Raw genomic sequence first — 144,179 nt, forward strand, 5'->3', positions numbered from 1 at the left:
TTGTGCTGTCTCAATGGAGAGACTTGACATCAATTGCTTTGTTTTTGTTGCTGTTGCAAGTTCCAAGCTCAAAACAAAAGCCTTGTCTGGTTTTAGGGTGTTCGTTAGACCCCCTGCTGACTATCAAATAATCACTCGGATAGGCTGCTCGCAGACAATGGAGAGTCTGTGCAAGCTTTTGTATTTAAATGTGTAACTTGAAACTGCTCTTTCACAGCTGACGGTGCCGAGTTTAGTTTCGTGTGAATGCCAATGACAATAAATGTGATTCTTCTTCTTCTTCTAGTTTTACGGCTAGACGATGAATAAGTCGGCAAGATCAATAGCATGAATGGACTTTCTGCAATTAATTTATTTCTCTTTGTTCCTAGGCGAGTTTCTTTGACTCCCGTTGGATCGCATACAGCCAGTTTGCTTTTCAGCTCTCCAGCATCCACTGAGAAAGCTAAACATGGTCAGTCTGGATTATGGCTGCTCCAACCTAGCAACCTTTTTTTTTTTTTTAATTTATTTAATAATTTTATTTTATTTATTTATATTTTTGTTAAATAGCCATCCAGCACAAGTACCAGTTTGAGAATGCTGTTCCATGGTTTACATATTTTGGTTTCTTAAACTATTATACAATGGGTGTACTGATTTGTTCTACAGTGGAGTGTTAGAGGTCAGGTAGGATCTGTAGAATGTGATGGAACACTGCTTGACCCCCAATTGGTTTAAAAAAAAAAAAAAAAAAAAAAAACACCATAGCATAAAGCATTGGTCAACTATACAGACGATGTTTTAAGTAAGTTTTTTTTTTTACTTTCTTCATGAAAGTTAACCACAAAACGAAAGCTAAAATAAAACTGTTCACTGTAGTGTGGCAAAATGTGCTGACTGACACGTACGAATACGGCCAACACGCTTGCCCGACATGCAGTACAGAATACACATAAAACCTCAGAAGAACTGTTATAAAACATTTCAGCTATAAAGGTTCTTTAGAGCTTATCTCTTAAGTGTGTATCACCATTCAGCCTAGCTGTGTGTCATCTCAACCATGTCAATTTTTCTCCAAATTCAGCTTTTTCTTACAACAATATTGGTACCGGGCGTCTTCGTTTTTTTGTTTTGTTTTTATATATATATTGAGCCATGGTTCCCATTTTATATTAGAAAAATATCCTGGCTCACCACCAAATAAAAATGTGACAAGAAGGTCTCCTTGTGAAATGTGGACCTTTCTAATTTAAAACAAAGCTGATATACTCGCAGGAAGCCGTGCCAAATTCTGTTTTATTAATATAATCTTAATAAACCCGAGAACCCCCTTTACACTATTGAGAACGGAAGCAATAAAAATGTGAATCAGCACCTTCATAAATTGGCCCGAATTTTGTCGTTCGCATTCATGCCTCGTTCACTCACAATGATAGAATGTTGCAAACTTTCGTAAGTGGCAATGTTATGTAATTCTGGTTCTTCCTTGGCCCATGTGGCATCGCTCCAAGAAGTCTCACTGTACTCAGGAAAGCGGTACAGGAGGTCTGTCCTCGGTTTATGAACGTCCTGACATGTGACTTTTTGTCGTTACGAACGGGACTCCAACGTATGCGTGCGGCACAAGAAGGCACACTCCGTTACTGTTGTACACCTTTTTATTTGTTTTGTATTTAGTGTCGAAGTGTTTATCATACAAATATTTACTGTAATTAAATTACAACTTTTCTACTGCATCAGTATTGGTTAGTGATAGACTAAAGGAAAAACAAATTTGGGTTGATGCGCTAGGAATGAAACAAGTTGATAAACCGAGGACCCGTGTAGGGGTCAAACTGGCTTGTTGAGCAGTCACGTGTATATAACTCTTTTCTCTTCATTTACCTTCCCCGTCCAGGACGCCCTTCTCCTCCCACCGACCCCCTCTGCCAGCCTCCGGAGTCCAAGCGGCCCAAGACCAACGACGATGCCTCTGCAGCAAGCAGCGGCACTCAGCTTTAGTGGGACCATGACATTAGCATGACTGTCGCAATGACGTCATGCTCAAAACATCTTGTGTGTAATAACGCAGTGCTTTTGGGATTAAGAGGGTAACACGTTCACCGACGATATACTCAAAATTTATCACAATCGCTTTGAGTAGGGAGTTTTGAATGATTATTAGCTGCTGTGTGATGTCTTAAATTAGCATGTAACATTTTGATCTTAAAATTCTTAACACTGTAAGAAAAAACTTATTATAGCAGAGTAATAAATAAGCACTTGAAGGATTAGTGCTGTGTGAATTTTGAATATATTTCCTGTGTCTTAATTTGTCTTTGGCGTGTCTGATTTGAACTCTCAAAATGAAATGTAAAAGTTTTTTTTTTTCCCTCCACCCTGTAATAAAAGAGGTCTCCTCATCTCATTAAGAACAAAACTGAAACGAATCAGATTTTCCTTGTGCTTCAATATTCCACTTTAACCATTCATCCATCAATTTTCTATAGCACTTGTCCTCAGAGTTGCAGATAACTGGAGCCTGACTTTTGGGGAGAGGCAGGCTACACCCTGGACTGTTCACCAGTCAATCCCAGGGCACATCGACAAACAACCATTCACACCTATGGACTATTGAGTGTCTTTAATTAACCTAAAATGCATGTTTTTGAAATGTGGGAGGAAGCTGAGTACCCGCATGGGGGCTGTCCAAAGGTCACACACAGGAAGGCCAGAACCGAGATTCAAACCTCAGACCTGTGAGGCTCATGTGCTTACCACTAGTCAGATGTTCTGCCATCCCCTTTATTCATTAAACTTTAAAAGTGTCGTTTTTTGTTTGTTTTGTTTTTTTATGTAAAAGGCCTTGTGATGTGAGTGTTGGTAACCGGAATTTACCACAGAGCTATTTAAAATTATTGTAAACTTTAAACTCATGTAAGAACAGACTTCTAACAAGTTTAAACACTGGTGTTTTTTTTAAACATGGACCTACAGTTATGCAAATTTTTTGTCTTAAATGTACAACAATAGAGTATAGAAAAGTGAGCATTTGTAACACTGCTAGTATGTTTTTTAAATTTGTATTTAATAAATCATGATTAAAAGTCCTGATATTAATGAAGTGCTTTGCGTGCACAAAGTGATTGCTCGAGGTCTCTTTGACAATCGTGTTAAATGAGTAAAATAGAAAAAGACAGATGCATTACGATAATAAAATAAGTGGAAATATTTAATCTCTGAGAATTCGTCAATTATAAACTAACATTTAAATATATACAATACTGCGAAAGCGCTATTATCTGTGTAACGTTTAACTTCGCTTTTTTAGGAAGCAACCAACTTGACAATTCTGGTCACCCTAACTTGATCCAAAAGAGGAACGGAAACTAAAGGATTGACGTGTCCGTGGACCAATCACATTCGAGCTCACTCGGTCACTTTAACGCTTATGTGCACTAAGTGAAGGCGGGGAGGAGTTGGTTTGCTTAGGCTGATTAGCAACGAACAGAAGGTTGTGAGTTTAAAATTTTGATTATTTCACCTCCGGAGTGGATTTTGCCGTCACCAAAACGGTATGAACTATTGTATGTGATGAACTGGTGCGCGTTGGCACGCTTTTTTTGCAACATTTTTTAGCGCTAATAGCGGAGGGCAACCTCGCTTTTTTTTTTTTTTACCTAAAATAAATTATTTTAGGTCGTTGGAGGTGGCGATGGTGAGCTGATAGCTGCGTCATCATGTTGCTTCCGACTCGAGTTGGCAGAAAGAAATCTCAAGTTAACGCCACCCGCAGTGATTCGGCTCCGAAGGCCACTCCCGACCACCTGAGGTAGATGCATCGCGGACCGCTGCCCGGGGGGAAAGCTTGCTAGCGGCCGGGGAGCGAGGCGGCTGGCTTGACATCACTTGGCGCGGTTCCCCTCCTGGGCTACATTTATTATCTCCACTCGAGCGAACGGTCACTACCCCCCCCCCCCCCCCCCCCCCAAAAAAAAAAACAAGCCTGTCGCCGTTTGAACGCAACGACAACAATGTGACCAAAACGTTTTTTAAACATGAACTATAGCCATATAAATACTTCATATGTAGGCAGGGAGGATTGATGCCCTCGATGACAAGTTGGCTACAAATTTAGGAGCATCTACTGAAATGGCGATTGGCACTTTCGCCATTAACCGTTTATAAGCCTTAAAGGAGATAAAAGAGATATAAATGAATTGTAACGAGTTCGCTGGATAGCCAACCGATGTGTTATCAGGGTGTCAAAGTGTGTTAAGTTGGACTTTTAAGGAGTTTTGACTGGGGTCCTCCTCAAAACAGGGGCAAAGTTCCGTCCTATCTATCAGGGTATACAAGACAAGTCACGATGGCCGTGAAGGCGACGACGTGCTCCCCAAAGCCGTGGTCGGGTGTCGCCGACGAAAGGACCTGGTCGCCGAACTTTGAGTGGATCGACGGGCTTCTCTACCGAAAGAAGCTGGAGAGGGGCTTCCTCAACTACCGAGAGGTTTTGGACGAGGATCGCAGACTGGAGGCAGTCGCCACATTTCACCGGCGACCCCCCGGCAAGCGTCACCTCTCCCTGGAGGAGACGTACAAATGCGTGGCCGACAACTACTGGTGGGAGGGTAAGGACGGTCATCTTTCCCCCTCGCACTTCTCTCATCAAAAACACCATTTCGTGGCCTGTCGACACGTGACTTGAACGTCAATAAATAGATTTTAAAAGAACAGTAAGTGTACAGGTATGTGCCAAAAATTTGAATATCGAGGGAAAGTCCATTTGTTTCAAAAAGTGAAACGGAAAGTGAAATATTTCAAACCTTTAATTTTGGTGATAATGGCAGAAAGACCCCCCCCCCCCCCGTCCCAAAAATCCAGTATTTCACAAAATTACAATATTTCGTATGACCAACACAAAAGGATCTTAAACACAGAATTGTTGGCCGTCTGAAAAGTGTATTAAACTAATATGCCCTCAGTACTTTGGGCCTCCTTTTGGAGTAATTACAGAATTAAGGCGGCGTGGCATGGAGTTGATCAGCCTTTGGCACAGTTCAGGTGTTATTGTTGAGTTGCTTTGAAATTGGCCTTCAGATCGTCTGCATCTTGGGGTTTCTGTTCCCTCATCTCTCTGTTGACAATACCGCATACAATTTCAATGGGATTAAAGTCAGGCCAGTTTGCTGGCCAATCAAGTACTGCGTTATTCCATAGCTATTAAACCAGGCATTGGTAGTTTTGGCTTTGTGGGCAGGTGCCAAATCCTGCTGGAAAATAAAATCATTGTCACCAAAAAAAGCTCGTCGGTAGCGGGAAGCATGAAGTGCTCTGAAATGTCCTGGTAGACAGCTGCGTTGACTGCGGACTTGATAAAAGACAATGGACCCACATCAGCAAATGACATGGCTCCCTAAACCATTACTGACTGTGGCAACTTCACATTGGACTTTAAACGGGTTGCCTTTTGTGTCCACTCCTTACGAAGCGCCCCCAGATTTCTGAATCGCCGTTGCTTGACAATCCTCTCAAGGCTGCGGTCATCGCTGTCACTTGTGCAGCTTTTCCAGCCACATTTTCCAATGCCTCTTAACATTCTGTTCATGTACTTTGATAAAGCGCTCTGTGAGCATCCAGCTTCTTTTGCAATTTCTTTTTAAGACCTTTTCTCCTTATGTCAATGATGGTTTTCTGCAAAACCGTCAAGTCAGCAGTCTTCCCCATGATTCTGAAGCGTACGAAGCCAGACAGACCTTTTAAAGGCTGAGGAAAACCTCTGCAGGTGTTTTGCGTTAATTAGCTGACAAGATTGGGACACGAGCCTGCAGTGTTGAACTTTGTCATGATATTCCAATTTTGTGAAATAATTTTTTTCTTTCTGCTATGATCCTCAAACTCGAAACAAATAAAGGCTTACATATTTCACTTTGTGTGTGGTGAACTAATATAACATACACGTTTCACTTTTTGAAACAAATTATTGAAATACATGCACTTTCCCTCGATATGCACAAATGTGTATTATCAAGTGCAGTCCAAACAGTTTGTCTCTGTAGCTAAATAAAGTGACCAGCTGGCATCTATCTTGTCAAGCTCTCATTTTCAAACTTGAAAAGCAGAAAGAAAAACATGCTAAAGGAGCCCTTTGTTGTACATTAGTCACCCACTATTCTTGGCTTGCTATTTCACTTCACAGGCTGGTTTCAAAGTCACTCTGTCGGTTTATTGTTGCGGCTGTAGTTTGCAAGGCTACACAGGCTCAAAAAGTGTTTTCTAATATTTTGTTAGCTTTTCTGTAAGAGGGGCAGGAGTTATGCCCCCTCTTCCCCCAATGTTAAGCCATTTTTAAATATTAGCACCATTGTTGTCTTTGCAGGGATGTACTTCCACATCAGAGACTTTGTCCTGGACTGTCCCGAATGTCAAAGCCAGCGACGCAAGAAGACAGAGGTGAGTACAGCTTGCAATCTTGAGAAGTAGTGCAGAATTTCTGTTGCTAATGTGTCATAAGTTCTCCTTTTTCTTCTGTCTCACACACACTGAGTTTACACTCGCTCGCTCTCATCCTCTATACACCTTGATGTCACGGACAGCGCCTTTCTCGCATGTCATTCCCACAACGTAGCCCATTTTTTTTTCCCCCTCTTACAATCCAATTGTCTCCCAGGAGCTGGGCGGCCAACGATGTGTCACGAAGACGGTGGCGTCGCACAGCTCTGACATGCTCAGCAAGCTGAGGAGTCAGCGGGAGGCGGGGATGTTTTGCGACATCACTGTGCGCACTAACGGGCAGTCCTACGCCGCGCACAGAGCCGTGCTGGCAGCCGTCAGCGACCACTTCCAGGAAATTTTTACAGAGATGGACTCCAGTATAAAGGCAGACATAGATCTCACTGGTAATGCATCTCAAGATTAAAATTAACCTTGCTGGTTGCATTCCTTAACCAAAGAGCATTGACGTCCGTATTATTGGGAAGCTTTTATTTTGAAGGTGGCTTTCGCCGCGAGTTGGCGACTTATTACCGTAATGCGTAGTATGAAGAAAATTGGGGGCGGCTGACTTGATTGCTACTTTACGAGTGGAGGCTGGCTTGACCGGCGCTAGATACCTACTGGGGGCGTGCCTTTAGCGTCCTTCTTCACGCGCACCCTTCCCCGTTTACATCTGCATGTTGTCCTCAGCTACGTCCGCTTTTCCTCTGTATAAGCAGTGTGTCGGCAGGAAATACTGCCAGTCAGTCAAGCGGAGCGCTCATCACACAACAACATTTATAGATTTTTGAACTCGGTGCACACATAAGGTGCGCCACATTATAAGGCGCCCCGTCCATTTTGGAGAAAATTTACGACTTTTAAGTGCGCCTTATGGTCGTGAAAATACGGTAATTGATGCCCCCCTCAATTTTTTTTTACAATTGCTTATATTAATAGTGTAAACCGTAAATGTACTACAACTGTGATCCAAAAACACTTGGATAACATTTTAAACTCACGAAAAAATTAAGCGGAAGTGCATGTCTACGTTGCCTTCGCGACTCTTAAAAATACCAGTTGTCAAGCAGTATCGAGACCATTGTTTGTTACCTTGAGATTTGTAATGGCCACCCAGCAGAGTAAAAACATAGACACGTGGCATAGACTCTCTGCTCACAATCTGGATTTAACTTGGCTCCTACCTAACATACAAAGCTCTTAGTCTCTTAGTCAAGATAATCACTTCAACATCGGTTCGATTACTACTTTTTTATTAGCCAGGGCTGTGGTGGCATCTTGTTGAATCTTAGGGTGGAAATATAGAAATAGGTGAGTTTTAAAAAGTACTATGTAAAACTCGTCAAAATAAAGGTTAAATTATAGAAACCAAGAAATGTCATATGCATTCTGCTGCAGCTCCCCTCTCCATTTAAGCCAATCACTAGCCAGTACATATTTACTTCATCACAAACTCATCACTTGTCGCATGCGTCCTTAAACATCTGCGCTTGTTATTTCTCATTAACTTGCTGCTATTATAGCTTCTATACTACTATATTACTACTGCATCTCAATTGCTTAATATCCATCCATTTTCTGTACCGCTTTTCCTCACTAAGGTCACGGGCGTGCTGAGCCTATCCCAGCTATCTTCGGGCGAGAGGCGGGGTACACCCTGAACTGGTCGCCAGCCAATCGCAGGGCACATAGGAACAAACAACCATTCGCACTCACATCCACACCTACGGGCAATTTAGAGTCTTCAATTAACCTACCACGCATGTTTTTGGGATATGGGAGGAAACCGGAGTACCCAGAGAAAACACACGCAGGCACGGGGAGAACATGCAAACTCCACACAGGCGAGTCCGGGATTTGAACCCCGGTCCTCAGAACTGTGAGGCAGATGTGCTAACCAGTCGTCCACCGCGCGGCCGTTGCTTAATATATATTTCAAAATAATTAGCTTTAACCTGGAATCAGAAATAATAAAAACAATTACTCAATTCTCAATAAATGCTTTTGCGTTTGAAATCTTCAACTAAGAATAGGTTCCACAGAAAAAAAATAAACTGGTAAATTTTTTAATTGTGACCCATGAATATGTGGGGGATTGCTGAAATTGCAAAACTGTCTTTATGATGAATCAATACAGGATTGTTCATGTTCCTCAGCATGATTAGCAAGATAAATCGACATGTTTTCACAAAGCTTACGATGTCATCAAAGTACTACATTCATATTTCACTTTGGAATCAGGGTAGTTCAGTTTGTTTCGTTTAGCAACCCCTCCAGCACACACCAATCGAACTCAGTTTTTTTTAATCTGTTCAAAATACTGCGTTCACAAACCTGGAAGAAAAAAGGCTTACATCTTACAAAACATACTTGCCAGAAAACACTGCAACTTCTTTAATGTTCTGTTAAGAGTTGGCAAGAGGTGAGGTCATAAAGGAGCAGCATTTGAAAGCAGATTCTCAATGACTTTGCTGGTATTGTCCTACTCCATTAGCTCCCTCTGTTCTCTCCATTAGCTCACTCTGTTCACTATGTAGACTAAAGCGTCTCAGTCTTATAGCTCACCGATCAACCACGGCTTCGCGTATCTAACTGAAGGTTCTGTCTCCTCCACTCAGGCTTCAGCGAGGACAGCCTCTTGTCTCTGCTGGACTTCTCCTACTCCTCCACCCTGTGTGTGCGCTGGGAGGACCTCCCTGAAGTTATCACCATGGCCCGGCACCTTGGCATGTGGCCTGCTGTGGAGGCCTGCTCTGCTCTCATGAAAGAGCACCACGACATTGTTCATCCTAGCCGGGACTTAAAATTGGGCTATGGTGGCATTTGCAGTCAGCGCCACCACCAGAAGACAGAAACCAAAAGGAAAAGGGAATTAGAAGAAAACTTTGGCAGTTTCCACCTAACACTGGATACATCTGACGAAGGGAGTCCGAGTTGCAGTTTGCGAAGGACACCAAATGTTAGCGTTTATAACAGACTCCCTGTGAGTCCCTCACACAGGATGAAGCTTATGGACTTCAAATCTCCTTCCTCCAAGAAGAGCGGAGCATCCAAAAATATCATTGGAACCCAACAGTCAAAGAATTACTCTCCCATATCTCCATCCAACACCCGTCTACTCCGGTCAAGTCCTGGTGCTGCTCAGCAGGTTCAGAGATTGATGCCCAAGCCAGAAAGTCCTCGACGAAACCGGAAGCCTTGCACCCCCAGATCCAGTCCGATTTGTAGCCCTGTCAGGGTGAAGCAGGAAGTGGAAGAGGTGAGAGTGGATGAGGAGGACTATGCAAGAGCCCAGGAGAAGTACAAACTGATGTTGGTTCTCGGCCTGCAGAGGACCGCCCTTCTCCCTCGACCGGAAGATTTAATTGGTTGGAGGCAGAAGAAACGACTCAGGAAGCTAAAAGCCAACAATTACTCTCTAACCAAGAGGCGGAAACCCCGCTCCGCTCCCCCAGTACTACCTTGCAGGCCTGTGACACTGTCTCTTCCCCTCTGTGACCCTGTAAATAGTCTCCTACTCAACAAGGCGGGGAAGACCAAGTCTGGTGCTTCAGCTGTCATTGAAGGAATATCAAAGAGACATAATCCCAACAAACAAGTCCCTCCTAGCGACAGGAGCATGAGAAGTAAAGGTGCCTTACCGGATATGTTCCAACCGACATCCCAGCCTGGCTTCAGTGGGAGAGAGCTCAGACGGTCTGTGAGAAATGGTGGTCGCGTCCATCCTCCTGTCCAGCAGCCGCTGCGTCGTATCTCCAACAAAATTCCAGTTAGGAACACAGTCAGGATCAAATCAGAACCAGCTGAATACTCCGTCTCAGGGCTCTCTCTCGCATCAATCAATCAACCTTCTCAGAGGAAACAGGCCAGGAGTAATGTCACTGTCGAGGCAGTCAAGACACTGCGATACAACAGCAGCCGTCCGGGGACAAAAGCCAAGCCCAAGCGGGGCAGCACAAGAGAGGAGGAGAAGCCACGGGGCAGACCCAGGAAAGTATTGAGGGAGGAGATGGACACTGAGGGACAAGTAAAGAGCGAACAACCCACTGGTGGGTTCCAATTCTCTGAGCACTCTCCTCCCCCAGCCATCTACAACCACCCTCTGTACAAAGTCATCAAAGAGGAACCTGCGGATCCTGTGCCAGTTGGCGGCCCTTTTTTGGATCCTCCCTCTCCGGACCTGGGTAAGCGCCAGAGCAAGCCCCCCATCAAACTGCTGGACTCTGGCTTTTTGTTCAGCTTCTGTCGGCCGTCCGGGGCACCCATCGTGGGGATAAAGAAAGAGGAAGAGAGCGTGGATATCTGTTTGACACGTTCTGTGTCCCAAGTCGGTGAGAAATTTGGAATGGTTCAATCCAACCACAGGGCACTGAGAGCCAGAGGACCACTGCCCACCTTGCCAGTGGTGAAGAGGGAGAGGGAAAAGAGGACTGTGAGCCAGAGGAGGGTCCAGAGACTCAGGGCCAACTCACGGGAAAACTCTAGTCTGGCCAGATCCAGAGGGGCAAAGGCCACACAAGTCATACCAAAGGTATGTAAAGAGCCATTGGTTCATAACGACAGTTTTATATTGTATTAGTATCTTGGACGGCACAGTGGCACTCAACCAAAGGTTCTGGCCCCGTTTGCATCTGAGCTTGGAACTTTTTGTGTGGACTTTCAATGTTCCGAATCTTGAATGGGTTTTCTCCGGGTACTCCGGCTTCCTCCCACGTTCCAAAAATATGCACATGATGAATGGAATACTCTGAATTCCCCATCTGTGTGAATATGAGTGTGAATGCTTGTCTGTCTTAATGTGCCCGGTGATTGACTGGTGACCAGTGCAGGGTGTATCCAGCCTCTCAATCAAAGTCTGCAAAGGATAGGCACCAGCTCACCCAATGACCCTAATGAGGACAAGCATGATAGAAAATGGATGGATTGGTAGCCTGAATCTTTGTGCACGTACAGTTTCTTACAATCTTTCATGCTTTCTGTCTGTGAAACCCACCAGCAAGAGCCTTCCGCCGTCCCAGTGAGCAGCAGGGGCTGCGTCGTGTTGGACTCCGTTCGCCGAGCAAGGCTAAAGCAGCTGCGGGGCCCACGCAGCCAGGCCCCGAAAGCCCCGAAGGCGGCGCACTCCTGCATGCAATGCTCCACCTCCTACCGGGACTGCGACGCTCTCATCATGCATCGCCTGCGGCACATTGAGGGCAAGCACTGGCCGTGTCTGGTAAGTCCAGACACACCTCATCCTCGACCAGGACCTCTCAATCTAGATCGTGGACCCTTGAAATTGAATGCTGTGACAAAACCTCTACCTCAGGCTAAACTCATCAGTTAAATATGGTTCCTAAGCAACCATGTGAATTGACAGAATTCCAAACGATCTGTTCATCCATGATGATGTCCATCGCGTCTTAAAATATGGCATGTTAACTGTTAAAAACTTCTAAAAAGCTAAAGTTGGACATTTGAAAGAATTATTCTCTTACATTTGCTGTTTTTTAATGAATTGCCTTTTAGGGGGCATCAACATAACCTGTGAACGGTCCATTGTTTTTCAAGCATGTGTATCCTAATGAAAATTAGCCTGTGACAATAGTTTCACAGACACAAAATTGGGTAGACATACAGTATCTGTGGTAACAGGACTCACTAAAACGTCTCCAGGACCTGCTGGTGGGTCAGCACCCTGTAAGTGGGTCGTGGGCCCATTTTGAGTGAGTTGGCAGACAGCTAGGAAAAGAAAAAAATCACACTTATTCATATTCTGATTTTTCAGGTACTGTGTAGAGGTATACCACGTTCCCATGTGGAACATATTAGATAAGCGACAGAAAGTGTAATTTCCTTGTGCTCTAACCACTAGTTAACAAATGCAGTGCATTTCAGCCTCTGGCTAACGGACATCATAGTTAGCGATATTTCTTTTGGTGGTGTGTCAAACTCACTTGAAATGGTGTTTAAAAATATGTTTTTAGAGGCCAACTTGAAGCAGTACACTTTCTTTATTCTTAACTACAGTATTATACAAGTTGGTCGCAACCACAGGAAAGTACAGGTCCCAGGGTGACAACATTTGAGAACCACTATACTAGACCATTCAACAAATCTCATGGCATGCCACCAAACAAAAATATCACAAAACGTGTATATATACCGAAGTAATGATGATCTTGTCTCGTTTTTCTCACAATTTTTATTCCCTTGTAAGAATGGCCAAAGATGGATAGGCAGGTTAACAGTACCCTCTGCCATTCAGTGAAAATAAAATTTAATCGTTCTCCTTGTCACCATATGCCACAAAGATAACATTAGTGTTATAAATCATTTTAGGACCAACTAACTGAAATTGGATAATTTTTCATGGCACACCTGATGATCTTTCAGGGCACACTCATGTGCAGCGGTAAAGTGGTTGGGAATCACTGTGCTAAACAGACGAGCGATGCTAAATTGTGAAACTTTTGTTCCCATGCCAGGATTGGCTATAAGAGAGTTGGTGTGAGAACCAGCTAATCAATACCTGCAGCTTGATATTTATTTTAATTAAATTTTTTAAAATTATGATTTCCAATCGAGAACATTTCAACAATCAGTTAATGCCAAGGGCCGATTTAAAATTGTATTATTTTTTTTTTACTATTTGCTTGCATCATGTTGTCTGATCTGCCCTCTACTCTGAAGCTTTGCAGTAAGACGTTCTTTCGACTGAGGAATGTACGGAACCACATCCGCACCCATGACCCCAAGTTGTACAAATGCAGGAGCTGCATTGCCGCTGGCTCCTGAGGGCCAGTTTGTCGGTCACAGTGTCTGCAGAACAAAGGTTTAGGTGAGTTACGCCTTTTAAAGATTGTCGAGATTCAAAAGTTGAATACAGTATGTTGTTTCCCAACACTTTGAAATGGCAATGTGCCAAATGGCTGCCATTTTTGTGGAATTTTCCAAAAAATACGGAATGAGCGCTTCAAATGCCTCTTAAATTCTTCGTAACAAATTCAGGAAAAATGACTAAAGTACATGACCTATTCTACTGGCCACATTGAAGAATAAGAATTCTTAAGAATAATGTTCCATTTGGGCTATTTTAAGTTGTTTTTAAATATATATAAATCATACATTTTAATATAATGGAAAATTTGATTTATTTTCGTGCAACTCAATAAGTGATAATTATAGCTAGATTTATTTTTGTATTTTTGTATAAATTACAGCTAGGTTTATTTTTGTACAATTTTGATTATTGCTTTTTTGTGATTAAAAAAAATAATTAACCAAGAAATTTGAATATTACTTAAAAATAAAAATCTACATTATTTAAAATTTTTACCAACGAAGTAGGAATTGGTCACAAATCAAGTCATAGTTGTATTTGGACTAAATTTAGCGTTTTCGTAACGGTATTTGAAGTATAAACATAAATCAAAATGGTATAGCTTTGACGTTATACTGTAGATTCAATGTGGTTATTGCAGTACTATTTTGATGTGGGATACCAGAGTTCTCCAAACCTTGGCAATTCAACCTCTGAAGTTTTATGTGAGTATTTTTCATGACAATTTTGGGTGAATTTCTGAATTTCTTGCTCCGTTGAAGGTTTTCGTTCGAGACCATGTCTGTGTTTGTCGTAAACTGAGGACTCCCTGTACATATACAGTATCATAAACATTTGGATTACGTTGTGGTCCTCTACAACCGAGTGGAATAACATCTTTTTTTTCTTCTTCTCCCACCTAGAGTCTGACATGAGCAAGCGACAAGGAAGTCACATGTGCAACCAGGAGCTTTTACATAAAGGAGCCATCACACTCAAGCACAAACGGGGTCTGTAAGGACAAGCGATTGCTCTTTTGATTCTAATATATTCATAGTGGAATTAAAAAAAAAAGAAGCTAACAAAACACGGGCACCGTGTGTCCGTTTTCCCCTAAAAACGTCAAAACTTGAACATTACACTCAGGGGGCGGGGGAACATGATGCTGTCGCGCAAATGTCGATCCCACGTCGTCATCATCGTTATGGTTGTGTATAAAAATGTAAAACATGATTGTTTTAACTGGTCTACGGCTGTGTAGTGTCATCAATCCTATATGTATAGTTGAATTTGGAGTGCACTTATATCTTTAGCCTATGTGGTAAACCTAAGAGCTGGTGGTGAATTTGAAGGTGCGGAGGGAATACTTGAAGCCCAGGGTGGGAATACTTGAAGTGTTTTTTTGGGGTTGTTGTCGAGGCGGTCCTTTTGGGTGTTTCAGTGTCCGTTTTGGTGTGCTTAACTCCGTAATAACTTCACTCGCCGCCACCCTTCTTTCTGATCTGCTTGTCTCACTTGTTCATAATCCGTACGTAGAGGGGATGGGGGAGGGTGCGCGACTGTTATGACAACACTGCATGTGCATCTGCAGTACGGACATGAGTTTTTGCAACGTGACTGCTTCATGATGGCAGTCTGATCAATCCCATCCTCTACCTTAATCCAAGCCCTTTTCCCCTCCTACTGAATAAATGCAATGTGTGCACATAAAGAGATGTTTATGGTTCACAAATTGATTTTCAAAAATTTTACTATCTGTTGAAAGACTGAATACATTTTTGACTTTTCTATTGTTATACTTGCTTTAATTACCTTTTTTTTTTTTTTTTTTTGCTTTTTGCTATTGTCTCGACTTCACGTGTTGAGCCAGCATGACAAATGATATGATATTTAACAGAAATACAAGAGTATTTATATAAAATGCTGGGATCTTATAACACGTTATTTTATTGGAAGTAAATGATTGTGATTTTAATTGAAATTGACATGATTTTAAATGCATTCCTGTGGTTGGGAACGGTTACGTGTTTGTTCTGGGGATGTTCTAATTTGATCAATAAATCTGAGTATAACATCAGTGAGTGTCTCAAACGTTCTGCCTTTTTAAAGTGAAAAATACTCTTGATGCTGTTGGGGTATTCAGTGAATAACATCCATCTGTGTTTTATAGCACTTGTCATTAGGGTTGCAGGTGAGTTGAATCCTAGCCGAGCTGACTTTGGGTGAGAGGCAGGGTGCATCCTGGACTGATCGCTGGCCAATAACAGGACAGACAAACGACCATTCACACTCACACCTATGGAATATTTAGTCTTCAACGAATCTAACGTGTGTTTTTGGAATGTGGAGGGAAACACAGACATGCAAAGCCCGCACAGGAAGGCCGGAACTGAGATTCAAACTCCAAATCTAAAAATAAAGTGAGGCATTTGTACCAACCACTAAAGCACCAACCATGCTGCTATAACAATAATTGATGTGTGAACTGCATTTTTACTGATTTTTTTTTTTTTTTTTTTTTAAACACGTGTGTGTGTGTGTGTGTGTGTGTGTGTCATTAGTTTAGCAGATTTTTGTCAAAATTTCGTTTTTAGGTACTTCAGTGTCACAGTGGTGATGTTTACAGTCTGTCCCCTGGGCCTTGACTTTGACACCTGTGGTTTAACAAATGGATATTTAGACACAAACGGTGGAGCAACACATGTAGACAGATAATACAGATATATAATCTTTGTCATCAGTGAAAAACGTCTATTACTGCATAATACTGACTCATAGTTGTTTAGTGAAACTCTTTTTTTGTCTTTGCGACTGTATTATGCTAACCACGGTACGGCATTATCAAATTCAGCCGGCACGGTGGACAACTGGTTAGCACACGGTTCAAATCCCGGCCCCGCCTGTGTGGAGTTTGCCTGTTCTCCCTGTGCCTGGTCGGGGTTTCTCCGGACACTCCGGTTTCCTCCCACATCCCACAAACATGCATGGTAGGTTGATTGAAGTCTCTGAATTGCCTGTAGGTGTGAATGTGAGTGCGAATGGTTGTTTGTCTCTCTGTGCCCGATGGGCTGGCGACCGGTTCAGGGTGTACCCCATCTCCCGCCCGAAGATAGCTGGGATAGGCTCCAGCAGCCAGCGACCCAAGTGCGGATAAGCGGTAAAAAGAAAATGGATGGATTATCAAATGCTATTTTCCATATCAAAAAACCCCAAGGAACAGATTATAGGCATTTATTCATTTCAATGGGGAAAGATGATTTAAGATACAAGTGTTTAGAGTCATGAGTGTGGTAATGCAACAAACTTGTATCTCAAGGCGTCACAATAGTTGTTAAAACACCACTTGGTGACAGCATGATTCTGCACACACCTTCCTGTTCCCTCTCTCGCTTGTGGATCTGTCAGGTTTCCTCAACGGGTGAGTAATTTTACTTGGGTTTTGGTTTCACTAGTTGACTTTTACTATTTTTAGCCTCGTATGACAGCTAAGAATGTTGAGAGTACATGAAGTGAACTTCCTTTAGAATGACACACACTGCACTTTTTTAAATGCTGCACATGACTCGAGGTGAGTAGTCTTACTTTTATTTCAGTTTTACTAATGTGCTTTTACTATTTTTTAGAGCTGTATGTCAGCCAAGAATGTTAAGTGGTACATGAAGTGAACTGATTCCTTTAGAATGCCATCCTCTGCACTTACCTACATGCAGCGCATCACTCTTCAAAAGGTGAGTAGTTTAAAAAAAAAATTTTTTTTTAGCGTGTTTTATGTCCTTTTGCATATGTATGATGGTTAACAGAGAAGCCAACTCGTTTCCTTCAACATGTCTCCCTCTGCACTTCCCTATATGCGTCTGTCATCAATAAATTAATAATTGTCCTTTATTTGTGTTATTAACTGATTAACTTGTTTTTTTTTCTGTAGTATGGTTAATGTTAAATTGCTACCTAAACTATACTCTTCGTAATGGTTTCATGATGGTGCTGGAAGGAAATAATTCACCTTATATTATTTCCTATTGGGAAATCTGTCAGCCAGCTCCACTATTTTTTACGTTGACACAAAGTAAATAAAGCAATGTCGGTGGAACCCCACTAGGTGACAGTATTGCTCTTCAAACACCTTCCTGATCCCTTACTTCGTTGCCTCGAGGGGTGAGGGAGGGTTTGACTGTTTCATTACAAAGTTTAACTTGAGTTTTAAAAATCTTTGTTATTATTATTATTATTTTGCCTGACCTGTGTGGTCGCACACTTCGCACATGCCAAATTCCGCCACTGCCGCCAACTCAACAGTTAATTTTTAAATTGTATTATTATTATTCATACTTAAAGTAGTAATATTAAAACCTGTTAGTGTTTTTTTTTTAAATTACTTATGTTCAATGTATTTATAAAATTACTATTTTTATAAATTATTTACAATTAGCTAAATGAATAAATACGAACAACTTTTAGGGAGCAACGGATAAATAATGCAATAAATATTACTGGTCTGTGGATAATGTTAAGGTAGTTAAAGGCTGAATAAAGAAGGCAGAGGTTCGTACAGTGGAACATCGACAAGTCGACTTACTTTGTGACTCAATTGAGTTGCAAATCAAAATTCGAGTGGTGAGCGCTAAATGGTGGCAGCAAACTTCACAAGCAGTAGCAGTTTGGCAGATGGTGAACAATTCTTGAGGAAAAAAAAAAGAAAAAAAAGAGGCCAAGTCCTTACTCCAAGATGTTTATTGCCACTCCTAGTTGAAGTGGAACAGAACAAAAAAGAAAAACATACAACATAAAAGCATGACAATTACCCTTTGTGAATTTAAACCAAACCACATTTCCATACAAAGGTCAGCTAGCTTAATGCTAACACACAATGCAAAACACCTTTGACAGGCTAACAAAACGAGCATCAATATCGCAGTAGTTAGAACCCTTCAAGCAACAGACATTTCAACACAGTGCAGCAACACGTAGACAGACGATACTACATTATGCAAAGGTATTTCCTCTTTATTATATGTAAAAAAATAAAAATTAAAAAAATAAGCCCAACTAATGTGACTGCAGCCGACTTATTTTTTTTATTTTGTGTGTGAACGTCTTTGTGGAATATAAATATACTTCCCCCTGGTGGCCAAGGTGCGTAACCAGAAGGAGTAACACAAATGTGCATTTCGTTCAAGCATGAAATCATGACGAAACTGATTCATTCTTTACATTATATTTAACTGTGTTATTACTGTGTATTTTCATAAAGTACAGTACTGTAGAGCGCTATTTTTAAGTTGAACAGGAAAATGTGGTTTTTATTTATTTATTTATTTTTTTAGGGTCTGGTATGGATTAGCGGCATTTCCATTCATTTTAATGGGGAAGATGATTTAAGATGCGAGTGTTTTGAGTTGTGAGCATGGTCACAGAATGAACTAAACCCTAGTTGAGGCACAACTGTACTGTATTTTTCAAGCCTAAGAGTGGGTGGTGCCCCACTATGTGTTTTCTGTATAAATCTGACACATGATATATTAACTTGTGCACCGTAGTATTCAGTATTTTAGACGGTTTTTGCATGAACGACTCAGCGCCGGCCAAAGGCACCATTAGCCCAAGTGTGAGTAGTGCCTTCACACTGCCGCATTATTCGGGGGGCCTCCGTCTACTTTTTCAAGACTCGGAAACCAGCAGGGTCTTGCTTACTCGGGTTACCCTCGCAGCACCGGCGCCTGCATATGTGGGCTTACAGAGGGTACGCCCAGGAACAGCTGACAATTTATGCTGCTGGGGCCCCTACATTCTCAGTGGGGAGGTGGAGGAGGAGGATGAAGAGAATGGGGGAGGAGTAGGAGGCGGTGGTGGTGGGGTGGTAAAAAAGCAAGGATGCGTAGCACACACTACGGGTCGCCGAGGCTGAGAGGGGAGGAGAGGCGGCTCGCCTTGTTTGTAGCTTGTCAGCAATTGCCTGAGACAAGCTTTTTGCCTCTGTGTGTGAAAGCTACTTGGCAGGAATGCTCGGAGCGTACTAAGTGCGGCCCGGCGAGGGGGCGTGGGGGGTTCCACAAGAGAAGCGTTGAGGAGGGTGTGTGTGGCACAAATGAGCCTTTAGCAGCGCTTTCATGTGTGCGTGTGTGTTGTGTGAGTGAATGGGGGCTGGAGAGAATGTGGATATGTCCTCTCTCTCTCTCGAGAAGCAACAAAAGATGGGGAATGAGACACCCCTCCACGCCTCCCCTTTCCACTCCTCTCTACTCCCCCTTTCCCTTCCCCAGCTCTCAAGAGACTGAGGAAGAAGGGAAAAAAAGGGAAAGAAGATGATGAAACCCGAAGTGGTCCTGCAGTGTGAATTGTTTGCATGCATCTGGATTGTATGCGTTTGTGTATCTGTGTTATCGTCATTATTATATGTATGGGTGTGTGTCTGTGTTTTGTTCCCAGCAGGGGTTGTTATTGTTGTGTGTGTGTGTGTGTGTGTGTGTCAACCAGTAGCCTGTTGCTTTTGAGCGATTCCCCCCCCCCCCCCCTCTACGTCAGGAGGAATGCAGCGAGCATATCGTGCAGGATTCCTCCTCCTCCACTCTGGCTTCGTTATTTCCAAATGCCGCCATGGACACAAGCATGGAAAAACATATTTTCCTATTTAGATTGCTGACACCCAAAATGAGAATCTCCTGCAACCTTAACACAGTCCAGCTGTAATCGTTTCCTCTGTCGTGTCGTCACAAAACGCAATACAGCGGAACTAATATTGTTACTGGCAGCACGAGCGCAGAGCACAAGTGGTTAGCACATCTGCCTCACAGTTCAGAGGTTTGGGGCATTCCAGCTAGCTCCCACTTTACAAAAATCTGCATGCTGAGTTCATTAAAGACTACATTGTCTATAGGTGTGAGTGTGAAAGGTTATTCGTCTGTATGTGCCCTGATTGGCTGGCAATGTGATTCCCCTCACTGTCAATCATAGGTCGAGCATCCCAGTCAGACTAAAAATGACAAAGATAAACACCCATGCTAGCGTGTTCTTATTCCATTGCTGTGCCTTAGCTCTGTATGATACAGTATTGCACCCCCTCATCTCCACTTTGCTGCAATGCTAAGTTCCCTTGCTGCGCTTAGTCCCCTCTTAAATAAAAGCCACAAACACAATTAAAAACACCTTGCTTACTCCATTGCTGTGCCTTGGCTCTGGATGTTGTAGCGATTATACTCCACAGTCTCCACCTTGCTGAAGCGGTCCGTTTTCTAGATCCCATCAATCTCCTCTCTGATCAAATGTGTCCCCTTACCAACAGCCACATTTCCGAAGTTGTGCCTTAGCTTTAGACAATGCAGGATTGCACGTCATTGTCTCCACTTTGCTGCAGTTCTCAGTTTCCTTGTTGCCCTCAATCGCCGCTTGAATTAAAGCCACACATGCCAATGGTTACCTTTGCTGCAACAGTCCTGAATGTCCTCTTGGATAAAATCTGTCTCCTTACCAACAGCCATGTACCCGTTGCTGTGACTTTGCTCGGGACAGTGCAGTATTACACACTACAGTCTTCACTTTGCTCCAGTGGCCTTCAGGCTTCTCTCAAGTGAAGTCCCAATTGACAGAAATAAACACACAGGCTAACTTCCGCTCACCCTGTCACTATACCTTAGCTCTGGATGCTGGAGTACTCATACTCTGAACTCGCCACTTACTGTGGGCGCCCTTAGTCTCCACTCGGGTAAACTGTGTTGTCTTACTAACAGTCACATGGCAAGAAGTAAACTCAGCAGACCCTTGTTCTCCTCGTTCCAACGGATGAATTCAATATGGTGTGGTTATTGGAGTACTATTTACAGAGCTGTGCAAAGGTATTGGCCCCCTTCTTAAAATGATTATATTTTTGCATTGTTTCAGAATTCTAAACATTAAAGTGGGAAAACTAATGTTTTTAAGTAATTTCATTTGTTAAAGAAAAAATCCTCAGCAGCAACAACTGAAGTCAAGCGTTTTCTATAACTGGCAATCAGTCATTCACATCTCTATGGTGATATTTTGGCCCACTTTTCCTTCGAGTCAGGTCTTTGACTAGGTCAGGACTATGACTAGGCCACTCCAAAACCTTCATTTTGTTTTTTTTAAGCCATTCAAAAGTTTACTTGCTGGTCTATTTTGGATCATTATCCCGCTGCAGAACCAAAGTATGCATCAGCTTGAAGTCACAAACTGATGGATGAACATTCTCCTCCAGGATTTTCTGTTAAAGAGCAGAATTCATGGTTCCAACAATCACAGCAAATTGTTCAGATCCTGAAGTAGTAAAGCAGCCCAAGACCATCAGACTACCACCACCTTGTTTGACTGTTGGTACAATGTTCTTTTTCTGATATACTGTACTACATTTACACCAGATGTAACGAGACACACACTCTCCGAAAAGCTCAACTTCCATCTCGTCAGTCCATATAATATTCTCCCAAAAGTTTTGGGAATCATTCAGATGTTTTTTTTTTGGAAAAGTGAGACAAGCCTTTATGTTCTTTTTGGTCAGCAGCGGTTTTCACCTTGGACCTTAACTCAGCCATGAAGGGAGCCCTGCAGTTCTTTAGAAGTTGTCCTCAGTTCCTTTGTGGCCTCCTGGATGAGCCATTGCTGTTCTCTTGGGGTAATCTTTGTAGGCCGGCCACTCCAGAGAAGGTTCACCACGTGACCATGTTTTCTCCCTGTGAGGATAATGGCTCTCCCTATGGTTCACTGGTATCCTAAAGCTTTAGAAATGGCCTTTGTAACCCTTTCCAGACTGATAGATGTCACTACTTTATTCCTCAACTGTTCTGGTATTTCTTTGGATCGTGTCATTTTGTTGCAGATTTGTTAAATCGTTTGTCTGACTTGATTTTGTTGGGACATGTTCTGTTTCAGTAATTTCCTGAATGAACAGGTCTGGAGGTAATCAGGCTTGAATCAGTGAAAAGTAACCAAAAATTGTGCTTAGCCACAATTAATTCATGGTTTAACAAGGGGGGAGGTTACTTTTTCACACAGGGCCAGGTAACTGAATATTTTTTTCTTTAATAAATGAACTCACCATTTAAAAAAAAACTGCATTTTAAGTTCACTTGGGTTATATTTGTCTGATACTTACGTTTGTTCCATGATCTTAAACATTAAAGTGGGGAAACTATGCAAAAATATAAGAATTTGTGAAGAGGGCCAATACCTTTTCATGGCACTGTAGATGTGGGAAAACTGAGTGTTTGCAAAAGTCTTAGACTTTAAAGGTGTGTTTTTCCTGAAAATTGAGGTTGAATTCCCAAATGGACACTTTTCACTGTTGTCTTGTCACACTTTTCTGTTCCTTGACCGAATCAGTGTTCGTGTGGCAGCATTAAATTCTCGCAGAGATCAGCAGTACGCTACAGAAGTGCTGCGGCTCTCCGAGTCTATATCATACATAAAGAGGCTGACAGGTTAGGCAATTTTAAATGAATTAGGCCGTGAATAATTTCCAGCGTGTCACAATGTATTGGGGGTGAGGGTGTACTTTGAGCCACTGGTATACAGCTTAAGAGAGGACGTTATTTTAAAAAAAAAAAAATTTTTTATTCGGACTTGAAAGTGCACACAATTACATTTGCGCACGCACACCTGAATGACGCTGACGTTGGAAAATGGTCTTGCCTAATGTGTGTGTGGGGGGCAGGGCGGGGGCGAGGAAGTAGGACGAGAGGAAGAACTGGGCGGGCATTCGGGGTGGAGAAGAAGATGGGGTTGTAAGAGAGGGAAAGTTAAAGGCAAAAGGAGGAGGAGGAGACGGATGAAGGCGCCGGTGAGGGGAGGCAGGGATGGAGGGAGGGAGGCGCGTGGAGGGAGGAGGCGGAGGGTTGATCTCTGGGGTTTGAAGCACATTAGTATTCATGGGGAAGAGGAGGCCACAGACAGCAGAGAAACTGAGGGACCAGACAGAACAGAATACTAAACACACACATACACAAGCAAACAGACCTCCAGTATTATGTGGAAGCTACACACAGTGTAATAACAGTGTAATAACATCTCATGGTTGCACACGGGCACGCAACCATTAGAAACCTTCCCCAGAGACACTTCCCCAGACGAGGCCTCCCCCTAGTGCACTTCCCCCTCCATCCCCTTGGATCAAATCTGACTCTGGAAGCATCTCTCCCTCCCTCTCGTCAATAACGAGGGCTGCAGATGATGTCTTAAGGTGACCTTAGCTTGTGTTTGTACCTGCAGATGTTAGGAGAAAGAAGGAGCAGGTGAGAAGAAGGGCTGGGAGAGAAAGAAGAGATGTCTGTTGTGTTGGAGGCCACTGGCAAAAAAAACAGGAAGAAGGAGAACATGGCAACACTCTGGCTGTTCTATTCATAGTCGCTCTCTTCAGACTTTTGTATGACCGTGTGTGTGTGTGTGTGTGTCTGAGTGTGGGGTGGGTTGTGTGTGTGTGTGTGTGTGTGTGTGTTGTTGGGTGGGCAGGTGGTGTACAGCTGACAGCTGATTTGCTGTGACACCAGACACACTGACTCCTGAGGCCTCGATCGCAGAGTCCCCTTCAAGCCTGGACTACACACGGACACATACATGCAAACGTACACGTGGTGAGGCAACACGTAGACAGACAGTATAACAGTACTCGCAGTCATACGGTATTTATCCTCTGCGTAGAATGATTAATATTAATGCCATACTGGTGCATGACTGCAACTTCCCTGACTCTGGATTATTTCTAGTCTTTCTGTTATGCAAGGTGGTGGTTATCATTAAGTGTTGAGAGGAGTAATTGCATTATCGTCTGACACGTGCTCACGCATGTACCATAGGATGCTGTGTATTTTTCAACTATTTAATTTCTTTTGTTTGTGTGAATAAGTGGCGAGAAGAACCATTGCAGTACATGTGCATGCAGTGCCCAGGACCGACGACCGAAGTTAGTTTTGGATTTACTTTTGACTCTGGATTATTTCTAGTCCTTTTTTAAAATTTCTATTTGCATGGTAGCCTTTTTCATGATTAACTGGCAAGATATGCATTAATTAGGACACATACTGTGCATTGCATACAACTGTGCACGTGTTTCAGTTTGTGAGCAGGCGTGCTGTGGATTTATTTATTTTTTTCCACTCGATTGATCATTTCTAGTCGTCGAGTGACAGCGAGTCACTATGTGGCACTTTTTTATATATATATTTTTTTTTTGCTGGCTGCCCTTCTTGACGCAACCCACCAATTTTTGATCCGTGCTTGGGAGCTGGGTATTGGGGCACTGAGAGGGAATCCAAACACGTCAGTCTACATGAAAGGGAGTAACATACACCACTCTGATATTATTGCCTCCATTGTTTCTAGTATTTATTTTTGTCTATTGTGCAAGGTGGCTGTAATCATGAATAATAGGTGACAGGAGTGATTGCATTAACCACAGGACCTACAACGTGCGCATTTGTGACCAGGTGTACCTTCAATTTATTTTTGACTATGTAGATTATTTATACAGTGGTGCCTTGAGATACATTTTTATGTTTTTTTTTGCTTTGACTTTTGCAGCAGTTTGGCAAATAGTGAACAATTCGTCAAAAAAAGAGGGGTCATGCTGTTTAATTCCACTCCCTGTTGAAGTTGACTGTTGAACCAAACATCAAACAAAAAGAATTACATGTATTTAAACCAATCAAACAACTTTGCCTGAAGAAGTCCCCACTAGTTTAATGCCAGCACATAATGGAAAACGCTATTGACGGGTTAACACTTATAACACTTATTTTTTAAGTCTTGGTTGTGGTGTTGTAACCCTTTAAGCAACGTAAAAGTAAAAAGCAAAAGTATCGAAGGTTGTGGTGTTGTAACCCTTTACGCAACGGCTATTTGAGCAAAAACAGTGGAGTAACATATGTAGACAGACAATATCACAGTAGTCACAAGCATATATTCTCGATTCTCTCCAAAAAATAACTATTGCATATATTATATATACTATATTACAGCAGCTTACAGTAGTCACAGTAGTTGTGAAACTATTCTTCTTTGTTTGTGTCCGCGTTACTGTATTATACTGCCCGCCAGTGGCCAAGGCGGGCACACCACAAGGAGCAGCGCAATGAATTGGAATAAAGCGTTAATTTATGATGCACAAAATGTTTAATTCTGTAGATTCCATTTAATTATGTTAGTCTATGTTTTTATAAAGTACATTTTCCTTACAAAAAAACAAAACATTTTTGGGTCACGGAACATTTTAAACTCATATCTCAAGGCACCAATGTAGTATTACATTGCTTGCGAGTGTGTAGTGGACTTTTCTTTTTTTTTTTTTTTAAACTTTATTATTTATAGTTGTTGTTTTTATGTATATTCTACAAGGTGGCAGTTATTGTGACTGACTGTTGTAAAAGTGAATGTGTTCAGGACCTTAACGATCTTTGATAGTAGCCAGACCGTTGGCATCTGAGATGAAAGGAGCTCGAGAAGCGTATGGAAAACAGGAACTTGGGCAAAAAACAAGAGTGACTAGAAAAAAGGAGTGAGAAAAAGAGTGAGATCCCAGCTTGTACACATGCGGTGGAGTGTCAGCGCACAGAGATGGAGGAGGCTGTTGCCATGGTGGCAGAGGCTGCATCCTTTTGTTAAGGATCTCACTCAGGGGGAATCAGGGCTAATGAGGGAGGACTTGACGCCCGCGAGTGTCTGCTTGTTTCCGCCGCTGCTATTGCAACTTTTTCTTTTTTTTTTCTCCAAAATGTCATGACATGTTTGCGGGGACAAAAGTGGGAAGATACAGAACGGGAAATACAGTGGAGGAAATGCGACAGATGTGAAACCAAGCAGAGTGTTAGGCAGGTCCATGTGGAGAAATGTCAATGTGGTTTGTGTCATTGTGCCCATACGCCATTGAGATTTAAATAAGAGTGGGTGCGTGCGTGCGCCGCGTGGGTGGTTCCTTCCTGCCGCTCTTCATCTCACTGCAAATTATCCAGGAATCAGAGAAGCAGGTTTTGCTTAATCTGCTCTCTTCTTTCCCCTCTTGTCCTCGGCAAGGAGCCTTGAGCGCCCCCATGGTTCCCCTTAGCTTGTAGTTTGCTTTCTGAATTAGGTTTGGAAACTTATTCATCCCTTGCCTTCATTTCTTCTTCTACAAGGGGCTGCGCTCCACCAATTACTAGGTAAATGCGTCATTTCCGGTCGTACGTCATTTTCGGTGCGCCAGTAAGCACTGAGCACACACTGCAAAATATATTTAATGATGCCATTACTGTATGTTTTTATAAAGTATAATATTGTAGAGTGCTATTTTTCTCTTTAAAAATACATTACAAAATTTTTTGGGGGGATGGGGGTGCTGGAACGGATTAATGGTATTTCCATTCATTTCAATGGGGAAGGTTGATTTGATTGGAGTCATGCGCATGGTCACAAAATGAATCAAACACGTATTTCAGGGCACCACTGTATACGAGGGGCCGTTACGGACATAATTAAGGGTTAGTTCTCACACTTATTATTCAAATGCTCTCATACACAGTTGAATTTTTTTCGCTCATAAATACTTGTCAGATGCTCTCATAAACACTCGTGAAATGTTGTCAAACGCATGACTGAATGTCCTGCTCTAATTAACACTACTCGAACGCTCCTATACGTGCTTGTCAAACACTCATACGCATGTGAATAGTGCACACGCACACGTCAATTGCTGTCATGCGTGCATGTCAAATACTGATGATATAACTTACAAGAAACAAACACCCAAATCTCTACAAACTAAAAAACATTCAAGAAATAATTAGTAATTTTTAATGAAGAAATTAGGCAGGAATTGTTTGAATCTACATAATGGATGATTACTGAGATGTACCTGTATTTAAAAAATATATATATATTTATTTTATTATTTGTTTTGTGTAGTGCATCTGAGTTTCACTTTTTGAATTGAACTACCACACTAAATGAAGCTTGACACTTCACACATGAGTGTGCTTAACATGTATATGTAATGAACATGCACGTGTGATTGACGCACACGTTCACACATGTCAAAGGCTCTCACATGGATGTGTCAATCGCGTTCACGTGCATGTTAAAGCGCTTTTAACATGCACGGGTGAGCACGGTTTACAAGCGCATCTAAGAGCATTTGAGTCGTGTTTATGAGCGCAAGACATTCAGTCGTGTGTTTGAGTGGTGTTTATGAGAGCATTTGACATGCAAGTGTTTATGAGCAAAAACATTTTAGTTTTGTGTGTGAGAGCCTTTCAGTAGTGTGTATGAGAGCATTTGAATAATAAATGCGAGAGCTAATCCTGAATTATGTCCCTAACGGCCCCTCATAACTGAATGCGCCCTGCGATTGACTGTCGACGAGTCTAGCATTTGACATTTAGTGTAGGCTGTTGTTTACATCCGAGTGATGGGCCCCATCCTCTTATTTTGTTCCCGCTTCCTTCTGCATTTATTCCTTCATTTTAGGGCCCAAGTTAGGGATTTTGAAATTCCAGCACTCTTGCCAGAGAAGTTAATCTTTTTATTATGTGCCTTCTTTCTCATTCTTCCTCACCCTTTCTTCCTCCTTATCTCCACCCTCCTCCCTCACCCTCACTCACAGCAGTGGCATGTCCTTGCAGTATTCTAATGATTCATAGTTCATGCGCTTCCTTTTTTTTTTTCCCCTTTTTTTTTTTTTTTCATTTCGGCCCATCGACGCCTCTTCGGGGCCGGGCCGGTCGACCGTCTTAATTGAGCGAGAGGTGAGACTGGCGTTGAGATGCAGTCTGACCGCACTGATTAAAAACATCAGTGCAAGCGCAGGAACACGCTTTGTAATGAAACCTTCTCTTGGATGGAGGAGGAGGAGGAGAATGGGAGGGGGGTCAAGGGAATGACGTGGGAACAATGATGCGATGGGAAGGAGGTCTCACTCCTTTTTCCTTACCCACTCCCCCAAGCCATCCTTCCGTCTGTCTGTCCATCCGTCTGAGCCTTCTCTTTGATCTCGCCCTCTGTCCCCCCCCACCACACACATTGCATATTAACATGCCCGAGCCCCTGCTTGGTATTCCGAGGCGGGCACCGGGATGCCAGTCTCAATATCCTCCGCTCTGAAAGAGATGCGAGAAGGGGGTGGCGGGAGGGGTGGAGGGAAAAAAACCTGTCTGTCTCAAGATGCTTATCCCGCTAAATGGGTCTGAAATAGCGGGAGAAGGGGGGCAGGAAGAGGTGGGAAGCGGGTAGAGAGACACGGCGCAGACAGGAGGAAGCAGTTTTTTTTTAAGCTGGGTCCATAATTAAACCCCACAACCACAATGAACCAATATTACAACCAGGGGAAAGAAGAAGAAGGGATGCACATATTAATAAACAGGAGAGAGCAGTGTTTGGGATTAGCGCCTCTCTCTGTCTCCTCCTCCCCCCCCCACCTCTCTCTCTCTCTCTCTCTCTCTATCTTTTGCCTTTTCTTTCTTATGCTCGCTCCCTCTCCTCTCCTTCCCTCTAAGCCCCGGGGGAAGGCACAGCTTTAGTTAAACTGCTCTATTAAACGGCGCCTGCTGAGAAAATCAAATTATAACTTGCTTTAATCAGTGTGTATCAGTGGCCCACACAGGAGCAGGCAGATCTGACAGCATAGAAGCTTACGCATGTGTTCGCGTGCGTGTTCATTTGTGTGTGTGTGTGTGTGTGTGAGGAGACCTAAGGGATACAGACCTGCTCCGTCTGCTTCCGTTCCCATGGCAACAAGCAGGGGGGTATATGGGCTGAGGAATATGTGCACGCATTGTTTCCTGTCTGCGAGCGTTCATACGCAGAAATGGCATCATGCAAGGTGGTCACCCTCCCTCCCCAACTCCCGTCGTCATCATCATCATCATCATCATCGTCCTCATCATCAGTCACCATCTCCCCGCCCCCCCGTCTAGCCGTAAATCCCGCTCTCATTAGGATGCTGTCTTAATTGTCCTCGCCTCTGATTAGTCTTTAACAGTCCACTTTAGTGGAATGGCGAGACACAGGTGGGTGGGCTCGCGCCAGAGGGAGGGGGTGGGGTGGGTGGTAATGACCGCTTAATAAACATTGTTTTAGTCCTAGCCGCGTGGCTAACAATCAGCCTCCACAGACGAGAGTGGCACAACATAACTGCAGGCGACGGTAAACAAGAGCGCGAGGGATTGGGCACGGTGATCCGTCCGCCATTGGCAGCCAATTATACCACAAACCTAATTTTTGTGTCATGTACTGTGACTGCCTGCATGGGTTTTCTACATGTACTCTGGCCTCCTCCCACATTCCAAAAACATTTGTAACATAGGAGAATTGACACAGTGTGTTTAAAACAAACACATAGCCTCCGCTACCTGAATGCTAACATACAATGGTAAACTCCAGAAGAACACGGACTAACAATTAGCATCTATGTGGCGTTACCTTTAAAGGGCCCCTTCCATCAGAATCCATTGATTTCTACTGTTTTATGCATAACATAGGTCAAAATGAGTCTGTGACATGGTTTAAGTTTGACATTTATGCAGTTTGTTGATTGAATGCAAATGGCAATAAACAGCACACGTCTAGCAAAATGGGTGTATTTGAAATTGCTGACGTTGTGATGTGGTTTTGTCAATGAATATTCAAGTGCCTGCCCACTTAGTTATTGGTACGCACCCACTCAACTGAATGGCAACAGGGCATTTCCAGATTTCCACACGCGAGCGTGGTAGGAGCATATCAATGTGGCGTAAATGAAGCCAATGCATGTTCAGTGTGTCTAAAAGACCTCGTGATCAAGCGAAGGATGCGACGTCGCTATGAATGTATTTTTTCACAAATCGATACAATTGGTCTCTCCCCACATGGTCTGTTATTTTTACCCATTAGTAACCAATTTATAGAGTTGAAAATAGCGTGATAAGAAATCCATTAACTCTCACGGACACGAACTGTCTGAGAATTGTCGTGAAACTCTGCCTCTTCCTCACTGCGTTGGAGCCCTGCGGCATTACACACATGGACAAAATTGATGGTACCCTTCTGTTGGTGAAGGGAAAAATCCACAGTGGTCACAGAAATAACTTGAATCTGACAAAAGTAATAACAAATACAAATTGAATGAAAATTAACCAATGAAAATCAGACATTGCTTATGAATTGTGGTTCAACATAATTCTTTTAAATAACAAACTCATAGTGGGCAAGAAGCTGGGGTACATTATTTTTTTTAATGTACCTTACCTATTTTTTTCCGTGCCATTTTGTAGGGTTTATTAAGCATTAGATTAAAAGAGATTAGATTTTTACCTGCTATTTACTCTATATACAATTTAATCTTATTAGTTAAACAAAAATTTAATTCAATGCAAAAATACCTAAATATTATTAAATGTTATATTGTTGAACACAAAATTAGGTTAAATAAAAAAAATCAACCAAATTTTATTTTAAAAAATCCATAATATTTAGCACAACACATAAATGCATACAATAATAATGTTGCATAAATCTATTTTATTTTGCTTGTGAAACCAACCAACCATTAAATAAAATTAAAATACAGTAAAGCGAAAATTATTTTTGATTAACTAAGAAAATGCAATTACGTTGAACTGGTTAATATTTTAAAAAGTTTAATTTTACAGAAGTCCAATATTTTGTAATATGGTCCACATTAAAATTTGATTTAATCTCAGGTTTATCACTGCAGTTTTTATGGGTATCATATTCCTTCTCCGGAATACCCAGATTGGTACACTACATTTAATAGATTAGGAAAAAAACCCACAATACAAAACAAACATAAGGCTATATTCTTCTGCTGCAAGTCAGGCATCTTATTAAGAGCACCGAAAGTGGGAGCATCTTGATGCACAAGGCGTCAATAAGAATGTGTGAGGAACCGCTTTGCCTGGTTACTCATGGCAACAGTGCACACCAAGATAATGTAGTGAATGACGATTGGTTCAATTGACACGCTGCTCACTGACCTCACCGCTGTACACAACTCAAGTCACTCAACCAGTGTTTCTACAACCACTACCAGGTCGACCAAACGTTTTTTTTGTTTTTTTTTTGTTTGTTTGTTTTTCTGACAGCACAACATCTCTGTTAACCCTTTTATGCACCACATGAGTCCAAAATGATTGGACTGCATTGATTTCCCCAGATTATTTCATGCTGTCTTCAGTTTTTATTGCAAGGATTATTTAAACATTTTTGGGGGGGATTGAATCCTCCAAGTGGTCTTTATGTATCGTGTTTTTGTTTTTGATTATTAAACAGAAATACTCGCGATGATGAAAGAAAGACCAATGAAAAATGGCTATATGCTTTTTATGCTCACTAGATAAATTTAATTATATTTATATGAGGTCACTTGTTGCTAAGCAGAATTTGTGTGGGGGAAATAAAATCCACTGTGCTTCAAAGACCAAATGAAAAATTGTCATGTGTCATTCATTCATGCTTACTTGGAAAATTAAATAAAATGTAAATGTGGTCACATTTTGCTTTACAGACTTCGTAGGGTATACTTTGGTAGGTACTATTCACACTTGGTAAAATGAATAAAAATTCCCCGTGATCACTTGATGCTGGGCAGACTTCTCCGGGCAAATTCATATGTGCCCCACAGGCCAATGGAAAAAAATTGCTAAATGCAGTTCATAACGCTGTTTCCTGGGCAAAATAAAACAAAGTAAAACCAGGTTAGATTTGTGTGTGTGTGTGTGTGTGGGGGGGGGGGTTATTTGAGTAGTTTATTGTTAATTCAAGTGTTTTGGGGTTTAGTATCCCACTTTCCTAAATGTATTGTGTAATGATTTCACGATCTGGTGGAGTCACAAAGTTAGAGTCATAATGATTTGTTGCTTTACTTAATAAAGCTGCCATTTTGGTTTGAAGCCGCCATTTTAGCCAATTCCAGGAGTCCTTCAAAGAGCTGTCCTCGACTTTCGCAACATTTTTATCATGTCTTTTCACTTATAAAGTACAATATGCATTAGTATTCTCCATGTTCATTTGCCAAAAGTAGCATCTTTATCAGTGCAACGGCGAGATATCCATCCTCTGCGTACCATCATGCAGCATAAGAGTGTTTATGGAAGCGTTAAATAATGCAGATGGTAATATGATAAGTGAGCAGTCAATGTTGGCGTCTTGCTTTAAAGAGAGATCGCAAACAGATGGGCCGAGAGAAGCCCCTCGCTCGCTCTCTCTCTCTCTCTCACACGCACGCACGCAATGCAAAGCATGATTTCCATCCAGTGCCATACGTGCGATTGTGATCATGTGACATTGATGTGGATTGCGGATTTTGTAGACGTGCTGTCAAGTTGCGCCGTGGGCGGGGTGGGAGTGTCCACCACACACAAATTTGCTCGTCTTGCATGTATAATGCAACCCAATGTGGGAATTCTGCCAGTCTACTGTTACATCAAGAGTGTGGTTTAACATGCATACATGCACATACAACTGTGTGTGTGTGTGTGTGAGAGAGAGCGAGAGTGAGTGTGTGTGACAGAAATAGCGATGGAGGGAGGCAGAGCTTTTTGGTTTGTCGCTGATCTTTTCTCGCGTGCACAAACATGTCCAATGTAGCTGTGGTCTGCTTGTCATAAGTGACAAATATGCAGCGCAAATCCCAAGATTTTGCAACCCACGTGTCAGCCCCCAAAATACTGGCCATGATTAATGAAAGGCTCGGCAAAGAAAGGGCCATTAGATACACTATCGAAATATACACGGTGGAGGTTCATGTGAAAAAGATTGGTGGGTCACCAACCACTTAGGTAGGCTACTTTCTAGGAATAATACATTACTCCCTCTCTCTATCGGATGTTTTTTTTCTTTGTTTTTCCTAAGCACAACTGAAATATCAGATGGCTAGGAACACTATCGCCATGTGCTTCGTTTCGTCGTTATGTCACATGCAGCCAAAAGTTGCTAGGCAGACTTTGTGGTGCAAGCCCTGTGTGCCACAAAGGTTAATGTAAAAAAAAAAAAAAAAAGGTACACTTAATGCAACAGTAGTTACACTTACTAGTAAGATACATTTGTATGCAGTCCCTTATTTGTGGGGCAAAATTCTACGTGACCGACAGACGGACGATCTACTCTGTATGCCTTTCGCCTTCACTTTGTAACTTGAACTATTAGGTCACTTGTTGGTAGGCAGAATTTGTGGGGGAAATCTCTGTGTGCCTTAAAGACCAATAGAAAAAAAAATCATTTATACCAGTTACGCTCACTTGGTAAATTAAATGCCATTACCATGTGGTCACTCGTTGCTAAACAGACTTCATGGGGCAAAATCTTATGTGCCCTACAGGCAATGAAAAAATGTGTATATGCCACTATGGTTCACTTGGTCAATTAAATAAATGTTTACTGTGGTCACTTGTTGCGAGGCAGGATCTACGAGGTAAAAGTTTATTTGTAAGTTGTTTTTTTTTTGCTATCTGAATCGCTACTTTGTATAAATTATTTTGATGAAATTCTTTTTTACGCTTGCTTGACTGTCACTGTTCAAATATTACTTTAAAAAAACATTGCCCATTTCATAGCGACTGATTTTATGATGGCGACAGTTTAACCTTGGAATGGATTATATTTATCCTAATTATTGTTTCCAATGGGGGGAAAAAAATGGTATTCCAGCGTATTTCATTGACAATTTTGCATTTCATAGAAGCAAAGCAGCAGGCTTCAAACGGCACTCTTCAACATCAATGTCCTGCCGTTTGCGAAAACATCTTTACTTTGAAAGCCCTTCGAGACTTATCAGAAAACACACACACACATATATACAATAAAGCCATCTTAATAGTGTGTACACTTAAATAGCAATTAATTCAATCCCCAGTCTTGCTGATTAGACATTTGGGTTACATTTGAAATGTATCTTGATAAATAATTGAGGAGGACCACTCTCACGTTGCATGTCTTTAATGTTTTACTCTTCCTTGGAGGCTTGCGATAGTCTCTCTCTTGCGTGTGTGTGTGTGTGTATGTGTGTGTGTGTGTGTGTGTGTGTTAGAGGGTCGCTGACACTGCGCCACAAGTGATAGGATTCACCAAATGGCTGCGGTCTATTTTTAAAATTTCAAAATGTCATTAAGTGACTTTGCTCAGCGGGAACATCAAAGTGCATAACAGTGAATGACTTGCATTTAAATGGAATGTAATGGTGACATAACACTGTCACGGTTGCACTGCATTAATTTGAATTAATTAGGAGAATTTCTAATACTCATCACTTTTTATTATGATGTACGACAGCCAGATAAGATTCCAAGCAGTCCAACCGATGTGTTACATGAAAATATCATGTTTCAAAGTCTTATTATAAATTGGTTACCTTATTTTGATCACAATTCTAAATGTTATCCCTCATGTGTCATCACATTGAAAGTAGTTGTATTATTTTTACACAGCAATTCACTTATTTTAACACTTGTGTAACACTTGTTACAATGCAAAGGTCTTACATTTTTCTCAGCACAAGTTTTTATGAGGGTTACAGTTTGACCCTGGAACAGATTATATACATGTATAACATTTATAATAATATTGAGGGACCAAGGAAGAATTGCAACAGATGACATCATCAAGGCTGGGAAACTTCAAACAAGCCTGAACCGGAGGAGTTTTGGGGAAAAAAAAAAAAGAAAAGAAAAATTTAATTGTTTGCAGGGACACCATCCTTCGAGACTGTTACATCCAAACTTATATTTACACAAAGATCCTCCAAATGTATTTTATGTTAAAATAAATTATATATATTTAAATAATATGAAAATAAATCCCAATATATTTATTCTATTTTAATTGAATGCAGGGACACCAACGTAAAGGGAGAGAGTGACATCCAAACTTGTATTTGCACAAATAACTGCTTTATTATTTTAAAACAAGTTAGATAATCTTTCAAAAGGCTAAGTAGTAACGTAAGTAAAAAATGTAAATCTAAATCATTTTTTAAAATGTATTTTAGTTGATTGCAGGGATGCCATCATACATAGAGAGGGTGGCATCCTGCAAAAATCTATTTGAATGATTTTAAAATGTATATTTTATAGAAAGTAAAAAAATATACATATCATTTTTTTTGAACTTTTGCTTACATTTGAACTGATTTGATAGCTGCCATGTAAAAGACAATGGCAGCAAAATGCATTTACAAAGTGTTTACAAATAGTTTGAAAACAAATGTCATAGTTTATGAAGTAAAAAAATCGAAATCTATTAATTATATGAAAAAAGAAATTGTTTGCATTTTAATTGATTGCAGGGTTTTCAGGTGACATCCAAACGTGTCTATACAAAGAACATTTCAAAAGAATTCAAAATAAATTATATATTATTGAAATTAAAATTTTTAAATACATTGAAATCCTTTAAAATAATTTAATTTCGTTAGCATTTGATTTGAGGGACACCATCGTTAAATGTAACTATGACATCAAAACGTGCATTTACATCGACGAATTTAAAAAAGTATAAAAATAAACTGCATATCATTAACATTATTAATTATAATATAAAAAATAAATGAATCACATTCATTTTTGTAACTGATTGCACGGAAGCTGGGTGACAGCCAAACAGGCATTTACCATAAGTACATAGTGTATATATTTTTTTATAAATACTTAAAAAAAAACACACATTTTATAAAGTAAAAGTATAACAACCAGATAATATACAGTATACAAAATTATTTTTTTTGCACTTGAATGATTTAAAATAACATCAAAACGTGTATTTACACAAAACAATTTCAAAATAATTATATAATACTAAATAAAGTGAAAAATGGAAATGTGTTTTATTTTTTATTATTATTATTATTATTTTTTTAAAAAGCCGATGGCAGGGACGCCATCATCCATAGAGGCGGTGATGTCCGAATGCGTTTCCAGCACAAGAAGTTGCTGCCGAAAGTGCCAAAACTCCAAGCTAACTACTAAACTATGAAGTAATTGTTTATGCGAGTGGACGGGTGAATGTTTTAGTGTCGTTTATTTATTTGTTTATTTTTTTCGGCAAGGTGTACCCGAGTGTGCCTCTACTGTCCGACAAGCAGCCTCACTGGCACACAGACCTGACCTAGAATTGCTACTCAGAAATCGGAGTAAACCATTTGAGCGTCACGGAGAGGGGTGCTGCTGTTGGCGGTAGTGCTGCTAGCCCGACGTCAGAAAATCTAGACTGGGATGCAATGGAGTTGGACCACTGGAGAAAGAAAAAAAAAAAAAAAAAAAAAACTCGGGCGAAAGGGGGGGGGGGGGGTAGGGAGACGTGTTTGTGTTTTATTATGGTGTCGTAAAAATGTGATTTTGCCCTGTCGCGAAGGAGGAATTAAAAGTCCCAGGTGAGTGTCATGTTTTTGGTGTATGACGAATCCAGGTGGATAATTAATTAAAAAAATAATAATAATAAAAAAAGTGTCGACCGTGTAAGGCAAAGCTCGCCTCCTGGCAACGGGGCACACGCGGGGGACATCTCACTCCGGTATCCGTCCGTCTCCCTCCCTCCCTCCCTACCCACCCACCCACCCACCCGAAGGCTCTTCGGCTGCTGCTGGCTAGCAAAGCCCCGCGTCGCGTCCACAGCCGTGGCGGACAACCGAGGCGCTCCTTTTCCACGTTACAGAAGCCCCATTTTTTTTAACCCCCTCCGCTCCCCCCTTCCTCCTCCCCTCCTCCCATCCTCCCATTCCCAGCAAGCAAGCAAGCGACAAAAGCGGATTATTCACGATGGTCTCGGCATGGCGCAAAAGCCGCGGAGAAATGCTGTTTTTTTAGCCGCCGCCGACACCGGAGGACCGCCCGAGTTTGTTGGTGAAAATGGAAAAAAAGGATTACAATGCCCGTCGCGCGTGTCGTGCATTCCACGGGAGCTCTGCGGACGTGGGGTATTGTTTTTTAATTTTTTTATTGAATATGTTCTCATTCAAAAAAAAAAAAAAAAAGAAGCTCTTTAGTGTGATTTGTACACGGCGGCGGTGAGAGATTATAAAGGCCCTGCGCCTTCTCATTTTAATTGTTACATTGTTAACAGAGCTAGCATAACTTGAGCAACGCACGCCCGCCGACCGAAGGCCCTCACACGGGGGGCTTTTATTTTATGAAGCCACGGTGAGACCGTGAAGGCACCCCCCCCTCCCTCCCTCGTGTTGCGTTTGTGGTCCGGCGAGACGTCGTTGTTCCCTTCCGTCCACTGACCTCCCTCTTCGGGGGAAGACTTTGTTTGCGCTGGCCGAGAGGCTTCATGAATGCTCGAGTCCTCCCTTCCCCCCATCACCTCACCCCCACCACAGCAGTAGCTCTGTGGCGAAACAGGAACAACTTCTTTTTTTAGGGGAAAAAATGGGGGAAAAAAAAAGTTCCTGGAGTTTTTCAAGCGCAACTGGCTCGACCATTTTTTTCTTTTTCTTTTTTTTGGTATCTGCCAGGAGTTGTCCAAGTGGGGCGCTGAGATTTAATGGGGAGGGGTGAGTCTCGACTGATTCGTAGCCGATGTGTGCTTTAAGTTTATTTATAGTTTGGGGTTTGTATCCGCGTGTGTGTATATTTTAGGAGGCCGTTTGTGAGGAACTTTGTGCGGCTTTGTGCTGTATCACACACACACTTGAAACACTCTAACGTGTGTTGTAGCTTTGTTTCTACTTAAGAACAGACCCACAGGTTCTTGTGGTGCTAGCATACGTTTTCTGGTGTCCACAGACGAGAGTAGCTTGAATTTCTTAAGTGTAACCGGCATTTGGTGTCCATCAACAATCTTTGTTTAAAGCTTGTCTTGTTGTTTTTGTCACACAACTGTTGCGTTTTTTTGAAGTGATGCTGTCAGGTCGGGGCAGGTATGGGTTTAGTGTCACACACGGCTAAGCACGCTAAAGTCGTCATAGTTTCAGCACATTTAAAATGTCCCCTTTTGTTATGAGTTGCCGAACAAACATATGCAGGTAGTGGAATTAAAAATGTATAATTTGCAGCCGTTTAGCTTTGCCTTTAGGTTGCACCCTGTCAACCAGGAGATTAATGCTAAAACTAGCTTTCAGTCGGACACTGTCCACAAGTTCTTCTGGCAGCGTTCGCCGTGTCGTCACCAAATGGTCACGTGGTGTTTCGGTTGGCAGAAAGCCTGTGGAAGTCAATAGCCTCACGCTTATTTCCGTTAATTAACGAACGGTACTGTCGTGTTGCGTTATGGCCCGTACATACACATCGCCAACGAACGATTCTCACAGCTTTTGCGGCATCCCAAAAGACACATGAAGCTCACTGAAAGCTTACGTAAAGCCACATGACGTGACACAACTGGAAGCATACTGACCGGCCATGTTTGCTTTCGGCACTTTTGTATGGTAATCGTAAGACACTTAACTTTGTAATCACTTTTTTTGCAGTGTAATATTATGATATTAGATATGTTCATATTTGATATTTGGCACAAGCAGAAGATACATTTCACATGAGGTAATAACTTGCATCTCACCCTTAAATACTTGATGCCTCTGTTACTTTTGGTGATATTTTACCTCTTAAGTAGGCCTACTATCATATAAAAATTACAAATGGATATGAGCCTTTATAATATGCAAACAGACTTCACGTATGGCGATGTATTGCCGTCTGAACATTTTCCAATTAACAATTGTAAGATTGACACTTCTATGCATCAAGAGACTTTTGTTATTAAATATTTTGTGAAGGCCAAAATTAAAAGTTGTCGATTTAAATATATGCCGTCAGTCAGGCTAAGCGGACAGATTTGGGACACATTTGTGCGTAACTTCATATTTAAGGCAAATTCTGGTTGAAGCCTTGCTGCATAACTTTGCTTGGCATCAGCTGACCCAAACTTGCATACTGTGATTTAAAAAGCCACACAAACAAGGTTTCTTCGCCAAAATTATATGGAGGTGAATGGCATGTCTACCAACCAATGTTAATGCGCCTTCGCCAGAATTACGTCACGATGACGTTTCGCGAATGCTCCCATAGTGTTAGCACACTTAAGCATATTCCCCTTGTCATCTGTTGCCCTATAAACATAGGCCTACAGAGACATTGGAATTCAAATGTATAAGCTGTAGCCCTTACATTTTGTGCTATTATTGTATCTTAAAATGCCACATCTCTGCACCATGTCAGCCAAAACTAAACGTCTTGTTTTAGCACGCTTAGAAATGTCCCCTTGTCATTCCCCTCCCTAATAAACGTACACAGGGATTGGAATTCAAATTTATCATGTGAAGCCATGACATTTTGAGCTATTCTCACAGGCAAAAATAACAACTCTGGACCAAGACCTAAGGCTAGCTTTCAAGTCGACTCAATCAGAATCAGAATCAGAATCAGAATCATCTTTATTTGCCAAGTATGTCCAAAACACACAAGGAATTTGTCTCCGGTAGTTGGAGCCGCTCTAGTACAACAAACAGTCAATTTACAGAACACTTTGGGGACATAAAGACATTGACAAAAAACAATTGTGCAAAAAGATGCAGAGTCCTCTAGCACTTAGAGCAGTTCGAACGACTAATATTGCAATAGTCCGGTTCAATGACCATTGTGCAAAGGGCGCTGAGACTTCAAGGAGTGTATGCGGTTTAAAGTGACGAGTCATCTCAATCCACAAGTCTTATAGTTTTAGCGCACTTAAACATGCTCTTCTTGTCGTTTGTTTACTTATGTAATTTCACAGGTAGTGGACTTCAAATTAATAAGTTGGATGTAAAATGGCAAGTCTGTGGACCATGTCACCCAAAGTTAAACCTGCTAAAGCTGTCGTTTTGATACCATCCACAAGTCCTTATGGTTTTAGCACACTTAAAATGTCCCCTTGTTGTGTTGTGTTATAAGCATAGAGGCAGTGAAATTAAAATTTACAGTGTGACATATTTAAGCTGTTGTCATTGGTTAGAATAACAAATATGCACCGTGTCAAGCACAGCTAAAAAGATGGTAAAGCTTTCAATTTGAGACTATGCACACATTCTTCGAATTTTAGCACACTTAAACATAAGTCCCTCTTGTTGCCCTGTAAACAATAAAAAGGTAGCGGAATTCAAATGTGTAAGGTGTTGATGGGATATTTTGAGCTATTATTATAGGTCAGGGGTCCTCAATTAAAAGTCAGGGGGGTTCTGTTGCACGGGATTTCTCAGGGCAAAGATGCAAACTTCAAAATGTTTCGATTTGCATAACCAGTCCGTCAAACAAAATAAAAATGACACACATCTTTTTCACATTTGTGGTTTTGCAAATGGGATGTTTTCCTTTCCATGAAAATACTAATATCTGTCTGTACCATAAATGAAACTACTAAAGGCAACAATGCATGAACATGAATAAATGTATTCCCCAAAACACAGAATTACATTGTGCTTTTTAAACACACATCCAAACCCATTATTAACAGTTCACGCCAATAACTTAAATAGCGAGTAAACTGGCATAAACACATCAGACCTAAATTTCAATACAAATTGTATTTTGATGCCTGGAACTAAAAAAAGAAAGGCTCGCCAACATTCAGTTAAGCAGGGTAGGCATCTCAGGCTTAAATTTCAAGTAGCACTGAACATGCAAATAAAAGTAAAGTAAATCAGAACAGGTTAAATGCACATTTCAAGTAAAAAAAAAAAGTTTACATTTGAGTAACATCTCAGAAGCTGCATTGAGACATTCCGTGTTCGCTTATGTTACACCAAAATAATGCCACCTGGGGTTAAACATAATGTGCTCTTTGTTGCGCTGTAAACTGGTGAGTGATCAGTTGTGTAGTTCTGCCTTACTGGGATCTCAGTCTTGCGTGATTTGGCCGCCAAGTTCAGTGGATATGTTTGGTTAAGGATCCGTGTTTCGTTTTGGAAGTGCCGCCTAATGTATCCAACTTCCTGCTTTTTATTAAAGCCACGGTCGCGCAACATATGAGACGCAACGGATTTGCGCTGGCTTTCGGATGAATGGAAAAAAGACTGGTCCTGCCGTTGATTTACAAACAGAAAAATAATAATCTGTGTTCTGAGTCAAGTTTCTGAACTTTTTAACCAGTCTTACCTGTTGTCATTAATCTCACAAATCTGGTAAATAAACAGTTTGATGGTCACATGATTACAAGTGCTACTGTAGTGCTGAATATAGCTGCGTAGTACAGTCTGTGACAGTGGCCTATACGGTATAGAAGGAAAAAAAACGGCACCGTCACGATGTACCTACTTTATTTAACAACAAATGGTCGTGGGTCCACATGATGCCTTGACTTGGTCCAGAAAGCTGTTCTAGCTTAAAATGGCAAATCTGTACGCTGTGTCACCCAAAGCTAAACATGGCGAAGATAGCTTTCAGTAAGACATTATACACAGGTGCATAATAGTTTTACCACACTTAAACATCCCCCCCTGACATCTGTTACCTTATAAGCTTTCTGATTTACTGGACATCAAATTTATAAGATCGAGATGTGACCTTTTGATCTTAGTATTGTATGTTAAAATAGCAAATACAAACCTTGTCACCCAAAGCTAAAGATGCGAAAGCTTTTCATTGAACACAGGCTTTTATACTTTTATCACAAATCAGTGATATTATCAGTGATTATAGTTTTAAAACAAATAAGATTCTTGCCACAGGTTCTTATAAAGGTTTAGCACACTTAAAAGTGCTCCCATTGTCATTTGTTGCCTTTTCAAGCATACAGACTTCATGGAATACAAATTTATATAGTGTAGTAGACGCTATTATAATTTTTTTATTAAGAGCAGCTTCTTTGGAGTGGCTAAAATGGCAAATCTCTGTCACCCAGAGCTAAACGCTGAAGTTGGCTTTCACTCTGATATACACACGTTCTAAGTAGTGCATTAGCATGTCCCCTTTGTTATTTTTCTGCATCATAAGCATCCCGGTGTAATGTAATTTAAACATAAAGGTGTAGACATGACTTATTGTCACTTAGCATATTTTGGGCTTTTGGAGAGGAAAAATTGCAAATATAGATTCTGTTTCACCCACAGCTTAGCATGCTAAAGGTAGCTTTCACTATAATACTGACAATAGCACTTTTTTTGGGGTGGTTTATGTCTCCCCCGTTGGTTTGATCCCTTACAAAACATACACAGGTTATGGAATTTATTTGTGTGATCTTGAGCTGTTCGTGTTAGCATCTTTTTTTTGTAGCGGTTAACTTTATAGATGGGAGATGCGTACAGTAGCTCAGCGCCAACCACAACTAAATCTGCTAAAGAGTGTGTAAATGCACGTTCCTATGCACTTGTGCCATTTTGTTGCCTTCCAAAGTCAACAGGTACTGGAATTTAGATTTCTAAGGTGTGTGTGTGTGTGTGTGTGCGTGCGTGTGTCTGTGTGTGAGAGACCTTTTCTTCTTCTATAATTATTATTATTAAAAGCGTCAATGGTGGTTTTGTAGCTCTGCTATCAGGTTACGTCCTAAAGTCGCACATGCGCTCATTTTTCAGTTAAAAAAACCCCCAAAAAAACAAATTGAAAAATGATGAATGAACCGCTCCACCTTTTGATAACAAACGATTGTGTGAAAAGCAGCTGGACAGTCAGGCAAGGTAGCAATTCAGCAACTAATGCTAGTGGCCTCTTTGTATATTATTCCCTTCGCATCCCCCATTGAGGAAGGCACACTTTCTTATTTGAGAACGGAGGGCCCCCTCAATTGCTAAGCAATTTCTTGCATCATTTATTTACGTGATGCACACAGGTTCTTATTTATCTCTTTTTCCAATTCGGCGCTGTCGTCTTTTCATTATAGCGACCTGTCCAATGCTGCGTGGCGATAGACTGGTATCTGTTCCGTGGCGCTAGTTGACCTTCGAGTTTGGTTGACTTCCAAAACCAAAGGAACACTTCTTACTCATCCGCATGACACCTGGCGATCATCTCTGAGGAACTTCATACCAAAACACAAATTCTCATCCTTGAAGTTGCTCGACCTTCGACGTTGTACTCTATACATGCTAGAGCACATCTAACCTGTCACAGGCTTTTATGTGGTCCCTCTTCGCTTGAAGTCTAAATAAGTGTTTGGTTGGAAAAGGAGTGTAAATAGTCAGTGACCTAAAACTTTGCACCACTTGTATGTTTGCTCCATGTTGTCATGTCAACACCAGCGACTGAGTGCTTTTCCTTGCCGCTGCGCTTGTTTGCTTGTCACCCGATGAAGCAAAGTTCTCTCTCCCTGTGTGTTGCAGGTGTGAATGACTTGTGGCTGTAGGGTGTCGTGAGTGGGCCAGCTTCCTGCAAGTGCACACGCTCGCGCGCACACGCCCGCCCTCCAAAGGGGGAGGGGGCTCACTGCGAGGGCTCCGGTGGGGAGCACACATCAGTGCCCAGGGGACCTGAGGCTTGGTGCTCCATATGAGGCCCTGCTCAAAGGGCAGGGGGGGGCTTCTGAGGTAAGTCAAACGCAACTCTGCTGCTATTTTTTCACCCCCACTAAACACACCTTATCATACAAATTTTTTTTCCACCATTTGGGAGAAATTACAATTACATTTTACTGTGGTCAGACATTATTATCATCTTTTTTTTTTGTATTATTACCTTAAAGGTGGACCATTGACTGTTTCGGGACTAAAAAAAAACTGTCCCATGGGAAGTAATGGAAATTGAAGTAATCACTTCTAAGTTTTCTGTCAACATAATAAATCCTTTTAGTAGCTGTACCGGCAATGCTTTGAGGAACATTCTTCACTGTCACAACAAGAAGTACGCCGCTGTATAGTGAAATTGTGTAATCATCACCCTTAACTTTGATGACATGCATGGTGGCGACGATTACTGCGTGTGCTTAGGAGTTGAGTCTCTTCACATAAACACAGCTGTTATCTGTGGTTTTCTTTTTTTTTTTTGTTATAGCAAACTTAGCCATTCTTTTACTGAATAGCCAGGACAGAGACCTGTGAACCACTTTCCCAATTTACAATAAATTTCCGTTGTTATTAAATTTTTCCTGTATTTTACCACTCACAAAGAGACAAAAGTAAAAGTGAAAGACACATAATAATTGTGCATTGTATTTGTAGGCATCTTTCAGGACGCTCAAGATCACCTTAGAACACCAATAAAAAATTTAACGATAATTACGATTGCCATAAAAGAGAGCTCATTAAATGTGTAAAAGTCAGATGGTGTCTGCAAATCAAGGAGTTTTTAAGACAGGACTTAAAATTGTGGAGGGAGTCGATATCCTGGAGTGACTGTGGAAGTGAATTCCATGGATGAGGGGGTAGGTTATCAAGAGCTCCAGACCCACAATGGGATAAACAGGCTAGCGGTACCGCGAGAAGCATGGAGGAAGAAGAGCATAAAAGACATGATGGAAAGTAGGGATGGATGGGTCAGAGAGGTTAAGGGGGTATTAGGAGAAAGGACGTTGGAGCCAGTGCAGGTTTTTGAGTAGGGGGGTGATGTTTTAAAAAGGAGTGAGTTCTGGTAAAGATGATGACAACATGTGGAGTTGAGATGCTGACTGAGCTGAAGTCTCCCGAGATTTGCTGACACCGTGTCCGATGTCATGAGTGATGAGGTCTGCATTCCTTTGCTTTGTTAAAGGTATATTTTTCCAGAATCGTTAGGCAGTTTTCTGAATCGGAGCACCTTTTGAGCCATCCCGCTTTGGGAAGTTCCACTGTATTTGGACCATAACATAAAAGTGCGGGAGAACAGCCTTGTTCCGTCCATCTTGTCCTGTGTTAATTCTAGTTCTCGATGATGTTTTACAAATTTTCCTGGAATGTTTAACATGCATCTCCTTATGCCGTTTTTTTTTTTTGCATTAAAAACCTGCTTGTTTGTCATTATCTACCTCATACTTGGAGACAAAGTGGTGCCATTGTTTGATAGCCTAACACTCCCGTGATGCAACTGTGACGACTGGTGTATGATCTCTCCCTTCTGACATTTATCTGTTCAGACATCGATAGCTTTGTCGCGATGAGAGGAAAGCCCTTGAGTTTGTGGCATTACTAATTATTCCAGAGGAAAGAGGACTTCATAACTTGCGCCATTTGGCTCAATCTGCACATTGTTTGGTCTTCTTCTCCGATTTGGACACAATTGGGGGACAGAACACGGTCACGCTGCTCTTCCTCAAATCTCTGTCTGTGCAGTTTATTTATCTGCTATCTAATCCTGACGCATGTTAACTGAAAACCGTGGGGAGGTGAAGGACGCCTGGGAAATGGATATTGATGGAAGGCAGCAGAGGATTTATTTTTTTCTTCTGTTCATTGGGCTCTCATGTTTCTTTTTGCATTTGTTTGCTCTATGGGATTTCTAATTAAAACTCCAAAGATTTGTGGAATGTTAGAGGCGGTTTGGCCACTGCCCTGTGGAGTACTTTGTTGGGGGGGGGCAGGTGTCTGCTTGCCCACCATATTGATATTCACTTACTAGACTCATTTTTTGTTTCCTTTGATCCCTGTTAATAACGTCAAAATCCAAGCCACCAAGTTGTACACTTTAGTTAGTTATGGTTTAGATCGGTCAATCCTGATCAGGCTTCTGTTTCCCTTACGGTTTATGTAGGCTGGCGTAACTGTGACGTCATGCCATAAACAGTAGTTCAACTATCCATCCATCCCTTTTCTATAGTGGTTTTCCTTATTAGAGTCATGGGTAATTGGAGTTTATCCCCGTTGACTTTGTGCAAGAAGGAAGGTACAGCCTGGACTGGTCACCAATCAATCGCAGGGCACTGATAGAACCATTTACATGCACAACTATGATCAATTTAGTAGTCTTCAGTTAACCGAGAGTAACTGGAGACACCCAACACAAGAATTGGAAGAACATGCAAAACACACACAAATACGCACACACACACAACCTGTATCTCCTGACTGTGAGGCAGACATACTAATTACTAATTCACCAATTAAAACACATGTACGTGACATGGTGCTGACAGTACTACTATACAAGAAATAGTGCTTTGAAACCTTTCGACAAAATACAAAGATTTTTATTTATTTTCTTTTTAAAAAAAAGGCACTTTTCATTTTCTTCCCATTCATTCATCGTGACATGACAGTAGTCGGACAATTCTATGCCGACCAATAAACAGACGACATTGTGTCTAACACCACTCTCCACAGGTGGACCAAAGTGTACCACTGAAACCCACACACCAATGAAGGGAACTGAAAAGTCGGACGTTCTGTTCTGCTTTTTGGGACCCTCTATAATTAAAACATGCTATTAGGGATTCACTGATATCAAACCGTTCGTACTTTGACTCGATGAAATGCTCAGATACTAACATAACATTGCATTCATATCCCTGCTTTTATATGCACCAGACTCTGCTCTTCATCTCTCATCTATGTACTACTTTTATAAAGTGCCCCCTCGTTTTTAGACTGTGACACCACATAACTGAAATGCCTTGTGTTACAGGCTACGTTTAAGTTACGTGTGGCAAGACTGTTAGATAAATCACGCAGTTAGATGTTAATATGTAAGTTATGACAATTTGTTCCTCTACAAAGTGTTATCCGAGTGAAACTCAAGCCATGTTCAAGAAGTTTGTTGTGTGAAAAATTTTATTAAAATAAAACAAGTTTTATTAAAACTGTAAGACGTAATTGCATCTAGTATTGGTATTGGTGAGTACACATATGTACAGACAGTACTTGTATTCTGTCTGAAAAAAGTGGTATCAGTGCATCCCTTCAACCTGTAATGCCTCCTGAACTAAATTATACTGCTTGGTGGAAACAAGGCTCAAGTTATCAGAACTAAAACTACAATGGAACGCAAAATGCAGACTTCCACCAATGTTAAATAATCCTAATTTGGATAGGTACCAAATTTTACAGGTCCACAGGGTGCACTTAGTGTGTGCCATCACTACATAATACAGCCCTGCATTACTGCAGGTTTTCTGACTTTGTAGATTGTTTCAAATTGTTTTTTTTATTCTATTACGCAAGTTGGCCTTGTCATTAATAACTGGGGGAGGAACGATTGCATTGATTATACAAAACGTCTAGGTTTTGTATCCGTACCTCTTTGAACCTTTGAGGCAATTGTGTTGTGAAACCAACAGAACTCAACAGAACATCTGCATAGGGCTAAGATTTGTCATTGCCAATCAAGCCGTCTCGATCGTGTTATTAATGAAAATGTTGTTTACAAAGATGGAAAAATGCTAGATTTGCAGCTTTGTGGGAACACATAACATTGAGTTATTCCTTGGACTATTCCCACTTTTTTGGGGGGGAAAAAGTTTTGACGTAGTTGTGCTGACTAACAAACAAACTGGAGAAAATAAAACCTCCTTGGCAGAAGTAATAATCCCCAAAACTGTTAATATATGCAATGTTTTCCATGGCTCTCCATTTGACGGCTCACCAAACCTTGCTGTCTGACCACATTCAGTTATTCAGTGGCCGTGGTCTGACAGATTAAACCAAAATGGTAACGATGCAGCAGTTAATAACAATTTCTTTTTAATGCCTTAGTAATAACTTTAGCATGTAAACTGGCACACCAAAAATGGCCACCTATTCTGTCAAATTAACATGTTGTGCGTCAGAGGCGCAGGCGGTGCAAATTGGCAACCTCACGCTCACACGCAAACGTTCATACATGCATTCGCCGACAGTGGTGTCTTGCTTGCTTGTATGAAAGCCATCAAACTGAGTTTAGTCATTGAATGAAAGATTGCATTTGCTCCAGTTATTTGCTGACCATGATGGAAATACCACCATTTTCAAAACACAGCAAATATAAATCATAACATTAAGGGAAAGCAGCCACATGAGATGTCACTCCAAACAAATGTTTTAGGGCTCTAAGGACCAGCGTGGAGTTGTTTTTATACAGCCGAGCGTGCCACTGCGAACGGTTACATCAATAAGTAAAAACGTTTTCTAATGGCAGCATTTGTAGTATTTTTGTGCAGGTCCCATCAGCCTTTTTTACACCAGGAAGTCCAGCAAAGTGCAGTGCGCATTGGTTTTGTGGTTCCATTGTCATCTGCCGGTGGTAATTGGAAAAATATTTCTCCTCCGTTACGGGCTAGATATGTTATGTTGCCCACTTAACAATTCATTTATTCATTTTATCTCGGTATTCTCTGTCAACACTGCCTTTCTAAAGGACCAATGAAAACTATTTTATGATGTCATGTGTTTAACAATTGGCTCGTTCTTTTTAAGTATGTCTGTTCATTTTATTTTTACTACGAGCAGAGAAATTCTTCTCACAAACTGACAACCTAGGATGAAGACCAAAATGTTTTGGGTATTATTTTGCTCTACTGTATCTCATCATTTCTATATTGTGATATACTGTAATTTTCGTGACCAAAATGTTACATTTAATATTGGAAGTTACTCTCAGACTGCACTCTGGACAAATTGCCAGGCAGTCCGGTATATACGCAAACTACTCCAGCATAAGGCAAAACAGTTCTAAGCACTTCCTCCTGGTTCGGGTCAATGGTGAAGGGGACTATGAAAATGCAGTCGTACAAACTTAAAAACGTAAATGTCTACAATGTATTTTTGTCAAACAATATTCCACCACAGAGCCAACAAAGATGCCAACTTTTAATGTTCAGGCTTTGTTCGTATTTACATACAGTATATCCTATAAATAAATGTTTAACTTTTGTCCGAAGACACGAGCCATAAAGAACACAACATTTTAGCAATTCAAAAAATTGCATAATAAAAATTGCATAGCACACACAGGAAGTTAGTTAACTTGTTTTCTGGGTCTGGTCACATGACATTCCGCATATAGTGGATTGGAGGGCAACCGTGAATTGGAGTCTCCATTGTCGAAATATTTGTATGTAACTGAGCTGTACTATACCACATTTTGGCACTTTCTCCTTGATATACCAATCATACGGATATAACCAGACACAGTGCCATCCGTTGATTCTTGGTCAAAAGAGATTTTGTGTAACAGTAATGGAATGGGATGAACACATGTTTTTTTTCTCAAACAAAGCGTGTCATCTTGTCGTAAAGAACCACACGTCACGAAGGAAGAACACTGAATGCTGAATGTCCTCTATTGTTTGCTTTCTGTTTACTGTGTGGAGCTCCTCTTCTTTGCCAAATTTGCTGTCATGATGCTACGATGTCACACCATTTATGAGCCGCCGCAGCCATCTCACTAGTTTATGGTTTACCGAACAAACCCGTACCCTAGCGGGCCAAACTGAATGAGCTGTATCGCTTAGTGGAAACATGGCTGTACTCATGAGCGTGCGTCAGCGGAGGGGTGGTCTCCGGATCCGCAGGGAAGTGAGGGGATCAGTCGGAATGCACATCAATCCATCATGCTGCTTTCGTGTTTCTCTGCTGGGATTGACGGCTATGTGACGGGCGGACTTGTCCACCTGCCCCTGACAGGAGGGGTGCGCTCATGCTGAGCTGTTGTCATGTGGAAGCCCGCGTTGCTTTTGGGTTCTTTGCAATAACTGCCTGCCTGTTTTCTGTGGGACTTGGTGGGCGTAATAATCAATTTACTGAATAAGCGTTCTGTTGCTTGTTTGGAATTGTATTGTTGATTAAACATGTCTTGAATCCACTGAGACAAAAAGTTTGCAACATGCAACAAATCAATGAATTGATTGTTGATTTTCTAGTTTGTTGATCAAGGAAATTTGTAGAAATGTCCATCTCTAGTTTGTAGATGGGTTTCTGGGCTACCTCCAGTTGATTTAGATTTTGAAACATTTTTCTGGCAAAACAATTTAAATGGCATTAATCTGATCCATGGTCGAACTATTGCCATAATATCTTTACAGATATTATGACAGTTAATTTGAATTTATGTTATTGTCACTGCCTAGTACACTTATCCTCTTGCCACCATCACTCACTTGGCTACTCAGAATTACCATCTTAATGACATGACGTAAACCATGCGCGACTGTCAATCGATACGGGCATGTGCATGCACACAGGGAGCACACTACAACCCCCACTTTTAATTCAATTTGTGGTTTTAAAACTCACCACTTCGCTGAATTAATCAAGCTGCCGTCGGATAAAATTATATTGATCCTTAAGTGCCGATTTGACGTGTGTTCCTTAAGTACTGCATTCATTTTTCATTTGACGACATGAGTCAACTACAATGCCTTCTGGTGTCCATCTTGATTGCGGGTATGGCGTATACTGTAAAAGGATGAATGGCGGTCAATAAAAACTGGACTCGAATCAAACCAGTTCTTTGTGTTGCTGTTTCATTCTTTTGCTACTGAAAGATGATATCCAAAAGGGCGCCGTGCTTTGAATTTGGATTGTTCACGTCTAAAACAAGCAGGTTTCATCCCGTTTGCTTTTTACTGATTTTGCAGTAATTGTAACTCTTATACAAAAGAGGTTTATTTACAGTGCATTTACCTTTTGGTTTAAAAGCATACATTTCATGTCAATAATTGTATGACAAATTTAGAACATTTCTCCAAGTAAAACAATACAATTATCATTATCACATGCTCTGACATGAGTGAGTGGATGATATTTATTTTTATTGTCATTCAATGCACCTAATGGTAAATTGCCAACCAGCCTAATTAACATGTATGTCCTAAGATTGAGTGACAGATGCGGAGTTTTCTTATGCGTTTGAATCGATACAAACCCTTTTTGCTGTACTTTTTTGCCAGCACATTTAGCATGTGGCTAATGGAAGAGCAGAGATGCGATGTTGTCGAGGAGTCAGTCAGGAGAGAAAAGAGCACAAGTTGGCCAACTCTGTTGCAACCGTCAAAGCCATAAAGCGGCGCTGCAGTTTTCAGATGTTATTAGGACAAATAAGTACTGACTCGTGGGTGCTGTGGTATGTGTGTAAGCACACGTATATTTATCTGTGTCTGTATATTTAATTGGGCAGGTCTTGCCAGTGTGTTTAAAATTCCTCCGGAATGACACACTCGTGCAAACTGGGGTAATTCAGGGACACAGTCTGGCTCTCCAGAGTGGTGTGCTTTATGATTGTGAGGAGGTTGCACATGGGCTGCATTACTACATTAAGTTGGGTTCCTTGTTCTCGTGGCAGTTGCTGGATAAATAATACAAACCAGAGAGGACATAATGGCGAGTGCCAGTAAGCTGCACAGTGCTACCGTAGTGTTGGCTACCAAACTATTACCTTCCAAGGGTCAAACTGTTGCCATCATAAAATATATATTATCCGTAGACACGTTTTAAGTCATATTTTAACATCTGTACAACTACTGTAGTATATAAACTTAAAAATGCTCTTTAAATACATTCTTTAATGACAAACAAGGAGAGCATAATTAGAGCTTCATACATTTGTTTTATATAAAAAAAAAAAATCAACCACTAATGGAGACTGTAAAAAGCGTACAGATAGATATTTAATGATGAGCTCTACCACTTAATATTAGCCTGAAACGCCACTGTGACTGTGTGTCGACTTCTGTTGTATATTCTTCTCACGCTCTTTAGGTCTTACCAGTTGTTGTTGGGCTTGGTCCTTCATTTGTAAAAAGAAAATAAGGAAGTGCACAGTTAATCCATCGATGCTCACTGAACTGAGCTCAGCTTCATAGTGACGGCGACACTAAATTCTTAATTTAGGGTCAGGGTTTCCAAATCCGGTGCTACAAATTCAGGTGGTTTAACAAAGCTTTTCCGTCTCTGCAGGCCTTTGCCCACTGCTTTAAGTAACACTGCAATTTTGCAGTGGGATCAGTTGGAAGTTCAACTCTTTGCATTGCTTTTTAATGCACATAAATAAGCGATGATGCAAGGGAAGTCCTGTGCCCTCCTCTGTAAAGGGGCTCATCCTGACTGCTGTCTCCACTGCTCATACTTGAGGCTTCTTTTTGATTATAACATAGAATCAGAACATTTATGTACAGCAAATGAATTAAGTAGCGGTGGTAGGAATGTAAACTATTGCCTCATGCTTCCAAGAGGTCTGCAGAGTCCCTAAAGGGACTGGCTTTTGGGATTTCCCACAATGCTTTTAGCCACCAGGAGAGATCCTTCCAGCATGAGCGAGGGTAGGAATGTGGTCAGAGTGTGGGAGCTACTGTGAGGAGGGAGAGAGGAAGCTAGCACGGTCAGGGGACAGAGGAAAGTAGGGGACTGATGGGGGGCAGGGAGATTCGCTTTACAAAATGGAGTTACCATTAACTACCAAGTGCAATACACTCACGCACTGTAATGGATCGTCTAAGTGGCCATTACATAGATAACAAACGTACAAAAAGAGCTATTTAATAAGTTACAGAACAAAGTTACTGGCTTGGAATTAAAAGTGGAACCTGTTTTATGTTTGTACAGGTGTTTTGTTTGATTACCTCCTCTTCCTGTGGCTACAGAGCGCACTACCTGGCCAATCACACTGTGTGAAGGGGGCGGTGCTTTAGGCCAAGAAGGAACCTGTTTAAATTTCAAGACAGATTAGGAAATTTTGTTTCTCTTCATTTGCTTAACTTGTATAAGCTCTTACACTTCAGAGGTGGTTATGCTTTTATCATTTTTTTGTAAATTCCATTGCATTTTTGCTGAGAGTCCCGAATATTAATTCCTATTTAAAATCTGCAAAAATGCAAAAACGTTCAAACCAATCCAATCTGAACTGTGGTGTGTACAAAGTCCAACCAGGCGCTCCCGATTGCGAATTTGGAAGGAATTTGAATTGCATATCAGCAGTTGCTTTACCATGTTCAGACAGCCATTTTCCACCAATCAGGATGTTTCTGTTCACTTTGCTACAGTACAGTGTGTATCCTGTAAACTCTGATCAGGGTTGTGCTTCCACTGCAACCAGCATTTCAACAAAGGCGTACTGGAAAGTAGGCCCAGATATTGTGTGGAGATTTAGAATGGAAAGGCAATGAAATGTGTACCGTGCTGAACGATATACCGCATTGTGCAAACAAGGTTTTGTGTCTTTGAAATCTCTTTACATCATGTTATAATCACTTGTGCTCATGTAGGATCTCATTACATTTCCTTTTTCTCTTTTTAGATTGATGAAGAATTCTTAAAGTAATTATTTTTCTTTGTTTTTTGCAGGTGCTTTTGTTTGTGTTCTCAGTCAGGATTCATGAAAAAAAAGTTCACCAACAGTTTGGTATGGCTGTAGTATGAATGGATTGTCTCATTGATTTTGTTGATTTAATGATCTGCCTCCCACACGGTTCAGTTTGCTCAATATTTTAACTCCCATGTGACCACAAATAGGAACTGGCACTTGAAGTAGGACCATATTACACGCGTTCATGTTGGGTTGCTTTTCCACTCGATGTGTAAGTGCTTCTTTGTTTTGTGTGAGATAGCGGCGCTGGGTCCAAGAAGAAGCCAGCACTTAGCCAGGGATGCAGAGAAGGGATGCAGATGGGCAGAGATGTGCAGGGTGAAGTTTGTGTTTGTGTGTGTGTGAGAGAGCGAGAGACACACACACACACACAGAGATCAGAGTGTCCAGTGCCGGTCTGGCTGGCTGCTGGAAGGGCCACGCCGCTCGTGGCGGCGTGCCCGGATTTAGCCAGCAGATGTGTCACTTGTGAGTCAGCTGTGCGCCGCTTGTATAGCCACGTCTGAGACACAGGCGCCCACCTGGGCTCTCAGCAAAGAGAGCAAACGGTGTAATAACCCCTCTCCTCCTACGGGGATGTCTGTGTCACACTTTCTCGCCAGCCTCTTGTTTCCCTCGCCACTTCCATCATGTTGATGGATGCATTGCAGCTTCTGCCACGGTCCATCCATCCATCCATTTTCTACCGCTTATCCGAGGTCGGGTGGCCGGGGCAGTAGCTTTAGCAGGGATGCCCAGACATCCCTCTCCCTAGCCACTTCATCCAGCTCTTCCGGGGAGATCCAGAGGTGTTCCCAAGCCAGCCGAAAGAGGTAGTCCTGGGTCATCCCCGGGGTCTCCTCCCGTTGGGACGTGCCCGGAACACCTCACCGGGGAGGCATCCGAATCAGATGCCCCAGCCACCTCATCTGGCTCCTCTCGATGTGGAGGAGCAGCGGCTCTACTCTGAGATCCTCCCGGATGACCGAGCTTCTCACCCTATCTCTAAGGGAGAGTTTCCTGGGGAGGAAACTCATTTCGGCCACTTGTATCCGGGATCTTGTTCTTTCGTTCACGATCCACAGCTCGTGACCATAGGTGAGGGTAGGAACGTAGATCGACCGGTAAATTGAGAGCTTCGCCTTTCGGCTTAGCTCCTTCTTTACCAGAACGGACCGATGCAAAGTCCGCATCACTCCAGACGCTGCACTGAGCCGCCTGTCGATCTCCCGTTCCATTCTTCCCTCACTCATGAACACGACCCCAAGATACTTGAACTCCTCCACTTGGGGCAGGATCTCATCCCCGACCCGGAGAGGGCACGCAACTCTTTTCCGACTGAGGACCATGGTATCAGATTTGGAGGTGCTGATTCTCATCCCAGCTGTTTCACACTCGGCTGCGAACTGCTCCAGTGAGAGTTGGAGATCACGGCTTGATGAAGCCAACAGAACCACATAATCAGCAAAAAGCAGAGATGCAATACTGTGGCCACCAAATCGGACCCCCTCTAAGCCTTGGCTGCGCCTCGAAATTCTGTCCATAAAAGTTAGGAACAGAATCTGTGACAAACGGCAGCCTTGGCGGAGTCCAACCGTCACTGGGAACGAGTCCGACCTACTGCCGGGTATGTGGACCAAACTCTGACTCCTTCTCCACAAAACACATGTAGACTGGTTGGGCGAACTCCCATGCACCCTTGAGGATCCTGCCGAGGGTGTAGAGCTGGTCCACTGTTCCACGGTCAGGACAAAAATCACACTGCTACTCTTGGATCTGAGATTCGACTTCCCGACGAACCCTTCTCTCTAGCACCACTGAATAGACCTTACCAGGGAGGCTGAGGAGTGCGATTCCCCCTGTAGTTGGAACACACCCTCTGGCCACCACCCCAGTCTGCCAATCCAGAGGCACTGTCCCCGATGTCCACGCGATGTTGCAGGAGGCGTGTCAACCAGGACAGCCCCACAACATCCAGAGCTTTTAGGAACTCCGGGCGAATCTCATCCACCCCCGGGACTCTGCTCATGGGAAGGCGTGTCGGTGGAATTGAGGAGGTCTTCGGAATATTCTACCCACCAACTCACAACGTCCGAAGTCGAAGTGCCCGATCCCCACTGTACGCAGTGTTGGTGGTGCACTTATTACCCCTCCTGAGACGCTGGATGGTGGACCAGAATTTCCTCAAAGCCGCCCGGAAGTCTTTCTCCATGGCCTCACCGAACTCCTCCCGTGCCCAAGTTTTTGCTGCAGTGACCACCAAAGCTGCATTCCGCTTGGCCAGCCGGTACCCATCCGATGTCTCAGGAGTCCCACAGGCCAAAAAGGCCCGAAATTACTCCTTCTTCAGCTTGATGGCATCCCACACAGTTGGTTTCCACCAACGGGTACGGGGATTGCCGACGACAGGCACTGACCACCTTACGGCCACAGCTCCGGTCGACCGCCTCAGCAATGGAGGCGCGGAAAATGGTCCACTCTGACTCAATGGGTGAGACGTGGGTGAAGTTCTGCCGGAGGTGAGAGGTTGAAAATCCTTCTGACAGGGGATTCTGCAAGACGTTCCCAGCAGATCCTCACAATACGTTTGGGCCTGCCACGTCGGAGCGGAATCTTCCGCCACCATCGGAGCCAAGTCACCACCAGGTGGTGATCAGTTGACTGCTCCGTCCCTCTCTTCACCCGAGTGTCCAAGACATGCGGCCGCAAGTCCAATGACACGACCACAAAGTCAATCATCGAACTGCGACCTAGGGTGTCCTTGTGCCAAGTGCACATGTGGACACCCTTATGCTTGAACATGGTGTTTGTTATGGACAATCCGTGATGAGCACAGAAGTCCAATAACAGAACACCGCTCGGGTTCTGATCGGAGGGGCCGTTCCTCCCAATCACGCCCTTCCAGGTCTCACTGTCATTGCCCACATGAGCATTGAAGTCCCCCAGCAGAACGATGGAATCCCCAGCGGGAGCGCTCTCCAGCACCCCCTCCAGGGACTCCAAAAAGGGTGGGTACTATGAACTGCTGTTTGGTGCATAGGCACCAACAACAGTCAGGACCCGTCCCCCCATCCGAAGGCGGAGGGAGGCCACCCTCTCGTTCCACCGGGGTGAATCCCAACGTACAGGCACCGAGCCGGGGGGCAATAAGTATACCCACACCTGTTCGGCGCCTCTCTCCGTGGGCAACTCCAGAGTGGAATAGAGTCCAACCCCTCTCAAGAGGACTGGTACCAGAGCCCAAATTGCGTGTGGAGGTGAGTCCGACTATATCGAGTCGGAACTTCTCAACCACACACACCAGCTCGGGCTTCTTCACTGTCAGAGAGGTGACATTAAACATCCCTATAGCCAGCTTCTGTACCCCGGGGATCGGATCGCCAAGGTCCCTGCCTTCGGCCACCGCCCAGCTCGCACTGCAGCCGACCCCTTTGGCCCCTCCCACAAGTGGTGAGCCCATGGGAAGGGGGACCCAGGTTACCCTTTCGGGTTGTGCCTGGCCGGGCCCCGTGGGTGCAGGCCTGGTCACCAGGCGTTCGCCTTCGAGCCCCACCTCCAGGCCTGGCTCCAGAGGGGGGCCCCGGTGACCCGTATCCGGGCAAGGGAAAACTGAGTCCATTGTTTGTCGTCATCATAAGGGGTCTTTGAGCCAAGCTTTGTCTGGTCCCTCACCTAGGACCTGTTTGCCATGGGTGACCCTACCAGGGGCATAAAGCCCCAGACAACTTAGCTCCTAGGATCATTGGGACACACAAACCCCTCCACCACGATAAGGTGACGCCTCAAGGAGTGGTTCTGTCATGGTGAGATGACAAAATGTGACACTACACACGTCTCCTCCCCAGGGATGGAATAGCATTGAAAACCCACTGGTGATAGGATTGACCGTGGGGTGCTTGAGAGACAGACTGGGGTAGTTAGCTAAGGCTACGTTTGCATGACCTTGCTCTTGGCATTTTGCAAGCTTCGTGTACAGACCGCAGTGTTGTTAACGCAGACCATCATCATAAAACTGTATGTATGCCAAGCCAGTAGTTGGTGCTGTCGCTTTCAGTAATGTGACTCCAATGGAATCAATATTGGTATAATGAATGTACATTTTGTGATGCTCCAATAGCACTGTGGGCCATATTCGCACAAGGCCAGACTAAACACTTTACACACGTGCACATTCTCAGTTCTTACAGACGACGGTTTCACTGTTTACATTCCGATTGTGCTATGGTTTTCAACCTTTTTTTTTTTTTTTTTTCAAATGGTTTTGCATAAAAACAACTGTTTTAGGCCTGAAAAACAGTTATTTGAATGAATTGCCAAAACGACATATCCGTTTTTTAGTTGAAATAGATGCATGTAAAAAAAACTAAACCTAAGATGTAAACAAATCTCTTATACACAGTCACTTTATTTCCATGAATGTTCAAGAGAAATGCTATCAGGTGGGCTGTTTCAGTCATCTAATCCATACTTAATCATGGATAAATCAGCAAGGGGATTTCATAAGAATTTCCATGAGAATTGGGGGTACTCGATTATTTTATATCTAAAAAAAATTCAGTCGGTTGTGTGGGATTAGGTTTTGCTGAGTTCCGTGTGAAGCAATTGATGCAAAAATAGTGAGTGGAGAGGCCCTGTTGATCGCTGTCGAATGGAGGTATTTTGACACTACTGCTTCAGGCAGCATTTATCTGCTCAACATAACACTGCATAGAAACTGGAGTTTAAAACATTTAGAGACACGTTCTCCCATCTCTAGTACATTTTTACAAAACTTGCATTTGAGTAATTTCCACATTGGTGAAAGGATATTAAAATCAAATCCCTCTCCGAGAAGGAGCTGGAAGAGCTTGTATAAACGAAACACATTTTTATGAACTGTGCAATCTGTACGAAACTTGGTGTAACAGCTCCTGCATAGCAAACATTGTTCAAATAGAATTTGTGAATAGGATTGTTTTTGAAAGTTTGACATTTGCGTGTGTGGATGCTTTTAATGGGAACATTGTTACTTTTGGGGGGGGAAAACAGATGTATAAAAAAATATAATATGGGAAGTTGGCACAAAATCGTGTCTCCTGGTATGTTGCTATCCTATTCCGGTAGAAGCTTCTTTTTTTTTTTTTTTTTTCCCAGATGATGCAGAAAGAGTTTTGGGAGCAGGTTGACTTCAAGAGGGCTCAGGCACTTCTTCCTACTCATGTCAAGTTTGCTACATGTGATCTCTCGTGTGTGTGTGTGTGTTGTGTCATCGGTGTCTACTGGCCCTACTGCCACTCGGCATTCCTGACATTCTGTGTCTGTCGCGTTTGAGTCATGATGGGTGTGGACTCACCTCGGCGATTTAGCTTGCCGACGCTCTAGTGTTTGATTGTAAAGTGACTTTCAGTGCGTTTCCTGGTGTCTGCCATCAATCTCAAATGAGGAATGTGAAAGAAATAACCCCCTGTTGATGCGTTTGTTTTGCTTCTCAGATCCTTGTCGATCTGGCAAAAAAAACAAGAAACAGCTCGCTGTGTGTTAGCAATGGAGCTTTCTCTGTGAGTAAAGAACGGAAAGATTAAACGGTTCAGTTCCAAATTCATTCTGAGTGATTGGAAACAGGATCTAGTTGTCTAAAAAGTACCCCAGCTTTTTTGAAGATTCATTAGTATTTATTAGATTACCTTGAAGCCATTGATTTATCTTGCATGAAGTTCAACGGTCACAGTCTCACTTTTTTGGATGAGGTTGGATATTTTTTGAACCGGGTGAATGCAGAAGTACTCTTCAAAGCTGTGTCACAATGTTGCGTGATTGCATTGGTGTGAGAGTAATGCAGTCTAAAGAATGGAACAACACACTTCCATATTAACACACCTTAGGTTTCAATTGATAAACACTAAGCCTTTCACTGTTCAACAGTGAAATGACCTGCAAGTAAAACAAGCTTTATGGTAAATAAATGCTCTTGTGTAAGGAGGGAGACAGCCTTTTTGCCTTGGGTGCCCACTCTCCCACAAATAAGATATTACTCCAAAAGAAACCTCAAAAAGCCAGATTACAGTTTCCAAATGCACACAAGGACAAGAACCTAATTCTTTTTGACGAAACTCACGTTGAACTGTTTGGCTATAATGAGCATCAATCGTTACCTTTGGAGGAAAAAGAGGGAAGTTCGAGAGATCACCATCCCAATTTTGAAATACGGGAGTGGCAGCATCATGTTTTGGGATTGTTTTTTCAGAGGGGGGACTGGTGCACTTCACAAAATAGATGACATCATGAGTAAAGAACATTATGTGGAAATACAGCAGCAACCTCTCAAGACATTATCAGGAAGTTAAAGCCTGGACGCAAATGGCTCTTCCAAATGGACATTGAATGGAAGCATACTGCCCAACTGGTTAAAAAGTGGCATAAGGATAACAAAGTCAATGTTTTGGAGTGGCCGTCACAAAGCCATCAAAAATAATTCTCTCTTTATTCTTGCATCTAGCAAATAGAAATAGTTTTGGTAATCCAAATTGACCAAAAACAGTTAAAGTTAAGTCTGATTTCATGTCAGAAACTGAGAAAAAAAGCATATGTAAAGTTCCGATTTCAACTGTGTATAGTGTATTTTTTGAGAAAAAGCAAATGTGGCTGAGTTGCCCTAAACAAATAAAGAGCCTCAAGAAGAAGATTGTTGAGATGGCTAGTGAGCTGATTGAGAGCGGGAATGGGAGCAATACCTCATTGCGACTGAATTGCAAAGCAGGATTTGCATAAATGAGGCTGAAACGTCGGCAGGGCGAGCTGACGTAAACGCTGAAAAGAAGGCGAACGTGTTTGTTTTGGGCTATGCCTCTCCGTAAGAAGTGTCAGAAAAATTCCAGGCAGTGAGATGAATTAAAGTTGCTGGACAGTGGGTTTAATGCAAGGCCAGCAACCCTCTCCCCCCCGCTGATCCAACACCATTAACCCCAAACACAGGTATAAATCCTCCCATCTTCCCTCCGGAGCAAGTCTGGTGACGTAGTTCAAACGGGTCACTCAGCAAGCCCAGGAATGCTGTGACATAAACGTGTAATGAAATGCTGCCATGAAGTGAAAAGCCTCTCCCAATGGAGAGAGAACTGTGTGCGCGCCTTATTGTCCAGAAGCAGAAAATTGCAGGTAAAAGCTCATTTGTAGAGACTCCTTCCGCTTCCTGTTAACTTGCATGCAATGATCCTGTAAAGTAAAGTCATAGGTACAGTAAATAGTTGTGTGAAAAACACTTGGCCATAAATATGAAATAATCACAGTAAACGCAGTAGAGACCACCCATAAACCCCCAGTACATACATTAGGTTCCTGGTGGGTATGTTTGATTAAAGTGGGCTTAGATGTTCTCCTGCCGCCCCCAAATTTGTATGCATGACCGTTTGGACATGGCCAATAGCAACATTTGGGGATTTCAGCTTTGTAATTCTGTTTTGAATTGTTTTATTTAGGGCTTGTTAATATCAAGGATCTGGAGAATCAACGACATTTTTTTCAAGGCTCCATGTTGAGCTCTCACAGCAATGAATTTGCAACATAAGCAGTAAGAGAGTGACATTTAAATTGGAAGGAAGTGAAGTTTCTTCGTAGATATTTTGCGGTTCTTTAGTCTGGTAAAGTAAGCACGTCAATACAACAATTCTACCTTCAAAGTGTGTGTTTTCAGCCGTTGGACTTGCCAATGCCACGAGGCTGCTTTTACTTGTTGACATGCTCGTAGTTCTTAACAAGAGTCAGTACACTCGCGTTAACTTTATTTTGTTTGCAGTTGGCTTGTATATTAGAATATTAGAGGTTTGGTTCAAGCCTCAGGCCCTGCTGTTCTTCCTTTTTGTTTGTTTAAGCAAAAAAGGAAATGGTTGTATTTGGAATTGTTGAAAAACAAACTTTGATCATGAAAATGTGTATAAAGTAACAGTTCTGCAGCTGTTTTGTTTGCTGTTATGTTTTACACCTTGATCGCTGAATATTTTTCTCCATAATTCAAATATGCAGAACAGTTCAGCAATAAGAATGTCATCAGAGGCTACTTGAAGGGCACTGACACAAAAACCCTGCCATGACGGACTCTAAACAGTTATTGTCCGACAACTAATGCTGAAATCTGTCAGTGACAAATGGTTTTGATTGTGATATTTGAGGAATCTAGTCTGCATCATTACCCTTTCGTCCTTTTAAAATATTTTAATCACTAGACACCGCATCTCTGCTTTTTGCAGATGATGTGGTTCTGTTCGCTTCAAGCCGTGATCTCCAATTCTCACTGGAGCGATTCGCAGCCGAGTGTGAAGCAGCTGGGATGAGAATCAGCACCTCCAAATCTGAGACCATGGTCCTCAGTCGGAAAAGGGTGGCGTGCCCTCTCTGGGTCAGGGATGAGATCCTGCTCCAAGTGGAGGAGTTCAAGTATCTTGGGGTCTTGTTCACGAGTGAGGGAAGAATGGAACGGGAGATCGACAGGCGGATCGGTGCGGTGTCTGCAGTGATGCGGACCTTTTATCGGTCCGTTGTGGTAAAGGAGCAGCTAAACCGAAAGGCAAAGCTCTCGATTTATCGGTCGATCTACGTTCCTACCCTCACCTATGGTCGCGAGCTGTAGGTCATGACCGAAAGAACAAGATCCCGGATACAAGCGGCCGAAATGAGTTTCCTCCGCAGGGTGTCCGGGCTCTCCCTTAGAGATAGGGTGAGAAGCTCGGTCATCCGGGAGGATGTCAAGAGTAGAGCCGTTGCTCCTCCACATCGAGAGGAGCCAGATGAGGTGGCCGGGGCATCTGATTCGGATGCCTCCCTGGTGAGGTGTTCCGGGGACGTCCCACCGGGAGGAGACCCTGGGGACGACCCGGGACACGCTGGAGAGACTATGTCTTTCGGCTGGCCTGGGAACGCCTCGGGATCCCCTCAGAAGAGCTGGAGAAAGTGGCTGGGGAGAGGGAAGTCTGGGCGTCCCTGCTAAAGCTACTGCCCCCGCGACCCGACCTCGGATAAGCGGGAGAAAATGGATGCATGGATAGACACCACAGTGGGTGAAATATCAAACTTTCATCCCATCTTTCTTTGATGAACCACACTGCTATTTAATTATTACCTCATTAAAAGCTCTAAATTGCCTCGACCCGACTTGTTCTGGACTGAAATCAGAATCAGAATCGTCCTTATTTGCCAAGTATGTCCAAAAAACACACAAGGAATTTGTCTCCGGTAGTTGGAGCCGCTCAAGTATGACAACAGACAGTCAATTTACAGAACACGTTGGAGACAGAAAGACATTGAGAACAACAGTCAGTGAGCAATAAAGGGTTGCTAGCTATCTGGTAATGCCGGTAAAAAATGTTTGTTTGAATCTTTTTGCACAACTGTTAAAAAAAAAAAAAAAAAAGAGTCCTCTAACACTTAGAGCAGTTCGAATGACTAATCTCGCAATAGTCCGGTGCAATGACCATTGTGCAAAGGGCGCCGAGACTTCAAGGAGTGTATGCGGTTTAAAGTGACGAGTAGTGCGATAATCTGGGACAATGTTGATTGTGCAAATGTTGCAGATACTCCTCAGTCAGTGTGCAAATGGGGCAGATGCTACTCTGGCATGAGTGGCCAGTATTGGTCAACAACAAATATGCAAATAGTGCAGCGTGGCGAGACAACTACAGTGAGTCCAAGAGTAGTATATAATTGGACCGACAGAAATGTGACAACAAACTCAGACAAAAGAAATTGGCAGCATGTTGCAATGGAATTGTAAGTTAGCTGTAGATTGCAAGAGGGAAGAAGCTGTTGGAATGTCTGGTAGTTCTAGTTTGCATTGATCGGTAGCGCCTACCTGAGGGAAGGAGCCGGTGACCGGGATTTGGAGGGTCCGAGAGGATTTTGCACGCGCTTGTCTTAGTTCTGGCAGCGTGCAAGTCCTCAAGGGTGGGTAGGGGGGTACCGACAATCCTTTCAGCAGTTTTGATGGTCCGTTGCAGTCAGAGTTTGTCCTTTTTTGTAGCAGCACTAAACCAGACTGTGATGGAAGAACACAGGACTGATTCGACGACCGCTGTGTAGAACTGCCTCAACAGCTCCTGTGGCAGGCCGTGCTTTCTCAGAAGCCGCAGGAAGTACATACTCTGCTGGGCCTTTTTGAGGACGGAGTTGATTTTGATCGGCCACTTCAGGTCATGAGAGACTGTAATTCCCAGGAACTTGAAGGTCTTGACGGTTGACACAAGGCAGCTGGACAGCTTGAGGGGAAGCTGTGGCGAAGGATGCCTCCTGAAGTCCAAGATCATCTCTACAGTCTTGAGAGATTCATAAATGCATGTTGACATGGACAGTAACAAACCATCATCAAAAATCACTCCTAACGTTATTTTTTACATTTTACATACCTCCATTTCATTACTGATTCATAACTAATGATGCAGCTGCATCACAGGATGCGATCTATATTGAGCACACTGAGGAACTTCCACGCACTTGCGGTGTCCTGTGGTGTTTTTATTTAATTTTTTTATTTTTGGCCTTCCTTATTGTGAGGTTTGTCCAAACAGTGTAAATTGGACACATAAGGCTTGTCTGTTCTTGTGCTGAAACGGCCTCCTTATGCTCACGTGCCTTTGCGATACGTCCAGCGGAGACGTAAATCACTTTGCTTGTAGTAGACTGTTGAGAGATTAGTGCTGCTGCTGTAGCAGGAGTCTTGTTTTTCTTTCTCCTCATTCCCGGTGACAACCCCCATCCCCCACAGAACCCTCTCCCGGACACTCCAACGGTCTACCTCCTTCTCCACAGGAGAACTCTGGAACCAGTCACAGTGTTGAGGTTTTGGAAGAGCTCCTAAATATTTTCGGGATGACAATGTAATTTCACTGACTTGGTTGCGTTCTCATGCAATCCTCCCTCTCGCTCACCAGTCTACTCCTCCCCACCTCCCCTCCTTGACTTTACACCTCACTACTTTCTGTACTTGCTGCACCTACAGGCACACTTACTTAACCCTAAAACACCTCTAAACCTTTTACTGTTGAAAGGTGAAACCGGTTGGCGAAGTTAAGGATTTTCCAGCTCAATCGTGCATTGTATTTTGGCACCCTTTCATCACTGTTTCAATGCGACCCTTGGTGCAATACATTTTGGTGAACAATGCAATTGAACTTGCGGGCCAAACTATCCTCTACTTCAGACTGGTCACAAAGTGTGACTGTGGATGGGCATAATAATCAATCGTCAACAAGTCTGATGATAATTTGTAGAGATGTCCCTATCCATCTTTTTTTTACTTCCGATCCGATACCGATATTGCAGCCTTGAGTTTTGGCCGATACCGATATCTGTCCAATCTGATTTCAGCAATAATTGTACATAATGTACTTATTTTGTAGTATGGAATGTTAGAAAAGCCTTGCCCAAGTGATATTACTCAGAGAACAATAATGTTCAACGGTAGGTATGAGAAAACTGACCCATTTATTATTAACCAATGGGTTACATACAGTAACTGCTGTGTGCATCTTGAGCTCAGAGGGGCAGTGTGGTGATCAAGAGCATTGTATTTGGATTAAAGGATTTAAAAAAAAAAAAAATTGGAGATATAAAGAGAGTGACAACATACAAGGTTTGTAAATCCAACATAAGACACTTGGATTTGAAATCTTCATCAGACTCTATGAAACCCACAGCGGCAGTTAAGCTGTGTTAGCATCACAGTTCAGCTCACCAATAGCTGATTGAACATTAGCTAAGCTTCATGTTAGTTTTGCGTTCAATTGAGAAAAGAATAGTGTTTGACAATACGGAAACTGGTTTGGGACCATTAAAAACCGATCGTGAATGTGTTAGACTAAACGTACGTGTAGACTCTGCCGCTGATAAATGTTTACTCCCATATATATTTTGATATTTATAATCACAGTAACAGGGTTACATAAATTGGTAGCTGTAAACATTAGGGGAAAAAAACATTTATTAATATAAGTATACAGTATATTATCGCTGTTGGGTGGAAGTAATTGCCATATTTTTGGAATTATTAAACATTTTATAGTTTGTTCTCAAGCTATTCTCAATTCTTCAGATTGTTTAATAATTTGTAAAAATATCAGACCCTTGTGTCAATGTCCATGTATAGTATTGACATGCAAGTTTGAGATTGAAAACATTATAAAAAATAAAAAAAAGAGATTGTATAAGCATGTACATTTGTGGCAATTTATGTTTAACTTAGCTACAAATAGTGGGTAGAGTGAATAATTCTGGGATTTATTATTGGGGTTATTTGTTCTGCTACACTGGTAGTTTGTTCTTGTTTTATATTAAAAAAAAAATCTAGGAAAACTTACTAGAAGTAATCCGTTATAGAGATGAACTATCATCATAAAACTTTTAACTGTACAGGCAGTGTTTTTAGTAACATTTTAATTAATCATTACCGTTGTAAAAACAAGTTAACCATGTAAAATAATAAAACAACCACACAATTTAAAATAATGGTCTCGATGCATATGGTGATGCTGGATGAAAATACTGGCACCACCGGAGTCTTATTGCTTTGAATGCCAGTGTGCTTATGTTACCTAACTTACTGTATGGTGTGCATTCCTTTTGTTCTTTTGTTGACATCTCAGCACAATCTTAGTGGTCTAAAAAGCCAAAGAAACAGCTCAATTTTTAAAGTTAATCCTAGGAAAGACCAGTATCAGATTGTGACTGTACGACAATCGCAAGCAAACATGGTTTCACGGTTTTGCAATTACAGCTCTAAAATGTTTAAAAAAAAAAAATTTTTTTTTAATGTTTGTGTAAAATTTTGTACATCGAACACGCTTCCATAGGTACATTAGCAAATATGAAAAGAAAATAAACAAATTGCCAAAAGACAAAAGTCGTCAGGCTCTATGACTGCTCGCAGCAATCACTGGCAGGGGAGCGGTCTCGTCACTTTGCCAGCACTAACGACTCAAGGAAGAAAAAAAAAACACCGGCCCGTACTTGTGATGTAAAGTTTTAGCCGTTTTGAAACAGATTTTTTTTTTTTTAAGACTCGGGTATACCTTGAAACTGGTAACCGATGCTGATGCTGACATTGACGTCTCGCATGATGATCTCCGCTGAATAAGTGTTAAAAACACATGCCTAGAAGTAATCCTTCGCTTGCTGAGCCGAGGTATTGTGTAACATTATATATGACGGCCGGTCATGTTTTTTTCTTTCAACTTCAAATTTATATTTCTCTGTTGTGTTCTGAATTGTACATCAGGGACATTCAACTTAAGAGGTTCAACATTGTGTGTTTAGTTTTGCTCAGACTATAGTCTCCCGCTCCATTTGTGCTAACAGCCTTTTTTTTTCTCCTTCTCTTTCTCTGCAGTGTGCCCGAGGGCCATTGAAAGCCCCCTTGAGGAGTTTCATAAATACACAGTGAACGAGAAAAGACTCCTGGACTATTGTTATTGTTTTTACCCGTTTTCTCTTTCGCACAAACACACCACACACATACATACAGGGGCGGGCGCACACACTCACACAGACAAGGAGACGTAAAGGAGAATGTTGGAGGTCCAAGAGGAGAGGCCAGCGGCGGCAGGTACAGCAGCGACACATTTCAGTAAGAAGGAGCGCGGCAAGAAGGAGCGAGAGGAGGCCAAGGACGGACGGGGGAACCTCAGCAACCTCGGGAATCCAGGCTCCAGGAACGTCCGTGCCAAGGCGCCGCTCGCACACGCGGGCAGTCCACACCAGCACCTCACTTCGCCCTGTTCTGTCGTACTGGTAACCCCATCAATGCACTCCAATAGGCTAAAGAACTCCCCATCCACCAACACACAAAGGTGAGTGGGGCCAGAGTCCATGTGGAAATGAATGATGTTGAGCATGTCTCTATAACCATGCATTTCTTTTTATGAAATCTAGCAAAGCATGTTTATCTGCTAAGTGAAAGGAGAAAATACGTGCCACGTATTTGACTGTTTTCAGACTGAAAATGTAAGAAAATATGGAGTTTGGCCCTTCATAGCTGTAAAAGCGTTCATTCTACAAGATTTTGTCTGAAAGTTTGCGTTCATTTATGCAGTGTAGTACATTAGTTAGGCGGGCAGCGCAAGTGGTTAGCACATCAGACTGGCAGTACTGAAGTCCTGGGTTTGAACCTCAGCTCTGGCCTTCCCGTGTGGTGTTTGAATGTTCTCCTTGTGCGGGTTTTCTTTGGGTGCTCCGGCTTCCTCCCACATTCCAAAATTCCGTGTGTTAGGTTCATTGAACGCTAAATTGTCCTTAAGTGTGAATGTGAGGGTGAATGCTTGTCTATATGTGCTCTGCAATTGACTGCTGACCAGTCCAGGGTGTTCCTAATCTCTCACCCAAAGTCAGATGGATTAGACTCCAGCTCTCAGCAGTGACTGATGAGGACAAGCACTATAGAAAATGGATACATGGACCTGAGTGAGCTTTCACTGATTGGACCAGGAAAAGAAGGTCGGACTGTTTGTTCAAGTTCATTCCAAAAGTGTTTCCACACCAAACTCCTCCAAGCATGCCTTTATGGGCCTTGCTTTGTGCAATGGGCCACAGTCATGCCTGACTGTCACCACAATGTCGTAAAAACATCAAATTTCACAAAATGTCTGAAATCTCTTTCGCACAGATCTTAAGATCTAACTTTTTTAAAACAAGGCCCAGCCAAGGGAGGTTTTTCCCACAACAATGTGTGTTTTCACACAACGATGCAACATCCCGCAATGAGATAATTTTATGACATGAGCACCAGAACCTGGCGTGACCTCTAAAATACTTGATGGACGGCAATAATTGCTTTCAACACAAAAGGCAAAGTGAGTGGCAGGTGTGAAACCCGCAGTGCTGTCCCTGCATTGCGGGTGTCGTCCCGCCATTGGTGTGGCTCTGATGCGGCCTACGGTGGTGTGTCGGTGCTTTTTATACAGAACAGCCATGTGGAAACAATTGCAGCTTTTACGGTACACCCTGGACTGGTCGCCAGCCTATCATATGGCACATACAGACAGAGGACCATTCATATGGACAATTTAGATTTCAGTGAATTTAACATGCATGTTTTTGGAATATGGGGGGAATAACTGACAAAAGCACGGTTAGAACATGCAAACTCCGCACAGGAAGGCCCGAGGGCGGATTTGAGCCTCCAACCCTCCAAAGTCTGTGTCGGATGTGCTAACCACCACCTTAGCTCGTCATGCCAATCAAAAATTGGTTTGAAAAGATTCACCTTGTTTGCCTTTAATTGACACAAGGGCGTGAGAACATACTATTACATACAGTATCGAAAGTCTTTACTTCGCATCGAAAATATATTGCTCCTGGCATAAGGGTCTTCAACCCTTTTCACTGTTAGTTACTTTGACAAAATCAAAACAGTAGGTACTCTTGTGTTTTCATTATGATAGGTACATATGCATTCAAGGGTCACTTAGAATGTTTGCAATTGCAAAATGTGTAATTTGGGACATTTGTTGATCGTGGATGTTTTTCATGTTTTTGTCCCCATCTAAACACTGAAAAAAATGTTGCAGCTGCAAGTTACTGTTTTTTTGTTTTAAAAAAAAAAAAAAGACAATCCAAGTTGTTTCATTGACAGGTGACTGATAATTTTTTGCTTTGTGTTTATAAAATAAAAAAAAGAATAATAAAAAAAGGTGGGATGGCTGTGATTGGTTATAGAAATACCAAAGGATTTAATGTGCATTATCTTTGACCAATTGGTGAGCGTCTCAGTATCAGATGACTTGGAGAGGAGTGCTGTAAATTGGAGTTATTAAGGTCAAGAAAAAAGACGGTTGTAAGCAATGAGTCAACAAGGTGTCTGTTGTATTTTCTCTGCATGTGTGCGTATGTCACACTGTATGATAGGCTGTGGTGAAACTGACTGTATTCACGTCCAACCTCAGCATGCCCCTGTGGCCTCAAGCAAAGGTCCTCCATGTGTGATCTGGAGATGTCCTGGGTTCAGGGAGTGCATTGTCTTTGGAACTTTTCCCTGCAAACTCATGTATCAGTCTCTGGAAACAGCTGTCTGGACTGCCAAAACTCTCCCTGGCGCTCCCCTGTTTTTTTTTATTTTTTTTTTTAATTTTTTATTTTTTTTAATTTTTTATTTTTTTTATAAATACTCGCAGCAGCCCTGTGTTTGTACATATACTAGTGAGCAAGGCTGTGGTTGTGCTTTTTGGACTTGTTGGCATTCGTTTCACACTGCTTGTACGAGGACGAGTAGGAGGGAGGGATTAGGGTGTGGCAAGTAAATTCTCTGAAAGTTGGATTTGTCCTGCTCGACAAGACTGAGCTGCTTTCATAGAGAGCGAGTTTGTCCGCAGCAGTCATTTCTACAGGGGCGATGTCTGCAATGTTGTACTCTTTCCATGGAGAGTTTTGGATGAGGTAGAAAAGATTTCTAGGTCAGAAGCGAGATGTCCTATATAAAACCTAAATTGAGTCCTCTACACATTAAATTTTTACCAAATTGGATCATGACTGGGTTACCTCAGGTGGAGTAGTGGTAATGATGTTTGTCTCACAGCTGAGGGGTCATGAGTTTGAATCTCTGCTCAGGCCATCCCTTGTGGAGTTTGCATTTTCTCTTCATGCTTGCTTGAGTTTTCTCAACGTTCTCCAGCTTCCTCCCACCAGTATTATTTTTTGACAGCAAATTTTATTTAGTCTTATTCAGTCTTTTGACAAAAAAAAAATATTTAGATTTTGTCATAATTTTGTCATTTAGATTGTTTTAGGTTTAGTCTAGTTTTGGTTGACAAAATACCATAAGATTACAGTTGTAAATTTAGTCAGCTAAAATAAAAAATGTGTCAAGGGTATATATTTAAACTTTCCCTTCAATTTCTAAAAGTAATCACATTCACCTAGATCAGCAGTACGCAATTTGTGATAAAAGTCCCACCAGTCATATGCGACCTCCCTTTAGTGGTACATGAAGGAATCACTGAATAAAATGTGCATAATGTTTCAGTGGTTGAGAGCTTCTTTGTTTTTTTTAATCCAGTAGAGTACATTTGTAAAATTAATATACCTGTACCTGTCTCTGGCAGGCATTTACGTCTCATTTTTATTTGTTGACAAAAATGTGAAAACAGACAACTGAAGAAGGCATAAAATTGTCGGGTCAACTTCATCCCTCAATTCGCCCTTTTTTCAGTGTTGGTGTTGACATGGACATAATGCAGAAAAATGCAAATCACACTGCCCCTGTCCTCCCGCAAAAACGGCACAGCAGAAGAACGGCGAAGCAGAAGAAAAAACAACATGGGGAGTTAATCCTGTGATACTGATGGTACAAAAGAAGAAGCCTTGTGGTTTTGTGAGACTTTGGAGGTGTATTTTACCTGAAAATTGTCAATTCTGAATTGTTTGACTGCAGGGATTTCCTTTCTTTTTTTCCCGTTTTGTTGTTCATGCTCATGCATAACTGAACTAAATATTTGGCTTAATGTAAAAAAAAAAAAAAAAAAAAAAATCCTGAATACTAGTTTCACATTGTTTTTCTTTGTGTGTTCCTTTGCGTAAGCCCTAAACCTAAGACGGAGGCCATGGTACGCTCACCTCCCGTCATGTCCCCCTCCACTGCCTCCCAGATGGACTCTAAAATGCCCAATCAGGGTAAACCAGGGAGCGCTGGCAGCCAATCGCAGCCCTCGCCCTGTGATCCCAAGACTCTGGGTGCCAAAGGAGCACAAAGCGTGGCAGGGGGCATCGGGCTGAAGAATGGCCAGAGCTTGACCTCCGGCACCAGCTCCAAAGTGAAAGTGAAAAGGGAGCGAAGCACATCGGTGGAGTCGTTCGAACAGCCGGAGAGCGGAACGCCCACGAGTGACGAGAAAGGTAAGGCATCTTATAACTGCCGCTTGATTCATGTTGACCAGGTTTCAGAGGCCAGTATTACTCAGAGGGCTTGTAAAGATTTGCTGGCAGAACCTATGATTTCATAGGTAGATTATGCCATCTTTCTTTGTAATGGTTTTAACTGCTCACCGCTGAAAGAACGGAACAGCTAACAGCGGAACAGGAACAGCTACAATGCTTGAATGCTTTTTTGTCTGTAACTCATGACGGCCCTAAGTCTTGTAGCTATAAGCATGATCTCTTTTTGGGGATGGACATAATAATAAATTAATTGATCTTGGAATTAATTGTTGATTAATTGCATTCTTGAAGCAATTGCACTGCTTGGCCTCGCTGTTGACTGAGTTTCAACGAGTTTGGTGTCTAATGTAGAACAGTGTGAGATTAGCTATTAGGAGTTTAGCTACATCCAGAGTAATTTAAAGGAAATGGAAATTAACGACGGGGAAATTGAATGCTCTTGAGTTGACTAAATTATTGGAACCGGATTGTTTGTTGAACAACATTTATGGTCCACATATACAATATAAACAATTTAAGGTAACCAGTAGCATATAACGTTATCTGCGACCAAGCATTCTACTTGGACAAGTAAATTTCTAGTTGGTCCTCACTTTACGAAAGTTCTTCGCTTTGTGCTTTACTGCCGTTTTGAGGTTACAAACGGCCGACAAGGAACTAGTTCACGCAGCGGCCTAAGAACATGTTGTCACATGGCACAAGAAGGCAAGGTCAGTTACAGCACTTTCTGTTTGTCATTTGATTGTTTTATATTTATTGCCTAAAATAGTTTTCCACACAAATATTTACCGACTAACTTTACTGCTGCATTAGCGTAGGTTAATGATGGACTACGTCACATTTCGACTTGTGTACAAATTCGAGTTACGTTGCCGCCGTAGCAACGGAACTTCCCCTGAAATGTCCTTCGCTTTTTTACGGTCTGTTTAGATTCTCAATCATCTACGTCTAGGTAATGTGCAAGAGTTGAATCGAGGCAACAGGACTCTTCTTGGTTGTTGAACCTACCTTTCAACAACCAATAAATGGTAAATGGAGTGCACTTATATAGCACTTTAACTACACTATCACTGTGCCCAAAGCGCTTTGCTCACACATTGACACACATTTATACACTAATGGGCGGCTGCTGCCATGCAAGGCGCTACCAGGCCCACTGGGAGCAAATCGGGGTTTAGTGTCTTGCCCAAGGACGCTTCGACAGCGGACAGTACTTATAGTATATACACATGCCTGCCTCTCATTGTAACTTACAGTGCCATGTGTAAGACCACTTTTGGTTTTGTGTGTTTGCGTAGACAGTAGCAGAGTGAAAAGGATGTGTGTGGCGGAGAGGAGGCAGCCTTACAGTGGAGCCGACTGGTGCTCCGGGGGAGAAAGTGACGAAGATGACAAAGGATTCTTCAGTAAGTGTGCTTCCGAGCATGTGTTAGTGGTCCAACCGTTGATCAATTCCACGCGTGACTGCACTGCAACACCTCCTAAAGCTGCGTTGTCTCGCCCTTGTCTTCCCGCAGACTGTAACTCCAGTGACGTGAAGCCGCCAGATTCTGTCACCCATTCTACCTCCAACGCTGGTCTCAGCCGCTCATCCACACCCTCCCACAATTTACTCGGAGGCCAGGGCTCCACGACGGAACCTGCGAGTGGCCAGAAACCAGGCTCCAAACTAGTCTATGTCTTCACCACAGAGATGGCTAACAAGTAAGGAAACTTGCAATAACACTATTCCTTCTCAGAAAGTGTGTGTTGGGGCATTAGTGGCGGGAATGAGAAATCGCTGTTGTGCTTCACTTTTTTGGTGCTGTGGAAAACAAGGAAGAGTTGAACAAGAGTGTTAACAATTATATCGATTAAACAGAAGCAAATGGAAATGAAAGCCTGACGCCAGTAAAGACCGTGTATTTCACCACACTAACCTCTTTCCAAGGGTGTGCGTATAAAGTACTGTAGTTGCTGTTTTCTGATCTTGACATCGTGGTCACTGTCCTATCTGCTGCCAATTGAATACAAATGATAAATGGTTGTTTCTGCTTGCTGATACTGTATCTGTTTTCCTTCTTGACTTCAGGGCAGCTGATGCAGTTCTGACTGGCCATACAGAAAACATCATCACCTTCCACATGAAAAACATCTCCAACGGCAAAGACAAAGCTCACCTCCTCCTGGTAAAGACTTGCTAATATTCACCTACATTTATCACAGATAATCATCTTCACCTCTCTAATCATGTTTTTGTTCTTTTTTCCCCACCTTATTTTATTAAAGAACAATGCCGCAAACACCCTCCGAAATGACTCCAAGCCTTCCCAGCAAACGCCGTCCCATGGCCAAGATCCGAGCCACCTGCCTGGATCCAAGCCGTCCTTAACGGGCATGGCAGAGCCAGCCCCACCCCAGTCCACAAACCAGGGAAGCCAGTCTGGCGTTCTTCCACAGGATGGCTCGTCCACCCAAGGCATTGAATCAAAAAATCTTCCCAGCAGTAGCCCCAGCAACAACGCAGGCCCTAATGACCAGACACCCATGAGCCAACCTGAGGCAGGCCTCAACGCTCCCACAGCAGGTGAAGTAGGGCAGGGCGTAGGGCTCGGGGGGCCGGGTCTGACGCCTCAGCAACAGCAGCAACAATTGGCTCAGGAGCTTTTAAATATGGAGGCGAATACAGAGGGTCTGTCCCAAGAACAGTTGGAGCATCGCCAGCGCTCACTGCAGACATTGCGAGACATCCAGCGCATGCTTTTCCCAGATGACCGCGACGCACCACCCCCTGGGCCTCCACAGTCACACGGTGGGCCCCACGACGGAGGCCCTGACTGTCCTCCCCGGAGGTCTGAGCCAGGCCCTTTGCAGGCCATGATTGCACAATCTCAAAGCCTTGGACCACCAGGTGGGCCAGGAGGACCTCGCCCACAAGGGCCACCCTTTGGACCTCCTCACGGTCCCAGAGACATGCCCCCTTTTCCGCAGGATGAAATGGGTCCTCACATGGGAGGCCCGGGTGGCTGTGGAGACGGTGATCAAATGACCCCAGAACAGGTGGCGTGGTTGAAGTTACAGCAGGAGTTTTATGAGGAGAAGAGGAAGAAACAAGAAATGCAACACCGGCCACTTCCTCCAGACATGATGATGCACCCCCATGGTCCACGTGCCATGATACGAGGACCTCCACCGCCCTATCAGATGGGCCCAGGAGAGATGTGGGGAGGACCAAGTGGGCCACAAGACCCTTACCCAGAACGCATGGGCATGGGCCCTGGCCCTGGTCCAAGAGGCATGCCCCCTCATATGCAGAGGATGCCTGGCTTCTCAGGAATGATCAATCCTGAGATGGAGGGCCCCCCGCGGCCCGGAATGGGGTGGCCTGACGACATGCCGCCTCGTATGGGAGATGCACGAGGGTTTCCTGGTGGTCCGGGGGCCATGTTTTCTGGCCCGGGTGGTAGAGGGGAGCGCTTCCCAAACCCTCAGTCAGTCCAAGAAGCAATGTTCCACCAAGGTATGGGCGGAGAGAAGGGCCTTCCCCCTGGTATGATGATGGACATGCAAAGGATGATGGGCCACCAAAGAGGTGGAATGGAACCCGGTAATAGCATGGGTATGTTTCCAAGAATGCCCGGTGACGGTCCTATGAGTCCATCGTCAAGGCTCCAGGGAATGGGCGGTCGAGAAATGGGTCCCGAGTTCGGCATGGGGCCTGGTCCTGGGCCAGGACCTCACATGCACCCTTCCAAGCTACGAGATCCTCCAATGAACTTGAGTCCAGATGAGATAATGAGAATGAGAGGAGGCCCTCCCATGGAAAACATGGCTGCGCAGGCCAGGGCAATGCAAGGGCCGCCCTTCCCTGAGCAGCCGCAACCTGGAGATTTTCCTATGGGGCCTGGGCGACCTTTCCCAGGGGGTCCCGGAGGAATGAGAGGCCCACATGGAGAGCAACCGTTTGGCCCAGAACACAGAGCAACACCAACGGGAGGCAATGGTCGCATGAACCACCTCCCCCCCAATGCTGGCCCTCCACAGGGCCAAAGAGGGCGCAAGCCAGCAGATCTGAATGTTCAAGCAGGTGGGGGCAACTCTCCTAATGTCAACCCACTAAAGTCCCCTCCTCTGAGGCAGGTGCAGTCACCTATGATGGGCTCGCCCTCCGGAAACCTCAAATCACCCCAGACACCATCCCAGCTAGCTGGCATGCTCACGGGTCCCACGGGCCCCCAGGCCCCTCCAGCACCCCCATCGTCTGCGCCAATGAAGTCACCGCACTCCATGATGGGATCGGCGGGAGCCTCCCCCGTTCACATGAGGTCTCCTTCTCTTCCTAACCCCTCGCCGGGATGGGCCTCCTCGCCGAAGCCGCCCATGCAGAGTCCTGGAGTGCCACAACAAGGTGGCAAGCCCCCCCTCAGTCTCACCTCACCAAACATGATGGGGAACATGGAGCAAGGTATAGTACACTTTTCCTAATGCTTTTTGGTTTTCAAGAAAACCTCTGAATTTGGGGACAAGGATACAAACAATGACATCGTGTCAATACTATAAATATCCATATGTATATTTATCAAAGAATATACAGTAGACCCCCCACGTAGTCGCAGTTTGACACCCGCCGAATCACCTTTTGGCGGATTTGTTTTCTCATTGTTTTTATTTTTTTTATTTGGGGGAACCAACCCTAAAACCGCTTATTGGCGGGTTATCCCCGCTTATTCAAGAATTTTTGGGGTTTAAAAAAAGTCTCCCCCCGCCCCCCAATTATAATGAGCGCCAATTATTCGCGGATTTTCGCTATTCGCGGTCCGGCCTGGTTCAACTCCCTATCCCCCGCGAATAGCGGGGATCCATCCATCCATTTTCTGAGCCGCTTCTCCTCACTCGGGTCGCGGACGTGCTGGAGCCTATCCCAGCTGTCATCGGGCAGGAGGCGGTGTACACCCTGAACTGGTTGCCAGCCAATCGCAGGGCAGATACAAATAAACAACCAGTCGCACTCACAATCACACCTACGGGCAATTTAGAGTCTCCAATTAATGCATGTTTTTGGGGATGTGGGAAGAAACCGGAGTGCCTGGAGGAAACCCACGCAGGCATGGGGAGGACATGCAAATTCCACACAGGCGGGGCCGGGATTTGAACCCCGGTCCTCAGAACTGTGAGGCAGATGTGCTAACCAGTCGAGCGGGGATCCATGATGAATTAAAAAGACTTTAGCAATCTACCAAGTGCAGTACTTCTGATTTGTTTTATTTAGATGTGGAGTGCAATATATTCGGAACATGTTTATAGTTGAACACAGACATGTAAATTTTACATTACTTGTGCAAATGTAAACTTTTCTTAAAGGGATTGAATTTGTCATCAAATGATAGTCATGATTTTATTATATGGTTAATATAATTATAATCATCACATAGTCTCAAACTAAATCATGTTTTAAAAAAATTTACAACATGAAATCATCTTAATTCCCTTATTAGGGTCAAGAGTGAGCCGGAGCCTATCCCAGCTGAATTTGGGCAGCGAGGCTGGGTACACCCTGGACTGGTCATTGGCCAATCACAGGGCATGTATAGACAAACAACCTTTTACCCTCACATTCATACCAATGGAGAGTCTTCACTGAACTTAACATGCATGGCTGTGGGAGGAAGCTGTAGTACCTGCAACATGCAAACTCCACTCAGGAAGGCTGGAGCGGAGATTTGAACCCAGAGCTTTAAAACCGTGAGGAAGACATACTTACCACTAGATTACTGTGCAGTTTACAGAAATTATCTATAAAATATAAGTTTCCAAGATATAATAAAATACACGATATGACTGGTTCTGTTTCCAGACAATTACACTCTGCCAATGTCACCCATTTGTATTTTGGGAATGCAGTCGCCTGGCTCCATCTTGTGGTCATACAGTTTACCACACATTGTCACAAATGCCAGCAAATCTCAAAGTTTTATTCTGTTTCTGTACTCCCACCTCGCAGGTGGTAATGGCCCTGCCTCTGCCCCGCCTTCATCCGGCGCACCGTCTGGCCCCATGTCCCTCCCTGGCAACGTGCCGACGGGCAGCACTTACACCATCCCGCCCGAACCCACACTCTCCCAGAATCCGCTTTCCATCATGATGTCGCGCATGTCTAAGTTCGCCATGCCCAGTTCCACGCCGCTCTACCACGACGCCATCAAGACTGTCGCCAGCTCAGATGATGACTCGCCCCCGGCGCGCTCCCCTAACCTGCCTTCAGTCAACAACAATGGTAACGTTTCAGTTGAACAACAGCGTGTGTGTATGTATGTATGTATGTATGAGTGTGTATATATATAATATAATATATATAATATATAATATAAACATATATTATATATATATATATATATATATATATATATATATAATATATATATATATAATAATATATATATATATATATATATATATATATATATATATATATATATATATATATATATATATATATATAATAAAATGTGTATATAGTCGCGTGACATTGCAGATTTTCACCTATTCTGGGTGGGTCTGGAATGTATCTGCCACAATAAACGGGGGTTCACTGTATCCTGAAATAATTATAAGCTCATCTCAACTTAGTGTGTCAGTGCCATTACTTATTCTCTTGCATAAATGGCGACAGGTGAATCTGCAGTTTTATTATGTAAATTCTGCTATCTAGTGGAAGAGCGATTCATTGTTCTGCCTGTCACTATACGTCACTGGCATAAATAAAGATACATTCATAGTGAATAAATAAATAGTTTTTGTACCAAGAAAGTAAACTTTCATAATTTCCTGATTATCTCTCACAGTACAGGAGAGTGTATTATTCTAATATAAATAGATTTGTATTAAGTATCATATATTTTGTGTGTGTTCATAAGGTATGCCGATGAACCACCAAGGCAATCCCCGAATGATGGGCCCTGGTAACTCTGGACCCATGCCAGCCCTCAGCCCACTAGGTATGAACCCAATGGGATCCCAGCCCCTCTCACATGGAATGCCACCACAAATGCCCTCTCCTAATGCCCCTAACATGGGCCCTGGTATGATTCCTCACGGCATGATGATCCCCCCTAACCCGCAAGACCCCGGGATGGCCAACCCACAAATGATGCCCCAGGGACGTCTGGGTTACCCCCACCGAAACCAGGGTTACCCGCTTACCCAGTCCCCGTCTCAGCAGGGCCCTTTCTCCCCGCACAACGGGCCCGGGCACCAAGGTTTCCCCAGTCATCCCATGGGCTTCCAGGGAGAAGGAGGGCCAATGGGAGGACGGATGGGGAACATGCCTCACGGGGGAGGGCCGGACGGAGGCATGTGCAAGCCAAACACCCCCGGTGGACCCGAGTTTAACAACATGCAAGGCGGGTTCAGCGAGGCGGACCTTCACGAGGTGATGCGGCCGGGAGCGTCCGGCATTCCCGAGTTCGACCTGTCCAGGATTATCCCGTCGGAAAAACCCAGCCAGACTTTGTCCTACTTCCCTCGCGGCGGAGGAGACAACCCTGGAGGCAAACTGCCGCACCCCTCCGGCTTCCCCATGCAGGCCATGATGGGCGACGGCCCTCCGAGAATGGGAATGCCCATGCAGGGGATGGGTGGGATGCCCGGGGTGCCCGGTGGGGGGATGGGGCCCCAAGACATGCCAATAGGCAACCCCGGCCAAAACCCCATGCGCCCCCCGGGGTTCATGGGCCAAGGCATGATGGGCCACCAGCCCCGGATGATGTCCCCGGGCGGTCCCGGGGGAATGATGCAGGGGCGGCAAATGGCCCACCCCGGACCGGGTGGCTCCCCTAACATGATGATGTCACTGCAGGGCATGGGTGGCCCCCCGCAGCAGACAATGATGATGGGGGGGCAGATGAGGCCGCGTGACATGGACATGGGCTTCAGTCCGGGCCCTGGAATGTTCTAATCGGGAAACTTTGTATCCAGAATGTTCTGGGACTTTGGGGTCTTTGTACGTGGGAGGCGCTAAGTGAGGAAGTATTATCCAAACAAAGTGGATGTACCCCGGAATCAACTGAACGGAGACGCCCTGTCACGTCACGCTCGTGGACTGCGGGGACTTTTTCCCAATGGAAGTGGGAGTACCTTTTGCCACAAGAACAATTTTGACTTACGAACTTCAGAATGTATGGAATTGTTGTGCAAAGTTTTTGTGTTTTTTGGGGACTTATCATGGGGAGTTGGACATCAAAGATGACAATATATGTTAGCTTTCTTTTCCTCTTCCCCGAATTAAGAACAAAACAAAAAAAAATAATGGATGCGGTATGGAACAGGATCGAACAGGAACAGGATCGAGAAGAATTTGTGCTTTGTGAGGTCTTGGGTGGAATTTCACATTGTCTCCATTGTTTTTGACTGTTTCTGTACAGTATATATGTGAGCGTGTGTGGTATGAGCGTGTGTGTGTGTATAGGCATTCTATCAGTGACCTCTCGACTCCTCTTACCCGACTTTACTTGGGCGGGGGGGAGCGCCCCCCCTATCCCCTTAAAAACATACTGTACTGTTTACCATTGGTGGGCTATTCGAATATTAGTCTATTTTAATTTCCTTTGTTAACTCCAGTGTATAACAAACCAAACTATGACCTCATTAAGATAATAGTATTATTAAAAAAAAAAAAAAAAAAAAAAAAGACAAAAAGCACAAACATGGACTGTCTGCCGGAAGCGTCTTCTTTTTCTTTTTAACCACATGAAGTGTGTGGGGGGTGGGGGTCTTTGCAGCACACAATTAACACATGATTACAAGTTGTGCTCCAAAACTTCCAGGACTTCTTTAGCCAGCGTGAATCCTATTGCTAATACCCAGATGTGTTCTTGTTCCTGTTTTTACTTTTGTTTTTTTTTTGGGGGGGGGGGGTTTGTTGTTTTTTGACTCTTGTTGACTCTGGGTAAATCATTCCCACAGCAATAATCCCTCCCCCCTCCCTCCAAGGGTCCTCAGAGTGGAGTGGGCTTGATGCCGAATCGAGGTATGTCAGGTAACATAGAAATAGAGTTAGCTAGATCTGGTGTAACGATATCAAAAGCGAGGCCGCCAGCGAGACGCCAATGTAAACGCGCACTGCTTTTTGCCATCCAGTTGACTTCCTCTCTTTTTCTCTGTTGTATAAGCTTGTCATGTGTTTCTCCGTTGGCTTTGGTGCAAATAGTCTACCAAGGCTGTGGTGATGGACTACAAATAAAAGATATTGTTTTGGTATATACATTTTGTCCGTTGCGTGTACGTGTGGATGGACAGTAGGTTGTGGCTCTTGGCTACTCGCCAAAGGTATTAACCCCTCTTTTTTTTTAGGATACCAGTGATGGCAAAGAGTGATGATAGGCATAGAACAGAAAATGGAAATTACAGCGACATAGGAAAGCATCTGGCTGCTCAGCACAATATGACCAGTCGGTAGGTGATGCTTTATTGATCCCGTAGGACCAGAAGCAGGTATAAACTTAAATATACAGGGTGATTGAAAAGTAACTCCCTATTTTAAAATACTTATTTATTCATGTTATAATATTTTTCTCAATTTTTTTGTGTATGTTCCATGATTAAAGGAGCAAGTCTATTCTACCAAACCAACGACTTTGGAAGAAATTGAAGGGCGAATACGAGAAGCTATGTCTTCCATCCCACAAGAGTTCCTTGTGAAATCCGTTAATGCGGTTCCCAAGCAGCTTGAGAAACTGGTGGCTAATGCTGGCGCCCATATCAAATTTTAAATAAAACTCCATGCAATACACTTTCTTCCCATGTTCATTTCTTGTAAAAATTATAGTTCAGAAATAAATTACAAGTACTTAAAAATAGGGAGTTACTTTTCAATCACCCGTATATAATTTTATTACATTTGTTTTTTCCCCCGGCATATTTTGCTACCTTCCCACAGATTTGTTTTATATTTTTTATTTATTTGCATCCTTACCTTTTTTGCCTTCTGTGTTCGCACCTCCCCCTCTTTCGTCTCTGACCTTTCATGCCTTGTTACCCTCAGACCTGCTTCCCCTCTACAGATGTTTTCCTTTCTGACCTCTTCCAAACTTTTTTATTTTATTTATTATTATTATTTTTTTTTATAAATTCATGCATCCTTACACGCTTCCTTCCACCTTAGACCCCTTCCTTCCTTCGGCTTAAAACTACTTTTCAGCCTTGTCCCCTTTGGTATCTATTCTATAGGCCATGTCCACACAGTAATGGGGTTTCTTTTTCATTTTCATAACGTTTCCATTCAACATGGAATGGTTTCAAGAATGTGTCCCCGCACAGACGCTGGAACGCTGTAATATATATGCCAGGCCTGAAGTGGCGCTGTAATGCTGCCGCAGGAAGTCACCCAAAAAGGAATAAGAAGGGAGCAAGAAAGGAGACATTTGTGCGGACTGATGAGTAGAACGTCTGCTTCCTAACGAAAGCCCGAAACACCGGCAAGGTAAAGATTATTCGACTTGGGGATTGACTATTGTTCTTGTTGCCGTTGGCAGTGTCGTGCGGTCACTGGGGCTACTGCATCATCGTCTCCGGAAAGACGTGCATGTGTATTACGCACAGAAACGTAAGGCCAGCGTTTAGAAATGTATTCACTCTGGGACCTTGTTTCAAAAATGCAGACAGGGTAGAGTCTTTCTTTGTACTTGACTCAAATTGTCATTTATGTGTAAACCTAGTTTTGGCCTACTGTATAGGAATTCTTATACGTGTAATTCTGATCAAATGACAATATTGTTAGGTGGACACCTCTTTATTTTATAACACAGCTTCAAAGGGTGAGTAGCTCTGCTTTATTTTGGTGTGTTAAAAAGCTACTTAAAAACACTGGCTATGCAGTGAAATGTTTTATGATGGCCACAGTTTGAGCCTGCTTGGAAGCCATTCAGTCACAGAACAGACTTTGGAGATTTCACTGTGTGACAAGGTTTATTCTTATTGCTCATTGGGTGTCCATTTTGACACAAAGTGACCAAATATGGTCCTTTGCCCAATACCTGCTACCTAGGAGTACAGAGCCTGACTGTTCTGTACTCCCATTTGGCAGGTGTTCAATTTCCCATATTCTTTTGAGACTCAACTAACAAGTACTAGTGCTCTCCATTTTGCCTCCATTGGTTCAAGATTGTCATTCATTCATTTTATATAATTGATTATGTGGTCTAATACTAACACTGGAATCTAATACTAAAAAGTACTTGGACAGGATTCTGTTCCTGCTTGTTCATCAGAATCATCTTTATTTCATATAAACACACTGCAACTGACTGTTTTACACAACCTCATTTGTGTATAAAATGGTCATACAAGTCTTCCCCTGAGGAATGAAGTGACATTCGGTTTGTCAGCAAAACCAAATAAACAAAACAGTGGAGTTAATGTGGACATGATGTGTAAATGCAACAATAGCATGCATGTGTTCAGAGTTTCGACGTGTCTCCTGTGCTGTTGCAAAGCGACCGGTAAAGGTCAATGTCGAGTGAGTATGCTGAAAGCACCTTCTGGAATTCCTGCAGGGGGCAGTAGAGGCCCCTGCAGCCAGGAATAAGTTGATCCTAGAGAAAGGAAACGCACTTGATCGGTCACGAACAGCAGGGTGTGTGACGGTGCCGTCGACGTGTTCGTACCTGGCCCATGTACGATACTTTGACAAACGCCTCCTTGGTGCGCCGGTGCTCGTGAAGCTCCAGCGTGACGTCCGCGGCGTAAGGCGGCCACTTCATGTCGAAAATTCCAAGCGCCATCAGGCACGGGATCAACGTGGTGTCGTGGGCCGAGTACAAGAACAACTTCCTGTTTGGCAAAGGCGTCCACGAAATGACAGGAATTACATTTAGTAGAATAAACTGGAATATAAGGGAATTTAAAACATTAATAGGAATAAATCAATGCTTATTAAAATATCGTTGTCCATCAAAAAGGAGGCATCTCTAAATTCACTTTTGTTTTTCTTGGCAGGAAAGAATTTAGGAGAATATGGGGAAATGACAGGTTACAGACTTAGTGGTGATAAATCCATGGGAATTGGATGTGAATTAACAAGGGAATTTAAAGACAACAGGAATACAATTCATGTGAGCCAGTGGAAATACAGGGGAATTTAAATACATTATTAATGGGAATACAAGGAATTTAACATTGGTAGGAATACATTCCAGTCAATGGGAATGACAAGAAATACAGGAACTGCAGTCAATAGTAATGGGAATTTAAAGACAATGGAGTTATAAGGATATTTAAAGACAATAGGAAGAAATCCATGACAAAATTGGAATATAAGGGAATTTAAAGACATAAATGGGCATGAATCCACGGAAATTATGGGAGTATAGGTGAATTTTAAGACAATGGGAATAAATCCACAGGAATAAGATAATACAGATGTGGTTAATGTTAATGAATCCATGGAACTAAATGAGAATATATAGGAATTAACAGGACTATATCGTTGCTGTCCAATAGAAAGCACGTATCTCCAAACTGTAAGTTACATCATTTGAAAAAGAGTGTTTTTCAGATAAAAACCTAACAAAAATGGCAATGATCATTTCAGTTAAAAAAAACTTGGCAAAACTAAAAGTTTGTATTAATTTCCTTCATGGTAATAAATTGTCCTGGTGTCCAGCTTTGGAGTATTTCCCAAACTCTCCTGTTAAACCTGCCAAGAAAAGTTCGTAAAGACGTAAATACTCCAGTCATGAAGAAAGGTGCAAGTGGAACCTGTTGGGTTCTGATGAGCTGCCTTGTAGCTTCTGGTCAATGTTAAATAAGAACATGTGCAGCAGAGGTCCCACGCACAACTGCAAGTTCTCCCTGTCGACACACGTACACAATTATTGTGTCACGCTGTCCTTGTTGACTCTGATTAAGAGTGATAGGAGTCATTCATTGTTACAATGGCTGACCTCTTGCTGGGTTGGTAGCAATAAAACATCATGTCCACGGCTCTCCGCTCCACTCGGCTTCTCCACGTGTTGAGCACGGGCGGGCAGGGCAGACCATGAGCCTGACAATACACATACACGCGCACACGCTGTGTCACGACGAAGTTTTTGTTCCCTGACACATTTCAGTTTGTCTGATGTGATCATGCTAACATTTGTAGCGCAGGGTTTTAGGCGGGATGGTGATTGCTGTGTAAATTATGTGACATCGCAGAATAGCGGACAGGCAGACAGCTTCAGTATTTTCGATTAAAAAGGAAAAACAACGCTGCATTAAATGGTTTTCAATTTACTGTATTTGTTTAAATGGCTCAAACAGGGGCCATCATAACCGTTTTTAACTGCATAGCTGTGCAAACATGTTTAATGGAACATTTCACATGCAATACCAGTCAAATGTTTGGACACACGAGTGCTATTAAAGGAGAAACCGTGTCCAACCTTGGTAGACAGTGTACAATTTGATGAAGTCAAGAAGTGCAAATTGTAGAAAATGACTTCAGTCGTAGGAAAAAAAAGTATTAATTCTCATAAAACGATCCCTTTATTTGCAAAATATTACATCTTTTTTGGTGGATTTTTTTTTTTTTTTTTTTTTAATGACTATTCCTGTAACATTACTCTAGGAAGCAATCCCAATTGTTTTTGTAAAATTACTTCAAAAATATTTACTTACAACTTTTTTTTCCAAAAATAAGATTTACTTAATCTCATGATTCAATCTATTTCTACAATAGTTTTGTGCCATGACTTATTTATAATTAGTTTATATATTAATAAAAAATAATACACAAAATTGTAATTTCTTTTTCTCAGTGCGATACATTTTTTGTAGAATTGTTTGCAATGACTTGTCATCACATTACGCCTCTCAAAGCATCTGTTTTTCCTTTCTCCCCTATCCAATCAACAGACAGCAGTGTGCACAGCTCCGCCCAGTGCAACTGTTACCCCAATTAAAGGGTACTTAAAAAAAAAAAAAAAAAGGGGGGGATGTGATAACCCAATTTAAGACTATCTTTACACAATCAGGATTTTGGGGGCCGATCAGCAAGTTAAAAAAAAAAAAAACGATAAGATGGCGCAATGTGTCTATTTACATGACTGCATTTATTGTATATACTTGTATACTGTATCCAACCTTCTTCTGTACAGCTTATCCTCACAGGGTTTGCGGGCGTGCTGGAGCCGTCCTTCCCAGCTCAAATTATTCTCTAGCATTTTAGACAAAAGTTAAAACATCAATGACCTCTAGGGGGCATTCAAGGATTGGCCACTGACATAACTTTAGATCAAATCAACATTACATGACAGAAATAATGGGTGCTAACTTACTGTAATTAAATTACTTTAATAAATACTGTTAATGACATACTTTCTCACTGTCCCAGCTATATGGACGAGTGCAGAGTTTGAGTCTTTCGGACACTCCCCCCACGCTGTTGCTTGAACGCGGCATTCTCCTCGTGTACATTCTTCAGGTGCTCGATCAAATTTGTTGTGTTGAAGCATTTAGATGACGTTCCCCACGACATACTTCAGTTGTGCACAGACTGGAAATAACTTACGTGTTGTTTGTCTGAGACACCGCAAAATAGTCCCCCACCGATGTTTTTTTTTTTTCATTGAAAAGATTGAAAAAACTTTATTGGCTGTCAGATAGTTACAGTAATGCGCAACAAGACACGTGACAAGGCAAAAAATAAACTAGCTTTTGGATTCATACACGACGAAGACGCGGAAAATGTCTTGTGCGGAGCCGATCGATGACGTCATTGATCGGATTGGCGACTTATGACATGAAAGCCGATCAGCATGAAATGCTAATTATCGGCCGATACCGATAACACCGATCGGATCGGCGTAAAGTCTAATTAGGAGTGGACCATATGGGCTAGAAATAACATCAAAACATTCAGCCTGTTCGTTATCAAATAAGTATGAAACTTGATTCCCTCTGACTTGATAAGGGTTCACTAACACTCTACTTTTTAAAACTTCAATTTGAGTTCTGTTTGCATCAATCACTTTTCCCAACTAGATAACAGTTAGCCAGAATGCTAAGCGAGCGTCACCTCTCTGGCGACCATGTCGTCCCTGATGAGGACGAAATCGACGTCCGGTTTGTCGCTGATGCCCAGCTCGCTTCGGATCCTCTTCAGGTCGGCCGCCATCGTCCGGCAGGAGGGCCACCTCTTGGAGGCGCATGCTGGTGTGCAAACACAGTTCATGTTTGACCCCCCCCAAAAAAATGTTAAAATAACCCTAACAAAATTCCCGCTTTTGCGTCGTCGTACAAACCCGCTGAGCGTTCTGAGCAGCCGGCATCCGTGGTAGTTGGGGTACAGGATTTCCGACTCTGCATTCGTTGTTAATATGGGAACCATTTCTATGTAAGCAAAAGAAAAAAAGTGAAGAAATGTTGGAGAAGAAGGAATGATCATGTGAGTGAGTTTACCTTTTTGTTTTTGCTGGAAGAGCCCTGCGAGCAGGCACTTGGCAGACTCGAGGGTCCTTACAATGTTGGTCGACCGCACACTTAACATCGGAAATAATGAAGAACATTAGAATCCGCTGCCTGTATTTCAATGGCGGCGTCGTCTTCCTCCAATCCTCACTTACTGGACCTCATCGGGGCAGAAGGTAGGGCTGAGGAAGGCAACCTCCTGGACGTATCTTCTCCTCATCTTCTCGCCCAGCTCGAACAGCTGCTGCATGCCCAAAGTGGTCAGCTGACCCGCGAACACGCCGCCCTTGTATGGTCGACACACGAGTAACTTGAACGTGAGTGTAAAAAGAAACATTACCGCAGTGTTTATCAACCAGAACAAAGAAACCTACTCACGCTCAGAGTCTTCTTTCTGTAGCTGTCCTCCAGTGGAGATGGAGGTCTGGGCCCCCCATCGAGGTCCGTGACCACGTAGTTGATGTGCGTGTGGGCCGGAGGCTCCAACAGGGTGGGCACCCATTGTGCCTTTCAGCAGAAAAGAAAGAGTATCATGACAGAGGTGAACAATTACCACTAATTAGTACTCATTTAGAGACCTTGTTTAACTTAAAATTGTCCAAATCTTTGGAATTTCAGCCTCTGAGTAAATAATTATGATAATAAAGCAGACTGATTATCTTTGTGTTTCATCAAAATAAGACATTTGGAAACATATTTTACTTTGTAAAATAATTATCAACATTTATGCCTATTTGACAATTTTTTTTTTTTAATCCAGTCATTGAAAACGTAACTGACAGATTAATCAATTATTAAAGACCTACGATGGATAAATATTGAAAATGTTTTTTTTTTTTAATGCTGGAACCGCAAAGCTCTATGTAATTGTAGTTTTTGAGTCATCCTTCTGACTAGCAAGCAAACACGTGCAACCGACACGATGGTTTGAATGTTCTATTTTACCTCCAACACATCAGGTATGGATTTAAGCGGCGTCCGAGCGCCGTGTCGAAACAGCACTTGAACCAGCTTGAGCTCGTAGGGCGACGCTTTGGAGCCGCCGTCCGCGCTGCTCTGCCTCCACCACCACACCGAACCGAAGGCGATGGACACAGGAGCCAAAGACGCCCACTTTGGGCCAAAGTTTCCTCATGGCCGTACCGCTGAAGACAATAAAATGAATTGAGGTGAGAATATACATGAAGTGTTGGGAAGATGACTTTGGAAATGTGTAGTTGGTTGCAATTACAGCGACACTGTTGAAAATGTAATAGTAGTGTAACTATGGCAATTACTTTTTCAAAGTAACTAATTACATTTTGATGATTTTTCATTTTGAATCAATGCATCAACAGGACCCTTGGATGAGGGTCCTGTTTTGATCCACTCTATAAAAGTGGATCAAAACCATAGATCTTTATTTTGCAATTTACCACATTCTTTGTACAAATGATAAACTTATAACAAAACATGATGAAATGTAAATACATCATAAAATGTTTGTTGCATAAAGTGTACAGCATGTGGAAAACCACCATAACATGTTGACCTAATGAAAAATGTGCACAATTTAAATATTGGTTCTTATGACAACCCAGATAAGTGAATGTTCCATTAAAAAAAAAAAGTCCAAAATTATAAATATGAAAAAAAAAAGTCAAAAAAAGTCAATGTTCTTTTATTTATTCAAAAGTGTAACTATGAGTCTAACTTATTCCAAACCTCAGACAAACCAATAGATTGGCACCCCAACGTGCAACTTCAAGGTCATTATTTGGAAAAAAATAAGTCATGCAGAATATCACATGACCAGAGAGAGCCAATCACAAGCCTCAGCTTGAGAAGGAGGACGTGATATGGGGGAAAATTGAGCTTTTGCATAATTTTTTCTAAATGTAACTAAAATTGTAATCATGCAAATTTGCAAAAGCAACTATAATTGATTTACAGACTTTCTCCCAGTAATGTAATGCATTACAATTACATACATTTTGTCATTCAATTATGTAATCTTGTTACATATAATTAGTTACTCCCCAACAACTCCTCTGTGGTTTTATTTATCCTAAATTTCCCTGCATGTATTCATAACGAACCAGTTCTAAAACATAAATTCACCAATGGCTTGTTAAAGCCTAACATTCGACAAAGCCTGTGCTACATAGTGTAATAATGTTTATTCGTATTTACAGGGACGGGTATTGAGACCAGGCAGTTAACAAGTGGTCCTCGGTTTAAAAACCCTCTTCATTAAAAAGATTACCGTTTTTTTTTTTTTTTTTAAATATAGTTTGGCCTAGAAGTGTTACTTACGTACAAATTCGGGTTACGTCGCCAGCGTAGAAAGATAAGAAACGGAACTCCGTTGTAAACCGAGGACCCCGTGCAACGTTACGAGGAGAGTAAGGAGACGTTGGCGTTGAAAGGGGCCGTGGGGTGGCGTAACGACGTCTTGACGTTCTTGGTCTAATATGACAGCACAACCACAAAGCAGTATTCGATTGCCAGTACGTATAATATTGTTATGGTAGAATCGTCAGTTGTGTTACTTTGCCGCCGGTTCGTTGCTAGCGGGCAACAAGACAGGCGATGCTATTTTAAACTCTTCGCAGCATGACGGCTAAAATGTCAGCCGAGCTAACAATGAAAACAGCGTCTTACTTACTCGTCAAGCAAAAGCTAAAATGAAGACTCTGTGTCAGCCTTCGCCAAGAAGTCTCTTCAGCTGCCGGTTGTAGTCAGGCCATGCCACCAGGAAATGTAGAGCAGATCTGCACTGAGTGCACTTGAGTCGCGGGTTGAAAACTACGTTTCCCATCAGGCATGTGCTGCGTTCAGGGTTTTTTTTCTTTTTTTCATAATCTTGAATTTCTTTAAAACACGTTCTCCAAGTGGATAGTTGGACATATTCCTGGAGGTTAAATTATATCCTGGGTTTCATGTAATAATACGGATCGAATAGTTTTAAACAATTGAAATGATCTGATTCCTGTCGTCGAACTGACACAGGTGTGTTTTACCCTTGACGACAGATCAATAAAATATTTTCAACCGGCACCTCTGCTCACGTCATTCATGGCTCATAAAAGTTATTGATAAATAGTAACCGTACAACTAGTATTGAGTCTCCGCTTCCCCCCCCCCCCCGAAAAATAACTTATATTTATAAAATGTATTACTCGTGTTACGACATTGAACGCACCATAATTTCTTCCTCGTCTGTAGGATTTTGACTGGGAGGTGGGTTCAGGGTGTTTTCTGCCCTCTATTGTTTTGTAAAAATATTACAACATTAAACAGACGTGGTCATTTATTGAGAAAAACTGCAGGAAATACATATGAAACAAATATGTATATTTTGATAGAATAGATGGATTTTTGCTGTCGTTACACACTAAAACCGAAGTTACATGGAAACGTTTCTTCGAAAAACATTCTGAATTAATACTCAGTCCACATACACTGCAAAATACAGTAAAATTATTGATGAATGAAATCAAGTCAATTTGTGGATCAAACTTTGCATAGAGACGAACCATTAAAAAAAAAAAAAAAAAAAAGACGGAGAAACGTAACATGTGCAGTCGCCACCTTGTGGCCATATAAAATCACGACAGTCGTCCACATCGGGCCTCTGAATGGGCTCTGCTCACATGAAAATTTCATACAATAAATGGCTTCGAAGTAACACCTCACATGACTCTCATTAAGGCACATTACCTTTATGGAAACTTCACAGCTATAAAAAAAATGTCCTTGTAAAGTGAAAGTAAAATTGAGGCTTCAAAATTGTGAAAAATCCCCCGCTGTCTCCGTTCTCAAACGCTGTGGGCGTGTCCACTGAATGTGCTGAAACCACTCAAATGTCAATCAAACCCCACTTCTACAACGTGGAAAAACGGATGCTACTTTGTCCAGAATCTTTCTTCTTTCTTTCTGCATGTTAAGATGTTAGCTAACCGCTGATGCAAACGAAGGTGCTCAAGTTGTAATATAATGAGGAGGGGCGACTCATCCTGGAATCAAAAGTTTAGCCACGCCCCAAAAATCAGGAAAACTGAAATGCTGACAAGCAGTTTTAACACTAATCGACAACTGAGTTCTACAATAATTATCTCAAATAGGTGTAATGAATGTATTTAGTAAAAAAAAAAAAAAAAAATCATTTCACTTTACAGGCTCTTTAAAGGGGACATATTATGGGAAATAGACTGTTTGTACAGTATACAAATACAGCAGTTGAGTGGGGCTAATTATAACTACCCCCCACCAGAGTTTCTCCACCTATGACGTGATCAGCGCAACATTCCTGCTATCACATGAAATCCAAAAGGTAAGCAGAGCTGTATTGAATTTTGCTGGACGCACAGATTAGCGTTAGCTGACAGTGCTATCTTCTTATATGCGGCACATCGTTGAGTGCTTGGTAAAGTTGTCAATGCGATAGTGGTATGGTATTTGTGTTTGTTGATATGTCGATACGCCACTGTACAGTACATGAACTGCTACCTCCAGGAGCGCAAATTATTTTCTTTATGACTCGTTCCCCCCCTGCACTTTGGTCTTTGCTCTACTACTCACTCCAGTTGTAATGCTCAGAATCTGCCCCCGTCATGGCAACGAAAACCGGACTTGCCATTGGTACAGCAGGATATGGGCGGGATTACAGTTGCTCATTTGCATGAAAGAGGACCGCTTCAAAAAATGGGCAAATTTTCATAAGACAAGAAATCAATAATGAACTGTGCTCTTTTACCTAATTTGACGAAATCATGTCACTGACATGTTATTAGGACCCCTGGGAACTGTTTTTGGAATGTGGGAGGATGCTGAAATACCCCCAGAAAACCCTTGAAAACACGGAAAAACATGCCAAAGCCACGCAGGAAGGCAGGAGCTGAGCTGTTCGGCACACATGCTAACAACTAGTCCGTCGTGGTGCCCACTTTAAAAACAAATAAGTGCAATTGTCAGGCATCCCTTCTGTTACCCTGCGTATTTACAGTATAGTTCAAAGTGGTTCCTGAAGGTCCCTCGTTTAAATGGTCAGGTCGTCTTGTCTCCCTCGCCCGCTGCTGCCGCTCATCTTGCTCAGACGTCGTTTGTTCTCAACGTAGCCCGAGGGCGGAGGTGGCATGTTGTGGCAGTTGTTGGGCAGCCCCTGGGGCGGCGCCGGCCGGCCGGTACCTCTGCAGGAAGTCCTCGTCGTCCTCCAGGTTGTCCCCGCCGTGGTGACGCTCGGCCGCCATGTTGGCCGAGTTCTGCTGCAGCGCCATCCTGTTGCTGAAGGGAACGGACGCCATGGAGGTCAGGGGGTCGACGCAGCGGCTGAAGTCGGGAGGCGGGCTCCGCGGGGCGACTGGGCCGTCGTGCTCCAGCAGCGTCGGCGTGACGACGGGCGGGGTGCGCCGCGCGGCCTTCTGCCGGACGCACGCCCTCAGGCTCTTCCAGCCCAGGTAGTAGAGCTCGAGCACGGACAGCGCCAGGGACACTGCGGCCACCCCCAGCATGAACACGATGAAGATGTTCTTCTCGGTGGGCCGCGACATGTAGCAGTTGACCGGGTTCGGGCAGGGCGACGCCGTGCACAGGTACAGCGCCTTGAGGAACACCCCGTAGATCATGTACTGCACGGCGATGAAGATCACCTCCATTGCGGTGCGGATGAGGATGCTAAGGACGTACGTGTGGAGGAGCGGACCCTTGAGGCGCAGACGGTTCTGCCCGTCGGCCCCGGCCTCCTTCCCGCTCTCCCTCCGCTGCAGGTACTCCTTCTCGCCCTCCACCTCGGCCTCGCCCTCCTCCGATCTGGCCTCCCTCTCCTCCTGCTCCCGCCGCTTACGCTTCTCCTCACCTCGCACGGCATGCACGGCGTGGCCCATGTAGATGAGGGACGGCGTGGACACGAAGACGATCTGCAGCACCCAATAGCGGATGTGCGCGATGGGGAAGGCGCGGTCGTAGCACACATTGGTGCAGCCGGGCTGCTGCGTGTCGCAGAGGAAGTCGCTCTGCTCGTCGCCCCACGACGACTCGGCCGCCGTGCCCAGCACCAGGATGCGGAAGATGAAGAGCACGGTGAGCCACACCTTGCCCACCGAGGTGGAGTGCTCCTGGACCTCCTCCAGGACGTTCCCCAAGAGGCTCCAGTCGCCCATTGCGGCTCACGGGCACCGATGGCACACCTGAGAGGAATGACAAGATGAGATAAGGAAGGAGCAGGAAGCGGTGTACAGTAAAGGAAGCATATTGGTGACTTGGGTGTTCAAAATGGCCGCCTCAACATGCTGTTCCACCTTGTCAGAATAATAAGAGAAGGCCATTTTTGGCAATTTTTCATAACATTTTAAGTTAGAAGTTTACATACTGTAAGATTACAATGCCGTAAAACAATTTGGGAAAACCCAGATGTTGACATTTTGTTTTGGAAACTTGTGATTGGTTTATTTAAAACATTTGAGTTAAATAGAGACACACCCGTGGATCTATTTGAAGATACAACAGAAACACACTGCTTCTTCGTGTAACATCATGGGCAGGCAAAAGAAAGGAAGAAAATTGCACTTGCACAATTCTGGTGCAATTTCCAGATGGCTGTAGGTGCAACGTTTATCTGTTCAAACAATTGTACGCAAGTAAACACCGAGGCCATGTTCAGCCATCATACCATTCAAGGAGACGACGGGTTCTGTCTCTCAGAGATGAACATGCTTTGGTTTGAAATGTACACATCAACCCAAGAACAAAAGCACACACAGACAAGAAAAATATGAAAAAAGGAAGTTTTGGTACCACCACCTCACTCTTCCAGACTTTTTTTTTTTCTTGTAAGTTGTCATAATTTCCACTTAAAATACAGAAAAAGACTATGATGGGTATAAGATGATTCATATAGGAATTAAATAGGAAAAACATGGAAAAAATACCAAGTGACAGAATACATTAAATTACATCGCCATGAAAGATATTGGTAATGTACTCTAAATATGTATTTCAATGAGCATGGTGCTTACTAAGGTTTAACAGACAAAAGCAGATGATCTCTGTAAAAATAGCCTCTCTGCCTGTGAATGGCTTGCGGACTGGACACACTAGCATGAAAACCAGTTTTTCCCCATCACTGCCCCTTGTGGGAGAGGAACTTCTTGAATCACACTAAAGTACACAAAGTGCCTGTTTTAAGAGCAAATATTTGTCCAATATATGCCGTATATATTTACATTTGTGCCCTGTCTAATTCCAGCATGTGCATGAGTGACCGACATGAGTGGGTAAAACGCAGCCAGCGGGCAGGTCGAACGGAGAAGACTTTGTCCTTTCAATGGCGCACGGATGTAGCATTGTGGCCTGCAGCGGGCACCCGTTCCATTACCGCAGCTTCCGACTCCTCCTCCGGCCCCAAAATCGTCCTCAACTCTCCCATGTGGAGCTCCCTATGAGCTTCCCCCCCCCCCCCCCCACTCTTAACATTAGTGAGACTTTGGCCCAGACCCAAACGTGTTGCCGGCGAGCTGGCAATGACCCTATAAGGCAGCTTTATGAATGACCCCCATCATTAAGACGTTGGCTACTAACCTCTGTGTCAGACAGATAAGAGACTTTTACATCCATCTTGAGCCTTTTCCATACTTGGCAAAGTTGGAGAAACATCAGAACGGAAGCAAATGTATGGAAGAAAGGTCGTCGCTTACCATTCCTCCTTTTTGTGAGCCCCGACTTTCCATTTCTAACAGTCCACTGTGCGTTCTGCCCTAGAAGGCTTTCATGGAGCCGGCTGACCACGCTGACAACGGTTAGACGTGTGCGAGAGCGAGAGAGAGAAGGTCCAAATGACCATGACCATGTGTCCACACTCCCTCTCTCCACTCTCTATCGCGCTTATATATGGCAAGAGGTGTCGGGCTTTCCATTGCGACATCACACATGAGGACTAAGGAGTATTACAATTGTAAATGATTTGAGGAAATGTGGAACGTAGGTGAAAACGGTTGTCATCTTACGAGCAATAATGTAACACGAGACTAAATTCATAAAATAAAAAATGACATACTACTACTAATAAACTTATGTGCTTGTAAGATTTTATTTCAAAGAACAAAAAACATTGAAAGAATAAAGTCGGAATATTGTATAGTTGAGAAAAAAGGTTGGAATATTGTGAAAAACTAATGTTACAATAAAAATGTAATGTTACATGGAAGATTGGTCTTGATGGGGATAAAGTGGAATATTCAAGTCGTAAAATAGAAAGTAAATCCTGATGTTACTCTAAAAAGTCAATGTTAAGAGGAAAATGTCTTCATCTTTATCATCATAAAGTTCTTTGAGAAATAGATGACATGATAAATTCCGAAAAAGTTTTTTTTTTTTTAATTAATGAGAATAAAGTTATCAAATTATGAAAAAAGTGAGTTCCCAGAAATACACTTTAGGAAGAAATTGAGTAAAAATTGTGAGAGGAAAGCTGTAAAAGTATGAGAAAAAGTCGTACTGTAACATTACAAGTCATAATGTGGAGATAATAATGTTACAAGAGATGCATTTCTATTAAATTTGTATTATTGCAAGATTAAAGTTGTAATGTAAGTCAGAATGCAATGAGAATAAAATTGTAATCCAATAAAACAGTTCAAAATGCTATGATGATAACGACAGTTTTACAAGGACGACGTAATATTATGATAAAGAAGTCATTTTGTTTCGTGAATAGAGAATAAGAAGAAGAATAAAACATAATATTATGAGTAAAGATTCATCATGTCACAAGAAAAAAAAAGTTATAATAGTACAAGAGGTTGAAATATTATGAAGGGGAATAAAAGCCGTTCTGTGTTTCATGAAAAAAAAAAAAAAAAAAATCACGACACCAAAGTCACGTTGAGGAAAAAGGCCTAATGTCACGAGAAAAAAAAACCCAACAACAACCTGATATATACAACAATAAAGTCGTGAACGGTTTGAAATCAGTGGAAATTGATCCTATGCCACCTGCACAATGGTCCGTTATGTGGCACACGACATACACTACCTTTGACAAACAAAACACGTCAAAGGAAGCATTGATTGACCAATTCCTAAGAAGAAAGGACTCTTCCTATTGACTCTTATGCTTTGTACTTTGTGTTACTTTGTGTCCACAATGCTGGGCCGGCACGCCGGCGGCTTGCGTAAGGCTGATGATGATCTTGACTGGAAGTGAATCACAAAGACGTCCAGAGTCTGAGGAAGGGAGTGAGGGTCCAGACGGCACAATAGCAGGAGGTTGAACATGGAAGCGGCCGTGTTCTTATCAAACAACCGTCGGGCTTTGTTCACCTTCGGTTCACATCATTTGAACTGGATTCATGGATGGAACAACCCTGCTCATCTTGATTACAGACGTACTCAGCAAAGTGTGTTTTCCCACTTAGATTTCAGGCAAATTTTTATTCGATCTAAAAATTGACGTCAGATAATGGAGAATACTCACAGTCTGGGGGGGGGGGGGGGGTGATCGAAAATTCATAGTCATGACGAAAAAAAGTTTTCATTTTAAAAGAATGAAGTTGAAATATCAAGGAGATAAAGGTTGCAATATTACAAGAAAAATGTCATGTTATGAGACAAATGCCTGAATATGTTTGTGATGGGATAAGAAAAAAGTCGGAATGTTACGGGAATAAAGGCGCATTTGTTTGAGGAACGTAGCTATGAGAAAAAGTACTTGATAGAATAGATTCAAGTAGAAATGTTACAAGAAAAAGTTGTAATGCTATATAAAAAAAAAACAACAACATTGGAATGCTATGAGAATAAAGTTGCAATTTTCTGAGATTGAAGTAATAATACTTAGACAATAATTTTATTTTAATACAATGATAAAAAGTAGCACTTTTATGAAAATACATTCTTAATATTTAGAGGAAAGAACATCTGTTTAGAGGAAAAAAATAGCAATTTGTTAAAATAGTTTTGGCAAACTATTTTGTAATATTACAATAAAAAGTAAAACTTTAATGATAATATATAGGCAAAACATTTACTGTCGTGAAAAAGAGTAGCAATTTTATGAAAACAAATCTTAATATAAAAATACCTAAGATTTATAGAAAAAAGTAGCAATTTATTAAAAGGAAGTGGCAATATTTAGACAAAATACTTGTAATATTACAATCAAAGGTCAAAATTTAATGAATAGTCATATTTAGACAAGAACCTTGTAATATCATGAGCAAGAAGTTCCCATTTTATTAGAATAAAGTTGATAAATTTTACTCAAAAAAAGTTATGAGAAGAAAGTCCTAATATTTAGACAAATAACTTGTGCTATTATGAGAAAAAGTAGCAGTTTTCTGAGAAAAAAAGTTGTAATATTTAGACAAAGCAAATTGGGCAAAAAGTTGTAATTTTATTTTTAAAAAAGTCATATTTAAAGAAAAAATACATTAGAACAAAAGCTGGCAATTTTATGAGAATAAATATTTAGTCAAACACATTTTTACAAAGGTTGAAATGTAAGAATAAAGTCATTACTTTCATTAAAACATGATGTTAAACGAATAAAGTTGCAATGTTATGGTGAAAAAAGGTGCAGCGTTGTTATGATACGATGATATAAAGTCCAAAAATCATACTTTACAAGAAAACGTCATCGTCACGAGTAAAAGTTGGAAAGCTATCAGCAATCAAATCGTAATATTCTGAAAAGGTAGCCGACATGTCACGTTGGTTGAGAGTGAAACAACAGCGCCTCTGCTGGTGGCCACCAATCGCTGCACGCCAATTTTGCCTTCCACACAACGGACAGATGATCAATGCATCTTTACAATTACAAGAAGAACAATCTTCAAATCGTCTCCTGATTTCCCAAATGCCAAAAATGGAATTCCGTTGAATTTCTTGGTGCCTCGCAGCTCTTCGCTCCCGTCTCCATCTCGTCGTGGCGATAATGAGCAACGATTCATTACACGCCGGCCCTCGGTGAAGACGAGCCTGTGCAGCATCACCGCTGTCACGTCTATTTACAATGTGCGTTGGCAGGCTAATGGAGATCTAATGGACGACGGGCACTGATACACTGGGCTGCCGGTGCTAATGCCGCACTGAAGTGGCACAAACAAAGTAGGGAAGCAGACGAAGGGACCGCACGCTTTTTCCACTCGGTTGCACTCTTTGCCGCCTTACAGGGAAGTGACAAACTTGGCGGCCGTGTTGGCGGCGCAAATATTCCAACATGTTTTGATTGCTTGCGCATGAGACGGGAGCCGATGGAAATGTTCGGATCGTACAGCGCTACCTTGACGTACTAGTGCCCCGTCTTAACAAGTTTTTCAAATTTGTTTGATTGGGGAAAAAAACGGTGCAATTGAAGTACAGTGAACCTTGATTAAATATATTCAATCCAGCTTTGTGAGGTTGCCTATTTGCGAAGTTTTTTTTTTTTGAGCCAAACCTCCGTTTACGTTGAAAAACTCACCCATTAATTTTTTTTTTTTTGTGATGATGCACACTGTTTAATTCTTTACATTATATTTGATTGTTATGTTTTTATGAATTAAAATATCATAATAACAGATTAATGGCATTCCCATTGATTTAATTTCTTTCATCACAAATGAAACTTGTCAAGGTACCACTGTCTACTGAAAAAAAAAAAGACGATTTTGTTTCAGTTTACTCGCAAATTTACTAAGTGTGAAATCTTTAGTCGGGCACAAAGCTATTCTGTTGTATGAATGGCAACAGGTGACTAAACGCGTTAATAGTATCTTCTGCCATTTAGTGAAAGCATTTAATTGTTACTGGTTGTCACTAAATGTCGCCGGCACAGATAGATGAATAACGATGCATCACTTGTAGTATATACAGTAAATAATCATTTTGGGACCAGTTAAGTGAAATTGGATCCTTTCCCTTCTGCACCTTTCTTTTTTGACAAACTCCTTCGCGTCATGGAGGTGTAGGATGCGCCGGCCGCCGTCCTCGTAAACATTCAGACGCTAGTGGAGATGCTGGGTGTACATTTTCTGGGCCGTGTTTAAAGTAACGTTCGTGATGTCAACCAAGTATTTCCACTGCGATGTGCTTCGAGGGCAATTGTGTTGAGGCTGCACAATGAGTGAGAATGGCTGATTTATTTCCTCCATTATTTGACATTCTCTAGAGGGAGCCATGAGGCCACACAGTGCAAAGCACAAGTGGATGGCAGACATGTAAAAGCCACCACCTTAGATGGGAATAATCTCACATATACATGCTGTATTTCACATTTATCTCAAGCGTCATGTCCAGTTCAACATTAGAGACATGCTTTAAACAGGCATGCCTTCCGAGGGCTTATTTTAGCGTCGTTTATTTTTGGAACTTTCCATCGTTTTTGTGTGAAATGAGAGGTGCTCGTAATATAGTGTCAATCTGGTTGTAAAATATGAAGCTAGCAGCTGCTTGTTACTGCCTCAAAGTAGAGAATTAAAATGGAGTAGGGCAATCATCTGGAAAGGGAGCATTGACGTTTTAGTTGCGGAGAAAATATGTCAGCAGTGTGGCACTGCCGTGAAAAAGTATTTGCCCCCTTCTCAAATTCTTATTTTTTCCCCCCCATAGTTTCCCTACTTTAAGATCATCAAACAAATGTCTCACAAAGATAACCCAAGTAAACAGAAAACACAGTTTTTAAATGGTGATTATATAAAGGGGGGGGAAAAAACAACTATTCAAAGCTACCTGGCCCTGTGTGGAAAAGTAATTGCCCCCCCGTTAAGTCATGGAGTGACCGCGGCGAATCACTTTTTTTCTTTTTTTTTTGGGTGGCCGGGGGGGGGGAAACTGAGATTATTTGAGCCAAGCCAGATCTGTTCAAGCAAGGCATCGCTTAGAAAGAACCTGTCTGGCAAAATGAAGTTGACCAAAAAAATCTGAAAAAGCTGCAACTGGCTAGCATATCTGCCTCACAGTTCTGAAGACACGGATTCAAATCCGGCCTCGTCTGTGTGGGGTTTGCATGTTCTTCCCGGGCCTGTGTGGGTTTTTTCCGGGTACTCCGGTTGCCTCCCGCATCCCAAAAACATGCATGGTAGGTTAATTGAAAACTATCAATTGCCCGTAGGTGTGAATTAATGTGAGCGTGAATGGTTGTTTGTTTTTATGTGCCCTGCGATTGGCTAGCGACCAGTCCAGGGTGTACCCCGCCTCTCCTCCAGAGTCAAATGGGATAGGCTCCGCCATGCCCGCAACCCGAGTGAGGAGAAGCGGTCTGGAAAATGGATGGATGACAAATAATGTCATTGACATTTATCAGTCTGGTAAGAGTTACAAAGCTATTTCTAAAGCTTTTGGACTCCAGCGAACCATGGTGAGAGCCATTATCCACAAATGGGGAAAACATTGAACAGTGGTAAACCTTCCCAGGAGTGGCCGGCCCACCAAAATGACCCTTAGAGCACAGTGACAACTCAGCTACCAGATCACAAAGGAACCCAGCACAACATCTAAAGAACTGCAGGCCTCCCTTGCCTCTGTTATGGTAAGAGTCCATGACTCAACGAAGAAAGAGACTGGGAAAAAATGGCATCCATGGCAGAGTTCCAAGGCGAAAACCACCGCTGACCAAAAAGAACATAAAGGCTCGGCTTACTTTGGCGAAAAAAAAATATCGGAATGATTCCCAAGACTTTTGGGAGATTATTCTATGGACTGACGAGACAAAAATGTAACTTTTTGCAAGGTGTGTGTCTCAGTACATTTCAGAAAAAAATATCATACCAACAGTCAAGGATGATGGTGGTAGTGTGTTGGTCTGGGGCTGCTTTGCTCCTTCAGGACCTGGATGACTTCTACTACTTCTACTAGTTCTACTCTATCAGAAAATCCTGAACTGGAATATTCAGTTTTGTCATCAATTTGTGACCTCAAGCTGAAGCACACTTAGGTTCTCCAGCAGGACAACGATCCAAAACACACGAGCAAGTCAACTTCCAAATGGCTTTAAAAGAAAAATCAAAATGAAGGTTTTGTGCTGAATTCAAACAATTCTGCAAGGAAGAGTGGGCCAAAATATCTCCACAGAGATATGAAAGAGTCTTTGCCAGTTATAGAAAACACTTGATTTCATTTGTTGCTGCTGAGTGTGGACCAACCAGTTCTTAGGTTTTGGGGGCCATTACCTTTTCACATAGGCCCAGGTAGCTTTGAATATGAATATTTGTTTACGTCTTAATAAATAAAATCACCATTTTGCTTGGATCATCTTTGTCTGGTATTTATATTTGTTTGATTTTAAATATCAAAGAGAATAGAAACATACCCATAATAGAATTTGAGAGGGGTGCAAAGAGTTTCTCACTGCACTGAATTTACACTGAACAAAAATATAAATGCGCCACTTGTTTTTTGCTCGTTGCTTGTTTTGAGCTGAATGAACTCAGAGATCTAATACAACCCTAACACAAAAAGGCCTATTTCTCTTCAATTTTGCTCCCGAATGTGTCTAAATCTGTGTTAGTGAGCACCATTCCCTGCTGAGATACTCCATCCACCTCACAGGTGTGGCATATCAAGATGCTGATTCGACAGCATGATTTGCACGAGTGTGTCGTAGGCCGCCCACAATAAAAGCCACCGAAAGGGACGAACACAAATATCAAATGAGAACGGTCGCAAGGAACTGCTGTATGCCGCAATTCCCGCCCAGACGCACACACGCACACTAACCTGCTCAACCTCGTGATGTCACGCGATTAGACCACGCCCCTGAAAGGCACACGTGCAGCACACGGACTCTACAGTATGTACGGCAATTGCACTTTATAAAACCAGTTTATTTCTTTACATTCTGTCTTATTATGTATTAATACAATCTAGTGCTTTTTTTTTTTTTTTTTACTTTAAAAAATGGGCTGTTTTGGGGGGAATGGATAAAAAGCATTTCAATTTATTTCAATAGGGAAAATGTATTTGTTTTATGATTAAATGGATATCCACTGTATATGTGCATGCTGGCTGTTATTAAGCTTTGACACGCGCTGGGAGTGATCGCCACCGCGCTCGCTCTGCAGCTGTTTAGCAGCCAGGCCGCACGGGTGGCGAGCATAATTCAACCACCAGTGCCAGGACGGCCATCCAGGATGAGTGTGTTTCACTTTAGCTGCCTGGTGGCGCTGTCACTTCGGCGTAGTCGAGTGAGCTACGGACCACCGCCACCCCCCCCCCCCCCTCCCCCCGCCGCCGGCTGCTCTGAGTCACCTGTTGGCATCACGTGTGCAAGGCCGGCGACGTCCGTATATCAGTCGCCCCGGCGCGGGCTCGCTTCCTTACATGGCCGCCTGGCTCGTCATCAGCTGTGCACACAACACAACAATCTCCTGATGAGATATTGGTTAGCTGCGGACGGCAACTCGGAGGTGCTAGTGTCGGACCTCCATCGGGCAAGGAGCCTTATTTGGTGACTTGAGGGAATCATTCAAATAGATCGCTGAGGCGATCAAAAAATTGAGGTGGTTTTTCGGGGCTGGAATGGAATACAGTAAACCACCGCATATTTGCCCGTATTTCCGAACATTTGCATTGTGTGTAAATGCATGACTCAATACCATTTGTGTAAAGTGCGAGTTTGCAACATTTGTTTGTAATGTCACATCAGTTTGTGCTAGCGTATTATTCAGGACAGTATGCTTGCTAATACTATTGATGAGCCACATCTGAAGGTGCTTTGTTTGTGTTAAATATTTAACTACTGAAAACAGTCGTTTATGTAGCACGGGTTCATGATTGTATACAAGCGGGAAGCATGGCGTTGATGCTTTATGGTCCTCTCTCTTTTAGGCCCTTTGCCGCCATCTTTTGGGATCTTTATCTGATTAAAAATCCCTTTAGTCAGGAGCGTCAATGTAGGATTTTTGTTATTCGCGGCTAGCTCGTTCCTTATTATCAAAGAAGAGTTGGAGGTGGGGCTGGGGGGGGGGGGCCTGGTGTGGCGGTTCTGTGTAGTTACGAGCGTTGTCATTGAACAAATTGAATTTGTAAGTCAGGGTACCACTGTCATATTTTTTCAAATAGAATAGTAATAAGTGGGAAAAAAAAAAAAAAAAGTGGATTCACACTGAATTTGTCCATATTGAAATGTGTTCGCAGGCTGTCAAGCGAACACCAATGTAACAGGTGTATGTATACCATAACTGTAAGGTTAAAGTCTAACAAAAAGTTGAAATTTTTATAATAAAATTATATAATTAAAAAAAACTCAAAAATAAAAGCAAGTCAATAAAAAATAATAATGTAATTATTGAAAAAAATATATTTAATATTAATTCATTGTATTGCTTATAATACATTTTTATATTCACAATGCATTTTTAATATAGAGATGAAATATAGCCAGAATAATTTGAAAACCGTACAAATCAAATTTAAGTAAAATCTTCGTAATGATAAGTGTTCTTCTGTAATTTAGGTATAATTTTTTAAATATACCATACTCCCATGGTGTATTTACAAAAAAAAAAACTTATTGAGGCATTCAGAAGCCAGAATAGTCTCTTTACTGTAAAAGGCACAATAAAAACAATGGTGTAAAAAAAATACGTCAATAAAATATTTTCACATTTATTATCTATATATACAGCATATATCGCAACAAATTAGAATACAGTAATTCAAAGAGTGAAACCGATATATAGATTTGCTACACACGGAGTAATATTTCAGGTTTTTAAAATAATTTGGATGTTTATAGCGGCGGTCGCACGGTGGACGACTGGTTAGAGCGTCAGCCTCACAGTTCTGAGGACCCGGGTTCAATCCCCGTCCCCGCCTGTGTGGAGTTTGCATGTTCTCCCCGTGCCTGCGTGGGTTTTCTCCGGACACTCCGGTTTCCTCCCACATCCCAAAAACACGCATTAATTGGAGACTCTAAATTGCCCGTAGGTTTGAATGTGAGTGCGAATGGTTGTTTGTTTGTATGTGCCCTGCGATTGGCTGGCAACCGGTTCAGGGTGGACCCCGCCTCCTGCCCGATGACAGCTGGGATAGGCTCCAGCACGCCCGCGACCCTACTGAGGAGAAGCGGCTCAGAAAATGGATGGATGGATGTTTATAGCTTACAGCTAATGAAAACCCGAAATTCATCATCTCAAGAAATGTTAATATTAAAAAAATATATATATCAAAATAATTTTTGATCTAGCGATTAGGTAGGAATTGGCCTTTTGAAAAGTAAGTTTCTGTACATTTCATGAATTTAATGAATAAATGAGCTTACTTTTTTAATTAAAGTACTGAAATAACCTTCACACGCATGTGAAAATTCTTTTAAAAAATCCATTGCGGAGTCATAAAAAGAAAGTCATACAAACAACTTCTTCTTTTTTTTTTTTTTTTTTTTCAAATTTAGCCATTAAAAAACTTGAAGTCATTCCTGAAAAAAGATATTACAGCATATTGAGGAAAACTGACAAAGGAAAATCAAATTTGACAAAAACGAGGCTCACATAAGAGGCCCGCCTTGAAAAGTTTCTTGAACAATTCACGAGCGCAATGACGTTTTGGAATAAAACAAGTGCTCCATTGTAAAAGTGTCACACTAACATGGCGAGTACAGCCTGCAGTAAGTAGCAATACGTAATATGAATTACTTTATGTAGTTTATCATGTCTTTAGTTGAATTTGAACTGTAATATCCTAAAGGTAGATTTACACACCGAATGAGGGCTTTCCTTGAATGCTCCTTTAGTTGCATCCTTGTAACCTGTTGGTCTTACCTGTTGGCGTCTTGGAAGCTTCTTTTCCGAGGAGGCTTTTTACTTGTCCTCCTTAATGGTGACCACCTCGTCCCGGCACCAGTCGTCTTCTTCGCAGGGGGTATAAGAAGAAAAAGCAGGGAGGGGGCATCACACCCACCCTGCCAGCGGCCACCCTAAGACCCACCCTCTCTTCTTTGGTTCTCCCCTCCTCTTCCTCCAGCCTTAACACCCCCCACTCCCTTCATTTGCCCCGGCAACCTTTTCTTCTTACATCCCTGGTGCTCTATTTTCTGCTGGGAAGCATTCAGCCGGCAACAGGAGAGGAAGTGGGATTGTTTTCTGGGATTGATGGCCATTCCGTTTCCACAGTGGCCTACCATAGTGGACTTACTGAGTGCTGAGTTGTGGGGGGAAAAAAAAAAAAGGCCCATATTTTGCCGGGGTGTTCCAAACGTACATTTGGCCCAATTGCGACTTTTAGAAAATGCAGCCCCTGAAGCCAGTTTCAATTAACATCATGACATTTAGTAGGCATGTCAATCATCAATTGCCACACAAAGAAATGAAAAGAAGCCGTTCCTAAAACAACACGGGAAGTCTGCCATTTCAAAATTTATCTTTGGCCCAGTCATGCCTTTCTGAAAATTCAGCCCCCCCGGACAAGCTTCACTAAGCAAAATGTAATTTGTTGGGCATGTCTACCATGAGTAAATGCACAAAAAAAGTCTCATGAAGCCATGCCTGAAAAGACACAGGAAGTCTATGGTGGACTGCTTCAAGCCAACATGGTAGATCAAGTTGGCAAATCTTATTTGTGTGTTGTGTTCTGAGAAGAGAAATTCAAGTACACTCTGGCCTCGCAGGCATCCTATAATTTGTACAACAATGCACTGTTTGATAGGAAGTAGAGGTTTTAGCTGGGGGGCATTCTAGAAGATTATCAGTTAGAAATGGGAGTTTCTGAGTATGTACTAGTTCAACACACAAAAACAAACAATTCTGGACTCTATTGGAATTTATTTATTTTTGTATTTAATTTTGACTTTCCCATGTGAAATAATTTAAATCATCCGCTTGGGACTCGGTGCCACATTGTTGAGTAGTTAACACATCCGACTCACAGTAACCCCCCGACTAATGGTAGTTCGATAGCAGTGTACATTTTGTTCTTTTTTTTTTTCTTCTTCTCTTTCTTTTAACTGATGTGGACACATCTGCCTCCCAATCAAAAGCTTCTGGCTTTGAATGGAAGGGGACCCTTCTATGGTGCTGACATAAAAAAAAACAACAACAACAACAACAAAAAAAGAAGTAAAGAGTTTTGCACTAGCAAAGGTGGATTATTCCCGCATATTCTTTCTTCATTCTTCGTGATGATTATGCAACTTGGTTCCTTGACAAATCAATTCAGTATCTGTGGACTGGGAAAGTACCCGTGATGATTATGTATTAATTTGGAAGAACTGTACGGTGATCCATGGTTAAAAGTCACTTGTATAACTTTGATGGCGGAGGTGATGACAATTTTTTTTATTAATGGGGTCTTATGATAACCCCTGGTGAGGAAGGAGTTCTGACCTGGCAACTTCATCTCATCTTGTGTCATCTAATAATTTATTCATTTAAAAATCCCCCCTAATGGAAAAAGTCCTTTTGCATCGCACGCATTGTGATCTAATAGAGAGGCTTGAGTTGGTGCGGTTGATAAAAAGGGATGGAAAACATGGGACTTTATACTAATAACCACTTACTGAAGGTGGAGAGGTTCACTCGTCTTACCCTAACCCAAACTCTTCAAACCCTGAACAGGACAAACGGTATAGGAAATGGATGGATACAGTATCTACTAACAACCCTTTGCTTTGTCACCTACAGTATGACACCAAGTTGAGATGTATAGCGGCACCTCCAAGTTTTTATTTGGAGTCTGAAACTTTGTCCCAAACTGTCACCATCATGAAAGCTGAACGAGAGCTGCTGTTTGACAGGGGAAAAGTCCCCGATGCCAGGATGCATTAGTGTAAAGTCCCTCAACGCCCCGTAACTCGACCCCCCCCCCCCCCCCTGGCCTGCCGTTCCGCCTGACACGCGTCCGAGGCGGGCCCGTGTTTGACGGACATGTGTTCCTAAACATGCCGCCTAAGAGAAACCGTGAGAGAGGTCCAGCGCGGGAACCAAAAAAGGGTCGCAAAGCTCAAGGTTGTTTCACGGGTTGCCGACTCGAGCCTACGAACAGTATGCGTGACGTCACTCGCCGCTGCCCACCAGCGCAGACCTCACTGAACAACGGCATTGGCATGTTGTTGTTGCCATATAAGCTGTCAATCACACTTTTTTTTTTATTATTTTTTTACTGAACTTTCCATATTATGCTTCAAGATTTATTGGACATAGTATTAATTTGTAGATTTTGCATGATGCAAATTTTACTCTGCATCGATGAACAGATCTGACTTGGATGACTACTCGTTGCATTTTATTCAAACCTAACCAACATAACCATCCTATTCTTAACTTGAATTGACACATCCCAGCTCTAACCACTCTAACCTTAACCCTCGACACCCTAACCCACTACAGTCAGTCTTGTAATTAAACCTTCTTAATGGGACCAATACCGACAAAGAAACCCTAACCCAACAATAGTTCGTCTCCACCCGGTGTGTGACAGTATTTCCATAAGTTGTGAGGAACTGGGGACTATTTCCTGTCATGTATGAATACGTATTTGGTAGCAAGCACATGCCCGTTCACGTCTGCCAGTATTGTTCTCGTGGACATCATCATTACCAACGGCCCGGTTATTATTATAGCCCGAGCGAAAGAATGGAGCTGGTCGGTGACAGTAAATGAGCAGTGAAGCTACGTCGCTCATAATAGAGTGACTAAGCTTGATGTGAACAGGTGAAGGATTGCGAGAAGACAACATCAAATGCGATTGGTGGATGGATGTGTATTTTGGAGCCCTCAGGAATCCACGCCTTGTTTTAAAGCATTCATTGTAGGAGCCATGCTATTATTACCGACTGAACTCTGAACCCGTTGGATGACTGAAATGTCCCACACTGGTGGAGATACGTTGTAGATATGTAAATGAGTCAAGCGTGCGTTGTGACGCATTCACTCTGTAACAGTGTATGGATGAGCATAAGTCTCTTTTTTTTTTTGTCCTGCCGGCCAAATCGAAACATCAGTCGTAGTTAAGAATATTTATTTCCATTCAATGGAGCAGCTTTGCTTACTGAATCAGGACCTACGAACATTTTCATTTTGGAGGACCATTATGTATTAGACAGCGGGAAACAACAATCTTCTCAGAGGATTCAATCCAAAAAGAGCTAACGGGTGCATTCCAAAAGGACTTCAAAGATATCTGCCAGCCTGCCTCGCGAAAGGCTGACTGCTGCGGTTGTGTCATCTCTTCTGATTTACATAAATGTTGCGGGTTTTCAGGTGGTTCTTCAAACAATTCAGTGTTTTTGAAACATTTAAGTTTCAAGATCTTACAAAAAACAAAAAACATGCCCTGTTCAACTGTAGGTGCAATATGCAAGTTTTCAAACTACTAGCAGCCCCTGGAGCCTCGCGTCTCTTCAGGAAGAGACCGGTTCGTCGCGCCCGCCTGGCCACCTCAGCAGCATTACGCAAATTGTTACCGGTCGGATGTTGTATTTTTTTGGGAATATACAATCAATTCAAAAATGAAGAGGGGTGACCAACTTACCTGACGACTCTGTGAGAACGATGACGTGACATTGGCTGTGGTTTTCCAAGCTCATCCGTGCAGCTGTTTGAATGAAGGGTACCAAATACTGCGTATGGTTCCTTGCCCTAAGGTGATTTTATACCTTACTCCTACTAAACTACAGTATATATCGCTGTACCTTAGCTGTGGACCCTGCAGCATGATACTCCACAGTCTCCACTTTGCAGCAGCATTTTTGTTTTGTTTTTGCCCTTTGTCTCCTCTCTGCTAAAATTTGTCTTCGGCACTCGTTCTCCTTCATTATTGTTTGATGATAGCATTCAAAAGGATTCGTTCAATGCGCCATATTTTTTGCAGTTTCCCGCAGTGCTATTTTGAAATTGAAAAGTGTCCTAAATCGAGTGGAGCTGAGACAAAATGGCGTTAAAGCTGAAATTGGAAAAATATTATTATTTAATGCTCCCTTCAGCTGTAGTTGAACAGATGTATAGCCTTCAGGTTGAAGTGCTGACAATCTGAATTGTGGTTTGGTTGATGAAAAGTTCCCATTTGTTCCGGGAATCTTCAGCATCAGCATTGCTTTAGTTGAAATCATTTGCCCGTTTTCATTTCAAAAGACTGCGCTGGCATTTCTGTCGACGAACAGATTAAGCGAACGAAAGCAAAAACAACCTCGGAAACCAATTGTCGGTTCCTCTCCCACCCTCAGAAGGAACAGGGTTATCAAGATGTGAATTGAGTCAGGAGGAAGTATGCGCTCTTAATGCCACTTCCACTAACCCCCCCACCCTTTGCAGGCCCCCCTGTGCCCCCCATCATGTCACCAGTGTGTATTTCCAGCATCGCTGCGAGCAGCCACGGAGAAAGAACGGCCTAACAAACACAGGAAGAAGGATATCGACAAGAAGCCCTCACCCAAGACAAGCAACATGTTTTTTTGTGTGAACTAATTGACTTTGTTATGTGCGCGTCGACCTGATTTCATGTGGACAACATCCATCCCTGAAAACAAACAACCAATGAAAGGTCCACATTGTTCTCAGCCCACAGTGCAACCCGCCACAAGCAGAGGCCAACATATAGCCCAGAGATGCTGCAGTGCGCCGTCCAAAGGAGACACATACAGTATTATGCACGAAGCCACAATCTGAAACAGTTCCCAGTTGTTTTAATAACATGCCTGTGACATCACTTCACACACTATTTCTTGCCTTGCTGAAATTAGTTTTGTCTCAGGCAAGGTCATGCAGCTTTGCTTCCCTTTTTTCTTAGCCATTGTCGGAAAGCGGGATGTGGCTGTTTTCTGCACGACAGCGTTTCAGACAGACAGGTTGAAAGTGTCTCGGGATCTTCGCCCAGCCTTGCTGATTTTGTCATCGGTGGAGAAACTCTGTGAAGAGGGAGGTTATGATTTAATTATTATTTAAATCACTAACAGACTGCTGTATGTTCCCTTTAACTTTTATGGCAGTCTGGGACAGTATTTTTTGTATCAATTTGTTGAACAACTGCAGTTTTTAACTAAAACAACATGCACATCAGCTACGACAGTCTTGTTCAACGTTGCTAATTTGAATTTGTTTTAAGCAACGGAGGGAAATCATTTGCAAGTTGACACGACTGGACTCGTTTAAAGGAGACGTGCAATTTTTCCACAAAAAACACACTTGTCGCTTGTCCACTGCGCCCTCCCCCCCTAATGTGAATACAAGCAATTAAGAAATCACTTTTCCATAATATTTCCCCTTTAAAAAAAAAAAAAAAAAAAAAAAAAAAGCCATAGCCTAATTTGGGCCCTCAATATTATGAAGCCCATTTAAAAGATGATGCACAAAAACATGAACGAGTGTTCCAGCTGTTTTGCATTGCTCCGCTGTAATAAACTAGAGGTATGCAAATGTTGTATGACTGGCTGTTGTTCATTCGAGGAAAGGGCCTTCACCTTAACACACTCGCTGCTCTCCGTGAACATGAAGCGAGAGCGGTAGCGGGAGTGGTGGTGCTCGCTGACGTGTGCGTGCTGACTGCTCCGGGTCTTGGTAACATTTGAGGGGGCCCGACGGCGTGAAATCCTGCAAACAAAAGGGCCTGACACATACAGGGTGTTACCCTCTTCTGTAATCTTCCTCAAGCTCTTCCAAACGCACTTCCTGCCTTGGCTGAAACGCACGCACGCACACTGTGCACAGTGTACATGTCACTATTACCTTGCGTTTAGAAGCCGATTTATTCCTCTTTATATACTTATGGTTTAAAAATGTCCCATTTTCAAATTCCACTTCCAGCCCCTGCATGATCCCATAACTTGTAACCTGAGCAACTCCCACACAGAAAAATATGGCAATTCCCAGTCCACTATTCACAAATTCACCTAACCGTGTTTTTTTTTTTTCCTTCTGTGTAATCTATCTCAAGCTACTTTATTTGCTGAAAGTTCACCTATTCTCTTTCTTGTTTTTTTTATTTTTTTTTTATTTGTTTGCAATACTCAACATTTTCAGGGTGGGTGTCGATCACTAGCGGGTGGATGGTAAAAAAACAGAGGGCACCATAACATCAATTATTTGTGTCCAGGGTAATTGTCCGTACCTTTCCAAGTTACTTATGAGGATGTCGCAACAATGATAAGCCAGTAAATGTAATAGTTGAGCTGGCATTTCTTTCATCCTCTCTCCCCGCTCTGACCCCTTCACCATTGTGCCGCTTTGCCTCGACCCACTCGGAGAGGAAGTTGTCCTTCCACTTCCCGCATGCGCCTTCGAGGAGAACAGTTCACGCTCGCGCTCTCAAAGCCTTCGCAGTCGTCGTGAAAATGATGCATCGCTGAAGTCATGTTTAGCGACTCATCAATTGATTGGAAGACTCCCAGATGTCGCTCGGGGCCAGAAGATAAAAAGTTGTTTTTGTTTTTTTTTTCCCCAAGGTTCGTTCGTCAACTCTAGCATCGGTCAGTTAAATTACGGTTTCGAGTGACTACCTCTGACTTTCATATCCAATTGTCTTTTCATGGTTGTTGATATGGACGTGTCATTGGCCTGTCGGCTTATTGTGAGGTTCGTATGTTTTTCTGTTTTGGGATGACCGTGGTACTTTTGTGGCCTGAAGCTTCTCTGTAAAACCCAATTGCGTTTCGGTCAAAAAAAAAATCCCATGATCCCTTTATAGGAAATACAGCAGAACCCCCCACAGTTGAACCCGTTCAACCAAAAATGTCTGGAAAAATATGCCTTAAAGGTCCAAGTTTCGACATGCATGATGCCACATGGAACAGCAGTAGATCTCGTGAGATTTGAGGTCATAAAGGTTGATAGCTTTTCTGTTACTTTGTGTATTATGCGATGCGGCTCATGTGGCATGGCCCAAAAGAATTTTTTTTTTTCCCGACAGGCCCTTCCAGAACGGCTGAAAAGCAAACCCCATTTGGTATACTGTTTGATTCCTGCCGGGGCACCGGGGCTGGCCGTGGAAAGCTGCCATCATGAACTGAAAGAGGGAGTGTTGGGGAAAAAATATTTTTTACCCGTTTGACACGGCCCTACCCTGAAAGAAGTCCATATTTTTGTCATTTTTGGGTCTAGCCAGGCCCCTGGTGTGGAAGATTTCCTGGTCCTCCTGGCTCAAAAACTGAAACATTGGATTATTATTTTTTTAAACAAGCTGTTAATCAACAGAATCAACAGAAAAGTTGTATTTTTGGCATTCTTTAGGTCCGACCGACCATTGTGTTGGTGTAGAATTTTCATATCATAAAATTCGAGCCAGGAAACATAGCAATGTGGATCAATAGAATTGTGTTTTCCCTGTCTAGCTAGACAGTTACTTGGTCAGTGGGGCACAATCATGTGTGCCCTGAAGTCTTGTTAAGAAATTTGCACGCGCCAGTCATGCTCACTATGATGTTTTCTTGGTTTGCTTGATAAATAGATGGGTTGTTAAGATTGTTGTCATGTGTAAGACTCAGCCAGTACTTGCTAGAAGTTCAAAGAGCTGCTTTTATATTAAGTATACAGTTTTAAGAGTCATAAGTCTTTATTATTAACTGTCTTCATTGATCTTTTTTTATTTATAAACTACATTGGGGAATAAAATACACTTTTTTCCCCACCACGTTTACACTACTGTCATTTACGGCACATTGTCCCGCTTGCCTCACTTGTATAATTTGTAAATATTTGGAAAGAAAAAAAAGAAGACTTTTGTTAAATTACAACATACAAAACCTTTTTTTATTATTATTATTATTATTTTAGGAAAGATAAGCCACATCTATTTGATGCCAGTGTAGTCTAAAAAAGTAATTATAAATTATTTTTTAACTTTAAAAAAAAATAAATAAAATAAAATCATGAAATCTTTATTATTAAGTACTGCATTACACACAACTACATGGAACAATTGTTAATTTTTGCTCATAGAGTCTATTTTGTAGCGTCCAACAATGTACAATGACACCAAAACGTCAGGCAAACAAAAGCGTCAGACAATAGTTGAACCAAGCGCACCCTCGCGGGCAGGCGGGTGGTGTGGGATGGTGCGGTAACAGGACATGGAAGGGGAAACTTTAAGCACAAATGCAGGTAGTGAGTCCAAACAGTCTAAAGCTTCTCACCGCTTAAACACACGGCTCACTTTTGTAATCTTACCTACGATCAATCTGAATGGAAATCTCCAAGCACAATAGCCGGCGAAAAATATTTACTGAGAAACTAAACTTCTTATTTTTATCATCACTTCTCGACAAGACTATTTTTGTGTGTGTGTGTGTGTGTGTGTTTTAGACCTTTTTTTGTCATATAATATGTTTACATACTTGTTAACTGACATCCTGTCTTAACAAATTCGATAAATTCCAATAAATTTTTTTGACTTTGAAACTGTGTTACACGTATGTGTAATAAAAAAAAAACAAAAAAAAAAACAGACCAGACCCTGTTTTGTTGCCACGGTGACATGGTGATGCCAGTTTGGTGGATGTTGTGTGCAGTGTTTGTACAAATTTTCTATTCAACTTAGTGAAAATGTCAGGGAGTAAACTACTATTATCTAATATGCAGGGTTGTATATGTACGTTTCATGGCACATGTCTACATGGACATGTGAAGGTATCACTGTCATGAAGCAGAATGTCGGCTAAAGCAGGCAAGATAGAGGTTTACTCATCAATAATAAAATTGAAATATTTCTTTCCCAAGGCTCGCAGACTACGACGGGAAAGTACAAGCCGCTATTCGCAGGAAGTGAGGGGTCAGCACAGTGGAATGTTGGGAGCGGCGGGGCAGGTGAGAAAGTCTGTGTGGCAGTTCATTGCCTCACCGCCTGAAAATACAACACAAGTGGCTCCAAACGGACGAGTGGTGCGAAACCGAATCGCCGCAAACAGTAGAGACACACCGCTTTCGTCCACGCCGAACACAAGAGACGCACACACACTCGCCATTCAGTTTTCAAGCTAAACAAACAAGCCCATATTTGTTTGTCTTTAAGCACAAACCTGAGCACCGAGGTCTCAGTGTTGCGCTGTGTCACAGGGGGCTCAGCGCTGCCCTCAGGTCACGGCTGATAGCATCTCGTAAATCTCACCATGAATGCATCCTTTCTGTGCGTGTGTGCCGCGCACACAGTGGAGGTCATGTCACTAAGTAGGTTAAATGCATGCTAGAAACGATGATCTGGTAAAACCTTTCTGCTCTTAATTTACGCCGCCAGCTCAGATGAAAGAACTAAATTGATGTCACGTTTGCTCATAGCACATTACTACGCTTGAATAAGGGAAGGGTGTTATTATATTGGATTATGATGAGTCCGTGGCGGGCCGTGCATTTGCTACCTTTGCCTTTAGTTGGGATTTACCCGACTTAATCCACCTTTTCATACCTCCACTATCACGTCGCAATCATATAAACCATCAGTACGACACAAAAACGAAATATAACAGCATGCAACTGTTCAGTCGCTCTATTTATCTCATAACGTGACACAAATGTAAAAACTAGAGACGGGACTCACTCCCTATAACCCCATTCGCTATTAGTACTGACGAGCGAATCACAATCGATTGTTACTCCTTGTACTATTCCGAAATGATAATCCATCAAATGATAAATCCAATGGGATTATTTGAAAACTATCTATTTAACAGGTAAGAGAGTATTGCTGGCACGTTTTGGCTGCCGCGTCTCTGTACAGGAAAGCTTTCTGTTTGTTTGTTTATAATGGCTTACTTTAACTAGGATCCCTCGTTCTACCTTGGCCAAAAGTAGAATTCCTGGTCTGTTTTGCGCTCGTCTGTGCCATAAATACAAGGTGCCGCCTGTCCAATTAGCCTGCTGGCTACCAAGCCGTTTGCAATGCACCAGACGATATATACGCCCGTCCATCCATCTTCTTTCCCTTATCTGCGGCCACATCACTGGGGCAGCAGCTTAAGCAAGGAAGCCCAGACTTCCCTCTCGCCAGCCGCTTTGTCCAGGCTCTTCCAGGGGAGATCCTGAGGCGTTCCCAGGCCAGCCGGGAGGCATTGTCCCTCCAGTGTGTCCTGGACCTCCTCCCGTGGGATGTGCCCGGAGTAGAGAACCTGCTCCTCCTCTTGATGCGGAGGAGCAGGTTCTCTACTCTGAGCCCCTCCCGGATGACCGAGCTTCTCACCCTATTTCTAAGGGAGTGCCGCTTGTATCTGCAATCTTGTTCTTTCGGTCACGACCCACAGCTTGTGACCATAGGTGAAGGTAGGAACGTAGAGCTTTGCCTTTTGGCTCAGTTCCTTCTTCACCACAACAGACCTATACAGAATCCGCATCACTGCAGACGCTGCACAGATCTGCCTGTCGATCCCGCTCCATTCTTCCCTCACTCATGAACGAGACCCCGAGATATTTAAACTTTCCACTTCAGGAGATCTCTTCCTCGACCCGGAGAGGGCACGTCCCCCTTTTCTCACCACGACAGCTTCACATTCGTCCACGAACTGCTCCAGTGAGAGTTGAAGATTGCGGCTTGATCAAGCCAACAGAACCACATCATCTGCAAAAAGCAGAGAGGCAATGCTGAGGTCACCAAACCAGACGCCCTTAACGCCTCAGCTGCACGTAGAAATTGTGTCCATAAAGGTAAACCAGTGACGAAAGGTAGCCTTGACTGAGTCCAACCCTCTCTGGAAATGAATTGGACTTGCTGCCGGCAATGCAGACAAAACTCTGTTGTTGAGCCGAGCAACAAGTGGCCACACAAATGCGAGTGTGACATGACCAGGTTAAAGGATCCGATCAATGCTGCTCATCCAAAATATATTTATAAATAAGATCTGTGATGGAAGATAAATGATCACAAAAGTCCCCAACACACAGCACACTGTAATAGAGAATAGGTTTCCTGGTGTGTAGCCTCGTTGGTGCTCCCAATTTTGGTTAAAGTCAAAACACCTCTGACCGCGACCAATCAAAGTTATGAGATGCCTCATCGCCTAATAAGGTCATCACACGAGTTAAGATGTACGTCACTTCCTGTCTTACAAAGTCCACTGCGAGCAGGAAGCGGTTGGCAGCGTGGATCTGCACGCAGATCGCCCCACAATACGATTGTTAGCGTGTTAGCATTCTGGTCAGCGGCCAGTAAGTGCCCTGCCTCGGAGGTCTAAGCTGGCCTCGCGCCTCACTGCACGCGCTCAATAGCGTCCGCGCCCTGCATCATGACATCATGTCTTTGTGTAAAATCCTAGTTCCATTCACGCGCCCACTGTAGGGCTTAGCATCCAAACGTCCTCTATACCAACACGTGGCTCTTTAAAGGGAGACCCGGTGAATACACCAGAGCTCCAAACATGGCCGCCGTCCTCCGACATGACACGGGCCTGCCTGTGGGCCGGAAGAAAGGGAGGGTGTGTGCTTTTCACATATTTATTGGAGTTCGCAATCTACTTCCTGGTTTGTGTAGAATCACATTTTTACATTACAGGTAGATGGACAGGACTTTACCATTTGCATTCAGGGGCGAGGTTTTTTGTTTCCCTCTACCAAAAGTGACAAATGCACTGTATTTGTGCATATTTACATCCAATATTTAATTGGTTCATGGAGGAAGATGTAAGATGTCAGACTGTTGCGTATTTGATTCTGTAAGATGGGGAATAGTTCCATTAGGGACTTAAACAGCAAAAGGCCAAAAGAAATCATTTCATATTTAGGGATATTTCACTTCAGATGGTTACTGTAGTTCGCCACTACTTTGTGTTTTATTGAATAAGATGTTGAGATTAAACGGGCAGGACTATATATAGCATTTGCATTCGGGGGCGAGGAAAGGTTTCCATTGTGACTCAAAATTGCAAAACCAGAAAATAAAGCCCTCTACCAAAAGTGACAATCAGACTGTATTTGTTTCTATTATGTTATGAGAATGTTGGGCCATTATTCCGCAAAGGGGAATTGTTCTATTGTGACTTGAATGGCAAAAAAAAAAAAGACAAAAACATGTAAAAATCATGGAGTGTCATATTTGTCAGGTAGCAAACTACTTCCTGGTTCAGGTAGAATGATGGAAAGTCTTGAGCTTGACGGGACCCTACCGTTTACACTCTTGGGATTCCATCCTGACTCAAAATGGCAAATCCCTCTAACAAGTGACAACTCAAAATTGTCCACAATTTGTCGAGAGTTGGCTGCTGACTAGTCCAGGGTGGACGCCGCCTCTCGCTCGTAATCAGCTCGTAACCTTATTCAGAACAAAGTGTAAAAGAATATGGATGGTTTATGTTCTTAATTTTCACAGATTTTTTTTTTTTTTACACACTTCTTTGTAAAGTTCAATGAGGTGGACATCATCGTGTCATTGTTAACATTTTAGTATCAATTCAAAAGCCTCATGAATTGCTGAATCTAAGTGGATATTTCAGAAAGTGGATATTTCACGAGCCTTTTTCGGCGCAAGGTAACTGAAGCAGTGGAATCCAACTTGTGGAGCGCAGACATCAGGAGGTGGACTTAGGTCATCGAACCGCTGATGTCAAGAGAGGAAGTCAATGTTATTGGCGGAGAGGCAACAGGGGCGGGACTTAGCAACATGGTTAGATTGCTCTCTCAAAGGAGTACACACCACATGCCAGCAGAGAGAGATGAGAGGGAGCAACGCATACGACTGTTTTCATGGTTGACCTTTGCGTTCTTTTCTGAAAATGACTTGCCTCGCGACCACCTGTACTTTCAATACGAAGTATTCCTTTGAAATGTATAATCTGGCACAAAGTCCAGCAAACAGCCCCATAACCATGAAAAATCTGAGTTGCCTAACCTAAAATCAACACTGCCATCGTGTGCACACTGAACGTAAAGTGTAAGCGGTGACAACAAGTGGTTTGCGCGTACATTCAGGCATCATAAACAAACTGTAACCACCGGTACCAAACGGGAACGTTTCAGCAATGGTGGCCATTCCTCACATTCCAGCTAATAGGATGATACTCACACACACACACACACACACACACACACACACACACACACACACGAGAGGGCATGCAGACCCCACGGTGTGAAAACTCACACATTGTTGCAATAGAAATCTCTCATTGCTCGTATTCTCCAGTGAGGCTCCACTGGACACTCTTCTGCCTGACGAACACCGGATTGTATCATCATTTATCTTTTTTAATGGGTCACAGTGACCTTCCACTATGGCTACCGTTCAAATCCACTCCCATCCTTGAGAACAAATTCATTCCTATAGTCAATGATGTTGACTGTTCTTTATCAAGGGAAGCTGAAGCGGAGGAGTCAGATAATGTGTGTTCTAAGCTCCTAACCCTAACGCTAACGTCTTAGCTCATTATAAGTTCTTTTTTTTTTTTTTTTACCTGTGTATGTGTGTGTGCATGTCTGTGTCCTTGACGACAAGTGATGGAGGGGGTTGATTTTAATCCATGTAAAGCAATTTGGATTGCAATGTATATATGAAAAAAGATGTGCAAATCAAGTTTGATTGATTGATTGATTGATGCTGTAAAATTCTAAAAACAAGTCAAACTGAACTGTTATAAAAAGCCCCCAAACATTTAATGAACAAATGACATTAATCTTTTTTGTTTCTTTGATCATTGCCTCATATTTTTCATAAATTTACTATAGCCCACAAAGGACTTCATAAAAACTGAAATGGCCGCTCTGTAAGAAAAAAGGTTTGGTCTCGTATTGCCTTGGTCCTGGTCTTGATATCTTTTCATCTCCTCAGTCTTGTTGTCTACAGGGTCTGTCAAGTCCTCAGAGTCTGAGTCTTGTATTGCCTTGGTTTTGGTCACAGTATGGCCTCCTCTCCTCAGAGTCTTGGTCTTGATCCAGTGTGTTGTAATATCGAGGTCTTGGTATTGACATGGTCTCGTCTCCTCAGAGTCTTGTTATGACTTGGTCTCGTGTTGACTTTGCCTTGACATGCCCTCTTTTCATAGTCTTGGTCTTTACTCAATTCTCAATACTCAATTATTGCTTTGGTCTTGATATAGTCTCATCTCCTCCCAATCATGGTCTTTACCCGGTCTCATATTGACTCAGTCTTGGTCTTAACATGGTATGATCTCCGCAGAGTCTTGGTGTTGAAATTTTGTCATCTAAGAATCTTACAACTCTACACTATCCTATCCTTTAAGTACATCTGAAAAAAACAACAACAATAATTTGTATGTTTGTGATTGGTCGAAATGAAATTGGCTAACTTAAGGTGTTATTTCCACTAATATCTTATTTCGGAAAATAGAGGGGTCCCCTTCTTCTAATCCTCGAGGACATCCACTCTCCATCATTCCTGACAGGACTTCCTTATATTTTGGCATGGCCGAACAACAGCCACAGGCTCTGCAAGAACGTGCGGGATGTTTTAGGAAGTTGGTACGGACCACTGTGCTGTGGTGGACCCGGTGGCCCGGCGTCCATGCTGCCATGGCAGCCTGAGGCCTGCTCCCCATACATCTCCGCTCGGGCTCTGTTGATCCTATTGTCTCTCTGCGTCACCACACGTCGCCCCGGCAAATAAAGGCTGTCTGGCTCCAAGCTTAAACATCGCAGCGAACTCAAAACCAACCATCAGAGCCGATTCATTCACATCTGCTCAGTGGGGCGACAAGGACAGGGCTTTAGGTGGGAAAGAGGGCAGAAAAAAGTTCACTTTTCCCTGTCGGGTGCCAAGAGAACGGGACAGGACTCAACTTCGAGGGAGCCGCAGCTGTGGCAAGTTGCCTATTTCATTACATTTAACATATATGCGAGAATATGAAAGATCGGTTTCTGCGTGCTAAATTCTTTTTTTGTAACATTTAAAAATGTAGTCTGGTTGTCGTGGTTTGGACGTGTTTAACTGCTGAGGCAATAGATGCAACGCGTTGCCTGTCATAGTCATAGTTTGTACCGTGAACAGTTTCACGAGCGAACCATCCTGGTGATTGTATGTTTAATTGACTCATTTTCCTTTTTAAAGAACTACACTTGTATAGGACTGAACCTTGCAATCTAACTTCGATATTCCCAATGGAACAAAAAAAAAATCAGTGCAGTAGACATCAGCGATATGATGCGATGGCACAATATTTAGAATTTCAGTTGGTTTTCACGGTCGATTTATGGGCATTTTCTTATGTTTGACACTCCATGTGTGCCCCCTAAACCCTTACCCCTCCCCACCTCACTTGTCCGGCTTGCCTACCCCACCCTCCCTGCTTATCTGCACCCTCCATGTCCCTCCCTACCCCACCCTTCATTCCGCAGTGCTACGGACCGATCATGGGTGACTGGAGCTTTCTGGGAAATATTTTAGAGGAAGTCAACGAGCACTCTACGGTGATCGGCAGGGTGTGGCTCACGGTTCTCTTCATCTTCCGCATCCTCATCCTGGGCACGGCGGCGGAATTCGTGTGGGGCGACGAGCAGTCCGACTATGTGTGCAATACGCAGCAGCCTGGCTGCGAGAACGTGTGCTATGATGAGGCCTTCCCCATCTCCCACATCCGCCTGTGGGTTCTGCAGATCATCTTCGTGTCCACACCGTCTCTGGTGTACGTGGGCCACGCCGTGCACCACGTGCACATGGAGGAGAAGCGTAAGGAGCGCGAGGAGGCAGAACTTAGCCGGCAACAGGAGCTGAGCGAGGAGCGACTCCCGCTGGCACCCGACCAAGGGAGCGTCCGCACCACAAAGGAGACCAGCACGAAAGGAAGCAAGAAGTTCCGACTAGAGGGCACCTTGCTAAGGACCTACATCTGCCATATCATTTTCAAGACACTCTTTGAGGTGGGCTTCGTGGTGGGCCAGTACTTCCTGTACGGCTTCCGCATCCTGCCGCTGTACAAATGCAGCCGCTGGCCCTGCCCTAACACCGTGGACTGCTTTGTGTCTCGCCCCACAGAGAAAACGGTCTTCATCATCTTCATGTTGGCCGTGGCTTGCGTCTCACTCTTCCTCAACTTTGTAGAGATCAGCCACCTGGGCCTCAAGAAGATCCGTGTTGTTTTTCGCAAGCCGGCCCCTGCCCCGGCGCAGGGCGAAGGCTCGGCCACCTTGCCGCCGGGGAAAAGCCTCCCTCCCTTGGCAGTGTCCTCGTTGCAGAGGGCCAAAGGTTACAGGCGGCTGGATGAGGAGAAAGCTCCCCCTATAACACAACTGTACCCGCTGTCGGAGGTTGGCATGGAAGCCGGCAGGGGTGCCCCACCCTTCCACGGGCTGGAGGAGAAGGCCGAAGAGGAGCTTCCCATGGGGGACATCCCCAAAGCATACGACGAGACTCTGCCCTCCTACGCCCAGACCACTGAGACTGGAGGGGTGACATTGCAGCAGGCGGATGCGGCCAATGAGCCACCGCCAGTGGGGGTGGAGGGTGGAGAGTGGCAGGGTGCCAACGTGGAGGTGGAGGGGGCGGTCACCACGGAGGGAGGAAGCGCGGTGGCCCAGGCAGGGAGGAATGCGTCGGATACGATAGAGGACAGCAGACCTCTGAGCCGACTGAGCCAAGCTAGCAGCAAGGCCAGATCGGACGACCTCACTGTATGAACATGTGAGAGTGAGCAGATGCATGTACCACTGTGCACCATAACGACACCTGGGAGAGCGCACACACATAAACACACAGCCCTGAACGGACATTTAAAAGAAATTAGTCAGTAATATGAACGGCAGACCTTCGCCAAGGCTTTATATTGCCTGCCTGAATTATGCCATTAAGATTTTCCCCCGCAAAATTATGCAACTGAATTGAAATGATGGTCTTATGTGGGAAATGTTATGAATAATGAGAAAAGAAACCCTGCCACTGAATGAAATTATTTCCTCCTTAGTGCATGCTCCACCCTTCCAAAATTCAATGGATTTTTTTCTCTCCCTAATCTTATATCAAATAAGTAGTCATTAAATACATTGGCGGAGGTAAACAAATCAAAATTTTAAAAGTACAAATTAGGACAATAATGACAAGTGTTTGTGTCAAATATGAAACAAAAAGTGTGTTCTTGGTATTCAAAAATTGCAGGGCAGACATGTTTTTACTTGACCAAAAAAAACAAAAAAAACAAAAAAAAAAAAGATACTGTATGTTCCATTTTGAAGTAACCTTTTTTATCTAAGGTTTTAATCACATGATGGAAGTTTAGAAATGTATACAAGCTGAAGGCAGTTTCAGTATACTTGTGTGTCTGCCAATCGGTAACTTTGCTGAAGTTCATTTCCCATTCAATCAGTGCCATAATGCGAGTGCATGCCACACAGACAAGTGCCTACTTTTACATTTGTATACAACGTATGCAGCTTTTTGTCACCGGCCAAAGTCACATTTTCGGCGTCAAAAGGAGAGCACCTTTTTGCACATTGCACAGAGGTTCATACACAGTGCGAGTCTTTTTTTTTTTTTTTTTTTTTTTCCTCGCACCTCAATGATGCATCTCTTTACACATCTAGCAAGTATTGAGTGGGGGGGGGGGGAATAACCTTTTGAAAGACCACATGCCTGAATGTCTTTTTCAATGTGATCCTGTTCATCTCTGTTCTAGATTTGTCTGACCTTTCTGCATAGAATGTGTTGCGATTTTTGAAGAGAGCGGGGCTCATTTTGCCCCATTAGAGAATGAACTATAGAGCCACCTCAGACCAAATCCTCTCTCTTTTTGCGCTGTACAAACAGGCATGTGGCTGATAAAGATCTTGCCCCATCAGCACAAAGTATTGTCGGGAGGCGGGACAATAAAAGAAACGGGTGGCCATCAATGAAAACAAGCATCCTTAACCTCGTTTGAGGGGGCAGGACAAATACTAATACCAGAATACCAAATACCAGAGGGGAAAACACCAAAAGATTCTTTTGCCAAAAGTCTGAGACAAACGTATAAATAGTGGCAATGTCATGTCTGAAAATGTACAAGTTGTACATACTGTGCTGTTTTAGGTACTTCACTGTCTAGACTGCTTACACATTTGATATAACAATGTCAGAAAATAGCAAGGATACATTGTGGATGCAATTTTGAGAAGCTAAAATGTGTCATTCACCAGCAAGAATTAAGATAGACAAAGCATCAAGCCTTAACATTTTACCTGTTGAAACCATTTCTTCTTGTGCCTTTTCTCGAAATATGTGAACTTTATTGAATTGTTTTTTTTTTTTTTTTTTTGATACAGCGACACGACGGACCCCTGAGAATCTTGGTATTTAGATTTTTGCATGCAAAATCTGAATTGATTGTGAATCTAAAACACATTTAAAGTTGCTTATGCACACACATACATGCACACGCACGCATACACTTACAGGGTATGACAGGCAGCTTTGACCATTTTGTGAGCTATCAAAAAACCTAAACATATTTTAAAAATAATTGTCACAAGGTCCTTGTTTACACCTATAAAGTGCTGTGACTGCTACTGTATGACGACTGTGTATTCTATTTAGACTGTTGCGTTGCTTGTGATGTATGTAAGAAGACATGATTAATATATATAAATACACGTGGAAATATATATATATATATATATATATATATATGTATGTATGTGTATGTATATATATATATATATATATATATATATGTATGTGTATATATATATATATATATATATGTATGTGTATATATATATATATATATGTATATATATATATATATACACACACACATATATATATATATATATATATATATAAAGACACACATATATATATATATATATATATATATATATATATACACACACACACACATTATATATATATATATATAATGTAAACACTTTTTACTAACTTGTAGTCTTCACTGCTGATAGTTGTGTAGTGGAAGTATCTTCTTTTTAAATGCAATAAAAAAAGTCACACGTGATCAAGAAGCGTTGCCTTTGTGTACAGCACGCGCGCACACAGACACACACTGTACACATTGCTCTACGTACCACACCTCTAATATTCATGCACTTTATTAATCATATTTAGCTGTAATTTAATAGGTTAAACTTGAACTTGAGTACACACGAGCGTACTTTCTACTTTGCTGTGTAAAGTAATGTAGGGACCAGCAGAGGTCCCTGTGATCACATTTTCTACTTTCTGCTTACAATTACACTACACACAACACACACAAATACTGTACAACAAATAGTTTCTGCCTTTTACTATTATAAAACTGTAACATAATAAAATATAATTGTAGCTTCATGTCATCCATTATCATAAATGTGTAACATGCTTAATAATATATAATTGTAGCTTCAGTATCAAACACCTTGTCATGGCTACTTGAATTCTTGACCACTGAAACATTGACATTTTACGCTCTCTATACTATTTCCTGGACAGTTTTGGACCACAAAGCAGAGAAATGACAAGGAGGTACAATGAATATAAAAACTTTCCAAAATTCACTCAACAAAAATGTCCTTCTTTATCTGACCTCTCTCTCACTATTTCACAACCAGTACTTCCCCCAAACCCACTGATGGTGTAGTGGTACACTTGCCTGACTTTGGTGCGGGCAGTGTGGGTTCAGTCCCCACTCAGTGACGGTGCGAATGTGAGTGCGAATGGTTGTCTGTGTCTATGCGTGCCCTGTGACTGACTGGCGACCAGTTCAGGGTGATTTGGAGGTGCTGATTCTCATCCCAGCCGCTTCACACTCGGCTGCGAACTCCTCCAGTGAGAGTTGGAGGTCACGGCTTGATGAAGCCAACAGAACCACATCATCTGCAAAAAGCAGAGATGCAATACTGAGGCCACCAAACCGGACCCCCTCTACGCCTCGTCTGCGCCTAGAAATTCTGTCCATAAAAGTTATGAACAGAATCGGTGACAAAGGGCAGCCTCGGCGGAGTCCAACCCTCACCGGGAACGAGTCCGACTTACTGCCGGATATACGGACCAAATTCTGGCTCCGGTCGTACAGGGACCGAACAGCCCGTATCAGGGGTTTCGGTACCCCATACTCCTGAAGCACCGTCCACAGGACTCCCCGAGGGACACGGTCGAACGCCTTCTCCAAGTCCACAAAACACATGTAGATTGGTTGGGCGAACTCCCACGCACCCTCGAGGACCCTACCGAGGGTGTAGAGCTGGTCCACTGTTCCACGGCCAGGACGAAAACCACACAGCTCCTCCTGAATCTGGGATTCAACTTCCCGACGGAACCTCCTCTCCAGCACCCCTGAATAGACCTTACCAGGGAGGCTGAGGAGTGTGATCCCCCTGGAGTTGGTACACACCCTTTGGTCCCCCTTCTTAAAAAGGGGGACCACCATCCCAGTCTGCCAATCCAGAAGCACTGTCCCCGATGTCCACGCGATGTCCCTTGAGGAACTCCGGGCGAATCTCATCCACCCCCGGGGCCCTGCCACAGAGGAGCTTTTTAACCACCTCAGTGACCTCAACCCCAGAGATAGGAGAGCCCACCTCAGAGAACCCAGTCTCTTCTCCCTCATGGGAAGGCGTGTCGGTGGAATTGAGGAGGTCTTCGAAGTATTCTCCCCACCGGCTCACGTCCCGAGTCGAGGTCAGCAGTGCCCCATCCCCACTATACAGTGTTGATGGTGCACACGTCAGATGGTGGACCAGAATTTCCTCGAAGGTCTTGGTCTTTCTCCATGTCCTCATCGAACTCCTCCAATGCCCGAGTTTTTGCTTCAGCGACCACCAAAGCTGCATTCCGCTTGGCCAGCCGGTACCCATCAGCTGCCTCAGGAGTCCCACAGGCCAAAAAGGCCCGATAGGCCTCCTTCTTCAGCTTGACGGCATCCCTCACCATTGGTGTCCACCACCTATATTGGATACCTTTGATAAATTCAGTTCTCTATCCGGTTACAAAATTCCCGGTAACTGGATGAAATTGGCATTATTTCCTGTAAACTTGTGATTGGATCCCAGCCTATTACCTCAACATATTCGGGTCAACAAACAATTGAAGTACCGTGCAACAAATGTTTTTCCTTGATAGCCGGTTTTGCCGATTAAAACGTCGTGGACATTTGTAACACAATTCAAACTGAACTTGGTAGACGCAGGTCTTACCTGCCAAATACATTACAAGCTCACCTGTCAAATATCAAAACGGACATTTTACCGGTTAGAAAAGTCCATTCTTTCATGCTATCATTCCCACCTCCAACTGATTACTGGGAGAAGAAAAAAAATCCACTCGCTGGTGTCAAGATTTATTTCGGATGGGAAGCAGCCACGTGTTAAGATGACAACACTCCATCGGCATAAAATGGAGAGTGGACTCTCTCTGCTTAACTTCAAACACTATTTCTTGTCATTTGTTTTAAGACCACTATCAGACTGGCTTAATCCTGGTTTGGCTCCCTGTTGGTGATTTGGTATCCCCACATAGGTTAGAGGACTTAATTTACTTGAATGAGCTAAACTATGGTATGGTCGCAGAGTGAGTTTCCTCTTATCCACGTCTAAAACTTGTAAATGATAAACTGAAATTGTAAATCTAAAATCAAAAACTTGTAAATGGTATTCAAATAGTCCTCTTTTCAACTACTACTCCCTCCTTATTGGGGGAATTGGGAATTTGTGAATAACTGAGATGCCTATCAGGACAAAAACAAAGCAAAAAAGAAATGAGAGAGAGGGGCCCCAAAGGCAGAGCAGGGGAGGAGATGTGAGGAGATAATACATCTGTTGGCTGTGTGATTCACTCATACATAAAAGCCCAAATGCACAGGCTTGGATTTATATCAGCGGCGGCAGAAAACGCCTCGGAGCACAACATTATTTGCCGGGAGGGGGCAGAGACATTGCTTGTTGAGCACGGCAGCAGAGGCAACAAATTACGCTGTTTGTCAGATGCGGTGCTCGTCTTCTTGCACAACGTAACGCAAACGCACTTGGGTTGATGTCATGAAAAATACATGACCTGAGTCATAACCTAATGAAACGACACACTGGGAAGATGAAGCGAGGAGAGAGTGATGAAGGTGCAAAGACCTGAAGCAAGGTATGGGATGTTCCCTCCTGAACAGGGGTGTAGCAACAATCGTTGTCGAAGCATTAAAGTCCCTGTAAAGTGAAAATAAATACATTAATGTCTTCTACATTCGACACGCCACAGAGAAGAGTGTTGTGAACAACCCTGGCGAATTTGAATGATTTAAAAAAAAAAAATGGCCCAGTATATAAAGCGAGGCATCAAAATCATGGTCAAACATGCTGTGGAAATACTGCTGTAGAGCAAATTTCCTGTCATGACAGTCATGGTGTTGTGTACGTGTACCATATAATATAGTGCACAGATGTCAAATTCAGACACCAGTTCCAGCCCGCCACATCATTTTATGGAGTCAAATCATGTGCGTCAAACGTCCGTGATTATTGCTAAATTCTGTACTAACATTTCAAATTGTCATGTGAAAAAATGAAAAGGCTTATTCTTTTTGTTACCAAACCAAACCTTTTTTTTTTTTTTTTTTTTTTACAATAACTTGAACAATAATTGAACAAATAATTATCCTTCTGATTTCAAAACTAGTTATCCATACATTTGTTGTGTTTATGTAATAGTATGATGAGGCAGTCATGACGGCCCTCTGAAGGGAACCGGAACCACAATGTGGCCTGTGACAAACATTTGTTTGACAAGCCCGATATAGTGGATGCGTATATGAATGTAAACACATAGCACATAGTGTTGCGAGATGCTTGCAAATAGTTCAGCGTACCTCAGTATTTTCTTGCGTGAAGTGCAGTGGCCCTGAAGGGTGGAAAAAAAAGAGAGAGGTAAAATGTAAGCTTTTTTTTTTAGATGTTAAAAATGGCATGGAAATACTGTAGTACAACAACTGTCATGTCATGTGCATCATATGAGAAATGTGAATGTGTATATGAATGTAAATTGTATGTAATGCCACATGTTTTGCTTTCTGCAGTATATATTTTTTTTTCGCGTGAACTGGTGAAGTACAGCAGCCATCAAGGGTCAAAAAGGAGTAAAATGCCGTACGCTTTTCTTTTTTGTCGTTGTTTAAATTTTAAAACAGGGAATATTGAAAACAGGCGTAAAAATAATGTCACATCGTCGTAATGTGTACGTGTACTATGAGTATATTCTGAGGAGCATATGAATGGAAACACACATCCCTTCCTGTCACTGAATGCATTTTAAAACGAGACCGGCTTGTTCAGGCGCACATCCCTTCCTCCTCTTCTTCTCCCTTCTCCATTGTGGAGAAAAAACAAAAAACAAAAAAACCCAGACCGTTCCATTGGCTCTTTATCCGGGAGAGGAGGAGAAAGATGGGAGGACCTGCTCGAATTCCTCAAAGCTGCTCAAATTTCCTTCGAGCCGCCGTCGAGCGACGAACATCCACTCGGCTACTTTTCTCCTTCGCCGAGCTCAAGCAAGCTCTTCGCTGAAACGGTAACGTAATGGCGAAGACGTGCGACCCGAGTAGTTTTAACACAACTTAAACGCAGGTTTCAATGTTAAAAAAAAAAAAAAAAAAAGGTGTTTGGAGCTCACTGAATCTGACTTTTTTTGTTTCTTTTTCTTTCGACCAGATGTTACGAGGTGTCGCTGTGTTCCTTCTGCTAGCTCTGGCTCTTTCTCGCGCAGAGGTAAGTCAGTTTGTATTGATTTTCAACTTCAAACTTTTCACGTTGACTATACTTAAAACACGTGCCGAAATATCAACGGCAACAAAACAAGTCACCCCCAAAAATGTTGAACGTGATTTTATTCGGCGTTAATAAAGTGTTCTTACAAGATTTCCCAAAATATCCCAACATTGCTGATGGAGTTTGGATCCAATCCATCCCCCACTTCGAAATCCCTTCTGGAAAGGGCAACATTTGTAAAGTGGCTCAGGAAAAGGGGGCCATATATATACAAGTGACACATGAATGGCAGGCAGCTGTGAAAAGAAAAGAAGGAAGGTCAGTGCTTGTGTACATTTCATCAGCGGTGCTCCACCTACACTTTGCACTTCTGTTGGGGATGCTTGGGTGCAAGAATGCTGGGCGGCCTGGCAGCTGCTCGAATGGGGGTCCAAACGGTGCATTTGGGTGGTCGGTCAACCGGCGCGTGTGCTTGTTTGCGCGTTGAAGCGTGAGCTCAAGAGGAACGCGACAACGCTTGCCTCATGGGTGTCACACCGCAAAGGAAAGTGTCTCTGAGTAAACACGGGCATATTGGCACCGAACACACTGATGGGAAAACGATGACATATGAGGTGTAGCCTCACTTTGGAAATAGGAGAGCAGACGCACAGGTGGCATTTCATGGCCTCGCTGGGAACAGCTGTTGAACACCTGGCTTTGGGTCGGCTACCCTCTCGACCTGGAGTCACTGTCACAACAGATAAGCCCCTTTTCGTTTTGCCCAGCTTGTCACTTAAATACAGGGAAGATACAAAAACACGAGAATGACACGTAGCAGGCCTCCACTGAGGTTAAACAACAACTGGTTAAAGTCTTATTAGCTTAGTACGAGTATTGTACTGTTCTCACGAGAAATGAAGCAAGAAACGGCTAAATGGGAAAAATAACTGAGCTGTTTGTAACTGATTTGTAGTAATTGGAAAGAAATGTTCGACTTGTGAATGGATGCCAAATACATGTAAATTCATTTATGTTCCTGTAAAGCAACCATGATCGTTTGTAAATCCACCCATCCATCCATTTTCTACCGGTTATCCAAGGTCAGGTCGCGGGGGCAGTAGTTTTCGCAGGGACGCCCAGACTTCCGTCTCCCCAGCCACTTCATCCAGCTCTTCCGGGGGGATCCCGAGGTGTTCCCAGGCCAGATGAAAGCGTGTCCTGGGTCGTGTCCTGGGTCTCCTCCCGGTGGGACGTGCCTGGAACACCTCACCGGGGAGGCGTCCGGGAGGCATCCGAATCAGATGCCCCGGCCACCTCATCTGGCTCCTCTCGATGTGGAGGAGCGGCGGCTCTACTCTGACATCCTCCCGGATGGCCGAGCTTCCCACCCTATCTCTAAGGGAGAGCCCGGACACCCTGCGGAGGAAAGTCATTTCGGCCACTTGTATCCGGGATCTCGTTCTTTCGGTCACGACCCACTGCTCGTGACCATAGGTGAGGGGAGGGACGTAGATTGACCGGTAAATTGAGAGCTTCGCCTTTCGGCTTAGCTCCTTCTTTACCACAACGGACCGATCCAAAGTCCGCATCACTGCAGACGCCGCATTCTTCCCTTACTCGCGAACAAGACCCCAAGATACTTGAACTCCTCCACTTGGAGCAGGATCTCATCCCCGACCTGGAGAGGGCACGCCACCCTTTTCCGACTGTAAATCCAACCAACTTGAAACCTAAAGTTTGATTACGTGAGATCAGTGTAGTGCCATTTGTTGTCTGATTGAATTCATTCTGATTTTGAAAAATATGGCCCTCACGGCTCAGCGGAGGAAGGACAACAAACATTGAGTTATTATATGACTGGATTAAGAAACTTTAAGAAACGCCCTGTGGGCGCCAGAAATGCGCATGACGAATTGGTTGCTGGCTGCCAAAAGAAGGAGAGGAAAGATGTCCACCATCTTTAGCGGAATCAAAGTTTCCTCAATGATAAACAAAATATGCAAGGGTTCCGGCCATATCCCAAAGTAGTTTTTGTGTACTCCCGTTAATACACACACACTTGCACATAAGACAACACAGAAAACAAACGCTCACCAAAAACATGACCTCCTTTGGTTGAGGTAATAAAGCAAAGACAAACAAATTGTCTGCCGCTCGAACTTCTTGGATGGTGGCCATTAATGACTCAACCTCTCTTTTCTCTCCCCTGCTGACCTTCCATTGCTTACCCCCACCTTTGCCTGCCTGCCCTGCAGAATGTGCCATTGTATGCATGCCTTATTCAATTCCTTATCGCGATGTGCGAGGAATGGCTTGCTTCGGCCATAGTTTGTCCAGTGAAGCCGCAAGCCAGTTAATGGGGCTGCATCTGTTCTCGGAAGGTAATTACCCTGATAATATACGACCTGTTGTCTGGCCGTGGGAAGGGCGTGAACTGGAATACCAGTGTAATGTCTAAAGGAGGTCAACAAGTTGCGGCAGAATCCTCACTTTACTGTAAGTGTGTCGGATGAGCCTGCAGGTCGTGTGTGCCGGTTGTCATCAGAGACACTTTGTACATACGCACAGATTGTGTGAGCTGATGTTTTTACATTCTGAATGTAGATGATAATCAATGTTACACAAGTTGCGGAAGTCTTCTTGTCCGTATCTGTTTCGTATAAAATTTGGCATATAACAGTATGTCTTCCAATAATAATTACATTTTTGGTTGCTGGAATGAATACTCAAATACTTTAAGCAGCAAAAACAAGAAGAGGACCAGGGATTCTGATAGATTTACATGTGTATTTTTATACAGGCTTTGTGCGAACGCCTGCTGTAGGAGTTGTGTGTAATGTGTCCTTTAGTGGTGGTTGTAGCAGGCCATCCACTGCCTGGTTTGTCAAGAACAGATTGTGTTTCTGTGTGACAACCACAGAGCTTCTCAAATTGCTGCTGAACTGCATTTGGGGACAGAAAAACTTCTCGCCAGACGGCAACCTTTCAATGCTATCCCGATATCAATTGGAGCGCAATGGGCAAGAGCTTACAAAAACTGTAAAACCAAACCTGTAAAATGCTGACGGCTTCATATTTATTTGAATGACACCTGAATTAAAATCTATAACCCCAATTCCAATGAAGTTTGGACGTTATGTTAAACATAAATAAAAACAGAATACAATTATTTGCAAATCATGTTTGACCTATATTTAATTGAATACACTACAAAGACAAGATATTTAATGTTCAAACTGATCAACTTTATTGTTTTTAGCAAATAATCATTAACTTAGAATTTTATGGCTGCAACACGTTCCAAAAAAGCTGGGACAGGGTCATGTTTACCACTGTGTTACATCACCTTTTCTTTTAACAACATTCAAAAAACGTTTGAGAACTGAGGACACTAATTGTTGAAGCTTTGTAGGTGGAATTCTTTCCCGTACATCCAGGTTTTGGAGAAACATATGCTGCCATCCAAGCAACGTCTTTTTCATGGACGCCCCTGCTTATTTCAGCAAGACAATGCCAAACCACATTCTGCACGTGTTACAACAGCGTGGCTTCATCGTAAAAGAGTGCGGGTACTACACTGGCCTGCCTGCAGTCCAGACTTGTCTCCCATGGAAAATGTGTGGCGCATTATGAAGCATAAAATACGACAACGGAGACCCTGGACTGCAAGCAAGAATGGGAAAAAAATCCACCTACAAAGCTTCAACAATTAGTGTCCTCAGTTCCCAAACATCAATTCAATTAAATATAGGTTGAACATGATTTGCAAATCATTGTATTCTGGTTTTATTTATGTTTAACACAACCTCCCAACTTCATTGGAATTGGGGTTGTATAAAAGTAAGTGTATAGTGACTTTTTGGACACACTCTGTTTTCAGGTTAAGATGCATTATTGGAGGAAAATGTCTTTCTTTTCTTCAAAACACATTTTTATCTTTGAGTGAGTTCCGCGACTGAACAGAGGACTGAAAAAAGACCACTTGTCTTCCAGGGTCCTGATGAAGACCTCTGAAAAGTCATTTCGTAAGGTTTAGAATTTAAGTATTCGAGTATTGGATTGGTCGCTGTAATAATGTTAACAAGCGTAAACAAATTCTTTCTTCCATTAAGCACAAACTGCACCCTTGTTGTCCACCATTTGCTTTTTTTTTTTTTCCTCCTGATTGTGAACTTGTGACACCCTTCTGGATGTCTGCACTGAACAGGATGTTTATATCCGACCATGTCAGTGTTTACACAGAAGTGATGTGTTTTATTTTAAAAAACGCCTTTGTTTCAAATGGAAAAACGCTACCATTTTTTTTTTCTGATTTTAGTTGAAATGCCATTGTCTACTGTGGTGCCAAAGAGTGTCCTTAAGGTTACAATTGCATCATCTTCGGCAGGAGGCTTAGGTAAAACCTTTGTGTGTGTGTGTGCAGTGTGGAATACCAAGCAACACACAAGAGGAGGCTTATATGCAAAGCTGACCAGGATGCACATCTGCACAGCTCTACATTCACTTCTTTTATCCTGCATTTTTGTTTTTTGGGGCGACAGAGTGGAAAGGTTAATTTACCTAGAAAGGCCAGCGATGGATCATGCAAATTGCAGTTGTCAAGGCAAACGCGCACACTAGCGCTATCCAAGCAAGAGCGCTATCCAAGCAAGAGAACAATTAGGACATGCCCAAATAGATGTTGGTTCCCTTGTTGACGCTCTTGCATTCAAGGTAGGCTAAAAATATCTGCCCAGGTGGAGAGAAAATGGGGGGGGGGGACTGGGGGGGCGCTTTGTCCTCTGTCTCTGTCTTTATCAGCCTGCTCTAATTACTATAGCATGACATGAAGTCATGCAGGATGGGCAGGCACTAAACTGAATAGGAACAGAGCCATGCTCATGCAATTATAGCAGGGAGAAGCTCAGGATGAGGTAAGACTTGGCTGTGTATGGTAGCGGGGGGGGGTTGTGTTTCACGCCCCGATGGTATGTTCTCTTCAGTTTTGGATTTGCTCGAAAAGACTACTCATGTAGCTTAAGCAGCTGGACTGGTGGCTTATCATTACCAGCTCAAAGGCACAGCATAGCTGTCAACTAATTTAGTTGGATGTAAGGTGTGATTCGATGTAATTGACATTAGAAGCATGTTTAGTTGACAACCAGTTCTAAGTATCATTACCTCTACTATAGATGTTCGTAGGATTTTATAATCAGTACTGTACTGATTTTGATTAATATTTTTGCAGACCAAAGCAGCAAGATTTTGCAGGTTACAAATCTTGATTGAGCTCTTCGCCCTTATTTTTTTGGTAACTGTCAAGATACTTTTCTCATTGCAAAAGTCAGTTGCCTAAAAAGTAGTTTCATATTCTTCACTTGGGTTCAGAGGCAAAACATTTTTCAAATGCACCCTGCCTGTGTAGAGGCGCATTTATGCTAAGCTAATTTTTAACAGCATATATCGCAGGGCATTTTGCATGTAGAGTAGGTTCAGAACCCGCTCTGTAGCCAGGGAAATATGAATAAGAAATAACAGGTACCACAAGCTCAAGTATAACGTGAAAGGCAAATCTACTTTGTGATATACAACTAAGTGTAATTGTAGTACAAGTGAACATTCAATTCCTGATCATCTATTTATGAATACATTCATACGTCATAATCCCCTAACCATCGGCTCACACGGCACTTGGGGGAAGAGTCAGGAGACTTTGGGTGAGGGTGAGGTTTATTCTGCCAATACATACATGATCAAAGAAGGAAGGACATTTTCTTTCTCACTTTGCACATTCACTTAATTTCTGGAGCACGCTTCTGGTATATTTAGAGAGACTTCATAAATCCTGACAGAGGCACTTGAAAGCAATAGTGTCAAGGTCTATAGCAGCAAAATTGTGGGAATGGTTGAAGGCAAAAAAAAAAAAAAAAACTCCAGAGGAAGATCCTGCCTGACAAGAAAATATAATACATTTTCTTAAGGATTTGAATATTACGCATCTATTCTGGAAGTGACATTGTAAGGAAAAGAGGCATTTATATCGAGCATCTTAATCTTTTCAACCAGAACATTGAAACAGCCACCATGCAAATATGTGTCGTTTGAGAAGTTCTGAAGAAAATGTGTACTAATTCATGTTTAAAGACCACTTTGCTCCCTCCTCTCTGGAGAAGTTTAATTTGTTCCACACTTTTAGTGCGCTAGCAGGCTCACTCTTTGTGTTGTTGCTTCACTGTTAAATAGCAAACAGATGAAGAGCAACATCTTATGTGATTCTGTTCTATGTGGCCCAGATTCCAAAGAGACCATAGCAGTGAAGATATGACAGCGGGATCAACTATGCGATTGAACATCTTGGTTAAAGTGCGACCAGTGAAGGCTTCATGGTGTGTGAAGGAATGTGATCTTCAAAGCTTGGATGACAAAGGCTGTATTCGGTTGCTTGTTCAACTACTCACTTTTTCCAAAAGTGGCCTCATTGAGGAAGCGGAGAGGAGGGCAGGGAATGTAGTCGCTGCTTTGGATTGAGTCTCAACACAGACACCTCCTTAGCACCCGCCCTTCTGCTGGAAAAAACGCTAAGAACAGAAGGAAGACGAAACTACTGCAAGTCAGATTTGATAGAGACTGACAAAACTAAAGAGAGTTGTATGAGCGCGATGGATGTGGGTCAGGTGGTTGGAGACAGGGGAACACCCTTGTCCCTGCAGCCCAATGACGGGGCAGGCAGGTTGGGGGTGTGGGTGGGGTTTGTTCTTTTAGTTTACTTGAACTGCTAGCAGATGTGTCTCTGCCCAGTTGGTGACTTCTTCCAAAGCTTTTACATTAGTCTATTTCACTTTGTTTGCCTTTGTCTCCTATCTATATTAAAAAAAAAAAAAAAAAAAAAACATCCCCACCGTCTTTACCTTGGACAACGAGGCCTGGTGGGCGGAAAACAAGAAGCTGCAGCTGACATCATCTTATTTGTCGATGCATTCCTTTCACACTGAATAAGAAGCAGGGTGAAGACTAACAGGCAGATGGGTGCAAACTGCTCATTCATTACCCAGGATGCCTTTTGTTTCTGCAGGGTTAATCTCAGCCCACGCCTGTCCCCAAGTGAACGCGCAAAACCGCCCTAACTGTTTATCTTTACAGTATTTCTTAGGCCTCATTATTTCAAGGACATACACCACCACTTCCACTCTCTGTCATTATACAGCACATTCACTAAGCGGGGCTCTCAGCTCGAAAGAAGCAGTAGATTCTGTCATTTTGTGGTTAGAGCGTGCTTCTGTCCTCCCAAAGCTGTCAACTAAACAAGAAATGACACTGAAGTCTGATTTCAGCTGTATGAAGTTTCACAGTTAATTAAACTCGGAAAGAAGGCAACATCCAGAGGTGTTTTAATTATTGAGGGCAAATCCTCCAGTTTTAATGACTCGCATACATCAGTAACAGATGAAAAGTCGCTCGCTTGTGATGCTTCTCCCTCGTGCGTTGAGATTTGTGCCTAAATCTCGCATATATTTTACACCGGGAAACTAGTTCATACTTAACGAAGAACGTTTCATTTGTCTTGAGTCGTCCTTCGGGAAGGCGGAGTGAAATGGAACCTCTGCTTACTGAGCCAGTGCCCAATAGCTGGAGAGACAATGGAAAGGGCAGGAAATGCAGGAGAGGGGGAGATCAGGGGGAAACACTCTGACCTCGTTACCGACCAGATTTTGGCTCAAGACGAACCCGGTCAGACCCCAACTGAGGCACAACATTGCTCAGGAATGCACTCCCTTAGTCTCCCATTCTGGATCCTGACAAGGTCCCTCACCTCTTGATATTTTACTGCTCCATTTAGTTCATCCTTCTGTAGCTTTTAAACTTCCTAAAAGACCGGAACACATTTTGAAGACGTGAAGTTGTCGTACTGTGAGTCATCTCAGGTGTCCATATGTCCGTTTGAGGCTGTCAGATTCAGCCATTCATTTTGCTACCCGAGAGGCACCAGTCCACTTGATTACGTTCTGACCCAATTCTGACATGTGCATTCGAACACGGAAACTTTAGCAGCGATGTTGTTAATACATTGGAACCTCTAAGATTGAACGCAAACTCTTCTTCTCGCAATCTTCTCTGAACAACCCTTGTTGAAGTCGGTCTGTCTTTTGCAAGAGGTTTCGCAAAAGAAGAAAAAGACCTGAATTAATCTATTCACAATTGCTGCACTGACACGCTCAGAATTAATCTTTTGATAGTCTCTGAGCTGAGATTGTGTGTGATATGTTGAAATCTCGCGTGATTTCATGCATGACATCAGTTCAATTTTAATAGTTTTGTGCGACTTGAGCCATATTTCCCCAGAAATTGGGTTCACAATTGTATGAGCTCAGGGGTTTTTGATGTTCTCCTGTCAGTGGTAAATCGGAGTTGTTCACATGCCAAAAGTCAGAAATGATAGGCATTATTACTTCATTAAAGCACTTTTAATCAGAGCACACGAGAACAAATTGTTTTTTTTTTCCCGGTAGCTTAGCCCACATCTGTGCACCGTTGAGAGCTTGCAGATCAATCCAAAAATCATTGCATTTGTGCTCCTCTTTCTTTTGTCCAGAGTCAACTGTCAAAGCAGAACATCAACAAAGCCTGTGTGAAATATGAAGAAAAAAAATAAAAGTAAAATTTGTTATCATGTTGTGCCATTCTGTACCACTCAATAGCCACATAAGCCACGATGAGCTTTGTTGTTGAATTATAAGGTCAAGAATTGATTGACACACACAAACAAACAAACAAAAAAAGCCTCCGGTAATGGATTGCATATACTTGGGATGAGAATAGTAAACCTTGCTAATGACAACTCATGGCAGCAATATTACACTCTATTCCAGTCTGGTATGGAAGCGCGGGACATTTAAAGTTAAAAAAATATATATACTTAAACTATTATTGCGTATTATTGAGTAATTGTTCTTTAACTTAACGTGATAAGAGCCAATCATCTATTGTATACTGCAATATTTCATGCGCTTGTGGTTCATTTGACTTTCGGGAGAAAATTATTCAGCATACTAGCCATACATCTATTCTCTTCATGCTAAAGAGGAGACGGGGAACTCATGGGAATTGATCCCAATTGGTTGCCAAGTGACATCAGCGCTGGAGAGCCATTGATTGACCTTCTAATTCACCGGAGCATCACGTCTATGCACAAGAGCCTAAATGTGCACACAGAAGCACAAAATGAAGCTGTGAACGCTTCTATTATTGAGTTTCCTGCTGTTATGGTAATAATTCCTTATCAGCAAAGGGAAGAAAGGATTAAAGAGTACATTTGATGTCAATCGCAGCACAGAAACAATTCCACTCTATCAGCGTTATCATCACCATCTCCTCCTAATCTCGTCACCTTTTTTTCCACTCCCTCTTTCCTCTTATTTTCCTTCCAATAAACAGAACAAGCTGGACTCGGTCCAGTGGCTCCCGGCCCTAAAAGGACAAGACAGTGGGAATAAAACAAGGTGGCAGGGCAAATCTGGGCAGAAGTGTCCCAGACCCGACCGTGACGATGCCATGCTGAGATGGCGAGATGGTGCACTGAAGCATTTTAGAAAAATCATTTAAGTCGGCGTATCTCCCCAGAAGCTTTTTTATTTTTATTTTTATTTTTAATTGCATTAAGGGAGGAAACGGTAAGGAAAGAGGGCACAGATTGGAGGCAAATAAGACGTCAAATAGCTTATTTACATGAGAAGTATGCTTGGAAGGGCATAGCAATCTCAGGATACATTGTGATTTATATTTAATTGGAGGTCCTTAGTTTGAACAGCGTTGATTCATGTCAAAGTAGACCGCCCACAGAAGTGGAGGTTGGTTTTAATTTGTGAGAATGTTTAATTTGGTACATTTGTGTGCATAGTCTATAATAAGATGCTGTAATGTACAGGTTCGATGTTGAAGGACGAGATGTCATATCCATTTTTAGGAGCCTGAATGTGGTGCTGTGCCAAAGTCTTACTGCTAGCTTTCTTGTCTTAATGACATTTTTAACAGCAGTCATTGTAAAACAGTGCGTGTCCACCCCTCAGACACACAATGGTACCACGAGTCTATTCGTCATCTTCCACGAACCAGGAAGTAGCCTGCTAACTAACAAACAGATGGACTAACAATCACACTTGAGTTGCCTTGGTGGAGGTTTGCGATCTACTAAGTGATGTTTTAATCGTAGCATGTTCAGCATTGTAAAACCAACACAACCATTGACAAGACTTTGTTTCTTGGGTTTTTAACTGTTGATTTGTACCTTGTCTTTACTGTTACTGGCCCATATTTAACACAATCCATACAAACTACCACCCACTACCACTTTTATGCAAAAGTAAGAAGGCAGTGTTTTCACGTTGAGTGAATAGACAGTGAAATTAGTATTGATTTTCACATATCAGTGGGGCAGAAAGTGTATTTGCTTTTTATATTGTAAAGATGGTGGGGGAAAGAAAGGTCAACCAATAGACAACTTAAAAAATGACACAGTTACGAGTTATGGCTTACTGTTCATTATGTTGAAGATCATAGTTCAGTTGCCCTTTTTAACTGCAAATGACTAAACATGCAGTTCAAATTTGGCAGTGTTGCTTTTTGTCTCTGGAGGTATTTTGTGTGTGATTGTTGATTTAGTTATTTGTTTGTTTGTAATGTGCGAAAGCAGAGCCACAGCCGACAATGTCTTTTCCAGCCATTTATTGAAACCTGGGAGAACAGGAAAACACGCCTGCTGTTGGCTACCTGGATGTATTGAAGCATTGTGCTGTGACATGGGGCTCAATGATAACATCGAAACAAACGCACTCTTCTGTGATCCCATTATGAGGCTCTTTCTGTTGATTGGCACTTGTGGTCTCAATGGTAGCGCCTCTCACCAGAGCAACAACACAATGGAATTGGAATGAGGGGCGGGGTCGTGTGCTTCTGCGTTCATTAGTTAAATGTCAGGGTTGTCTGCTGGTTCCACTTGGATGAACAGAACACCACCAGGTTCATCTGCAGAGCTCACACGGAATTCACTGTGGGGATTTCAGTGCTAGTAAACGGGGTGCAAGCTCAAGGCCACAGGGATAACTGAAGATTTTCCCCCAACATTGGATTATTATGTGTGACTTTTAAATCATGCATAGAATTGAACCACCGTTACTCTCAAGCGCCTCTCGCCACTTTGAGGTTAAAGTCTGCTCCACTTTTGCATGTGACTTCAAACCCCCCCCCCCACCACCACCACCCTCTATCCATCTTGTTACATTCAATTATTGGTGAGCTTATGTGAGTCTCCAAGAATCCAGCCCTTGTTTGAGTCCGCATACCAGACCCTTAATGTGGACCGCAAGCTCACGTGTGCTTAAGCAAAGGACGAGCCAACTTTTTCCCGTCTCGCTCTCGTTACAGGAAACAGCGCCTTAGAGAGGGGGAGGGAAGGGGGAAAAAGATTGCATGGGAACAGGCCCAAAGAAAAACACACAAGCCAGACTCCAGATGTGGAGACAGCCCTGTACACACATACGCTGCAGTGCACTGACGCGGAGACACTCAAAGGCATACAGATGGAGAACAGAGGAGGTAATGAGGGTCATAAAGCAGTCTGTGGGTGTTTGCTGCTTGAGATTGGTTGTTTTTTTGGCTGGTGGGAGACAGGGGGGTGCATTAAACAAGCTCATAACAAAAGATAAATGAAAGAAAATACATCAATGGCGAAATACACAAACTGGAAAAAATGTTCCCCTCATCCTGTTTACTTGTCATTATGCATCTGCAACCAAGGTTTTGACTCATCTGTTGAGGCTGAGGCTGAATCATAACCCACTGAGTTCAAGCAGCTGCTCTCATGTCATGTGATTTATTGCCACCTAGAGGAGAAAGTCCAATTTACTATGCGGATCCGAAAAATTTGCCTGGAGCCCAGTTTAGTGATTTTCTTCTCCAGTAACATTTGGTGTCAAGAAAACAAGAAGTAGTACAGGTAGAGGAGCGCAAAAGGGAGAATGGTTTTGCAACAGGATAGTGGAGGGGGGCGGTGCACTTATATTACAGAAATAGTGCATGTGTTTCCAGATAATGACAAATCACTGGTATTCTGGTCTAAAAGATGGGGTACTTGGATAGACAAGTATTTCCAAGTAACACATTTGTAACTCTCATAAAAGTGTATTTTGACCACCACTGACCGCTGTTAATAAAAAGATGTAGAAACACTCATTATCTCAAGTGGCAAATTTGAATGACAAAGCAGGGAGTGTAAAAAGAAGTTGACCACTGTAAAATGGAAACGCAGCAAAACCCGTCTTCACTTTGAGAAGTCTGCTTGCTTCATGTAACTTCCTGTGTATATTCTTCTTCATTCTGGGCTTGTTTAATGATGGACACACCTCTAACGTAGAATTTTTAGATAGTATTCAATTGTCCATGCTTTGCTCAAATTGTTTCCCAACCTTTATTGAGCCAAGGCATTAGAAAAATGAGACATTAGAAAAATCCTGTTGCACACCATGAAACAGTGTCACAAAAAGTATGAATACTGATATAATGATGATGATGATGATGATGTTTCAATTTACTCACAAATGGACCTGCTCTGTGAAATCTGAGCCTGTTTAATTGAAGAGGATGGACTTGCAGAAAGCCATGAGTTACTCTGCTGTATGAATGACAACAGGTGGAAACACATTTGCTGTCCCTTCTGCCATCTAGTGGCGGAGTATTTAATTGTTCTGCCTGCCGCGAAGCGTCACTGGCATCGATAGATGAGCAAAGATATTTTGCTAAATAATAAATGATAAAGTTCAGACAACTTAAGGGAAATTGGATAGTTTCACACAGCACCCTGATGATTTGCAGCGGGTGATTTTGAATGTGTTGTTTGCGCAGACGTGGGTGTGTATATACATCACCAATTGGTATATTTCGTCAAGCTCGAATTGATGAGGTATGTCCAGCAAGTGTGTTCACGCCTCACATTGATCGGCAGATATCCCATACGTATCAGATTTTTATCCACATGCCAATTCCAATCCGAAGGTATTAAATTCCATACGCTCCGTTACACACATCACAGTTGTGCCACCTGAGAGCAAATAAAATCGGAATTCTTGCGTGAATTATGCAGTATAAATCCAATATTAGTGCAATCTCAGCAATTTTAAAGGTTCCACTGCATTTGTTTTAAACTCCATATATATATATTGTCAGCCGTAAAGGTGTGGCGTTTCCTGTGGTCGTATCCTGAATGCAACATTTCACCTCTATTATTGCTAGTGCAAATGTGCGTGAAACCAATGTTGTCCCTTCTTTTATTTCAGGAGCTGCAGAGCAAGAGCAAAGTGTGTGCCAATGTCTTCTGTGGGGCAGGCCGGGAGTGTGCGGTCAATGAGAAGGGAGAGCCCAGCTGCCTGTGCATAGAGGTGAGTGATGGGCTGAGAAAGACGTTTCCACATCGGAGTTTCCGCTTCATGTCCCTCGCTTCCGTCGTCCCTCCAGAGCTGTAAGCCCCACAAGAGGTCAGTATGTGGCAGCAACGGTAAGACCTACAGGAACCACTGCGAACTGCACAGGGATGCCTGTCTGAGCGGACTGAAGATCCAAGTGGCCCACGACGGACACTGCCGCGGTACGTTTAAATGTCACCGCTATATTACAATTCATTTCAAGTGAGGATGGAGTTTAAAACAGGCACATCTCTAAAACAAAACGTTGCGTAAGATGAGTATTTTATTTTATTAAGCATGTTAATATTGAGGCGGCACGGTGGACGACTGGTTAGAGCCTCAGCCTCACAGTTCTGAGGACCCGGGTTCAATCCCCGGCCCCGCCTGCGTGGAGTTTGCATGTTCTCCCCGTGCCTGCGTGGGTTTTCTCCGGGCACTCCGGTTTCCTCCCACATCCCAAAAACATGCATTCATTGAAGACTCTAAATTGCCCGTAGGTGTGACTGTGCGTGCGAATGGTTTGTATGCGTTTGTATGTGCCCTGCGATTGGCTGGCAACCAGTTCAGGGTGTACCCTGCCTCCTGCCCGATGACAGCTGGGATAGGCTCCAGCACGCCCGCGACCCTAGTGAGGAGAAGCGGCTCAGAAAATGGATGGATGGATGTTAATATTGACAGTGGTTAACTTAATTTTGCAATGTTATGAAAGTTAAGCAAGTTAGAATATTACCAGTACAGTTAAATAATGTTTTGTAATAAAAAAATAAAAATAAAAAAAAGTTTACTTCTCCCCTATATTTCCATTGGTCACTGTTTTTTTACTTCTGTTTGCCGTCGTCCAATAATCAAATGCTGTTCCCTCCCAAACGTTGCCAGCCGAGGCCGCTGCAAATCAGCACAGCTCACTCGGTTTTCATCTATTAACCGATTGTAATATTAGCATCTTTTTAGTCAGGTTTGAACTTTCAGTGCTCACTCTCGGTAATGTTGTTCTATTTATACTCCTGATGGCCTGAACATTGATCTGAGCTGTGGCAAAGAAGTTGGTCATAGAGGCCAGTTATGTCACTCTGCCCCCTTATCAGACCTTTGACCCAGAAACCTTTATCACGTAGCATGACATACTCACTGGTCTTGTGATTTTAATTTAGCGTTCTCTTTTTAAACACCTTTTAGAGAAAAAGAGTGAACAGGCAGCTGCCAGCCCAGGTGAGTGTTACATTCATTTTTGTTTTAATTTTTTTTTTTTTACACTTTTCATGTGGCTATCGTTGTTGGTTTAGTGTACGGGCATGGTCTAATGAAACACGCACAACAAACGTAATACCTGGCAAGCAATATAGACTGTACTCAATGAATTCTTCATGAGCCTTTACCTATAGAATGTTCCCCGTCCCGCAGTGGTGTGTTACGCTGCAGACCGCAACGAGCTGAGGAACCGTGTGATCCAGTGGCTGCAGACTGAGGTAGTCCCAGATGGCTGGTTTGTCAAGGGCTCCAACTTCTCTGACATCCTGGTCAAGTACTTCAAGGTGGGCCAACTCCTTGCACCCGCTGTCCTCATCTTTGCATCTCTTTTTTTAAGCAGGGTACACTCATACCGATTTTAAAAACGTGAGACCCACACTTGACGAGAAAAAGAAGTGTTTGCTTACTGCTCTTATAGTCATTGATGTACTCATTATGACTTAACACATCGCACCGCACTCATAACAAGATCTCCACTGACAATAAGCAAGTCTCTCCCTCAAACCAGCTGTCAGGCGTAGTACCAAGACTGACCTGTGAAAGGCAGCATGGTACCAAAGGGGAGCCAGACTGCCGGAAAATACACAAGTGTCGTAATAGAAGACGAAATAGCCTTCTGTAAGACACGTTCAAACACTCAACACAACCAACCTCGATTGAACTTCAAGTCGCTTCCTACATGGCTATTATTCTATTTCACGTCGCATCGTGGAGTCCAAGGTTCGGCCGAACTTGTGTCGACCACACAATGACGATTGTAAATATAGAACATGTTTAACATTTGTCATTCATCACCCCCAACCGTTTTACCAGCAGGTAGGGGGATACAAAAAAATAAATCACTCTTCACACACCACAGAATAATACTCAGCATAATCTTTCAGAGATGTCGGACAATCGGGCCTTTGCTGACTTTGATCGGAAAAAGGGCGATGGTGTTTCCCTGCGTATTTTCAATTCGCAACCTTTGGATTCACTCACTCAGGATTGATATATGGAACCTTTCTAAGGAACTGTTGAAGTGAGTTAAGGAGCTTCATTTAGACAAAAGTAGGGCTTTGACATCTTCTTTCTAGCATCTTGATCCCAAAGAACCATGCTGAAGTGAGTTGAAGTCCATCCATCAATCTTATGGACATTTAGAGGCAATTATAAACCTTTTGGGGGGACGTTAATGCCTTTGATGGCAGGTCTCTGTCACTATCCCCTGCAAATATCGGGGAAACGGCATATAATCGAATTTGTCTTGATTACTGGTCTCTGTGTTCCCTGCTGTGGAAAACTGAATCTGCCTTTTTGAAAGGTTTAAGGTACAGACAACAGTGTTTAAACAGGAAGGGTTAGGGTTGTGCATATTCTGCACTGAAAATGCAGAATATGCACGTCAGGCCAGTAGTTTGCAATGCAGGCCAGGAGTTTGCAATGTCACTTGGAAGATTGAGTAGCGTGACTTGAAACTATTGAGGCAAAA

At 42.7% G+C, this 144,179-nt stretch overlaps 8 protein-coding genes across 17 annotated transcripts in view; 6 read left to right on the forward strand and 2 right to left on the reverse strand.

Annotated features, from left to right (window-relative positions):
* Positions 1-2,394, forward strand: part of chaf1b (chromatin assembly factor 1, subunit B) — a 10,698-nt gene extending 8,304 nt beyond the window's left edge. The window contains exons 13-14 of the mRNA XM_061692109.1: positions 372-454; positions 1,880-2,394. Of these exons, the coding sequence (XP_061548093.1) occupies positions 372-454; positions 1,880-1,983 (187 nt within the window). The 3' untranslated portion in view covers positions 1,984-2,394. The remainder of the gene's footprint in view (positions 1-371; positions 455-1,879) is intronic.
* Positions 2,395-3,435: 1,041 nt separating this feature from the next.
* On the forward strand, positions 3,436-15,348 carry si:dkey-229b18.3 (uncharacterized). Of its 4 annotated transcripts, XR_009769595.1 has the most exons (10): positions 3,436-3,536; positions 3,661-3,793; positions 4,285-4,592; positions 6,341-6,414; positions 6,632-6,860; positions 9,075-10,987; positions 11,453-11,671; positions 13,129-13,276; positions 13,920-13,983; positions 14,182-15,348. XR_009769595.1 is itself a non-coding variant. In XM_061692583.1 (9 exons), exons 2-8 carry the CDS (start codon positions 3,702-3,704, stop codon positions 13,231-13,233), a joined length of 2,940 nt encoding a protein of 979 aa, XP_061548567.1. In that variant the 5' UTR covers positions 3,436-3,536; positions 3,661-3,701; the 3' UTR covers positions 13,234-13,276; positions 13,920-15,348. The 4 variants fall into 4 exon arrangements, 2 of the variants coding, with proteins under 2 accessions (XP_061548567.1, XP_061548568.1); XR_009769596.1 differs by lacking the exon at positions 3,661-3,793; XM_061692583.1 differs by having other exon boundaries at positions 13,920-15,348.
* Positions 15,349-36,500: 21,152 nt separating this feature from the next.
* On the forward strand, positions 36,501-80,556 carry bcl9 (BCL9 transcription coactivator). Of its 4 annotated transcripts, none has more exons than XM_061692358.1 (10): positions 36,501-36,587; positions 43,443-43,646; positions 66,629-67,088; positions 70,811-71,124; positions 72,465-72,572; positions 72,684-72,870; positions 73,238-73,334; positions 73,435-75,610; positions 77,147-77,419; positions 78,060-80,554. In XM_061692358.1, exons 3-10 carry the CDS (start codon positions 66,808-66,810, stop codon positions 79,097-79,099), a joined length of 4,476 nt encoding a protein of 1,491 aa, XP_061548342.1. In that variant the 5' UTR covers positions 36,501-36,587; positions 43,443-43,646; positions 66,629-66,807; the 3' UTR covers positions 79,100-80,554. The 4 variants fall into 4 exon arrangements, with proteins under 4 accessions (XP_061548342.1, XP_061548341.1, XP_061548343.1 ...); XM_061692357.1 differs by lacking the exon at positions 36,501-36,587 and adding an exon at positions 36,784-37,130; XM_061692359.1 differs by lacking the exon at positions 36,501-36,587 and adding an exon at positions 37,357-37,709.
* Positions 80,557-82,388: 1,832 nt separating this feature from the next.
* Positions 82,389-87,724, reverse strand: acp6 (acid phosphatase 6, lysophosphatidic). Its single transcript, XM_061692107.1, is given in 12 exon segments — positions 82,389-82,733; positions 82,806-82,971; positions 83,899-83,991; positions 84,084-84,184; positions 86,198-86,296; positions 86,298-86,331; positions 86,424-86,511; positions 86,581-86,660; positions 86,745-86,875; positions 86,968-87,096; positions 87,535-87,684; positions 87,686-87,724. Coding segments are annotated over 12 exon segments (1,245 nt in total). The 3' UTR covers positions 82,389-82,598.
* A 2,415-nt stretch (positions 87,725-90,139) lies between these two features.
* On the reverse strand, positions 90,140-104,391 carry gja5a (gap junction protein, alpha 5a). The gene is given in 3 exon segments (XM_061692108.1): positions 90,140-91,730; positions 91,732-92,756; positions 104,304-104,391. Coding segments are annotated over 2 exon segments (1,119 nt in total). The 5' UTR covers positions 92,730-92,756; positions 104,304-104,391; the 3' UTR covers positions 90,140-91,609.
* Positions 104,392-119,738: 15,347 nt separating this feature from the next.
* LOC133410367 (gap junction alpha-8 protein-like) lies at positions 119,739-121,010 on the forward strand. Of its 4 annotated transcripts, none has more exons than XM_061691460.1 (2): positions 119,748-120,782; positions 120,852-121,010. In XM_061691460.1, exons 1-2 carry the CDS (start codon positions 119,748-119,750, stop codon positions 121,008-121,010), a joined length of 1,194 nt encoding a protein of 397 aa, XP_061547444.1. The 4 variants fall into 4 exon arrangements, with proteins under 4 accessions (XP_061547447.1, XP_061547444.1, XP_061547446.1 ...); XM_061691462.1 differs by having other exon boundaries at positions 120,867-121,010; XM_061691461.1 differs by having other exon boundaries at positions 119,748-120,665; positions 120,744-121,010.
* Positions 121,011-127,425: 6,415 nt separating this feature from the next.
* LOC133410562 (follistatin-related protein 1-like) overlaps positions 127,426-144,179 on the forward strand; it is a 21,358-nt gene continuing 4,604 nt past the window's right edge. Inside the window, exons 1-7 of the mRNA XM_061691902.1 lie at positions 127,426-127,430; positions 127,662-127,851; positions 127,992-128,048; positions 141,335-141,436; positions 141,513-141,642; positions 142,637-142,669; positions 142,862-142,992. Coding sequence (XP_061547886.1) covers positions 127,426-127,430; positions 127,662-127,851; positions 127,992-128,048; positions 141,335-141,436; positions 141,513-141,642; positions 142,637-142,669; positions 142,862-142,992 — 648 coding nt within the window. The remainder of the gene's footprint in view (positions 127,431-127,661; positions 127,852-127,991; positions 128,049-141,334; positions 141,437-141,512; positions 141,643-142,636; positions 142,670-142,861; positions 142,993-144,179) is intronic.
* The window catches only part of LOC133410647 (follistatin-related protein 1-like), a 13,073-nt gene continuing 3,562 nt past the window's right edge, over positions 134,669-144,179 (forward strand). The window contains exons 1-5 of the mRNA XM_061692059.1: positions 134,669-134,752; positions 141,335-141,436; positions 141,513-141,642; positions 142,637-142,669; positions 142,862-142,992. Coding sequence (XP_061548043.1) covers positions 134,669-134,752; positions 141,335-141,436; positions 141,513-141,642; positions 142,637-142,669; positions 142,862-142,992 — 480 coding nt within the window. The remainder of the gene's footprint in view (positions 134,753-141,334; positions 141,437-141,512; positions 141,643-142,636; positions 142,670-142,861; positions 142,993-144,179) is intronic.

This window comes from Phycodurus eques, chromosome 12, assembly GCF_024500275.1.
Source record: "Phycodurus eques isolate BA_2022a chromosome 12, UOR_Pequ_1.1, whole genome shotgun sequence".
Classification (NCBI taxonomy): Eukaryota; Metazoa; Chordata; class Actinopteri; order Syngnathiformes; family Syngnathidae; genus Phycodurus; species Phycodurus eques.

Coding starts and splice junctions, on each gene's coding strand:
- LOC133410367 (XM_061691463.1), top strand. CDS start 119,748: ATGGGTGACTGGAGCTTTCTGGGAAATATTTTAGAGGAAGTCAACGAG.
- si:dkey-229b18.3 (XM_061692583.1), top strand. CDS start 3,702: ATGTTGCTTCCGACTCGAGTTGGCAGAAAGAAATCTCAAGTTAACGCC. Junction 6,415..6,631: donor AGCGACGCAAGAAGACAGAG/GTGAGTACAGCT, acceptor ATTGTCTCCCAG/GAGCTGGGCGGCCAACGATG. Junction 11,672..13,128: donor GCAAGCACTGGCCGTGTCTG/GTAAGTCCAGAC, acceptor TCTACTCTGAAG/CTTTGCAGTAAGACGTTCTT.
- bcl9 (XM_061692358.1), top strand. CDS start 66,808: ATGTTGGAGGTCCAAGAGGAGAGGCCAGCGGCGGCAGGTACAGCAGCG. Junction 72,871..73,237: donor ACCACAGAGATGGCTAACAA/GTAAGGAAACTT, acceptor TCTTGACTTCAG/GGCAGCTGATGCAGTTCTGA. Junction 77,420..78,059: donor GCCTTCAGTCAACAACAATG/GTAACGTTTCAG, acceptor TGTGTTCATAAG/GTATGCCGATGAACCACCAA.